Genomic DNA, 144,179 nt, shown 5'->3' on the forward strand with positions numbered 1-144,179 from the left:
CTCACATACTGCGGGAATTTATGAAGGGAGACTACGCCATCCACAAGATGGCCGCGAGTCACAGACACCGGAAGTGATGTCATGAGGGGCTGATGGGAGATTCTGACTTCCTCCGCGGTTCTCCATTTAAACCCCTCAGACCAGTTTCACCTTGCCTTCTGATGGTCGTCTATGCCTTGTGCTAGCACCCAGATAGCGTTTACCTGCTTGATTCCTGTGTTTGACCTCGGCTTGCCTGACTTCGTTGTTATCCTGTATCCTGACCCCGGCTTGTTTATCGTTTATCCTGATCTCCTTAATCCTGACCTCGGCTACGTATACCGGCTATCCTGTTCTCTGGAATCCTGACCTCGGCTTGTCTGAACTGTTCTGTCCAGGAGTCCTACCTGACCACGGTGTCTCCAAACTACTTGTACGTGACAGTTTCTGTGTTTTTATTTATACGTAACTATGTACATAGAAATCTATCATCAGATATTTTGTGTAGCACCACAAAATATGCCAATTGATTTGATTATTGCTAAATGAGTTTTGTTTTTTAAGTTGTAAATGCAGACAGTTGGTCTACTGAGCAGAAAGGCTAACTCTGTGTACTTACATTTGTTGAAAAATAAATCAGTTTGTATGCGTGGCATTAGCCAAAACATTCCGAATTAAGATAAATATGGATCTGTCATCTAAAGCCCTTCTTGGACTAATTCAAACATGCAAAGCTCTTGATAAATCAGCAACAATAACATACACTAGCATTTAAAGTTTGGGTAATTTAGCTGTTTTCATGGAAAACAATGACATTTCTATCTGTGCTGACATAATTGCAAAAGGGTTTTCTAATGATGAATTATACTTTTAAACTTAAACTTGGAATATTGAACACAACATGCCATTGGAACACAGGAGTGATGGTTGCTGGCCAAGGGCCTGTGTACACCTATGAAGAGATTCCATTTTCCATGTAATTGTAATTGGATACAATTTGCATTTCTTTCAAAAACAAGGAAATCTGTAAGTGACCACAAACTGCCGAGTATATGGTGAAAACTGGAGAAGTCATTAAGTACCGTATTTGCTCGATTATAAGACGAGTTTTTTTCCAGAGCAAATGCTCTGAAAAATACCCCTCGTCTTATAATCGAGGTCGTCTTCTAATCAGACCTCATTCTGCTGGGGCCGTGATGCTTACCGGGCTTTGATCGCGAGCAGCGTCTCTGCTATTAGCTGCAGGAGAACAGGAAGGAAGCACATAACTCCTCACATAACTCTACCTCCCCCCTCCTTCCTCTGGGGGCGGGGCCAGAGAAGTTGCTTGCACAGCCGGGCCCCTGCAGAAGTCTGGGAGTGGGAGATCTGCAGTTCAGGTAAGGGGGTGGAGGGGTGGGGGGTTTGAGCGTGTGTGTATGTGTGATTAATGGAATGAATGAGTATTTAAATGTTTGTGAATGAGTGTGTGTGATATCATGGATGTGTAAGGGGGGTGGGAGTGGTAGCATGGCATAGGGAGGCTGTAATCACACTTCTAACATCCCCAGGTTCCAACGTGTACTGGCTGCCTTGGCTTGATGGGAGTGTGATTGCTGTTAGCAGTATATATATATATATATATATATATATATATATATGCATTTTAACCCCCTATGAGTGGCATATAGGGGTATAAGGCATATCATGGGGCAGAGGGGCATATAGGGGGTTAAAAGGCATATCATGGGGCAGAGTGGCATATAGGAGGGTATAAGACATTTCTGGAGGCAGAGTGGCATATAGAGGGTTAAAAGGCACATCATGGGGCAGAGTGGCAAATAGGGGGGTATAAGGCATTTCTGGGGGCAGATGTGCATAACTGGGGGGGCAGGTTGGCAAATAAAAGGAAATAAAAAATATATTTTTCTCAATCATAGCTTTTATTAAATATGAAAATTACCGTATTTGCTCGATTATAAGACAAGGTTTTTTTCAGAGCAAATGCTCTGAAAAATACCCCTCGTCTTCTAATCGGGGTCGTCTTCTAATCAGACCTCAAATAGAGGTCTGATTAGGAGACTAAGATCCAGATCCCCCGCACCGCTGCAGGGGACCTGGATCCTCCTGTCTCAACCCCCCCCATCATACACACACTTACCGGTGCTTCCTGCTGTATTGCCGGGGCAGCGGGTTGACGTCTACGCGATCCGCGTTGACAACGTCCGCTGCAGCCGGAAGGAGGTGTGGCTAGCAGCGGGGGTTGTCTGCGTCCGTCGCGTAGACCTTCCCCGACTGTCAGAGATCAGAGTTCCCCGCACCGGTGCCGCACCGGTGCGGGGAACTCTGATCTCTGACAGCCGGGGAAAGTATACGCGACGGACGCATACAAACCCCGCTGCCAACTCCACCTCCTTCTGGCTGCAGCGGAAGGCGACGTCAACCCGCTGCCCCGGCTGGAAGCACCGGTAAGAGAGGGCTGAGAGGGGAGAGGGGGGTGAGAGAGAGGGGAGAGAGAGAGTGTGTGTGTGTGTTAAATGGGGGCATAGGGCATTTCTGGAGTGGCGTTAAGGGGGCATTTAATAGAGCACTCTGCCACTCTGCCCCATAATATGCATTTTAACCCCCTAAATGCCAGAATGGGATATAGGGGTATAAGGCATTTCTGGAGGCAGAGTGGCACATAGGGGGTCAAAAGGCATACCATGGGGCACAGTGGCATATAGAGGGTTAAAAGGCATATCATGGGCCACAGTGCCATATTGGAGTGGCAAGCCTGGGGGCAGATGTGCGTAACTGGGGGACAGGTTGGAAAATACAAGAAATAAAAACAAAAAAAAATATTTTTCTCAATCATAGCTTTTATTAAAAAAAATAGTTTACATGAATTAACTTTTACTGGTAAAACTTTTTTCTTTTGGGGTCGTCTTATATTCAGGCTTTTTCTTTTTTTCCTAAGTTAATATTCAGATTTTGGAGGGTCGTCTTATAATCAGGGTCGTCTTATAATCGAGCAAATACGGTAGTTTACATGAATTAATATTTACTAGTAAAACTTTTTTCCTAAAGGGTAGTCTTATATGCAGGCTTTTTGTTTTTTTCCCTAAATTAATATTTTGATTTTGGGGGGTCGTCTTATAATCAGGGTCGTCTTATAATCGAGCAAATACGGTATATTATTTGTAATATAGGTGAAGTTGACTGTCCATGTACAGTAAAGATGTATAAAAGCGTTTTACCTCCTTCTCACCACTTGCAGGTCAAAATAGCAGGAGATCAACCCAAACTACTTTTCCACCAAATGGAGTGGGGAATGGGAGCAGTAGACCTACTTAACCATGTGAAATTTAGAAACAGATATACCAAACATAAGGAAGAGTAAAGTTTAACAATGATACCCAGACAAATGAGTGTAAGGCAGATCCCCAAACCATCCATACCTACCCCAGGCCAACTCTACCACCAGTCATGTGCAGAGTGCTGTGATATATTCTGGCATATTCAGGTTTGCATATACTTCTATAGTACAAATGGACTAGGTTCATGGAAGAGAGCGGGGATCTCTGTAATTGCTCCCAATAGGGCTATTGCCCGTAGTGAAGTTGCTCAGAGATGGCTGCCCCCCTGGTCTGCCACCATTTGCCTAGTTGGACACCTCTGTGCATCCACAAAATACCGTATTTGCTCGATTATAAGACGAGGTTTTTTCAGAGCAAATGCTCTGAAAAATACCCCTCGTCTTATAATCGAGGTCGTCTTCTAATCAGACCTCGATTAGGTTGCCAGGCTGCTTTCCGGTGCTTTGGTCGCAAGCAGCGCCTCTTCTAGCAGCAGGAGAACAGGAAGTTAGTAGAGTGTCACATAACTCTGCCTCCTCCTCCTTCCTCTGGGGACGGGGCCAGAGAAGTTGCTCACACAGCCGGGCCCCTGCAGAAGTCTTTGAGTGAGAGATCTGCAGTTCAGGTAAGGGGGTGGGGGAGGGTTTTTGAGCAAGTATGTGTGATTATTTAAATGTTTGTGAATGAGTGTGTGTATGATAGCATGGATGTGTAAGGTGAGTAGTTGCCACTCTGCCCCCAGAAATGCCTTTTAACCTCCTATATGCCACTCTGCCCCATGATATGCATTTTAACCCCCTATATGCCACTCTGGCATATAGAGGGTTAAAAGGCACATCATGGGGCAGAGTGGCAAATAGGGGGGTATAAGGCATTTCTGGGGGCAGAGTGGCAACCCTGGGGGCAGATGTGCATAACTGGGGGGCAGGTTGGCAAATAAAAGGAAATAAAAAAATATATATATTTTTCTCAATCATAGCTTTTATTAGATATGAAAATTTTTTTTACATGCATTAATATTTACTAGTAAAACTTCTTTTTCTATAGGGTAGTCTTATATTCAGGCTTTTTGTTTTTTTTCCTAAATTAATATTTAGATTTTGGGGGGTCGTCTTATAATCAGGGTCGTCTTATAATCGAGCAAATTGTTGTGGGTGTACAGAATACACTTAATGCACAGTTACATATAGCAGCAAGGGCATTTGTTTAAGAACAATATGTAACCAAAAATTGCAACAACACGATCAACTTTTCATTTGGTGTCGCTTTGTTGCTAAATGAATGTTTACAATTGAAAAGTCAGCGCAGTTTACAATGTATTATTTACACAGCAGCAATTTCTAGTTCCAAATACTTTAATGCATCTGCTCATGAATTCTGTTTAGAAAAAGTCTAAGCGTATACCAATACTCATACCAGCTGTTGAGTTACTATTCCACAAATAAACATACACTGCATATTTCAACTTCAATTTAGTTAAAAGTTCCATTACTGACATTCAATTAATAAGAAAAAGCTGAGAGAGTACAAAGATTCTGAAATGTTGCCATCTGCACAGCAACCATTTCCATATATCAAACATATGCATTATGAATATTATCTGAATGGAAAAATGTATGATGTCTTTTTTTACATAAATTTTATTAGCACCAGAAGATCTTGTAGCCCTATTATAATAAGGGAAGAATGCAAAATCAACAATAAACTACTATAACCGGAATAAACATAGAACTTACTTTTAGAGAAGAAGACGACAGCGGTGCTTAGTGAGTCTATAATTTACTAGGATGTTAAAGAATAAGGCAAAAGTACAGGCATTGTTTGGGCAATGAGGATTTGTTTGAAGCAAACAACTTGAAGGTCTTCTTTAATTATTAATGAATTTCACGAAGCAGCAGGCTTATGTAAAGTTGTTCCAATTATTATATAAAAAACTGTTACAACAGTTCCTAGATCTAATCACTGGCATATGATCATAATCATCAATGCTTTCAAGAGCCACAGGTAACCAGGAGTTCTGTCTACATCACCATGCCCCTGAAACTATGTAAATGTGCATTTGAGTTGTGTTGACTAGTTGTGTGTATGTGTGTGTGTAAACATATGTACTTTGCATATTACCTTTTATTATACATATAGTAATACTGCTGGTTAAAGGGTTTTAGAGGTAGTGTTTTTTTTAAATGTAACTTTTATTCGATTTTTCTAGGTTTCCGGTGGGCTGGTGGCTCCTAGGTTGAACGCTTACTAATATTACTGGTACATATTGACGTGGCTAATGTAATTGTACTGGAAGCAGATACTGCGGAAACCTGTTGAGTTTTATTTTGCTGGCATTTTAAGGGAAAGGCAAAAGCACTAAAAAAAATAAATAAACAAGTTTCATAGAAATTAAAAATTAAAATTCTTCTTCATAAAATGTTTTCTATTTATTGGTTTGTTATTCATTTTTATACCATTCCTATTAACCCAGGTGTTTCTCATGTCACCTTGTTGTTTTCTATCACAGCATTGTCTGTTTATTTCCCATCTACATATACCTGCCAGTTCATCTACTGGTTACATTTGTTACATCGTAAATAACATTATAGGTATTATAGTTAATACAATTGATTGAATTATATCATCACGAGCAACAAAAATCCCAATTTGTACTAGTAAAACAAAGCTGACAATAGAAAAAAAACTTTTAAATTAACATTTGTATTCTGTTACCTGGGGTAATAAACAATAGCCCACCCATGGCGGACTCCTTTACTTTATAATAGTAGGTAAACAATATGTTCCAGCTCTAAACAGCTCCCCACAAAGTTATGCACTATGGTAACAAGATGATACACAGTGGTAAATTCAGAGTATTGTTATGATATATTGAGTTATATGCCACCACAAAATTTCACAGCACCGTACAACAGGTAAACAACGTATAACAATTTGAATTAGAAGAAGCTAAAAGTGAGGATGGACCTGCCTAAAGTTGTCTTAGGGGTATATTACACAAGATGTGCAGATGTTTAAGGTGGACCAGCAATATATCTGTATCACAGTGACTAGAAAAGCTGAAGCAGTGGTAGGCGTAACTGAATAGGTGAGGCAATAGGCTTCCACAAAGAAGTGGGTCTTTAGGGTCTGTTTTTTAAGGAGTGGAAACTAGGGGAGAGTCTGACAACCCATCATAAGGAGTTCCATAGGATAAGAAGTCTTTGAGAAGTCTTGTGTACCAAAGTGAGTGTGTACATGGCAAGACTTGGTGTGTACAAGGTCTGTATTGGGAAATAAGTGATATAGGTAGGGAACACCTATGAAGAGTTGTATAAGATAAAGGTCGGAACTCTCGATTGAATTCTGAATGTGCAACCTGGGAAGAGACTGAATGTTACATGTATGTGTCACTCTGCCCTCTGGAATACTTTAAATTGCCTTTTTTTAGTTATTTCCCTTAAATTGCGATGTTGGACATTGTACAGCAGAGGGAGCTATACACACACAGACGGTCTTACCTTCAAGAATGCATATAACCATCACCTTTTTCTAAAGTGTATTTTAAATAAAGCACACATCTTTAATAATTTACAGTTATTTTAGTAAAAATAAAGCACTTAATTGGGGATTAGGAAACTGCCTATTTTCTTCAATATTTATAACATGACAATTATGTGTACTACACTTTCACAATTGTAAAACATCTACTTCAAAACAATATCTGTGGATATTGGTGGATGCTGTAAACGCTTTTTGGCAATTTTACTAAATTTTAAACTTTGGATGAACTCAAGAAAAAAAAAAGTATCCTCATTCGTTTCAATAAGACATTTATTTGCAAGGTTTCCTCCTCAAACAGCTCTGGGTTGACCAGTTGGTGTTTTTAGAACCAGCGTAGACATAAACAGTTATAAACTCTCCATCTGTGCCCACAACCACATAATTGTATTTATTCCTAAACCGGGAACTCCCTTCTGAAAACCAGGATAAACTTGAGTTAATGCACAAAAGTCCAGAAGCAACTTTATCCACGAGCAAAGGAAACCAAATTTTATGAAAGTGATTTTTATTTATAAAACATGTTGTTTCTTACAACCACGTATTTGGAAAAGAAATGTTGATTTTCTGGGTTGCCCGCTGCAAGAATTTCTCTTTTTAGACCCATTTCCAATAAATAATATTATTAGTATGTTTGAATGACTACAACGTTAAAGTGGAAGTCAATAATCAGGTGTGTACACAGGTGTCTGGTCTTGATGAATGAGAGGTTTTAGGCATCACTTTGCAAAAAATATACTTGGTTAAGAAAGGATGTACTAAGCTCCTAAAGACTTCTAATGAAGTGGGTCAAGGACGTTACACAATGACATAGCAATTAAGGTTGAAAAAAAAAGACAACATATCCATGTTTCATTATTTCTTCGGAAAGAATCGAAAAATTTATATCAGGTAATATTTTGGTCTAAAGTGTCTTGCTGGTGGGTTTCAAACTGGTTCAACTACATGACCATACATGAAGGATGTGCAACAGCTTACCAGACACCTACATGAGCTTGCTGGACATCCCATTCTCAAACTATGGGCATTAATTTGGACCTGACTCCCTTTTTCCAGCTCTAAGAGCCTCCACTCTTCTGGGAAGGCCTTTCACAAGATTTTGGAGTATGTCTTTGTGAAATGTTGCCTGTTCAGCAAAATAGTGGTGATGGAACAGAAAAGGGCCTTCTCCAAACTGGTGCTCACAAAGTTGGAATTATACGATTGTCTAAAATGTCTTTGAATGCTTTACAGAAACCTTGAAAAACAAAGTGATTTTTTCTGTGTGGGCTATTCTTCCTCTTTTTTTCCAGTTTATTTTTTCAGTATCATAAAGTGCACTCATGACGTATAACTATCTGTTTGTTTCTTTTTCTCTTCTAGGCAAGATTATAGAGGGGATTATGCTTTTTGTTTTTGTCGCCTGCCCTAAACTTAACCTTCCATCAATTTAAGGCTGCCACAAGAACAAAAGGGTGGAATAAGTGACATCTTCCAGAGTCAGCTTATTGTGGTGGTAATTTTTTCTTGACCTGGTACACGGGGGCCATTGGAGACTGGAAGATAGAAACCCTTTGTAACTCACAACTACAATCCTGTCACATTTATGGTTTAACTAGAATTCTGATATGCACTAAACTAAATACACTTTATAAACCTATGTGATGGTCATACCTAGGAACTACCCAGGGTAGGCTACAGAGAGCTCTCCATATTCCGAAGGAGAGGCTGTGTGAGTGGACATGGCTGTCCATGAGCTAGGAGGTACTTAGCCGTTCAAGGATCGAGGTTAGCCAGACAAGGGGGGGTGGGGTGGTAAGCCACGTTCATGAGTGGAGCTAGACTTAGATAGCATTAAATGTGTTGGTGGTGGGAAGGGACTGGGCACGGCTAGAAAGAGGAGAATGACTCAGGAAACAGCACCTCACTTGGAGACACTGGACCAAACCCAGGGAGTTTATAGGTATTTATGTATGTGTAATATATACATATATAAATCACCTAATGCATATACCAGGGGTGTCCAACCTGCGACCCTCCAGCTGCTGCAGGACTACATCTCCCATAATGCTCTTTCAGATAAGGACCTGCAGAGGAGTATGGGAGATGTAGTCCTGCAGCAGCTGGAGGGCCGCAGGTTGGACACCCCTGGCATATACCATGGGAGCAGCCATCTTTACTTCCAGTTCACAAGATCTGTATAATTACTTCCCATTAAGTTTTCCATCCCCAATCTGTTAAATTGATAATTGTTGCTTTATTCTGGTAGTATCTGACAGGTTGGTATGAGGAGAAATATCCAAGATCAGGGGCGTACCTAGAGTATTTGGCACCCGGGGCGGATCCTGTATGTGGCACCCCCCCCCACACACACACTTTAAAACTACCTGGCCGAAACTGAATATGACCCCCCCACACACCATAAAAAAATCTAACACTTTTATTTAAAGTAAGTAACACACCAAAATAGGACAAAACAATTAAATAACAATATATATATATATATATATATATATATATATAATTGTTAACAGCAATCACATTCCTATCATGCCCAGGCATACCCAGATTCCAGGAGGCACTCGCAGTCTTGGCATGATAGGAGTATGATTGCCCTATCTACCCCTTCTCGCTCCCTTCTGCCCTATCTTCCCCTTCTCACTCCCTTCTCCCTATCTACCCCTCCTAACTATCTACCCTCTCCCTCTTTGAAGTTCAATTACCTTTCCGGAGTCCTGCGGTGGAGGTGCAAGGCCTCTGTCTCCCAGCCCTGCCACTGTATGGAACAGTATAGAGTGATGGGAGTTATGATGTACTTTAGAGCATAATTATATAATGAAAAATAAATTGGAAATGGTACAGCATAACACCCATCACTCTCACACACTTACCAATCCACACACATACCAATCCACACGTATACCAATCCACACGCATACCAATCAGGGCCGGCCCGACAATGGAGCCGAGTGGGGCAACCGCTCCAGGCGGCACTTTTGAAGGGGCGGCACTTCGCCGCCCCAAGCCCTTTTTTTTTTTTAAAAAAGCTAAAGAGAGAGAAAGGGGCGCCGAGTGGTTTTCGCTTACCAAGCTGTCAGTACCCGCTCGGCGCCCCTCTCTCCTCTGCGGCGAGTCTCCCTGTTCGGCTTCGGTGCCGGCTTGTAATGCTCAGCATTACAAGCCGGCACCGAGACCGAACAGGGAGACTCGCCGCAGGACTGCTGAAAGGTAAGTACAAGGGGGGTGGGGGAGGATAATTGGGGGGGGCGGCATTTTTTTTCGCTTACCAAGCTGTCAGTACCCGCTCGGCGCCCCTCTCTCCTCTGCGGCGAGTCTCCCTGTTCGGCTTCGGTGCCGGCTTGTAATGCTCAGCATTACAAGCCGGCACCGAGACCGAACAGGGAGACTCGCCGCAGGACTGCTGAAAGGTAAGTACAAGGGGGGTGGGGGAGGATAATTGGGGGGGGCGGCATTTTAAAATTCGCCCCAGGCGGCATTTTGCCTTGGGCCGGCCCTGATACCAATCCACACGCATACCAATCCACACATATATACCAATCCACACATATACTAATCCACACACATACCAATCCACACGTATACCAATCCACACGTATACCAATCCACACACATACCAATCCACACACATACCATTCCACACATATACCAATCCACACATATACCAATCCACACACATATACCAATCCATACACACATACCAATCCACACACAAACCAATCCACACACACATACCAATCCACACACAAACCAATCCACACATATACTAATCCACACATATACCAATCCACACACATACCAATCCACACACATACCAATCCACACACATACCAATCCACACACATACCAATCCACACACATACCAATCCACACACATACCAATCCACACACACATACCAATCCACTCTCACTGTCACTCTCACTGAATGCTTTCCTACCTTTCCTCTTTTCTCCTTACAGCTCCTTTTTCCTGCTCTTCGCTCCTCTTCTTCAGTTCTTCTGTCTTCTTCTGAGGGCACGGACAGCGGTGGGCGCGGCTTCAGTGTTGTGCGCCGGGATCTGACAACAAACCCCGGCGCACAACAGCTGTTGCTGCGCGGATCGCAAGGGAGCGGTATCGGAGGTCTCCGGCTCCCTTATGTGATTTTAAGCCGGGTTCAAGGGAGATCCTTGAACCGGCTTAAAATCACTCAAGGAGCCAGTGGTCTGTTAAAGACCTCCGATACCGCTCCCTTGCAAGCCTGCTCCTCCAGCGGCGGACATTACTGTCCGTCTCTGGAGGGGTGCCGGGTGCCGGCAAATTGGCACCCCCCTGATGAGCGGCACCCGGTGCGGACCGCCCCGCCCCCCGCTAGGTACGCTACTGTCCAAGATAAGACATTGATGAGACAATGTTCATTCTGACATATCTCAGAATGTTAAAATGGATATCTCGCACATGGTTACACCGATTCACAAACAAAAAGTAGAAATGACGAAAATAAGCATGAAGGTGACTTCTTTTTTTTAACACTTGTGTACAAATAATTTTTATTCACAAAATAGGGCAGCTGTTGTAAACCTTGTACATCTACCCCTTATGCCTGCAACTTGATCACAAATTTTAGACAATACAGACTTACAGGATTTAATGCAGAGCAACACACTTTACTAGTACATGATATATTCAGGGCCGGCCCGACAATGGAGCCGAGTGGGGCAACTGCTCCAGGCGGCACCTTTGAAGGGGCGGCACTTTGCCACCCCAAGCCCTTTTTTTTTTTAAAGCGGAGGAGAGAAAGGGCCTCTCCTCTCCTCTGCGAGCCCTCTAGCTCGGTCTCGGTGCCGGCTTGTAATGCTGAGCGCCGGAAGAGGACGTCATTTCCGGCGCTCAGCATTACAAGCCGGTACCAAGACCGAGCAGGGAGACTCGCTGCAGGACTACTGAAAGGTAAGTACAGGGGGGGAGGGAGTAAGGGTAGATAAGAGGGAGGGAGGGAGAGGAAGGGTAGATAATGAGGGGGGGCGGCAGGGAGGGAGAGGAAGGGTAGATAATGAGGGGGGGCGGCATTTTAAACTTCGCCCCAGGCGGCATTTTGCCTTGGGCCGGCCCTGGACATATTAGTTCATCTTATTAGCCAATTCTTCTTATTTATGAACAAAAGAACATCTAAAAGTGCTATGCTGCGGTAGCTGCTTTATAGAAATGATACCGAAGGGTTCTAGAAATTACAAATTACTTGAAATTAAATTTACATTTGTAAATCTAAACATAATAATTTGAATAATATGACTGAACAAAGAAAATATAATACACAAAACATGTAACACGTAGCTTAGTTTTAGGACTTATTTCCTTTATACGTTTAATTTTTTAAAACTTTGATTGAATTAATTTTCCAAGCATTCTGAGGACCACCGCTAAGGTTTTTGGTTATGATAACTAAACTTAAGACCTCGGTTTGAGAACAAAATGTTATTTTTGGCAGTGGTTTGGCTCGGATTTACATCTGTAAAACTTTGCAGCCTATTATTTATGTCTTTCTGCAAATCCATCAGGATGCAGTATTAACTGTTTCACGGCCAGAGAAGCATGCAGTGCTAAACTTCACAAAGAGCAGTTCTCTGCTGTATTGCCTGATGTGCCTCGAGGTCCAAGAGAAGGGGGCTCGCTGCGTAGTCAGAAGGAAAACACATGTCTACATTCAATATCGCCACAAATATGCTGGCTCACACTTAGAGTTGTACATGCTAGCATGGGATCTAGCCAACTCCAGACTTATCTGAGTGAAGAAGCGTGAGCCAGGGCTGATCCGGCGAAAGCGTCTAAGTAAGCTGGCCACTTAGTGGTTGGCTAGCCTACCACTAGCAAAAACCTAAACTAATTCAGTAAGGCTGTATAAAAACATGCATCAAGGGCATAAGGCAATCTCGAACATAAATTAATGGTCATTATTTTTCTAGCAGCAGCCCTTTTATGCTTTTTAGGTTGTGCGCTCACCTGTTTTGTATAAATCTTGAACATAAGACAAGACAAAGGACTGAATAAACCCAAAGCAAAACCAATAGTCTTTTAATGAGTTAATGTCTACCCCATCCCCTATTCCCCCTATATCACATCTTTATTTCTTAAAAGTACCCCTGGTTGCTTCCCCAAAATGAACCCGAAACAAAAGTTACCCGTGTCTATGAACGCCCACAAAGAAAATATTTTTTTCTTTTTTTCCTGAACACCTAGCCTGCGTATTATAAGATAAGTAGTTTATGAAGAAGCCAAACTTTCTATACATTGTAAACTGGATCTCCCCATGTTTGGACAGAACCTTCAAGGAGACTGGTGGCAAATTGGATGGAAAATTGGAAACTGTATCTAGTTCCATCAGTTGTATATCACTTTATTGAGAGGGTACTAGATAACTGGAACAGCAATCCAGCAGAAGTGGTAGGGGCTAATGCATTGTGGGGGTTTAGCCAAGCATATTATAGGTGTAAAGCTATCCTGAATCTAAGACAAGACCAAGGACTGATTAAGCTTTGAATATTTACATGGGGAAAAAAAGAAAGACTAGATTAGCTAAATAGCTTTCATCTGCCATACAATGTTATGGTCATACCACAGTTTTGTTGTGCTTTGGGCTAAAGTGACCAGATAGCTTTTTTAACCGAAGATGCATATTAATATACAAATAAACGCATATACAAATGAATATATAAATTAACGCATATAAAAAATAAACATAATAGGCAGCAATGCTTTAAATTCAAACTTTCCATATACATTTTTTTTAAAACCATCTATGCTTAAAGGATCCATCTGGTTAAACTAGTTTGGGGCCACCCTCAGTGTTGTTAGAATTTGTCGTCCACTTAAAAACTTTTTGAGGGTTCTTGTCCCTGGGAACCGTGATTCCTATCACACGAAGCGTAAGCAAAAGCAAAATCTCACCCAAATTTGTTTTGATTAGGCTTTACTTTAATAAAATAGCATTATCAAATGTTACTTTTTAGTACTTCAGTTTACCCAGACCTGTTGATTTGTAAGAGATTATGTGTCATTTTCTCAGAAAACATGCTGAGAACCGGCTCTGTCTCCTCTTCCTGTTTTTCCTCCCCAAATCTCCAAAGCTAATATCATTTTAAATTGTGCATATTTTGACTTTGATTAGCTGCCAAATGTGTCTGGATTCCAGTATAATTCCTTCATCATTGCCCCTAGGCTGACCTCCTTAAAACTGTAGGGTGCAGAAGTACTTTTAACATTGTCCCACCTGTAGCCCCCCCCAAAAGGAATAGTGCATCATCTGCAAATTGCACAATATTAAAAGATGTCTATCTGAGAGCAGTTTTCTAGGAATGTATGTATGTCAGTCCGCACGTTCTCCATCGCTTTGCATGATCACATAACACAGGAGGGCAGAAAGCCAGAAAACCTTGTATAACTTTTAAAAAGGGCCAGAAACTTTAAAAACTCCCATCCCTCCTCCTTTTTCCAGCACATGCACCAGCAGAATCATACTTAGATGAGAACTGCTCTGCTCCACTCTGCTGCCTAACATCCAACCTGCTGCTGCCCTAGGATCCACATCCTAGATTTAGATTTTATTTTTTATATACAGGTATTTTTTTGTTGTTTTTTTATTTTTAGGTGAGGAGGAAAAAAGAACCAAAAATATGGGTTTAGCAGTAGGTGGTATGTTTTTACTGCAACTATTCTTGTACTTGCAATGCATAATGCAAGGCAACTGCCAGCACCAGCAAAGGAATCACAATGGCCCAAATGCCCTCTGGAGGCAGAGGGTACAATGGCACAATAATGGTAGGGTGTATAGTCTGCTCAGCCAGGGCTCTGCATACAAGCCTGCAAGGAGAAGGGATCCTGCAGTCACCGCTCCCGGGAACCCAGCAGTACTCGTCCTGAGCAGCAGGAACAGCACCAGCATCTCTGCTGTGACAGCCAGCAGAGGGGACACGGCACACACCGGGCAGCAGCAGCAGCAAAATGCCCCGCAGCACTCCAGAGAGTCGGGATCCCGCTTATGGTTCCAGGCAAGCAGAACAAGAAGTCCAGGAGAAGATGCTGCTGCCGCAAGAAGCAGAGGGGCATCTGGATCGGACAGACTCCATCCATCAGGGGCTCAGCAGCCCCAGGCACAGAATAGCACAGGGGGTACCAGAGCCAGGCTGGAAGCCATGCAAGGAGATGATCCATACAACCCGTACAAGTACTCCGAGGACAATCCCTACTACAACTACTACGACACCTACGAGAGACCGAGATCCAGAGACAGGCAACGGCCAGGCTATGGCACTCGCTACTTCCAGTATGGTAAGAGACTGATGGCTGTGAGTGCTGGGCATGTGCAGCCTTCGGTAATCTACATACACATACATACATACATAAAGCGATAGAAACACAGTATATCATATAGTAATATATAAAAATATAGTATATATAATATACATGGAAATGCAGAGATCCTAAGAAATAATGGCTATCTATTGGGACAGCAGTTCCACTTAGTGGATGTAATATGTCAATCTGCTGTGCAACAGAGAAACCAAGAGCATTGGGGTTTTCTACTAGCCTGTGGCTAAAGGTTATTAATATTAAACCCATGGTTATGAAATAGATGTGGGTGTTAAAAAATAAAATTATATGCAGTCCCAAAATCTAGATTCCCCCCCCCCCCAGGATAATGTAATTCTGATTAACGATTCAATCCAAAATGGATCTGATTGCAGGGATAAGTATTTGCCCCTGAGCTCATATAACTCGTGTTCAATATGGTGTGGATTAAATCCTATGCAGATTTGAGATAATGTTACCGAAAGCCACGATCCACACTCCATGCATTCCAGAGGTCTATTGTAACGTGGCAGGCAGGCAGGCAATGAGTTATATGAGTCATTGTATCATAACTTTTCTAAAGCAGGCATTATGATTTGGAGGTCATCACAATGACATTCATGTTCCCAGAGCCTTTTTCAACTTTTTTGTTTTATTACATTGCACATAAAAGGTCAATTGAGGACAGCCTGGGGGAAGCAACTGTCTTCTTTAAGGATAGTTGGAAACAGGATACAGTAATTCTTGTTTTCTGCATTGTATCTGATCAGGCTTTAGAAATGGAAAATTCTGAATGTTCGTTTAAAAACCATACCATTCCTTTTAAATTACATCTGCTTTTAATAAAAGAGATAACAAGAATAAAAACTCTAATATTAAGGAATATTCCTGTAATTAATCTTTAAAAAATGCAGACTCCAAAAGAACTATGCAATTACCATTATGTTTCCAGGAAAATCTGTGAACTGTAACTATTTGGTCTTAAATACATAGTTAAAAAAGATGATGTCATCACATTGTTACTGGGACAGCTTCTTAGGAAAATTGAACTTATTGATGAGTGATGAGCAGTTCTTTAAAATCAAGAAGTTGCACAGATAAGAAGCCAGCCGCAGTGTTTGCATAAGAAGCCATCCCAACGAGAATCACTAAAAACTGAATCTTTTCCTATAAACGACTAACAGATCTCAATATGTAGAGAGAGGTGATAAGATAGAAACATTTAAATACTTATTATTTAACAAAGTACAGGAGTGGAGTTTATTTCAAATGTTGAGAAATGTTAGAACAAGAGGTCATAATCTAAAACTAGAGGCTTGGAGGTTTAGATGTAATGTAAGGAAGTTTAACTTTACAAAGAGGGTGGTATTTAAGTGGAACATCCTCCCATCAGAAGTGGTAGAGACTTATGCAGTAAAGGGAAATTTAACATGCATAGGATAGACATAAAGCTCTCTTGAATCTCAGAGAAGACCAAGGAACATCCGAGTCTCTACCTCAGGACAAATGGGCAGACTAGATGGACCAAATGGTTCTTATCTGCTGTCAACGTCTATGTTTCTATATAAATAACTAGAAAAAAGTGTTTATATCATTTTGTGGAGCCAAATACCAAGGGGCACATCAAAGAAGAATACCGCAAAATACTGGAGTCTTTCTGCCATCTGTCCCTTTCTATTAAACATCTGTTTATCCAGCAATAACAGTGGCCTCCAAAGATATGTTATATATTTTACTACATGTTAATTTGGTGCTAATGCACACACAGTTAACTGGTATAAGATTATGAAATAAGTGCTGACAAGATGCCACTTTAACAAAGGGCGTTAGTAAATATTGCATTATTCAGAGTGATAATTGTTGACCTTATTTCCATGTGCCTACCCAGAATCCCTTGTGGTTGTGGCAGCACCATGAGATTTCTGAGGGAACAACAAGCCTTCTGGCTTGTCTGGTGTCTGTAGATGAGTGTTTAATAATGCTTCTACATACCCCTAAATTTTAGTGGAAGAGTTTTCCGTCACCTTTACCAACCATACTTATGTAATGGTATTATTCAGAGTAGTAATAATTTCAATGCATTTCTCCTCTGCACAGTATGGTGGAGTAAAGAGAACAATCTGTTCACCCTAATGGAAACCAGCAGGTTAGGCGTGGTGTTGATGTATATCTGTCCTTTATACATTTTCCATAAGCATCCAAGATATAGTGGACATTTAGGGGAGCCAAGGCACAGATCTCATGGGAATTATCATGCTTAATTAATTGATTGTCGATGACTATACTGTACACAGAAGAGCTACCATACAACCGGGTATGTGCAGACTGGAGGTGGTGAGCCAGGCCACCTAATCTTTAGTCACTAAGTCGCATGTGAGCAGTGTTAGACATGCTTTCAGAAGGAAAGACTGTACGGATGGCCATGAGGACCAAACTACTAGATAAAGCAGGAGGTCTGCTTGGCTCACATTGCTTTATGCTGAGCACCGTGTTGCACACCCAAAAGACCTACAGAAAAGTTACTGAATTTGAACAGAGACCACAGTTGGGGTTGCTTTTTTAAACATAGCAGTTATGAATTCTATGTGCTGTGGGCCAGTACGGTCCTTTGACATACAATGTATAAAAATATACACTTTTGTCATTGTATTTAATTTACATTCACTGCACAGCGTCCCTTGACAAAGTCTAACCAGATGCATGTAGAATTCCGTGATGTTTCAACGGGCCAATCCTTTGCTCTTACCTGCTGGGATGCCTTACTTTAGAAGCATCTACAATTAGACACCCAACCAACCTAATGAAGAAACCAAACACTTTCCAATCTCTGAAGAAATATCTTAGAGCGTCTTTTCTAAAAAAAAGAACCATCACAATCATGCCTGAGCAAACAATTTCCCCTGACTGGTGTCTCCATATGCATACAGAAGAAACAATTTCAAGACATTAATATGCATTCCTCTTTTTGTGTTACATCTTTAAAATATAAGAACAAAAAAATTGCATAAACAGCGGTTTTGGGGAAAAGTAGAGACATCACCATAGCAACCGATGGAATGTTCTTGCAGGCTGTTTAGAATTAAGCTGGATTACCCAACACGGCAGAGCACGTTCATGTTATAGGCAGAGCTGGAGCTGCATTGTAAGCAGTCATGTGATGTGTTGGCAGATCTCGTATGTGTTTGGCACGTCTACACATCAGACATGATTCATCAGCTAATGTAAAATGAGTTCTCATGCAGTATACACATAAAATACATGGTTTTACCGACTGTAAGAGTTTGAAACATGAAATAAGTACACACACAAAAAAAAAAGGTTCAGCAACCTGTTCTGATTGGAATGTGAAATGCATTCCTTTGTACGGTTCAGATGTCAGTTAAATTTATCTCTGTATAAATAGTTTAGGATATTATGGTTTTTGTGATGTAGTAAAAATATGATTTTTTTGAATAATTAAGCAAAATACAGTACCTCTTGGCTACGTTTGGGTTGAGTAACACCTACCCTTTATCTTGGTGCATGTTTAAGACAAATTGTATTTTCTTTGGCATGGTCTTTCATTTTATCTATTGCTTTTTTTCATATTCAATTTAGCAGCAATCAGATTTTTTATGTTTTTACTGGAATTTTTGCTGGACGTGGGAAATGTTGTTCTCCACATAGCTGTAGTAATGTATATTATTCTTGCTGTATGCGTAACAAGGCATGACCAGATGGCACGGTTCAGTATATTACCACGTCAGAAGATGGAGGATCCCAACGTTCTATGTAAATACATTCACTGTAAAAAGGTCATCTTCAAAGTCTAGTGCAGAATGCCTTACCATCTGGTTACAGCTGTTAAATGTAAGCCCTATGTTATTGAAATGTATTAAAGAATAAACGTCAAATTCAGTGTAGGAAAACCACTAGTGTAGAGTACCCTGACAGCTCATCTAACCAAGGACACTTACAAAACATGCATTCTTTATGCCTTCCCTTGTTAAAGGAGCCATCTGGTGGCTTTATCTTAGTGGGATACTTTTAGCTTGCCTCTTGATTGCAAGGGTAATAATAATTCTCAATTCATAGAAACATCTTCCAAAAGAAAAAAAGCAGCATGCATTATGAAGAACAATCAAGAACCTTAAATGGACACTCCATGTGCACTTAAATGCATCTGATAGTTGCGTGGTCCCTTTGTGACGTTGCTTTTGCAAATACATGAAGGGATTCTGCAGAGTTCCCCATATACATCTACCCGTTCCCCAGCCCCCCAGATATTTTGTGTACAGGAGAAGTGTTCTACCTGCATGTGATATACTTACTTACATATCTTTATCCTAGTGGCATACAATGTGATTATACTGTTTCTGTTCCTTATGTCCCACTTTGGTGTTAACTTTTACTTTTTTTTAGACAAGACTTTTTCCCCCCAAATGGCAAGCTAAACATTTACAAACTCGATACTTCCAAGGTTCATGAAAAATGTCTAGTTGAGTTTCTAAATCAAGTTACATTGAATAATGCTGAGCTCAGCCAAATATTACAGCAGTTTGAATTCACACCAGCAGAGTTGGAAACAAGCTTTTGGTTTGTGCCAGATTCCTATTGAGTTCTTGGTACCTAACTTTGTGCCCAATTTCCTGAGAGTTCCTAGGTATGATAATAGCACCTGCATAGATGGATGAATAAGGGGTCTTTGAGTGTAGCACATTCAAGCACTGTGTATGATGAATAAAACATAATAATCCCTATTAGGAGACCTGGTCACAGACTAATCAGTTTTGACAAGCATGCCTCCGAGATCCTGAGCATGGCTAGCAAAAAAATGTGTATGTATTGATTTAGTAAATATAGAGTCTTGCAAAACGCACTTCAATGCATGAGGTTTTGTTGCACATTGCCAACATTCAATCTGAGTCTGCGCTTGCAGTGACTTCATCTTCCCAATCATCCAATCGAGGGTGAGGACATCACCTCATATGAACTGAAGGCAATATGGGGGAGCATGTGGTGATGTCCTGGAGGATTGGGGAGGATTTCACAGCAGCACTGGCATTTTGGGTATGGCCACAGAGATGTGGACGAATAAAGAAGATAGCAGATTAACGACTGAAGATAGAATAGGGAAGAGATAAGAGAAGGGAGAACATAGAAGAAGAAGATGTGGAGGTGGTCTGCACAAGTGGTAGTGGACAGCAGAGAAGAAAACGTGAGAGTGAACAAGAATGGGAGCGGGAAAGAGTGTGAGTGAATGTGGACCCAAAAATTTTGGATAAAAGCTTTTTGTTCTGTTTTTTTCATCTGCTGTCGTGGGGGGTCTGGCCTCGTTTTCTGGGCTTCGTATGAATAGTAGAATTTACCATTGGCGCCACTCATTTGGCATATGAGCAGCTTGTGAGATATGTACTTGAGCTTTCTGCTTGCTTCCAGTTGGGATGACATATATCCTTGAAGCATGCAAACTTTTGGTGAGCAGGAGGAGAGAGATCAGTATAGGCTGAGCCTCACATTGTAAAACTTCAAAATGGTAAGTACTTCCCGGGCTGCATGCTAACTCTCGCAACACAGCTGACCCAAAGAAAGGAGCACCGACTTCAAGCACTCATAAGCTGCATCAATAGAAATACAAGTCCCGCACTCCAACGTAAGTTGATCAATTTTGTATTTCATTCTTTATAAAGTGCCATAAGTAAGCGCTGAGTTAAGCGCAAAAGATGTTAAGCTGTGAATTGTCTCATCTGGTTCACTGTCACTTTATAAAGAATAAAATACAAAATTGAGCAACTTACCAAAAATAATTAGAACATATGTTTCCCTGATGGGCCTTGATTAGGCCCTGTTTAATGCCGACAATAATTTTTTTCCGTTTTGACATTGTCTGTTGTATTTTTGGATAGAGTAGTCATCCAAATGTCACCTGTTTAGGATAGACAGTCCTTCCTTGCGACCCAAATCCCACAGTGCCCCTTTCCTCCCCTGTCCCTTGAAGTCCTTTTTTAGGCACAATAGGAATATTCCAATGGTTGCTATATTGATTGTCCCATTTTGCTCCAGATTTGCTGTTTAAACATAAACCTCATTTTGATATCAACAGTTTATGGCTGTTTTTTTGGTTTTGTTTTGATTTACAAATAATAGTAAATTTAAAAAAACATTGAATACTGTTAATTAAAAAATGCATTGCGATATAGAAAATACTACACCTGGAAACATACACCTTTCATTTGTGAGTGTTGGAAAACCATGGTGAGTTGCCAAATATTTAAGATAAGACAGATCTATCCCTCCAACTTGTCACATTTTTTTACCCTAAGCATGTCTGGACTTATATGTAGAAACCTAGATAAAGCACACATGGCATTTTTTTTTATCAGAGAAAATGTTATTCTTGTGGGCTTGGGAAAAGAGATATGAGATGTGAATTCCAAAAGAATTATTCACTAACTGTCCTGTTGATCTGACCTTGCAAAGTTAATTTGGTGAACTCGTTAGCAATGCCACTGCCGTCGAATTTTTCCTATATCTGACGCAATGGGTACTATGCACTCCCAAAAGCTGACCACGACTAAATGAAACTGAAAAGTGCACAACAAAACTTCAATAGTACAAGTTTTAGAAACTAAATATTAAACATTAAAATAACCTATGAAGATCAATTTCCTGAATCAAATACACTGAGGTGTTGAACCATCTGGAAAAGAAGAGCTGGCCACGCTATAAAAACCCAACACTAGCGCTTTCCACCTTCCACCCCACACGCGTCGGGAACACAATCAGATCACCTGTCAGTGAGGGAGCTACAGGTCACAAGAAACATACGTACATGCAGTAAATACTGTGTGCATGTACGTGAATGCATACGTATATGCATACATGAGTGTATGTGTTTATGTGTTCATGTATGTGTACATATATGTGTTATATATGTATATGTGTGTGCATGTGTTTGGATATGTATGTGGGGGGGGAGCAAGAAAAAAAGGGGAAATTGGTAAAAGGGAGGAAAAGATGTAAGCAAGGGAGAGGCAAAAACAAATTGCCAAGGAGGAAAGAACAGAAAGCAGAGAAAAAAAGGAGGAAAAATCGGTTGCTAAAAGCAGGAAGTCCAGAGAAGGTGCCCTTCCTGTGTGATTTTTCCAGTGCCCAGAGCTCTTTAAGCCAGCTTTGGGTATTTTAGTATGTGTGTCTGTGTATGTTAATATGTGTACGTGGCTGGCTATGTTAATGTGTCTGTCTTTGTTAGTAGATATAGTAGATATGTGTATGTGTCTGTGTATGTTTTTGTGTGTTTGTGTGAGTGTCTAAATGCATGTGTGTTAGTCTGAGTGTATGGTTGTATTGGTGTGTCTGGATGTATGTGTTAGTCTGAGTGTCTAGGCATGTTAGTCTGAGTATGTGTTCATGTGTTAGTGTTGAATGTCTAGTCATATTTGTAAGAGTGGATGTGCGTGTTAGCATGAGTGTCTGTGTGCATTGGTATGTGTGTCTGGGTGTGAGTGTGAGTGTCTGAGTGTGTGTGTTAATGTCTGGTTGTGTTTGGGTGTATGTGAGTGCACCTCCAGAGATCAGGCAACTTATACTCATTATCTTTCTTGCCTTCTAGCACTGGTTCACTTGACTAAAAAGCTTTCTCACTGGCTTTTCCGTATGTTGAGAACTTTCTTACCACAATGAGTGATAAAGAAGGCATTGTGGTAACACGTGATGTTCTCATTTGTTACATGTCCATATAAGGTTTTTGTACATAATGCTACAATAACATCACCCACTCTGACAGTCCCCTATTATACTCATAAATAAAAGGTAATAATATTAATATATTTCATCACTTATCAAGACCCATTCATGACAAGGCAGCCATTTGTAGAATAGAGAAAAAAACACATTGCGCTAAACAACTTGCATAAAAAGTGGATTTTTTTATCTGACGCAGAATGTTTCAGCATATGTAACAGATGAAATATATACATTTGTAAGCTCAAAATGTAGCTGGTGAGTGGGTTTGATCATAGACATGACACTGTGTTGTCAAACTGGTACACACCGCCAGATCTAAAGATAAGTATAAATCGTATTATACATCTTTATAGATCATAAAATAAAATGTTGCTTTGAATAAAATAGCCAAGAATACCCTTGCAGGCATACTTTGTGATTCCTGAAGTCTTGGTACATAGACACCTTATAGAGCTGCATACTGCATAGATGCTAATCCCAGATCTTAGTTTTCTGACTGCTTTAGAAGACCTTTTGTTAATGTTTAAATAAGCAGTTTTACACATTGCGGATCTTTCATTACAAATTAAAAGTTGATGATTTGTCAATTTCTGATGATGTGACAATATCTGAGCTGCTTGCTAATCTGATATGTATCTCATATCATACCTCCCACCACTTGAAACAGCCAGAGGAGTATATTTAGGCATGGCTAGGGGCTCAGGCTTTCGCAAAAGTTTTTACATGACTTACTGATCTGTGTACTCAGTATGGTATTTGAGAGATGAAAAACTCATACCTGCTTTTAGGTTGTAGATCAGTCTCATACACTCATACCCAACAAATATCATGAGTTCCTAGAACAACATACTTTACTTACATCAGTCCTTCGTTAGAATGAAAGCAAAGAGTGATATCCATCAGTGAAGAAAAGTACTACCCATAATTGAAGAACAGGCATTTATGCCTTTTTGTTTGTTTTTTCTTGAGAACATAGGAAAGAATCCTATGGTGGGGCCTTTTAGCAGTGCAGCCATCTAGTTTGTCTGTGTGGTGAGTCCGGCCCTGGCGAAAAAAATATCTGTTATGAAAAATGTATAGATTTTGAATTATTCTGTGAATTTAGCATTGTTATAAATTTTAATGCATCACTGGCTTTTTGTCACTTTTAGGTCTTCCTGATTTGGTTCCAGACCCTTATTACATTCAGGCGTCAATTTATGTGCAGAAAATGTCCATGTACAGTCTACGGTGTGCAGCAGAAGAAAACTGTCTAGCAAGGTCAGTTTTTCTATGTAAAAAGGTTCACTAACGTCATTTGTGATCTATCCATACCATCTCCACATACAATCTGCATACCAGTGACGCATATAACTTGGAGGGGAATGTGAGCCGGTCAGACGGATTGCTGTGCTATATATACTATATGTAGACGGCTTAATCCTTTGCCCTAAGGCATGACAGAAAGATTGGAGCAGGTAGGTGGTTTATCAAATGGGTTAGACTAATTCATATTATGATGATAATAACATGATATATGTGGAAGGTGGCATAGAAGGACAGTCACAAAATCTTGAGCCTTTTAGAAGTTAAACGTAATTATGCTGGGAAACTGCCTATGTTTCGGTTTGTACCAATAATTCATAGTTTGGTCTTAACACGGTGTAAGGAGATATGTTTCCATCTTTTGTGCTGCTCTAGGCCTGACCTAGGGCAGCGGCTCCAGCTGCCCCATCCATGGTTGGCATCATCGCTGCATTAAATGACGCACCGTGACATGGAGCTCTGGTATATGACATCATATCACAGAGCTCTGTGTCGTGAAGGTGTGCAGCGCCTTCTAATGCAGTCTATGGAGACTGTGCTGAGCCGGCACAGCCCTCATTTTATAAATGGAAATCTGATCTGGTAAGAGTGCAATCTGTCCCCCAGTTTTGCAGCAGTTGGCCTTGGCCAGGATACGACACTGGGTTTAAAGGAATCATTATATATCTTGAGGTTCAAAAAAAGATGAGGTAATGATAAAGCACCAAGCAAGACCTTCAAAGGTTTGAGAATAATTAGTTTTGAGGGGTGGTATATTAAGCATGGAAAACATTTTTGTGGCTGTTAAAGAAAAAAGTAAATGGCATTTAATGGGTATTTATAGTTCATTTGTTTTATGGTGTTCTATAATGAGCCTGTATTTTTTCAGTTCAGAAATAATACCGTTTTAAAATAAAATACCAAATCATTTCTTTGTTTATTTTAGTAAAAATATTCAGTCTTATCTCTCAGTATGCTAGTCTGAATTAGAAGCCCTCCTCGCACTGCCTGCAAACTATGGTCTTTATCTCCAGCAGGACCATTTGGATAAAAATGGTCTATGGGGAATGGACTGAACATAAAGCAATATGCAAGTAAACATCTGGCAACTGTGAAACATTGAATACATGAGATTACTCTTATTTAACTCTGAAGGCTCTGGGTATCACAGCTAATTAAATAGCCTCTTGGGCAGTCTTTGAGTCCCTGTGATGGGGTGAGTTTTGCCTGGTTTACATAATTCAAATCCCTCTTACTCAGTTCACTTAAGCCTGCCTCCTGCACCCCACTTCTGATCTTCTAGTATATATTTAGAAACCTGAAAGATTGGGGGGTATGTGTGTAATTTGGAGAAGTAGGTCTTAGAAGTGCATATGTGAAAGTCAGTTTTTAAGGGACTGGTCTGGCACGGACTGGCCCACTTAAGGAGGAAGGAATGCAGCCGGGTCACGTAACAAGATGTTCCATGGTAAAAGCAAGGCGGCTCACACAGTGTTTGAGCAGCCAGAAAGAAAGCAGCGGTTGAAGTAAGGGAGTGAGTGAAAGAGCGGTTAAGTAAGGAAGTATGTATGTATGAATGTATGTAAGAATGAGAATGTATGTCTGTATGTTCTGTGTGTGTTAGCATGGATGTGTATGTGTTATTGTGTGTGTTAGCATCCTAGGTGTATGTGTCAGGATTCCACCCTTCCAGCCTGGACTATGTAATATCTAAACCTACTGCTATGCCTATCGGCAGCCACTAGTGGCCACCCTTGCCTCTCTGGAGGAACCATTACTAATTTCTGATCAGCTGAGCCACGTTACCTGGGTGTAGCCCTGCCCTTATATAACTGCTCTGCCATTTAGTCTGGGCCTTTGCATTGTGGTGTATTCAGCTTTACATTTTCTCTGCTTCCTGGACCTGTGCTGTACCTATCAGTTTTCTGTTAAATTCTACCCGTTTTGACCCGGCTTGTCCTGACCTTGCTCTCGGTTTCCGATTTGGCCCTTGTTCCTGTGATCTCCTGCTATTGACCCTGCTTGCCTGATTGCGTGCGCCTTGCCCGAGGGCTCCCTGCCATGAGTCCAGTGCCCCGTTAGTGGGCTTCCAGCCAGAGGACCCTGTCCGAAGTCCGCTCCGTGGTCCCCTGTCCGAAGTCTGCTCCGTGGTCCCCTGTCCGAAGTCCGCTCCGTGGTCCCCTGTCCGAAGTCCGCTCCGTGGTCCCCTGTCCGAAGTCCGCTTCGTGTTCCCCTGTCCGAAGTCTGCTCTGTGGTCCCCTGTCCGAAGCATGAGTGTGTGTCATAGCTTGGGTGCGTGTGCGTTAGCATTAATGTGTATGTGTAACTGTGTGTGTTAGTATCAATTTGTGTGTTAGCATGAATATACATGTGTGTTAGTGTTAGAGTGAGTATGAGTATGAGTAAGTATGTGCTTGTGTGAGTGAGTGTGTGTGTAAAATATTTATAGTTAATTGACCTAGATGTTTAAGAAGTAATTTAAGTTGCTAAATGTTGAAAAATAGAAGTGAGTTGTATATTCTAGATTGTAAGCTTGTTTGAGCAGGGCCCCCCTGACCGATTGTCAAATTCTTATGTTATATATGACTTGTTATGTCTTGTTTACATATTCTTCAGCCCTGTAAAATATGATGATGCAATATAAAACAATAAATAATAATAATAATTTTTGCAATATGTCCACAATTGTTATATGTAATATTGATAATTTTTTAATTGAATGGTTATGTAACTTTTTTATACAGTCAGATTTTTATTTTGCTCCCATTTTGGGTCTTTCCATATGAATTTCATAACATTTTAATCAAATCCCAAATGTTATACTGTTGCAATTTTCAGCAATTCCGAGAAAACTTTCCAAATCACTGACATAAACAATGACTTCACATAATAACAATTAATACAACTCTGGTATGTCTTTTCTGGACGTGGAGGAACATATCCAAGAAATGTAATAAAAATGTCTCCTCATCAGAGCGGAGTTTCTCATTGTAGCCGATTAGTGCAAGTAGCTGATTTTCTAGGAACTGTAATAATAACATTTAAACAGTCATTGATTTTCCCCATTGGGTACTACCCTCTTTACTTGCATGGACATCCCCCCTTTCCTTTTTTTTAGTATTACAGAGTGTTGTTAAGTAGTTTATTTTAGGGTGACCAGATGTTTCTGGTCTTTCTATTCTTTTCTAGGAATTGTCCATTGAAGCCTCTTAAGTTAAAGTGTAAATAATACTATATCTCTTTAACGTTACTGGTAATTTTCATCCTCGATCCCCCTGTTGTAATATTACTGCGGTGTAGTTTGCATGTGATTTTTATGCAAATGCATATTTTCACTTTTACCCACACACTATTAAAATTATATATTTAGTATAGTAATAATATAGCATTATGACATACTGTTATATACAGTAGTAATTGCACCTCTTATATGATACACATTTTTTTGTTACTTGCATACTCAATAGCAAGGCCCCCTATGAAACTTACAACAGGGTCCCAAAGGGCCTCACCACCCTAGCTCTTCCCTTAAAGTGCTGCTTAATGGACCACCTGAATAAAGTCATATGGGGAAATGTATCCTGGCTGGAGGTAAGCCACCAGCAATGAAACATTGAGAGAGCTCCCGTCATACCAGGGTCCATGATGAAGGACACAGGCTTTGAGGTTTATTCAATAAAGGAGAATTGCAGTTTCATTTCACATGCTTCACTATGCTTTATAAAGGGCCATACCCCTATTTCTTCAGGGTAACCTACATTTATTGTCCCTTTAAAAGAGACCAGTGAGGTGTAACGGCAGCTCTTTTGCAACCTCCTTCTTTGGTTAATCAACCCCATTGTTTTAATATTGTTGGCTAATTTCACACACCACCTATATATTATTCCCAGGGAGCATGTACCTTCCCCTGAAGCACTTCTTCTGATGACAGCAAACTTATGATAATTAATTAAAGCTTGCAATCAGTAAGAATGGCCAGTCAATGCAGTGCTAAAATAAGGGGGTTGCACTTTAGCCTAAGGCAAAAAGCTGGTGGAGGCCACAAGAGAAGTGTTTAAACTTGATTCCCATCATAGGAATGTCTGATGGTAACATATAGGCACATATAGTTATTTTTCTAGGAAGCAGAAGGAGAGTTCATTCTGCATTCTTCACTGACTCTTGTATGTCTGAAGAATAATTACATAACCATACTTATTTTGGCTGCACAGCTGGAACAAAAATATAAGTTTGAAAAAATATCCAGGAATGCTAGCAGCTATAATGCATCTAAGAAATGGGTTGTTTGTCAGTAAATACAATTTGTGATCTAATTCTATGTTTCTATGTTTAATCCTCAATACAGATAAAATGACTAATACAGTCATCACCCTAGAGTGACAACATAATTTTTTCCATGACATATGTATATTTTCCATCCATATTTGTGACCTACACGTGTAAAGTGTTGGCCTGCAGTAACCGGATATACACACTCACATTCAGAATATGTATGTGTTCTCACACATATATTTTGGCTCATTTGGTCCGCTTTTTGGAAAAAAAACAAAACATTGACACTATGATGTAATATGTACATTATGTAATGCCTTTAGTACATATATAAGTAGCAAGAGACAGAATGCCCCCAGTGGTCATTACTAGGATGTTCACAGATGCTCTGGGATTCCTTTTTTTCTGTTTTATAATCTAGACAAAGCACAAGAAATAGTTCTATTTCTAGAATTTCATTTCCAGTAAAAATCCAGTAAAAATAAAGACATTTTTTTTAAATTGTTACTTTAGATTTTTAAAATGTGCATTACATTATGACACTGGAAGATATTTTCCCTACTTGTCATGTTAGCAGACTGGGCCATAAATATCAGTGTATTCAGTCTGACTGTATGTTATGTGTCTTGCACATACTATTAAAATAAATATACAGACATGTCTAGACGGTCATGGATGATTTAAAAAATAATGATCTGGCATTTCACCACTAGCTAAATACTTTTAAGAACTCATTGCTGCTATGGCTTCAGCCAACACTCATAATTTTTACAATAAGACCCTCAAAAATTGCTGAGAAACTCAGAATCAAGCACACAAATAAACAAAGTGTCTGTAGAGGGATGCCCATGTCCAGATAGGGCTTCCTCCTGGATTGTGTGATTTAAATATGTTGGGTTACTGCCCGAAGCTTCATCATTTTGTTTCCCTACACACATATACCTAACAGGACATAAGGCAGAGTTAACATGTTGGCATAGTAAACATGTTAATTTTGGGTTCCCTTTTATATGAAACACTGTCTGGAACTAGATTTTTTTCTGAGAAGGACGGTGAGATGTATTCACAGTTGCACTTAAGGACATTGGGCAAAAACTTGGAAAAATTATGTGGGTTTTTTTTTGCCTGCTATCTTCTGGATCACCAAACATAAAAGGTAAAACTTGATAAAGGTTACATATTATTTATAGATACTGTAAAACTATTTCATATGTTACCATGGAGTATAGAACCTCATGCGGAGTACTGGGGAGAGAGCTCTTCCACTTTTTCGCAATGCATGTTTTGGCCGCCAGTAATTCGTGGGCCAAGAGTCATTTTAGCCAGTGCTGTTTTTGTACCCCCCAAAACCAGAGCTTTTTGGTATGTTGTTGTCCAACCATAACTTGCCTCTTTATAATTTACTGTAATAACACATATTATGTATTTTCAGGACGAGTCATGCCACAAGTTACAGAGGGACTACTGCTGATAACCATTTTTGAAAAAATAGGACTTGACTATAGACCATCTATAGAGGGGCAGGTGATTAAGTAGTAAATTCTAGGACTGCCGTAATTGAGAGGCAGCCTTCTATATACCCCCTCGGAACAGCTCCGGCGCTGGTGCTATATAAATATATGTAATGTATACCAGGAATTGGGGGCAAAAAGGTAGTTTGTTAACCATTTTTGCAATGTTCCATGCTGTTGAAGTGGTATTTAAGCATTAATGTTTACATGATGGCATGGAACACTGTTTCGGGAGAATGAGAATACACACAATGTATTTACCATGAAGTATCTTATCTCAGTTTGACAAATAAAGCTTGAACTACACTAAGAGCTGTAGTTATTTGTGTCTCCTTAATTAGTAACATGTTTTCCATATTTGCTATTTTCCAGTTCAGCCTACCGTTCAGATGTGAGAGATTATGATCAAAGGGTGCTCCTCAGATTCCCCCAGAGAGTGAAGAACCAAGGTACTGCCGACTTTCTGCCAAGCAGACCACGCTATTCCTGGGAGTGGCACAGCTGCCATCAGTAAGTCTTATGTAACTTCATAGCACTATATATTAGGTCATGTTAATGTTATATTAAATCAGAGAATTCCCCCAAAAAAGTAGAACATAAAGAACTTTCCATATGTCTTTAACTCTATTATGTTATGATTCTTAGGGGCACTTATCTAAGTCACCTCCTGTTTCGTTTTTAAACAATTTTAATAGATGGAAAATCATCATATTAGCATCCCCTTAGGAGAGGAGGCGAGGGACATGATGGGATATACCGTAGTCCCCTGGGGAGAAGAGAGGAGATGTAATTAGAAATGTGCTTCATTAAAAAATATCACTAAATGTTATACATTCTAAAACATGTTAACACAACTAAATACTTAATTACGTAGTTGTCATGTTCCAGGTGATAAGTTTGCTTCAGATTGGGAGCATTCATGACATTCTTATATCCAATAACAACAATGTTTCTACTAGTTTCAGTTTTACCCATGAGCAATGTAAACTAAGACTCTTTTGGAGATGCCTACATCTTGCACGTTGCACATATCCACAGCTGCTTCTTCAGCTTCTGGGCTTCCCACCCAAATACATTTCCGTTATCTGAACTCTTGCTCATTAATCTATCAGGCAACCATTTTCCTGGTTCTTCCCTGTGTAGGTCTATTGAAATGCATTGTATCAGAGTGCAATAACACCAGTCAGGGTATGTATTCAAAAATACCTGTTAGGTAAGAAGAAAAAACTAAGCGTGCTGTGCAGATTTCACAATAGTATGTAAAGCACATGTCTATCCTGCCTATTCACAAATTCTGCCTTGTTAGGAAAGCCTCTGGGAGCACTTGCTTTTTGACATAACGACACCATAAGCTGAAGCAGCCTTTGCAGAGCACGAGAAAAGAGACCACCTCGCTATCAACTCAGGACAGTAACTTCCATGGGGCACAAGGCGCAACTGCCTCAATCACCTCAAAGTGAGCTGCCTGGGGTCAGTGCTCCTCTGGCCCCTTTCCGATCCTAGAGGCAGATGTGACGGCAGGCCCCCGTACTAGCAAAAACATATCTCACTTGGGGGCGCAGAAAGGCTGTGGCCTAGAACTCGATGCTGTAACTCCTGCAGTTACTCTACTGCTACCCCTTATAAAGGATTCTTGGTCCCCAGTCACTTTAGTTAAGCCCTGCTAATATTGTAAGAAGTAAATACAATAATTTGATCCTGAGCATCAGACAAAAAAGTGCTCACTCAAAGGTGAAGCTTTCTTTTTTTCCAGTTAAACGTTTATCTGTCAGGCCTAATTTATTTTTTAGGCAAGGTACATTTTTTTTACATTTCCTTTACAGTTTTGTTTAACTGTTTAAAAGTTTTGTTTAACTGTATTAGAATACTAGAATTCATTGCTTGTCATGCCTGTCTCGACAACGTGGCAACTAGACAAACGACATGATGTCATTTGACCTTGGTCTGAGCTGGCTGTACATTTCATAGAATTTATTCTGTAATGCATAATTTCTCATTCTGCTTTTTTTGTGGAAAAAGAAAACTTGAAAAGAGATCCCCTGACAATGGAGGGGAAAAGGCAAACATCAAATCAGTTATGTTAAAGCAATACCAAACTTGCACGGAATGTAATGCTGGCGTGAAAAGAATTTCCATCCAATTTTGCTGTGCCTTAAGGGGGTGTTTTTGTCAAAGATTTGTCACTCAACTTTGAAAAATGCTGTATTTCTTTCTGCTATCATAACCAGTTTAAAACAGGAAATTATGAATCAACATCTGGTTTTATTCAGTAGAGTACACATCTAGTACTGCAGAGTATAATTATTTTTTCCCCTTTGGAGATTACTTGTAATTTTCACATTATAGCTATTCTTATATAAGCCTTCTTTCCAGTTGCATGTAACTTTTCTTATTCTGCCTTTTTGGATCATCCCTGGTCTGTTTTTTAGAACTGGTTCAATAAAGATTTACCTAGTAAGAATGTTGTGACATCAACATGTTGATTACTTTACTACTACACAGAAAGAGTAGTAGAGAGCGTTGCCATGAACTGCTTGATGTTGACCAATGGAGGAACAAAACTGACACATTAGAACCCAGCACACCTTGGGTGTTGATTTTCAGTGTCCGACCAAAGTCCTTCGTTATTTTTGATGGATGGTAATGGTTTACATTGAAAGATTATACCGAACCCCAAAGGGTTTATTTCAGATTATAAAATGTATGCAACCAAAGCTTTCTTCTTTGTATTCCGTTCTGGATGGGCTGAGGACCCATATCCGGTAGTCTGGTGGATTCATGACAACCTTGGATGGTGCCTAATACTCAAATTTATATGACAGAGATTATCAAATCCAAAATAAATCCCTTTGCAAAAATGTATATATATATATATTCCTCTGTTATAGGCATTATCATAGTATGGATGAGTTTAGCCATTATGACCTACTTGATGCAAGCACACAGCGAAGAGTTGCTGAAGGACACAAAGCAAGTTTTTGTCTTGAAGATACTTCCTGTGATTATGGATATAACAGAAGATTTGCATGTACAGCTCATACTCAGGTGCGCTATTATGAGGAAAGCTATTTTATGATGTTTGAGTGTCCCATACTATTCATATATACTAATACCGTTTTTTAAGTAGTAGAATATTAGAGGATGCAATGTGGCCTACAATGGTGGGCATCAACATCTAACATTAAGCTGTGAGCCAATAACATTCAGCTCATACAGTATAATTAGAAGAACCACCATGGTACAACAATATCCTACAATTCATCACATTTTATTGATTTCTGCTACAATTGTTATTGCCCCAGAACTGGTCTTTATAATGATGACTCATAGACCGCATTCATTTTAACAATATTGACTGTTAAAAAAATTGTGTTGAAAGTTAAAGATACATTTTAAAAAAATGGCTGGTCAATTTCTGTCTCTGTTGTTTTTTTTTAGGGATTGAGTCCTGGTTGCTATGACACATATAATGCAGATATCGACTGCCAGTGGATTGATATCACAGATGTTAAACCTGGAAACTACATTTTAAAGGTATTTATTCAGTATTAAGTCATAAATCACACACTCCAGAAACCCTTTGCTTATGGAACTGTGTATTCATTTAACAGGTCACTGTGAATCCAAGCTATTTGGTTGCGGAGTCTGATTATTCCAACAACGTGGTTCGTTGCGATTTACGCTTTACTGGTAACCATGTATACACTTCTAGCTGTGGAATTTATCAGTAAGTACAAGTAACCTCAACGTTTAAGCATCTGTGTTCTCTTTAGTCCTTAGATTTACAGTCAACAATGCATAAGTTGTGTATGCAAGGAGTTCTAGCTTTGTCCTAGACTCCTTTTTTTTACCAGAAGAGGTCCCATGTGGAGTAGAAAGATATTACTTTCACAAATAACAATACAGAGTTCAATAATTATTAGAAATAATAATACTTTTGTGGAAATGAAGGAGCTTAAACGAGAAGGTTTAGTACCTGCAATAGGATGACATCGCATTGTCAGTTGTGAGTTGTTAGGTTTATGTCGATAAGAGTTTCAAAAATAGTTGAGGTAAGTAAAGGAGAGTAAGAGCAAAGACACAGATGTTAAAAAAAAACCCCACATTGTGGATACGATAAAAGGCATGCATGTAACCCACACAAAGGGGTATATTCACTAAAGCGGTAGTTGATGTGAGGATTTACAGTTGAGTTTTGGTTTCAACTCTCTGAATTAAATTTATAGGGTTACCCATGGCAAACTTCTGTGAAAGGAGAGCTAAGCTGGCTCTGCATAATGCATAGTTCAATCAATAATATGACGTACAAGAAAGCTCACTGATATAAATATGTTTTATAGAGGGCCATCCAATCTCTCTGGGGTTGGCCCCTAATAATGCAAAGGGAAGTCAGTAAGATGACACTACAACCCCCCTAATGAAAATGAGAACACAAAGAAAGAGATATATGATCTTTTTGTGCATACACAACAATGTAGTACAAACAATAACAGTCCAAATTTACAGCTGAATAAATTGTATTCTCTTGTCATGGACTGCTTTAAAAAGTATGCATCTTATGATGTGATGGATCCTCCCATATGTGTTACTTGAAGCAGACTTTGCACTTTATATGAGTATAGGTTTTGGACCCTGGGGTGGAACACTTGGAGAGTATGGTGGGCTAGTGCTCCACTCCACATTTTGGGGACTGCAGTTGAGGAGTCCAAAACTCTGGTTTACCTCCCCTGCAAAGAATAATTGATTGCAGGTGTTGTTAAGTACTCCCTGGCAAGAAGGAGAGCTGATTTTGTTTTGCTTCCTGCGAAGAGTTAGGAAGCTGCCGAGAGAAGCTGAAACAGTAACCATGATGTTTCTTTTGGGACGTGGTTTAGTTAGTGATCAGTAGAGTGGGGATTTTGTTTTATTTTACACGTCTGTACTTTGTCAAATTTAGAAGCAACAATAAAAAGGGCAGTGTCTCTAGAACTTGAAAGACTGTGCGTAAAACCCCGATATCATGGGCACAAAAAAGGCCAGTGCCTCTCGTGTTGTGCAGGAGTTGGTTGGCCAGTGTCACATCTTTAGGGGGTCCTTGATTATTGGTGCACAAATGGGGCAAAAGTCTGGCACTAATATCATCTACAGTTTATGACTTATTTATAACCAAGGTGGTTGTTATCATATCACTGGCTTATTTTTGTGCTAAACTAGCCTACTGTAATAAAATAAACACAAACTTCACACTTAAACAACGAGATCGTCTAAGACACTTTTACATTTAAATGTCCTAAGCCTTTTGTGATTAATAAATATTAGGGTTCAATAGTATTTAAAAACAAAACAAAAAAAAAAGCTTCACCTGACTGTCCTACTCTATAATAAAGCAGCATATTTAGACGTGTATGCGCTTATTCAAGGTGTAACCATTGGAACCGGGGTTTAAGTCTGACTCTTATTTAGTCAGTTATGTATATTCACTGTCCCGGTGCATAAACTTCGAGCAATAATATGTACAGTGTGTGTTTTTAGGTCCTCCTAAAATGAAAACCCTCTCGCTGCGGTATGCTGTAGCAGGGTAATGTATGAACTTTGGCAGACAGGTATTAAAAGTCCAACAAGCAGTAGATTTCATTATGTCTGGTTTAAAATACCTTAGCTATTTTTCCTGGTTTAAATCCAAGGTCTTTAGTGTACTTTGTCTCATTCTCCATAGGCATTGTCTCCTCTTACTCACTCCTTCCAGTTCCTGCTTTAGTCACTTCCCAATTGCTGGTAACCGCTGTCTGTACAAAACATAACTGGGGTCTATACTTCACCGGCTGAATTATCTTCTACATTTTAAACAAGTCAATATCCTATTCAATGTTGTTCATTTGTGAACCAATATATTACTATATTATGTTTTAAGTAATATATCGGTTCACAAATGAACAACATATTCTGGCATGCAGACTGAGGAGGAAGAAGTGTTGGTGGAAAGGTTTATAGCAGAGGTTATGCCGACCTACACTTCATAATCGGGTACAATTGGGTTATGGCTAAAGGCAGACCCTTGGTCTTGTTGGGTATAAAAATAGCCCTGCTTGTTGGAAAACCAAACAGACACAAACAGGCATTATAATAAGAGTATTATCATAGTGACTCTTCCCAGTATAACCAGTTGCGAGGCAATACACCCACCAAACCTTCCAATATAACATACATGTATATCGACTAAATAGGAATAAATGCAATGCAAAGTACTTCTCACCACCCTACCCTTGAACCAATGATTTGGAGTTTTATTTTGTACACAGTCATCACTACTGGAGCTAGGGCCCCTGGTGTATACTTTACATGATAGCAGGTCCAAAACAGTCAGGGGTAACAAAACAGTTATGACAGCATCAGCAGCTCACATTACACTTTTATTCCAGAGAAATCTGGTGGCCCCTGCCAGTCACGTACAGCTTAGTAGAACTTTATTTTCCCCCATCCAAGTAGACAGTTGTGTTGCATAGGGAAAGGTACAAACAGGTGGTATAGCGATACTGTAACGCTCCTAGAATATTCAGTATTTTATTACATGTATCTACCAAGCAGAGGTCCTGCTGTGGTAGCGTCGTACAACGTATTACTGTGGACCAGAAGGATCATGGAAGTTGTAGTTCTCAAAGAGTTTAAGAACAATGTGTTTCTGTAATGTTACTAAGAGTTTAAGCTTAGAATAACAAGAACATGTAGCACTTATACAAGTCATACAAGTGATTAATGTCCTTGACACACGTTTCCACTAAAAAAAGGACAAACTGTTAGTGCAAACTGGTTCTTTTCTTTTAAAGTCTTATTTCCGTTAACAAAGCCAGTGTCTTTATAATGCGTTCTCTTTTCTGGCAAAACAGAAACAATTCCTCTCTTGCATACTTTCCATTTGGATAAAAAAATTAAAAGGTTTAGTTCGATCAGTTCCATTTTCCAAATATATCATCTCATAACACCATTTCATGTGCCAAATCCCCTAGGACTGATTTTTTTCTTAAACATTTTGTATGTTTTCGAATATGAAATATTATATCTTCTTTCGTTTCAGTTATTAAAGTGGAATGGATGGATGGATTAAAGGCTCGATAAAATATGGAGAAAAGATGTAATTAAAAAACGACATGGATGTAAACACTTTTCAATAACAGCATATGGACTTAGATTCGACCTAACTGGATTTCAAGCACGTTCAACCAAGAATAGCGCTCTTAAATGTCTCACATCTGGAACAACAGGTTGAGCTGCATACCAATGTATTTTTTTGGTACATACATTGAGCATTATGCATTACTATTATTATTATGTATGTGCATGGTTACTAATTTTCAAAAGTGATTGCTGGTATCACTGTTAATTATCCCTGGCAGCCCACTATAGAAGAAAGCATATTAAATTACTCTGTGAGTATGTTAATATACATTCTTCCATAATGAAAATAAAGCACTTACCTGACACAGAAGTGACATCCCTGCTGCAGCAGCCGCCCTCTTTTACATGGTCTATTGTTGCCACTGATTGGCTTCTTCAAGCTTCAGCCAATCAGTGGCAGGAAAGTGTTCCCTTTGAAATCAATGGAAGGTGGCACACGAGGGTCTGAACAAACCCCAACCGCAGTGTTTGCCAAGCTGACTGATCAGAGTAAATTATGTTCATGGAGATGTCTTCGGCCCAACAATGCATTTAGCACAGAAGTTGGGAACGGGCCAAATTCATATGTAGGGATTATGAAGACCCCCCCCACCATGGATTTGCAAATTAGGAACCAGGTCGCTATCATATGCATTAAAGTGCATAGGATGGCTAAAGCGTCCCTTTAAGAAAGGTTCAAAGACATATATTACCATTTGTGTTGGTGACTGTAAATTCTGGTTATATTGGTGCCAAATTGAAATTGTTGTTACATTTATTTTACAGGGATAGTATACGATTTTTCACTTTTTTCAAGTTTTGGTAACAAATGTATCAAAACTGAAATATAAAAAAATTATTATTTATGGAAAAGTCTCAGCTCTGTAGAACACAAGCAGGATTATGTTACATCTCTGTTCAGGATGACTATAGTAAAAGTATTATAGTTCATGGTTATGTAACCGATTCTGCTTCTACATTGCTATAGGCGGCCCATCCACTTTTTAACAAAGTATAACATGGCTCACCCATGCCATGTTTTTTTACTACAGCACTAGTGCTCATATTTCTTATTAAATGTGTCGATACATCAAATTGCAATTAAACAGGATTCTTTATGCTTGGAGTCTCTAAACACTCTAAAGTAGGTGCTGAGATGAATGTCACTGTCGCATGTGAATGCCTTCAATTTGGTGCGCATTGTAGTTTACATTGGTATTTAAAGTGAATTGATGTTACTAATAAGGTACAAATAATGACAGGATTCCTCTCATTGAGTAGCCTTTTCCAGATGATTTCAAGGTGCCACCATGCTACTGGGCCACATGGCTGGGCAAAGTTACCTGCCTCTCCCTCTAATCGCATACATTCCAGACATTATTCATGGACTATCACTGAAAAATGTTTAAAGAACGCTGCTTTAAAAGAACCATGTATTTTTGACGTGACCGCTCAATTTGAAGGAATCAAGCATTCCTCCGGCCGCCCTCCTCCCATTATTGTTTAGCAGACTAGCATGCCACTGTCTGGAGCCTGCAGGGCTCAATTCTAAACCTTTCTGCTGGGGGAAAATGCAGTTGGAACATAAGATTGCACCCCCAGTGCTTGAACACGTGTGCATGCACACCAGACCCAGTAGAGCTGTCTGTAAACTAAAAACAAGCGGTGTTCGTTTTATCAGGGTTGGTTGCTACCGGCTCAGATTTCAATCTTTCAAGCACATTTCATGCAGAACACTTCACAGAGTGGTTGCTGATGTGGCACAGTGTAGTCACAGACATTAAGGAGACGCACATCTTTAGCTTTTTAGTTTATAGTGTTACCAAAACAACTGCAGGAATCCAAAAGAGACAAAAGTAGGTAAAACCAGAAATATCAAGTATCCATTGTTCTTATTAGAGCGCTTCTGTCACAGATCATTCAATTTACTCAAGTTATTAAAAATATATTAATTAAGGATGCAATTTGATTAAATAGAACATATTTTAAACAGCATGTTTATATTAAGCTCAGTGTATTTGCATCAATAAAAAAAAACTACAGCTAGAAGTACAAATTTTCCCTATACCGAAGGGTACTTAAATAGTCACATTTCCATGAGAAAACAGATCGCTAGATGGTAAAAGGTTGGTAAGAGAGGATATGAAAAACTGGACCAAATGTCTGATTGATTACTCCCAATTCTAACACTTATATAGAATACATCGGTTTCATTTTCCTCATTGAAATATGTACTAATATTTTACTATGTTAGGTTTCCTCTGGGGCACACAAACCAACATCTTGGTGTCACATCACATTTTACTCTATACAAAGATAACTTTACAGAGGAACCCCAATATTTTGTGCTAGAGAATTATGCAGTCATCTAAAACAAAGCACATATACAACAAGAAGCATGTTCTCCCCTGCTTGGGCCAACAGAAGAATTTCTGGGAAAGTGGGGATATTTGCATGAAATGTCCTAGATCATACCTTTGGTGGAGGCAGATATATTACCATTCAAAAGAAGAAAACTAAAGAACTTTAAGATATCTAGCAATCATTACGCAGGTTTGAGTAACTCCATAAATCTCAATTTACTACCTTTTAAAGATAACGTCTCAAAAGGCATGACAGATACAATGCCTAAAATTGTGTTTTGCGGCATAATTATGTATTATACAAACTTCCCATCTTGAATACATATTTTCTGGATGCGCTTACACAACTTTAAAGGCAAAGTAACTTGTTTTCTTTTTTTTTGGGGGGGGGGTGTCACCCATGAAATATTTATACATGGTATGTGCCACTTTATTTGCCTTGCTTCTCCATTTTTCAGAATAACTGGCATCTTCAATTGTGTTGAAAAAACATGTACACATCTTTATAAATCATCCCTATAAAGTGTTAACGCTCTTGAATTTCATGCAACATATCCAAATTTTGGAAAGTGATATTTGTTTTAACAAAATAACCAGTGCATTGTAGGACAGGCAGTTGTAACCATGCGCCTGTACTTTTTTGTGATAATTGGGAGTGTCTTAAATGGTGCTGAATTGTAACTTGAATTAAATCCTTAAGCCTATGCTATTAAAAGAGAGAGCTTTATTTGTATTTGAGATAAATTCTGTGAATCGCCTCTTCCCTCTGTTGGTTTTGCTTTTGCTTAAGAAAAAGAAACTTTAAAAACTTTGTTATTCAAAAAATCTCTTATTTATAACACTAGCTAAGTCTTTATTTCACTTTCATATTTCTTTTTTACCTGTCTGTACTATTATCGCAAATTCATGTGAAAATTACTTGAATAAACCATTTCAAGTGTCGCATGTGGTGATTTTGTCTCCAAAAACTCCTTTACAAGTACAAGAATAAATGATTATTACAAAGAATTAAGTATACTGTGCGCATTGTGGAAATCAGATTTTGCCCCATATCAGTAGGACCTTAAACACTTATAAACGGCATTGGGGGTTTTTGTTAACAATATCTCATCAAGTTTATCTGTCTATGGAGATAAAGTTGTGTGAAAGTATTTGGCCCCTGCCTGATATTCCACATAGCTGTATATTTTTGGCAGTGAAGGTTTTGAGAACTCCAAACAAAACCTAATAATAGAAAAAAAGGAAACCCACGAAACAAGACAGAAGTATAAAAATGTCATTTATGTATTAAGGACATTTAGGCAACATGCAGGGCCAAAAAAATGACACACACATCCAACTATGGCCATTAGTTCTCCCAGACTTCATCTGTATCATACTACAGAGACCGAACATATGCAACAGTGTAGATAATCAGACAGGGAGCAAATCTTTTTTTCACGTGAATGCAGGTACAGAAGGAGTGAGAGATCATCTCACTCTGCCATGAGAAAAATAATGCTCAGAATATAATTTTGTTAACATTCTCAATAAGAATTTACATATGATGCTCGGTGGTGAGAAGTCTCTGACATAGCTTGCAGACTATAACATTTACAATTCTTTTATGATTCTTCTTTATAAAAATCCTTAAAAAACTAACAGGATGAATGTCTACTTTTATTGCAAAATCACGAGATGGGTGGGTACAGGTGCAATCAAGAACATTTAAAAGCCTTACTGTACATGATAACTTAAATATATAAAATCCAGACTAATCATCAAATGTGATCTTCTTCCCTTGGAATGCTGTAATCTGAGACATTTGTTGCTTGCGTCTTCGGCTGGCTTCCCAGGAGGGGTGCAGCGATTGCTCTGGTGCTTGTGGTTTACTCCTCGGAAAACTTGCTTGGCCTTTATTAGGTATGGGTTTCCTCATCAGTTTGTTTGCTGGAGGAGCAACTGAAGAGAAATAAAATAAAGTCAGACCCTTCAAATACCATATTTACTAAAAATGTATATAGGTAAGTTGCCTTTATGGAATACAATACTCATAAAACCAGATGTCATTGGTACTGCCATGCAGTGGTTAGCTTCAGATGACCAGAATTTGGTAATTTATAGCATAATGAAATATCGGAGCGATGCTCGGAAGGCAGACTTATCAAGTGATGGGTATGAAAGTTAATCATTTGAAAATCTTCTAAAAATTAGTTTAGAAAGAGTACTGCATATAATTTGCATTTGAATGCCTAAACATGGCCCCCACCAGAAACAACATTTAGGGCATTTTTACACTGAAACTATAAATATCTTTGCATATAACATGACTCGGTTCAGGGCTTGGCTAACCCCAGGAGCACAGTAGCTGTAACTCTACATACAGTGTTGATATATAACAAAAGATGCATGTTGGGTAATTTGGGTCATTTATAAGTGCTGCTACGTGCTGATGTACACTAGCGGTCAAATACTTGGGGCCACTTAGAAATGTTTTTTTTTATTATTTTTTATTTAAAGAAAAGCAGATTTTGTCAATTAAAATAACATTACAGTGGATCAGAAAGTGTAGACATTAATGTTGTAAATAACTATTGTAGCTGGAAATGGCTGATTTTAATGGAATATCCTCATAGGCGTACAGAGGCTCTTTATCACTCCTGTGTTCCAATGGCACGGTGCATTAGATAATCCAAGTTTAAGTTTAAAGGGCCTACTGATCATTAGAAAACCCTTTGGCATTACAGATAGAAATTACCTTGTTTTTCATGGAAAGTGACCCGACAGACATGAATTACTCAGTTATACCTCATACAGCAGGAGGCAGCTCTTTACATGTTTGTTGATAACATGGGAAATGTATACAACTCATGTGGAGAAAACGGCTCGTGGTCCCTAAGATCTGACGGATGCTAATTAGTTTCTAATCAGAAACGGGCTTTAGCCTCATAAATGAGAAAGATGTCTCTGGAATTGATGGATGCAGACACATGCAGGCCTATTTCTATCAATTAATCTGGACATTCCACCATATAGTAAGAATGCTAAGCAAATATTGACTTGCACACCAAGCCAAATATGACTATAATATTTCCAAACACTCAAAGTAGAATTTTTTGAAAAAAATTTCTCCCAAAGCCTTTTATACTAGAAAGGATCACATATCAGCAATGTACTAATTTTAGAGGTACGGTTTGTTCCGCATATCAACATGAAGTCCGCTCAAAAATAGAGAAAAAAAACGAAAATACGTACCAGCCTTTTTATTCTTGACAAAAGGTAAATTAGTCTCTCTGAAAAACAACAAAGAAGAATGAGTACATGGACATTAATTTGTTATTAAATCATAAAAAAAGAGATTCTCTCTTTTATGTGCATTTCTACATATTTGTATAATAAAATGTTCAAGCATCTGGAATTCCATATGTGTTGGCAGCAATGTGTTAAAAAAAGCTAGCAGCATGAAATGAATGATTCAGCGCTCATTATAAGCATACCTGGCAGCAGTGGATGTACTATATGAAAGGGCTGACCTGGTTTGTTTCTCCTTTGGGAAGGTCCGTGTTTCAGGAGAAACTCATCAGGGTTGGCCCTTTACAATGCATAGCAAAGTTGCAGAATTGAAAGGTTTCAGTTCCCCTACAAACTCACAGTTTACATTAAGAGTCAGCTCAACTTTTCTACCATACAAAAAAACTCATCAAGGTTAGCCCTTCATAATCCTGGAGACTTGTTCTGTTTTACGGCAACTTACCATCAGTCGAGGAGCTATCTGGCTTATAAAAACGGCCCATTAAATCTCAAAAATACAACCCTCACGGTTGGTGTCATAGTGTGCTTTGGATACCACCACTTTCCCTTCTCTGCTCGAAAGCTAGATACACTTAGCTGTCAGTCCTGACATTTTGTTGGGATATTATTATTATTATTCTTTTATTTATATACACAGTGCTTTATACAATACATATATTTAAGGGGTATGACAAAACTAGAACTGACAGACAAGCTGATCCATTAGGAAAAGAGGGCCCTTCTCGGATTATGAGTTGTGTATATTTGAACTCTGAGCTGCCTGCGTGATCGTGAGTTGTGTGAATGCTGTGATTTATGAGTGCCTGGTAGGCTGAACATTTATTTTATATACCTTTATATACATAGTTGTAAACTGGATTGTTTTATGAAGCACCAAGTGCATTTTTGTGTTTTAATAGGTGTCTGTAGATTTGAATCAGCCCCCTGTTTGAATTTGACAATGCTGGTTTATGACCATTTAAATTTATATTCCCTTGCCAAAGGACGTGATCTAAAGACTGCATGACGGGGCTTAAATTAACCCTTCAGCGCATACCAATTTAATGTAACTATAAAGATTGACTACGTATTTTCTTTATATTCCAATCCCAGTTACCTTGTTCTGAAATATTCAAACCATCGCCATTTCTTTACCTTACAATAATGGAGCCTTCTACAAAAACCTAACTATGACAATACTTTTAACAATCTCTTACTACGTATTCTTTAAAAATAAAAAACCCTCACCTTTTCACATAGGAAGCTTTCGGTTTAGTATCTGATAAAGATTTGCAGAAGGCTGACTGTAATTTTGCAGTACCAGGAACACGATTCCATTTTTGTGAATTTGAATCTGCAGGTATGCTTTTTGCCTTATCTTGAGAGGAAGACTCTTTCTTTCCTTTGCACTCAGAGTTTTTATCGGACTTTTTTTTCTTTGTTTGCCTTACTTTGCCAATGAAAAAGTCATCACTGCCATCACTGTCACTGTCTTCAAAACCTGAGGACTGCTTGCAAAATCTTTCTTCTGTACTGTCATCGAAATACTCCTTGTCTTCTGTGTCTGAATCTTCAATATCACTGGAATCGCTTACTGGAGGTGGCACCAAAGAAGTGTTTTTTGTGGACGCACTTTTTACTGGGGCAGACATACCATCCACTGCTTCAACCTGGACTTCTATGTCATTGCTTGATGTCTGTTCTTGAACATTTTCTTGAGCAGAGATATTCTCTTTTCTGTCACCCGGCTTTTCCGCAGTGCAGTCAGGTGCCACCAGCATTCGCTTGCACTCCTGAGCTTCTGTATTTTCCTTCTGTGGTTTTGTTTGTTCTGCTTTTCTTTTCCCTTTTGCTTTGACTTGGTTGCATTTGTTTTCGGTTATAGTGCTTATGTTCTGTACACACTCAGGCTGTTTACTATCCTGTTTTACATCACTATCTCCTTCTGGGTTACTTTTTCTAGCTTCTTTGAAAGCCTTGACGGCCTCTAAAAATAAAATTAAAAAAAAAGGGGGGGATACAAATTTTAAGAATATATGTGTAACAGCTTGGGTGCTTAAAAAATATTGAACAAACAATGAAAACATTCACTGAAATGAAAAAAATAATGAAAGAAAACCAAAAAACACAGTCAAAGGTAGTGTAGACAAACACCGAGATGAGCAGTATGTGCCTGGAGAATTCTCAAAGTTATGGCAGGCAGGCAATTATATGATTTACCAAAAGGAGGGCAAGACGAGAAGGAATAGGTAGATTTATATATATATATATATATAAATAACATTCCTACCCTGAGCCGATGAGATGGCACATAGATCTATGTCCTTTGCTCTCTATCTCTACCTGTCTATCTACAGCTTTAGATACGTATATAAATATGTATTATATATTGCTAGTCATGTGGATATTTTAAGATGGCAGGGTGAACATAGGGTGTATAATGATGGCCAATTAGGTGCACATAACTTACACATACATTTGCTCATCAACCAAGTTATTGCAAATTCCATATACATCATGACTTGATAAGCCAGTTAGTCTCATGAACTTAACATGAAACACATCTAAGGAACATCTCACTTAACTTATAGCCAATTGCCTACTCTAATTTTGTTCCAAAGTACTTAATACAAGCTTCATCTATAACGTTATTGGGTGCTAGAACAAAAACGCATGTTTTTCAAATAACTTGAACACTTGATCTGCGATCCTCTCTCACCTTTAATTGCTGAAATTTTATGCTTCAACGAAGGGTTCATGGCCAGTCTGGCAATAGCTCTATTTGTAGCAGTGCTGTTTGGCTGACATAGAAAAGGAGAAAATTGATAAGTACTACAGGTATCTTGTTACAAAGGATATTGAAACAACAAGCCCATACTAAAATTCTAACCACTTTGTTGATGCATTATCCTGTCCTCGAATTATAAAACTATTTACTCTTGAAGGTCTCATGTTTACTTTTTTACCAAAGTCATCACTGTAGACTTTACTACATGATTTAGTCAGTTATGAATGCAAAGGCAGGCTCTGCCTTGCTAACTGTCACTATTAAAGATGTGTAAAAAACTGAGCTCTCTAGCACATTAAGCAAGTAAATCTGAGTAGATCTGAACCATTTATTTAACATATGAGGAATTATAAACACAGAAGAAGGTACTGCTCTTCAACCGCACCAGCAAGAACCACTCTTTGGTATCAGTCATTTACAGCGAACTTGCCTTACATGTTTTTCAGAAATACATTGGACCTATACACCGTGCTTGTCATAATGCTAGCAGATGAATGGATTTTTATTTTTAATGCCTTAGGCTTAGATCCGTCAAGACTTATTTCAGAAACGTAAGGAATGTCCAGCTGATATAGGACAAAACTTAATATCATGCTTTATGTAATCATTTTAGAGATACTTGATTAAACAAAGAACCATTTTACATCCTCAACGGTAATAAAGACTAACACCAATTAAAACCAAACAATAGGGCAGAGACAGGTTAATATAGCATAATAAGTATAATAAGTATAAAGATTTGAAGCACAGGACGTTTAGATGACTGTTCCCATGTTATACACATAAAATGGGATTCTAATTGATACAAACTACTTATATCGATATGCAAACACAATTTCATAAAGTAATTGTATTGAAATCTTATATTTAAATGTAGGAAAAAAGCAACATGATCTGATCTAATAATCCCATAATGCAATGCATCACATGCCAAAAGTATACAAGGAGGTTATAATTCCACCTGTTAACTTGCTACAAATACACAGGTTTTTGCACTATTGGTGATTTCAGTTACACAGCTGGAACAGATATTAAAATAGAGCCCTTGCAATGTAAAGTGAATAAGAACAAACTTTTCTTTTAAATAAAACTTGTGAAATGGAAAAATCCCTGCTTTAACTCAAATTTTAAGTATTCCTACGGTGTGTTGTGTGACAAATAAAAAACACAAACATTCTGAACAAGAATTACTTTTAGTCCCAAATCAAGATTTAAGAAACACACTGATTCATTGATACTCCAGTTCATTATGTCATTAGATCCCCTCCCTGCATTCATTTTTTTCTTCTATTTAGTTAAGCCTGTTAGTGGGAAAATACAGTTTTCCTTCAGACAATGTAAGCCCTATGTTGTGTCCAAAAACACAAACTATGATTTATTTTGCAGGCCTGAATTCTGCCCCGGAGAACCATTGCACAAACCTCTACATTTTCTGTAAATAAACATGAGAGAATGTCTTTTACTGCACAATAACAGGGTTCTGTGCTACACTTCAGTATTGATAAACTACAAAACCAAACCTTTTCAAATGATCCGAACGGTAAAACCGGTATGAACGATCAAAAAAAGCTGAATTGTCTCACGTAAATGTGATAAACCAAACAGGGAAATCTAGATTTGTATATACACTTTCATTCAAAAGTTTGGGGTCACTTAGAAATGTCCTTGGTTTTGAAAGAAAAGCTAATTGTGTCCATTAAAACAACATTATGTGGACCAGAAACACATGCTGACTGTTTAAGTAGTGGTATTAGGGAGTGAATTTGGCGGGAGAGAAGAAGCATTTGACGTATCTATGCTGGCCAATTTTTCATGATGCAAGATCTTAATCATCCCTTTGAACTTCTCTTACATTCAGGGTAGCTTGATGCCTATCCCATGCATGTTTAAATTTCCTCAATATATTGCCCTCTATCACTTCTGATGGAAGGTCGCTCCATTTACATCTAAACCTCTGACCCTCTAGTTTTAGACTATGACCTTTTCTAACATTTCCCCTCCTTTGAAGTAAACCTTCATCCTATACTAAAATGTTTCTACCCAAGATGGATTAAAATCAATATTTTTTTTTTTTTTTTAGGTTATAGTTTATAGATGAAATAGAATTTAGTTATTTAGCATGAGGCAGTATATGCATGCAATATTTACATCTTTGGTAAACTATTTGAATTAAGTTATCCAAACGGAGATTACATCCACATTATTAACAAACAAGGGAATGAAGATTGAGCTGCAGAAGAAGTGTTTTAGGTTTTTTCATGTGGACTGACGGTTAAGGTATTTTTTTTTTTTAAAGCAAATACAAGAATATGTATGCTATATATGTTATTGTGTTAAATAAAACAATTTAAGTAGTTCTACAAATATCACCGATTAACCTAACTAAAATCAGTTCTGATATAGCTGTTTTTACTAACCTGACAGGGTATTATTGTAAGTATGAAATCTTTATCTGGTTGCAGACATTAAAGAATACAACTACCAGCAAGAATGAGTCTTTACATTAAAAAATCATGGCTAGTGAGTTTAATCATGATTTAAATTGACTTGATTGAAATTAAATTCACCATGTTTCTATCACATCTGATTTTTGTCTTCTTTTCTCCAAACTATTCATATTGAGCTCCCATAGTCTTTCATGATACATTTCTATTCTGCAAACCATTCGCTGTTTTAGTCACCCTCTTCTGAACTCTCTCCACTGTATCAATATCCTTCTGGGTCTCCAGAACTCTGCACCTCTGCTCCTTTTCATGTTTTTACTGTGTCCTTCTTACTCAATTAATGCGCCCACAACATAAATTCCCCTGTCAAGGGGAACACCAAGATGTCTCCCGTTTACTGTCAGGGATTGTACCCTGGCGGTGCAAAAACCCCATGACGTAGCAGATACGTCATAGGTCCTCAAAGAGTAGTTTTCCGTGACGTATCCCCCAAGTCGTTAAGAGGTAAAGTCAACAGAAATAAGTAGCTCTCTTCAGTCATAACAGAAAGAACATTGCCCCCAATGCTACATTCTGCCTCGGGATTTTTTACACTCCAAGTGCATTATTTTACATTTATCAACATTAAACTGCAGCTGTCATACTTTCAATCATTCTTCACACTTAGAAATTGTGAAAATGAAATCAAGTACAATAAAAAATATTTATTTAATGTCAAATGAAAACACTCAAATCAAAATAACCCATATTCAATAACAATACTCATTAATAAATCACTAAAGTTTACTTTCTGTCTATTAACTCGAGTGACTCCTATATAGAAGGGACTCACAGCACAATACTCCAAACAGCCCTGTAGTTTTAGAGGGATTTAGGTGGAAATATAAGTAGCATAGTCTTTCACATATTAAGTCATCAGAATGACACAGCTATAAAGCAGGGCTTGACAAATTTTTTTAAATCTAGGAGCCAGCTAAAAAAGTTAGGAGCCAGGACTTTTTTTTGCCCTACACTCACACTTTGCCCCAGCACTCACCCCTGCACCCACACTTTGCCCAGCACTCACAGTCTCACACTTTACCCTAGCCCTCACTTTACCCCAGAACTTTGCCCCAGCACTTTGCCCCAGCACTTTGCCCACACTAAAAAGCACCAGTGCATACTTTTAATTACTATTAATTAATCCCATTAATTAACTATGTCCCCAGTTTCCCATAGGCATCTTTGTAACTAAATAGCTTCCCATAGTCCCATGTTTAGTGACAAAGATGCCTATGGGAAACTGGGGACAGAATTTGCCTTAGCTTCCCATAATCTCATGTTTAGTGACAGATGCCTATGGGCGACTGGGGGCAAAGGCAAATTCTGTCCCCAATTTCCTATAGGCATCTTTGTCACTAAATAGCTTCCCATAGTCCCATGTTTAGTGACAAAGATGCCTATAAGAAATTGGGGACAGAGTTTGCTTTTGCCCCCAGTCTCCCATAGCCATCTTTGTCCCAGCCTCCCACTGCCAAGCATGCCCCCAGTTACTTCCACTTACCTGACCCCGATGTGCACTCTGTTGGATTCCCGCTGCTGCTGCCGGCGGCTCCACCCTCCTCACTGAACAGGGCTGGCACCGCCCACAAAGGTCACTGAGCAGCGCTGGTGCCGCCCGCGAAAGTTATTGAGTGGCGCCGGCTGACTCACTTCTATTTCGAATCGACAGGGGCAGCATTTTAATAAGCCGTCCCCGTTGATCCGAAATAGAATTGAGTCAGCTGGCCAGCGCGACTCAGTGACCTTCGTGGGAGGTGCCAGCTCCGTTCAGTGAGGAGGGTGGGCGGAGCCGCCTGCAGCAGCGGGGTTGTCTGCATTGCACAGACGCCCGCTGCTGCCGGAAAGGAGGATCCAAGTCCCCTGCAACGCCGCGGGGGATCTGGATCCTAAACCCAATTATAGGTTTGGCTCACAAACACCTAGGCGCCAGGAAAAAATTATCAGTCGCCATGGCGACCTGGCGCCTGGGATTTGTCGAGCCCTGCTATAAAGCAAGATTTAACCTTCTGATGAATTTCTGGGGAAATGCATGGTTTGAGTGTCATCTGGGACGAAGGGGAGTAAAGTACTCATGAGAGGAAGGTTATCAGGTTATGTGAGTTTTGAAGTGCCTTGAACTGTATATTCTAAAACAGAGAAGTTTAAATAATGGCTGTGGGTATAGTGGGGCGTCTGTATTAAAGGGAAGGGTTTCAAGTGTTGTAGACAGTTTTGCTGTGTTGGCCAGAGAGCGAGACATGGGATAAAGAGAAATCTAGCATGGGGCAGCCACTATATTAGGTTTAGTGCAGCAGGTCCATGGGGTAACAGCACCTTCGCCACAAAATCTTCAAATACTTAGGACAAAAAACTCTGCATTAACCACAGAAGTAATGGTCACAACGAAACTCTGTGCTTAAGAATGCTGCCAAAGATGTCACTACATTTATAGGGGATGCTTTCTACTAACAAAATATACTCCTAGATGGCAAACCTTTAGTTTCTATTACATGGTCAGAATGAAATCTGAACTACCACACAAGTTCTACCTTTTTTATGTGGTTGTCAGAAACACAGCTAACTTATGGGGAATGAAAACCGCAATTTCCTGAGAACTTTCTTTGGTAAACACAAAATGCAGAGTTTAAACAAGGGTAGCGGCGGTTTCTATCAGAACATGGCTTTCATTTTTCTGTGATTATGCCAAGAGTAGCTCTAATTTATCATTTAGAAAATAAGTGAGGATTGTAGATTTAATCTCTTGGTCTATTGACAACCAACATTGTAGAATGTAGTTTTTGACTTAATTGTATTTTCCCAAAAATGAAATGAGCAGAAATTACGTAGACCGATTTTCTTTCCCTTCTTCCTCTTCCCTCCCCTCTCTCTATACAACATTGCACATAATGTTATCCAGCAGTCCCCGTATCCGCACATACACTCATCTGACGGACCCTAAACACTCATCCCACTCCCACAACACTATCTGGTTGAGCTCTGGGCTATATGTTTAATCTGGCAGACATGCTTTTAAAAATCGGAGGTTAAGGTTTATTAATCTACTTACTGTAAAACCTCAAATCTTTATTATACTGTACAGAATATCTTTATATGCATCCTGGGCAATTTTGGTTTTTTACTACTAATGGACCATTAATATACTTTTGTCTGTTTCTTCCAAATCTCACATCAGCCATCTTCTAATACAGGTCTTGTCAAAAACAACTGAAATCATAAAAGTAAATATTACCCCATGTACTGCATAATACAGTTTATATCATATTACCTTATCAGTAGCTGCGCTTGTACTCTAGTAATACAGCAACACCAAAAAAAAATCAGTATCTAGAATCCCAGATTCCAACGATAATCATCAGTTCTTATATTGCAAAGCATGATAGGACATGCACCTGTTAGCAGCTTTATAAGCATTTATAATAAAATAACAAAAACATTTTACCAAAAACATTTTAATTTGATCTGTGAAAATTATCGGTGTTGTGGTTGTAACCAGCGAGGGCAAGAAACCGGTTTGCCTGACAAGTATAATTTAATTATGCAGGTATTGTCCCCTGTATCTTCAAGAGAAGACTGGCTATGACACACACGTGACCTGTTTGTAGTAGCAGAAGCTATTTTGAAGCCTGTGGAAGAGATGCCAATCGCCTCCATTAATCCATGCTGCCCTTCCATCCAATTGTACAGCCATGTCTAGAGGTTTCCTTGCTATTCACACATATATTTACTATTTTACTTTAGCATTCTTGGGCAGCAGTCATATTTAATCCTGTGGTGTGGGTGCTTACCAATGTATAGTCTAAGTCGTAATAAAGAAGAAATGCTTACCATTCCAGTAAGAATTCTTGTGATCAGCTATAAAAGAATAGTTTTATTCTGATCTCAAGATTGAAATTTCACCAGTTTCATTAAGTTATTTTTTTCTGTGTCTGGGAAGTTTCCTGCATTGGAATCTGTTTTTCATTTCTATTGGAATCTGGAGCAGTGGGGAATGTGTCTAAACTTTCCACCTTCAGCATTATGTCTGACAGTATTTGGTACAAACGGGGGAAAAAAACAAACCTTTCTAATATGGTAAGTGGAAAGCTTTGGCTGATTTCATGTGTTTGTTTAAAGTACAAGTTACACTCTAAATATATGAAGCATTACCTTCAAGCTTATCATGTTCAAATGATCATTATGATTATTTGTTATAATGGACTTCAACAGGACTGTTACCACTTGCATACTTGTAACAATACATTACTCATCAACCATACTGAAACCTCACTCCTCAGTTAAGGATCAAAATCAAAACACCAACGTCACAATCATTTATAAGGTTTATAATATTGTGTTTTTTTTGTTTTTTTTTTACTGAGAAAGTGTGAAAATATTAAAGGGACAGTTTACTTTATCTGAAAGCCCCACTGAAGAATGTGTATCAAATAAGTACTTTAACATGCATTCTATTTCTGCAGAGCCACCCCCCATGGATTTGCAAGGGGGACAACCTAGAAATTTAGAGGGATTTCTCAATTATCATTTATATTATAAGAGCAAAAGATGTCAGGAATGTCCATTTAGGTAGTCCTTAGTCATATTACACATTTGAAGAACAATTTATCTCTCTACTATCGCCCATTCCTGCCTGCTATCTGGTCCCTGGTATTAACTATATGAGCCAATATCACAGTCCAGGGGTTGACCGTGGAAACAGCAAGCTCAGCTCATCACGGTTTGCTTAGAAGAAACTAAAATAAAAAAAAGTTAGTTACCTTAAGCTATTTTGTTTCTTGTATGCTGCCCAATAAATATTCACTCTATACGTATCAATGAAATAACTTTCAACAGGAGCTTGGCTGGAGGCTGCTCAAACGCATTGGCATTCAAGGTTACCCAATGCTGATAACTGCAATAAACTGACAGAAGGTGTCAATGCTACTACTTTAACTGGCCATCTTTAAATTAAAACTGATCTATTTTACTGCATAGTGAAAATGCACTGGAGTCCACACAAAATGGTCTAAAATATGCATTAAAATGAATTTTGTGGACCAGATCGCCCACTTTAATTATTCTTCATGTGGCTATTCAAATATACCACTGTGATTAATAATTACCATAAGTGTCTTTAATAATATAATTTAACGGTTCTGGAACTGCTAAACAGTCCCTACTGGCTAACCTATACTTTGATATAACACATTTCCATACTTCACATTTTCCACATATATGGTAAAACGAAAGACTTGAAGGAGCTATGAACTACTCATGTAGAGGTTGTTCATTCAGAAGGTTAAGTAGGTCTCATCCAGAGTGGTTAGATATTCCACTGTAAAGAGAAGGTGTCATATTATAAAAAATATGCTTCACTTTTAAATGAACTATACATGCTCTGCTTTTTTTCTCGCAGAGGAAATCAGAACATTATGCAGCAAGCAGTTTTATGAAACACAGAGCTGTAAAATTTTGTAAGTTGACACAAGCTGTAGTACTTGGACTAGTAAAGAATTTATGGTATGAAGACGTGTAATATATATTTATGTATGTGTGTGTGTCTGTGTACTGCGAGTGTGTAAATATCAGCCATAACATTGTGACCACTGACGGGTGAAGTGAATAACCTGTCAGTGGGTGGGATATATTAGGCAGCAAGTGAACATTTCGTCCTCAAAGTTGTGTTAGAATGTGTTAGAAGCGGGAAAAACGGGCAAGCTTGAGGTTCTGAGCAGCTTTGAGAAGGGCCAAATTGTGATGGCTAGAGGACTGGGTCAGAGCATCTCCAAACCTGCAGCTCTTGTGTGGTGTTCCCAGTCTACAGTGGTCAGTTCCTATCAAAAACAGTCCGAGGAAGAAAAAGTGGCAAACCGGTGACAGGGTCATGGGCCGCCAAGGCTTATTGATGCACGTGGGTAGCGAAGGCTGACCTGTGTGGTCAAATCCAACAGACTAGCTACTGTAGCTCACATTGCTGGAACAGTTAATGTTGGTTCTGATAGAAAGGTATCAGAACACACAGTACATTGCAGTTTGTTACATATGGGGCCAGTCAGGGGGCCCATGTTGACACCTATCCACTGCCGAAACTGCCTACAATCGGCACATGAGCATAAGAACCAGAGCAAGGTGCAATGGAAGAAGGTAGCCTGGTCTGATGAATCACGTTTTCTATTATATCACGTGGGCAGCTAGGTTAATGTGCATCGCTTACCTGGAGAACACATGGCACCAGGATGCACTATGGGAAGATGGCAAGCCAGCAGATGCCTGTGTGATGCTTTGGGCAATGTTCTGCTGGGAAACCTGGGATTCTGCCATTGATGTGGATGCTACTTTGACATGTACCACATACACCCTTTCATGGACATGGTATTTCCTGATGGTATTGGCCTCTTTCAGCAGGATAACGCGTCCCGCCACAAAGCAAAAATGTTTCAAGATTGGTTTGAGCAACACAACGACGATTTCCAGGTGTTGACTTGACCTCCAAATTCCCCAGATCTCAATCCAAACGAGCATCTGTGGGATGTGCTGGACAAACAAGCTTTAGGTAAAAATGCCTGTCTTCAAGTCTGAATGGATGACCTCTAGTTCTTTGCACAGTCCTGCTTATGAATAGGTCACCAGAGTGTTGCCGATAGTGCCCTTGTATGTGGCTTACGGTGCCCACTGAACTCTCAGTTAGTAGGGTTAACTTTTGTTGGCTGCTGTTCCACAAATATCAAATGCTTTTTGTTGTATTTCTTGCACAGAAAAACAGACTCCAAATGACATTCAGTCATTTATGTTGTATATTTATAGATTTGAAACTTGTATCATATTGACTTGTATCAACAGAGAATACTGAGGCTTTGGCACTGCCTACTAGTAAATTTCACTAGCTATATTCCATTAACACAAATAAAAAAAATATAATTATAACAAAAGAAAAAATGAAAATCTGTAGGTATCCAAGGACCAGTTGTTTGCGACATTGCAAGTCATCGGTTATGAACACGTTTAGCATTGGTTGGCTGTATTTATAAAAATGAGCATTATCAATGTGAATACACATCCACAGTACAGTCATAAAATATTTTAAGGAAATTGACATTTGCTTAATCTATATGTATATCTTGCTCATAATTCTATTCTCAGGATGTTCTGACGATTTTTAGCATTAACAAGAAAAGAGATGAGGCTACCATGGCCGATCATGACAGGAACAAGACATGAAATGGATGCATACCATACCTTTTTGCATACTTTATCAAAATCTATTTCTTTCTGTAAAGCTGTTTTTGTCACGTCATCAGGTCTCAATTCCTGTTGGGTAGAAAAGAGATTTTAAGATGGTTATATTCCTATTTTGTATTGTGGTAAAGAGCAGAGTAGATATTGTGAGTGCTGTTTGGCTCAAAGAAAAAATGTTGCAAGAGCAATTTTATGACAGTTAAGCAGTTTTAAGGATACAGGATTTAGCATAGAGAGATTCAGAGAGATAAGCAGTACAGAACCACACTGTACTGGACACGGCTGATGTAAGTGTTGAATCACCCTGGAGAGTGATCTCATGAACATTAACCCCATCAGGTCCGGTGGATGTTATATCCTAAGGCCCAGAATCTTTGTCATTTTTGCCATACGTTTGTTAAACCTTTACGATATTTGACGATACACAATTTGTTTGGGAGAAGTAGGACCTTCTTTTTAAAACCATAGAAATACATAAAACATTATTAGTGATAAAAAAAAATCCCTATACTAAAGGAAAAAAAAGTCACATTTGTTTGCAATCTTGCTCAAGTTTTCTTCTATACTGCAAAAACCCACAGCTGATCAATAACAATTTATGTTCAACATCTCTCGATTACAGTCATACCCCACATACATATTTTTTGTTTGTTTGCATATTTCCTTATATTATATTTTTTAATACTATTGCCATAAAAGGTTTGGGCTAGTGATTTTTTTTTTTATATTTTTTCTTTACTTATAGCGGCTAAGGGGCAACTTTTTAAGAAAAAAAATATGTATTGCTGATTGCAATATGTGTGATCAGCCAGCAGGGGATCAGTGTACCAGCACAACAGCCTGATATCTGCCGTAATGGGCTGTTTGCCACAGATTTTAAGTTCATACCAGTACATCCTAAGGGGACTGAAAGGGTTGAACATAGCTTAGAAAATTTGGGGACAGTTGCAGAATTCTATAAACTTCGGTAGTAACTAGGCTTTCTATGATCTAAAAGTGAACACACACAAACATTATGATGGAGAAACAGGACTGTACTCTGTAGTCACAAAGGGAAAATGTAGCTGCTTATTTGCAATATAGCTATCAATTTTAATACCGTAGTTTATTAATCTCAATTATCAGGTTCACTCATCAATCAGAACCTTGGTCCAATGTGCCAGACTGTCAGGGCAAAAAGAGGCTGTTATGATCAATGGACTAATACATTTAGATTATTATGGATATTTTAACACTGAATTTAACTGAATTTAACTGAGAAAGCAAATAACTCAGATGTTGAATGGTCTTATTTCAACAGAAGCATTACATTTACATAATGTAATTTACATAATTACACATGCATTACATTTTCAGGGGACTGCCTGGGACACTGCAGCGTCCCTTTAGTAGTAGTGGACTGCATTAGGTTTGCCCGGTGTTACATAAAAGTAAAGAAAAAAAAATCTACACGTTTCAGATTTTCAGGGGCGAGATGGAAGCTCACGTGCAGAACATTAATCTATTTGTGAACGAAAGACTGACATTTTAATTTCAAAAGGGACTACCTCAATCTGTAAGAATGGAAGCTGTTCAGAAAAATCATTCTGCATTTTATTATTGTAAACCTGGAAAAGTAATTCCTATGTAGTCTAACATAACATGCCTCATGTTTTTAACAGATGAGGATTTCCATGCTATGATACGTTTTCATAACATATTGCAAATGGAACTGGAATTCCTTTCCACCTACGCTAATGCTTTTTCACTCATCTATAGGTTACCTCTATAGGTTTAATGTTTTAACTATAAGGTTTAAGGATTTATATTGGCAATTATTGATTGGCTGCCTAGAAAATCAGAACATTCACTTACATTAAACCAGGTAACATTTTTTTTTAGTCAGAAGAAATCAGACAAAATCACTCCAATAGAAGATGTTAAGTGTAGAGTATAATTAGGACCTTAAGGGCATAATTTAAAAACAGGCTCTTATATTCTTAACCTAGGGGCTGACAGATGTTGTATTTAACCTGTCAACAAATAGTGTAAAAAGCAGTAATTTATACCCTGTTGAATAATCTAAAGCTGCTTTTAGGTGACAGATCCACTTTAGATGACCATATTTTATTACAATGCTATATGATGCAGGAAGATCACATCAGGTTGACAACCTTGGTCTTTTAATGGACAGTCTGGCAAGGGCTGGATTATAAAAGTACATCAATAAAACCCAGGCACACATCTAAATGCGCTCCATAGTATACAGATCTTGGTGCAAATAGGACTACAGATAGAATTTTGTGAATGCAAGCCTACCTACTATTGAGTGAGGTCCCAGAAACCAGTGTCCTAATACCTTTCGGTAAAAGAAAACCAACCCCGACTATATGAACATGTAATATAAATGACCATAAATTACCCATGCAGATTTAAAGCCGATTTGCTGTCCTGTTTGCAGTTCATGTAAAGTTTTAGTTACAATTTGCACAGAAACATTGTTTACTCACATAGTATGTTTCAGTTTAATCTAATATAAATACTCCCTATATGAACAATGCTCATTTTGCTGCATTTCATATATATTTTAGTGATCTTTCATATTTCGTCACAAATGAAATTCTACTGAAAGTCCCAAAAACATGTCAGGAAAATGTGAGGCTCTTGGCAGTTATGTAATTCATATACAGTCATTCACATACACTTGTGGCTGTGAGTAATGATCCTCATTCTCAGGTAGCAGTTGTATTGCAAAGGGTGGAATGGAGTCATCCTCTGGTGTCACCAACTAGCCCCTGGTAGCCAGCACCACCACATTTTCCCCAACCCTGAGAGTTCAGCTTCTAAAAATAGGGATTACATCAAACCATTTGCACATGGCAGATGAATAAATGCTACCTTATAACTTTATTTTTTAGCTCCACCTAACAGCAACCAGGATAGCTATTAAAAACCACAATAACTGGCATTTCAAGCTAAAATAGAACGTCTGCCTTTAATTATCTACAGAGTGGATCTCTCAGCACAGGGTTGAAACTGCTAGTATAAACTCATCATCATCATCCGCTTTCTGCATCCCAGGAGCAAATAACGCAACTAGAATAATGTACCGGGAAATAAATGCATTCGTTCAGGAAGCTCAAAATTGGGTCTCGAGTCTCAAATTATATGTGAGCCGTCAGACATGACATGGAAAAAACTCAATATTAGGCTTTCTTTAAAGAGAATATCACTGTAATTTACATACATAACTACCATAGATATTTCAAGAAAGTAGCATGTTGGAAATGTAACTACCATGGTTTATACTATTGGTAATCGTTATAATAGGTTTTCATAGAAACATAGAAACATAGAAACATAGAAAGTGACGGCAGATAAGAGCCAGAAGGCCCATCCAGTCTGCCCAACCTCTGAGTACTCTCCTTTAGTACTTGCCCTTATCCTATATCTAGCTTGGCATTATGCCTATCCCATGCTTGCTTAAATGACTTTACTGTATTAACATCTACCACTTCCACTGGGAGGCTATTCCATGCGTCCACTACCCTTTCCGTAAAGTAATATTTTCTGATGTTACCATTAAACCTTTGCCCCTCTAGTTTATGCTTGTGTCCTCTTGTTGCGGTTTTATTTCTTCTTTTAAATAAACTTTCTTCCTTTACTTTGTTGATTCCCTTTAAGTATTTAAATGTTTCTATCATATCCCCCCTGTCCCGTCTTTTTTCCAGGCTATATAGGTTAAGATCCTTTAACCTGTCCTGGTAAGGTTTATTTTGTAATCCATAAACCATTTTAGTAGCCCTTCTCTGCACTTTCTCCAACATATCTATATCCTTCTGGAGATATGGTCTCCAGTACTGTACACAATACTCCAAGTGAGGTCTCACCAGTGATCTGTACAGCGGCATGAGCACTTCCCTCTTCCTACTGCTAATACCTCTCCCTATACAACCAAGCATTCTGCTAGCATTACCTGCTGCTCTACTGCATTGTCTACCTACCTTTAAATCCTCAGAAATAATTACCCCTAAATCCCTTTCCTCACACGTTGAGGTTAGGACAGTACCAAATAGTCTATACTCTGCCCTTGGGTTTTTATGCCCCAGGTGCATTACTTTGCATTTATCCACGTTAAATGCCAATTGCCACAGCTCTGACCATTTTTCCAGCTTACCTAGATCGTTTGCCATTTGGCTTCTTCCTCCAGGAACATCAACCCTGTTGCAAATTTTTGTGTCGTCGGCAAATAAACATACCTTTCCATCAACACCATCTGCAATATCACTAATGAAAATATTAAAGAGAATGGGTCCAAGTACAGATCCCTGAGGTATCCCACTGGTAACAAGACCTTGTTCTGAATATACGCCATTGACTACAACCCTCTGTTTTCTGTCACTCAGCCACTCCTTAATCCATTCAACAACATTGGGATCTAAACCCAGAGATTGCAGTTTATTTATAAGTCTTCTATGTGGGACTGAGTCAAAGGCCTTACTGAAATCCAGATACGCAATGTCTACTGCACCACCTTGATCAATTACTTTAGTCACCCAATCAAAAAAATCAATAAGATTTGTTTGGCAAGATCTTCCTGAGGAAAACCCATGTTGTTTTTGATCTTGAAAGCCATGTGACTTCAGATGTTCAACAATCCTTTCCTTTAACATTGTTTCCATTAATTTTCCCACTACAGATGTAAGACTAACTGGCCTGTAGTTGCCCGACTCCTCCCTACTGCCTTTTTTGTGTATAGGCACAACATTCGCTACTTTCCAATCCCCAGGGACAACTCCCGTTACCAATGATTCGTTAAATATATCAGTTAACGGTTTTGCTAGTACACCCCCAAGCTCTTTTAATAACTTGGGGTGTATCCCATCAGGCCCCATCGACTTATTTGTCTTTACCTTAGACAACTGAAGTAAAACCTCCGCCTCGATAAACTCACATATTTCAAATGATTCAGTCTTTTTTCCCAACTGAGGTCCCATTCCATCATTCTCATCTGTAAAAACTGAACAGAAATATTCATTGAGACAGTCAGCTAAACCTTTATCCTCTTCTACATATATGCCTTTTGTTTTTAGTCTAACTAATCCTTGTTTAACTTTCCTTTTCTCATTTATATATCTAAAAAATGTTTTATCTCCATTTTTTACTGATAGGGCAATTCGCTCTTCTGCCTGTGATTTGGCAGTTTTTATAACTTTCTTTGCCTCTTTCTGCCTAATTTTATAGATCTGTCTATCTTCCTCACTTTGGGTATTTTTGTATCTACTAAAGGCTAACTTCTTGTCTTTCACGATTTTGGCCACTTCTGCAGAGTACCACAGCGGTTTCCTTAATTTTTTACTCTTACTGACCAACCTAATACAATTTTCTGTTATCTTCAATAAAACAGCTTTTACAAAATCCCATTTCTCCTGAACACCATTTAAATTGCCCCAGTCTGATAATGACTCCTCTATACATTTTCTCATTTTAGAAAAGTCAGCTTTTCTAAAATCTAAAACTTTTGTTTTTGTGTGGTGTGACTCAGTCACTGTTTGTATATTAAACCACACAGACTGATGATCACTAGATCCCAAACTTTCACCTACAGAAATATCTGTTAACAAATCTCCATTTGTGAACACTAAATCCAATGTGGCCTCCTTACGAGTTGGTTCCTCAACCACCTGTTTTAAAGATAATCCCAATAAGGAGTTTAGAATATCCGCACTCCTGGTACAACCAGCTACTTTCGTTTTCCAGTTCACATCAGGGAGATTAAAGTCACCCATGATTATAACATCCCCCTTCACTGTCATTTTAGCTATTTCCTCCACTAGTAGATTATCGAGTTCTTCTACTTGTCCTGGGGGTCTATAAATCACACCTATGCGAGTTACTTTACTTTTGCCAAATTGTACTGTAACCCAAACCGACTCTAAGTTCTCTTCACCAACTTGTATTAAGTTAGATTTTATGTTATTTTTCACATATAGGGCCACCCCTCCCCCTTTCCTGCCCTTTCTATCTTTTCTATATAAAGAGTACCCCGGTATTGATATGTCCCAGTCATTTTTCTCATTATACCATGTCTCAGTAACAGCCACTATATCAACATTCTCAGTTGCCACAACTGTTACAAGTTCATGGATCTTATTCCCTAAACTGCGAGCATTTGTAGACATGACCTTCAGCTTGTCATTTAACACCGATGCTGCAATCACTTTCTGTCCTTGCTTTGGGGGGCAAAACATATGCTTCTCCCTATTATCTTTATAGACCAAGCCCCCAGATCCACCCACCTGGTTACTAAGTAAATCGCCTTCCCTTTCTATACTGTCTAACCCGGTATTTATTCCCTCCCCCCCCATTCCTAGTTTAAAATCTCCTCCAACCGTCTAACCATTCTCTCCCCAAGCACATTGGACCCTCTTGCATTTAGGTGCAATCCATCACGACTATAGAGATTGTACCCCAAAGCAAAATCAGCCCAGTGCTCTAAGAACCCAAAGCCCTCCTCTTCTTACACCAAGACTTCAGCCATGCATTTAGCTGCCTAATCTCCCGCTGCCTTTCTGGTGTAGCACATGGCACAGGTAGTATCTCTGAGAATACTACCTTGGAGGTCCTTTTCTTAATCTTACTACCCAAGTCCCTAAAATTATCTTTTAGGACACTCCATCTTCCTCTTACTATGTCATTGGTGCCAATGTGCACCAAGACAGCTGGATCCTCACCAGCCCCTCCCAATAATCTATCCACTCTGTCCGCAACATGCCGAACCCGGGCACCCGGGAGACAGCAAACCATTCGGTTGCTGCGATCAGAGCTACAGATTACCCTGTCTGTTTTCCTGATTATTGAATCCCCTACCACCACAACCTGCCTGGGCTTTCCTTCCTTTCGGATCCCCTGCACATTGGATGAGCTGCTCTCCCGGCTGTTAGGGAGAACAGCTTTTTCCGCAAAGCCTACCTCTGAGTCTGCCTCCCCAACATGCTCACTTAAAAGGGCAAATTTGTTGGGAGGGAGAGACTCTGGGCTGGCTTGCCTCTTCCTCTTCCCTTCCCCACTGCAACCACGTCTTACTGTCACCCAGCTATGTGCCTGACTCCCTTCTGACTGATCTCCTCCCTCATTGCTAGGGGCCCCATCTAAACTTTGCTCAGTGAGCAACAGACTCCTCTCAAGGTTGTCAATCTCTCTCAGTGTTTCAATGTGCCTCTTAAGAGCACCAACCTCAGCTTCCAGAGAGACCAATTGATCACACTTACCACAGCGATATGGACCCAGGAACTGCTGTTCCAAGCATGCATACATATGGCATGATGTGCACTGAGTGAAATCTCCAAGCTTGCTCATTCTTTATAAAGGGACGCGAGTATAGAATTTAAACAGTTGCTTTATGTCACTTACCCTCCTTGCTCTTGCACTCTTGTGTTGCACTAACTGCTGTGGTGCACAAACTGGTCACTTACAGAAAGCAAGTCACTTAGAAAATGTAAGCCCCTTACAGTGAGCAACCACTTCCTTATATACAGAGCAACACAGTTAATTGATTATAAACCCCACCCTTAACTAATTACACTATAGAAAATGGGAGAAAAAAAAAACCAAACAGTTAATGCAAAACACACAGTTTTTTTTTTTTTTTTTTTTTTTGTTTTGTTTTTTTTTTTTTTTTTTTTTTTTTTTTTTTCAAAAGTACTTTGCTTTCTTTTGACAGTCCTAGTTTTGACATAATCTTGTGTTTTTAGACAGTGCCACACAAAGTAATTTCTATTTATTTATTGTGCTATCTTGGCCTAATTCACTAGAAAAGCAACCTGAAAGCTTATCATACTGCCTTGTGCTAAACTCAGTCTTAACATCCCAGCCTGACAGTTTGACTAATGAAAGTCTATGGAGGAAAGGACTTCATTAGCACTGCCGTAAAGAATCAGCTTAATTTGGGTAGGGAAAGTCCTAAAAAATATCACAAGGGATCAAAGCTCTGCAGAGAAAGGACGTGTTTATATGAACAAAACGAAATAAAACGCAGTCTGTGTCAATGCAAATCTAAAGTACTATACACAGAACTGGATTTCATACTTCAATATTCTTCCCATTTATGTGATCCTTTTATCTGAAAAAGATGGCATTATCAAAAACAAAGACATAAAATTGTTTTTCAAAGGGCTTTGAATCCTTCTGTAATTGATTAGCCAGAGAAAACTGCTCAATTTTATTTCAGTGCCTCCAAGCAGGAACCCTTTACTGGGCTGATTGAACGCTTAAAATAAAAGCACATTCACAGACCACCGTGTCTGCCAAACCACAATTGTGTAATATGCTCCATGGATGATTCTCTGTAAACAAAATGTTCTTCTGGCATGGTACCAATGGTCAAGAAGTGTCCCGCAAATGATCCAAAGACACTGTTTTTAGTGTTCTACCTTTTGCCCCTCAAAAAATATACAATATAACACAGACCTCATACCTTTTTTAAGGACTGGACCAGACCAAACAAAATTCAAAAAGAACACTCATAAGTACGCTCATGCATTGTTTAAAGTTAAAAAAATATTGTATTTACTTTAGGGAGAAGCTGCAGATTCCCACACCTTCATTGTTAGATGTTTTACACCACTGATTGGTGGCTTGAAGCAGCAGATGGGTGGCAAGGAAGTGCCCCATTCTCCAAGCCAGTGGGGGCGCTAGGTGACTAAAGCATACAGGGGGATTCTGTAGAATCCCCCATGCGTTTGCAAGGAGAGCACCACATGCATTTAAATGTGCCTTTCAGCTATCATACGTTCAAAAATAGATATGATGGCAGGATTGTACCTTTAAAGAGTTAACTCTGTAGGTTTTATAAAATCAAGTTTTATAAATTACACATTGTAAGCCTTTCAGAACAGACCCTAAATCCCAATATGTGTTATTAGTTACCTATTGTTTCTCCTCTGAAACTTTGAGATGTTAATACAACTGCTATGATGTCATCAAAGAAGAAAGCCATGTTGTTCACAGGATTTTATAAGTTAAAAGAAAACCAGCTCAGATGACATCCAGCAACAAATCATGTCATAAGTTTCGGAACTTTTGAAACATCTTTAACGTCACTGTTCTTAATACCAGATCCTAGGAACCCCTGCTTCAAACGGATTATCAGTAGTTAGAAATCCAGCTGGTATGACTTACTACTATGTGATACTGTAAAATAATATTTTATCAAATAGAAACTAGCAATTATAGCAATTATTCAAAACTATTAAAAGGACGCTTAACCCATCGTATGCACTTGAATGTACACTTTGAATTATTTTCCATCCCTTGCAATTGTTCACGCAGCCCAAAGTGGCACAAAAAACGAACCACAGCAGAGATGGTACCCAGCAGCATCTAACGATAAGAACCTTACAGGTCAAAAATTGCATATTAAATTATACACATTCCTCATTGGTGTGGCTGTATGAGACACTAGATGGTCCCTTTAAGACAAGGTAACGTTACAAAAATATATTGTGGTTAAAACCCTCACAAAAGCTGTCTTAATGTAGGATTCAAAAACTTGACTGATAAAAACTTGATTAAAGTAATGCCACTATATTGTAGAGTGCAGTACAACAGCATCATCAGCATTCACCGCCATCAGCCATGTGCTATGTTAGTGGCACTGCAAGTAACTAATATTTTATTGTGTTAACACGTCCAACAGTAGAATAATCCAACATCATTAACAGCTGTATTCTCATTTTACTGGAAAAAGTATGAACATAACAAACATGTGATTAATAATAGTCCTTAAAATTAGAGTACCAAAGAGGGCTGCAACAACTAATCAGTAAAATCAATAATGAAAATCGTTTGTCAATGATTTTTATTATCGATTACTTGAATCGATTTTATCAAATATAAGATGAGGTGTTTTTCCAGAGCAAATGAAAAAACATCCCTCGTTTTACAATCCAACCTCAAAGAGAGGACAGACTATAACAAGATCCAGAACACCCGCAGCGCATCAGGGGATCTGGATCCTCCTCTCTGGCAGCCAGTGGACGTCTGTGCGATATGCGCAGACAACCTCTGCTGCTACCCAGCACTTCCGCCAGGGCTTCTATGACGGAGTGCCGGTGTAACATGACCTTCCGGGGCTCCATCATAGAAACTCCAGCAAAAGTGCCGGGCAGCAGCGAACATCGCACAGACATTCACAGGCTGCCGCCACTAGACACAGGATGTAAGACACTGGCCATCATTCCTCTACTGTATGTATTTTGCAAGCCTGCAAGAACGGCCCTCAAAAGCTCACATATCAATTTCTTTCAGTAAATATCAGTTAGCCATAATGTAGCTAATGTTGCAGGTAAATGTAAAAATAAGTAAAAAAGTTAAAGATCATGTAAAACATTGTAAATGTTCATATAAAATATTACTTGCCCCGAGCAAGATACATTCTCCGTGTGCGTGGGGGATAAAGACAAACTCATACCAGATAGCAATACATTTGTTGTGGATATGTGTATATATAGCTAATGAGTAATATGATGTACACACCTTTAGGCACACTGGGACACAGATCAAGGCATCAACTCCTAAAGGCTTTCAGACAGGCATAAACCATAAATTTCCACGTATGAAAATTGGTTAAAGCTAATTTATTGAAGTTTTCTTAAGTTTTAAGTAAAAAAAAAAAAAAAGCAATGTCTACATCAGTGACGACACATGCATTACAATTTGACAGTGTACAGAAAGATTTCATACTTAGGACAAGTGGCCCTTATCTTCAGACACCTACATTACGTTTTTTTTTTTTTAACCAAACATTCCGGCTTCTTTCATTCCAAACCTTACAAACTTTCCCGAGCACTGGGCACAAAACAGGACGGTGACAGCATCAGCTAAAAATGTAGAAAGAACTGGATATACACGGAGCATGATGTCACCACCGACTTCTGCCATCCGCCAGTCTAGTAACACAGGAACTTTCCTCCTTTCCTGAGCTGTTACAGCAAATGCTCCAGCCCTAAAGATGGGCATGCATTTAGTTTGGCAAAGACCATACCCCAAATAAATTGAGACCACTAAGAAAACAGGACAAAAAACACAGAAAGAAAGCTGGATTACGATAGCTCAAATGTTCCAGATGATTAGTAAGTGCAGTCAGCCTGAGTTAAAAACGAAGTAACAGACTGTTGGTAGAACCCATGTCTCTATTCTGTATTATTATACCTCTTGCAAGCAAAAAATTGTTAACTCTTACCTTAATGGCATGAATTTCTTCAAGTAATCTTTGTGCTCGCCTTTGGTTTTTAAGTAATAGCTCTTCTGTCCCCCTAAGACATCAAGAAAATATTGTGTTATAACTCCACTGTATGTTCTATCTGCAAATCTCCTCAGTAAAAAACATAAATAATTGCCAGTCTTATGAAAATGTTATTGGGTTATGTGCTTTAGATTACTCAGCTGTGGTTAGGTGAAACATGTAGGATTGATGGAGAATAAAAGGCAAAAGCTTATTGTAAATAAATATTTGCATCTTGTTTCAGGAGAAACAGGGATCATAATGTACTGTTACATTGCAAACTGCAATGGTGTAATACGTCTATTTGAAAGATAAAAACAAACAAAAAAACAAAACAAGAACTAGATGAATAACTCAACTTGACAATAATAGACTCCGTATTGTGGAAGTACAGCGATCGAGTCTTCTCTTTTTAAAAGATTTGCAGTTAAAGTAGGCCTCCATCGAAGGCACTTCAAATGGCTTTTCAAATTTCAAAATTAGATTTACAGCCGTCTGCGACCAGGCTAAGAATTATGCTTGAAAATTTAAAAAATAAACTTACTTTTTAGCTTTCAGTTTAGCAATATGTCTTGTAAGTTTGCGAATGGTGAGAACTTTGACCTTTTTCACATCTTTCCTCATTTTTACTACCTGTCGGATGCAAAGCAGATAAGATATATAATTAACACGAGTATGAGGGGCTTAAAATGTGTTTCAGATCCGAATTAAACATTTACATAGAGGCCACTGAGAACAATTCCGTCATGAACTATATAAATCACAATAAGGTGAAGAGTTCATAGGATTCCAGCAGTTATGGAGACTTGTAAAGTCTGCCTAGGTTTTAATACATTTTAATAAAGAAGCATCATTTTTCACACTGTACAGGAGATGTTGAATTTATGCTTTGAAGACCCGCCAACCTCCTTGGCTAAGTTACCCAAAGCATTAATGAAATAAAGTGTCATACGTAACAAACCCTTGTTTCTCATTTGCCCAGAATGTAAAGGGATAACAATTACAGAAAGATTGATGCATATGTACCAGGATCGGTTGAAAAGTTTAAATAGCCACACAATTTCTCAGCTTTCATTAGGTTGACATTAGCTTGAGCTTTGAATTCAGCTGCAACACAAAATCGTATATATACACCAATAATAAAAGAGAAATTAAAAGAAGCAATTAGTTTCACATTAGGCCAAAGTGTACCAAAACTAGATTTTCAGCTATTCCTAGACCACAAATTTAAAAAAAAAAAAAAAAAAAAAAAAAAAAAAAAAAAGGGGAAAAGTTAGTAAATGAAAGTGAAGTAACTTTGGGAAGGGAAGTCCACACCGAGCTCTGTTTGACAAGCCTATGAATTTCAAGGAAAGAGTTGAATTCTTTTGTACTTGGTGTTACTGTGATACTGGTCTATATTTAGAACTGTAACAAATTATTAAACACACTGTCAAGTACTCACATCAGTAAACTGAACCATGACTTATTCTAGGCCTCGACAAACCCCTGGATGCAAGGTCACCATGGCGACTAGAAGACACATCCTGGCGCTCAGGGTGTTGCATGGCTGCCCTTGTGAATCCATGACATAATGCATGCTATGTGACTCCCCTGAGTGCCTTACGTCACTCGCTTCATCGCGCACCTGTAGGAAAGCACAGTGTGCCGTATTTGTAATGGCAGAAGATAGGCATCGGCATGGCAGGTGAGAGGGGGAGAAGTGTATGTGAGTGTGTGTGAGTAGTATAGTGTTAAAGTGTGTATGATGGAGTCAGTCTGTGTGTAAATGTATAGTGCCAGATTCACTGTCTACTGCCATATTCAGTGTATATGTGTCCATAGTGTTATAGTGTGTTAGAAAGTGTGTGTGTTATATGTGGAAAAAAATGTGTGCGCGCGCATGTGGTGCTAGCATATATGGTGGTGTTTATGTTACAGTATGGCATAATGTGAGTGTGAATGTTTTCATTTATATTGTTAGTGTGTGTGCATTAGTGTATGGTGTTAGCATGTGTGTACATGAGTATAGAATGTTAGTGTGTGTTACTATAGTGTGTTTGTGAGCATAAGATGTTAGCTTGTGTCTGTTGCTGTATTGTTGTAGAGTGTGTAAATGCATGTTAGTGTATGGCAAGGTTGATCAAACCCCGGGCGCCAGGTTTGAGTAAAAACATGATTGGGGATGGGGGGGAGGGGTGCTGGTTCCTAGATTTTTTGGCTGGCCCCTTGATTCAAACTAAAATTTGTCAACCTCTGACTTAGTATGCATGTTAGAAAAAAAATAATATATATATATATATATATATATATATATATATATATATATATATATATATATATATATATATATATATATATATATATACACACACACACATACATACAAGAGTTCTCTTCACAGCCATTTTATAGTAACTAGAACATATGATTTTAATTCCATTCTCATGCCTAGAAAAAAAATCCCAAAGGGCACTCAACCTAAACTTTTATTTTTTTAACGGAGGTACAGATTCCTTGCTTTTTTATTTCATAAATAAAAATGGTCTATGAAAAACATAAAAGACCCTGAAATCTCAAAAATTTTGAGACAGCTGACTTGCAGTATGTTAAATTGTAAAATCATATCACAAATCAAAACTATGAAGTTAGTTCAGGAAATAGCTTAAAAGTGCACACAATGAATACATGTGTTAGGACACTTTGTACACATATGTGCTGGCGGTGCTGAGAAAATATTTGTGCTGTAAACAATATTTCCCCCTTGCTGCTTTTTCCATTTTTGCATATTTGCCACATTTGAATGTTTCAGGTCATACAGGTAATTGTAATACAAGACAAAGACAATGTTAGTAAACACAAACTGCAGATTTATAATAGTCATTTTATTTATTAAAGGTAAAGAATTAAAACCCATTTCACCCATGTGAAAAAAGTAATTGCCCCTTAAACCTAATTACTGGTTGTTCTACCCTTGGCAGCAACAACTGCAATCAAACATTTGCGATAATTGGCAATGAGTCTTTTATATCACTATGGAGGAATTTTGTCCAACTGAATAACAAGCAAACCCAGCTGAGCAAGTATAGATCAACTGAGGATCACATGTAAACACTGCAGGTATAGCTCAACTAAATAAGATAAAATATAGAAACCCTCTATTTGCAGGTATACATAAACAATTAGGGCTGCAACTAATGATTATTTTCATAATCGATTAGTTGGCCGATTATTTTTTCGATCAATCGGATAAAAAAAAAAAAAAAAATTCCATTTATTTAAAATAATTTAATAAAGTAATGTAGGATGTAAAAAACAAACAGCAGAATAAAAACACATTTGATAAAAATGCCTCCCAGACATGCCACGCTGCCCTCCGCACATGTCTTATATACCCTATATGCCATATATACCCTATATGCCTTATACCCCCAGATATGTCACTCTGTCCTCCCAAGGTATGCCGTACACCCCCCTGATATGCCATAGTGCACTCATAGGTTTGCAGACTCTGACACAATACTTTTATAAATAAATACAGGGTTAATCTTCACTGCCCCCAGGATTTAAATTCCCCTCAGTTTGCCCCCCCCTTACCTCTAACTGCACCTTAAGATAACTTTATTTAATTAAATTAACCCTCAGTCCTCAGCATTAAAATTAACCCTGAAGAGAAGACCCCACATTAACCATAACTGCCCCTTAATTAACCCTAAACACCTCAACCACAACTGCCCCTAAATTAACCCTGAAGACCCCATCAACCACAATTAACCCTAAACACTCCACTAACTGCCCCTAAATTAACCCTAAACACCCAACTATAACTGCCCCTAAATTAACCTTAAACACCCCATTAACTATAACTGTCCCTAACTTTCATTAGCCCAAATATTAATTTTATACTCACCAGTTAGATGAGTTCTTGAGCCATGTCGACGGTATAGGAAATGGGCGGGACCAAATGGCACTTTGGCTCCACCCCTTTCTTTCTCCCTGTCCCTCCCTGCAGTCACTGCTGATTGGCCCCGCCCCTTTCCCCCTGTCCCTCTTTGTAGCCAATCGGCAGTGACTGCAGGGAAAGACTGGAAAAAGGAAGTGGGCGGGCCAATCGGCAGTGACTGCAGGGAGGAACTGTAAGTTTATAAACGGATTATAAAACGAGGGGTATTTTTCAGAGCGTTTGCTCTGAAAAAACCCTCATTTTATAATCTATAAAAATCGATTCAACTAATCGATAATAATCGGTGCCAATGAATTTCATTACCGATTTTATCGATTAGTTGTTGCAGCCCTAAAAATAATGTATGGAAACATAGCATAGCAGATATAGATCAACAGAATAACACACAAATCCGGCTTTGCAGGTATAGATCCACTGGAAATCACATATAAACTTAGCATTAAAGGTATACATTAAAAAAAACCTAAATTACAGGCGTAGATCACAGGTAGCACACAATTCATCCATTCTCTCACTCATTCTCACTCTATTTCAAGATTCTTTCTACGACCCTCTCTCACAATCTCTTCACCAGGAGAACTGCAAAGAGGGGGTAGATTGTGAGATGGGTGAAGTCCTGTGGTGGGAGTTGCCCTGCTGCGGTGCGCGCAGTTTCACTGCTGAGTGTCGGGATAATCCACATGAAGCTCTGCACCACGCTCAAGGCCTCGCGCTCCCACCACCGCAGGAAACAAAGAAGGCCGAGCGGTTGCCGAAAACTTTTTCATGTGCGACCACTCGGCGCCCCTCTCTCTCTCCTCCTCTCCCTGCCACCAGGGTGCTGTGCACCACGTGCACCCGCCTTGGTGTGGCCCTGGCCTTGGTGATGGGACGGCCGCATTGCGCCCCTGCTGCCATGGCAGCCGCACAGCTCGCACACCCCAAAGGCCGGCCACTCCTAAACCTTTGTTTGGTTTCTTTTGAGCCATTCAGAGGCGGACTTGCTTGTGTGTGTCGGATCATTGTTCCTGCTGCATGACCCAACTGCGCTTGTGCTTTAGGTCACAAACTGATGGTCAGATGTTGTATTTCAGGATTTTCTAGTAGAGCAGAATTCATGGTTCCATTATTGCATGTCACCCTGGGTTCTTTTGTGACCTCCTGGATAAGTCATTGATGCTCTCTTGGAGGTATTTTGGTAGGCCGACCGCTCCTGGGAAGGTTTTCTCCATTTGTAGATAATGGCTCTCAGGAGTCCTAGAGCCTTAGAAATGGCTTTGTAACACTTACCAGGCTGATAGATGTCAATGAGTTTGTTTGTCTTCCTTTATGAGACATTTTAGCCTACTTAACATTGCAAGATAGGTCCTATTTAATTGATGTTTAAATTCAACAGGGCTGGTAGTAATCATAAATGTGTCTAGTCATATTGAACCCAATTATCAATTACATTTGGTTAATTGGTTGATTTGGTAACAACGGGGGCCGTTACTTGAGATCATTTAAGAATTGTATTTGCATTGTACTATAGAAAGTCACAGATAGAACAGCCCTAGGTGGTCACAAACCTTAACCCCAAAAAAACTAAATTACAATTACTACCTCTATAAATCTGAATACTTCCAGTTTCTCAAATCTTTCTTTCATTTTTAAACACTGTTCCAGAAACAAAGTTTACCAGCCATAACATTTTTACACCAACTTCATAAACCTACACCGCACCATCTTAGATCAATGATGATGAGAATACAATACGTTGGTACGTGTTCTAATACGTGCCCAGCACTGAAATAAGTAGGAACATAAAGCAACCGCATCAATAAATGTAACCAACAAATTGTGGAGATAAATGGAAATTTACAGCTACCCCTGATAAAGGAACACCACATTTTTCCATCAAGAACACATATTGAATCAAAATGAAAAATAAAATCATGTAGCAGCTTACATATTAGTGTTTATAGGGAAAATGTGCACACTATCAGGATGGAAAACATTAAAACTAGAAAACTGTATTCAAATTAAGCTTGTCTGGATTGTCGTAAAACTAGCAATAAAAGCTGCTGTGCTTGCGCCACAACATTCATGTTTTTTCTTGTGAACCAACCTTTAGATATTGTTATTCCATCTGCAAAATATAAATTAGCTGGAAGCCTGCTGAATGCAGGATGTAACTTGAGACACAGAACAAAACAGTCCAATGTAACAAATTGAAAGTGACAGCCGCTCAAAATTACTCCTTAAGCGCAACCCATAGATACCATGCAATTATATAGAGGGATAATAACGATAAACTATTAAATAATGAACATCTGGGAGAAAGAATGTAGAAAGTAGAAGTGACTAATGACAACGTATATAAGTGCCAACGGAGCAGTTTACTGCCTCAAACATAAATGAATATAAACGTTCTAAGTGAGCTACATCGTACTGTCCGACTTTGCACGCCATGACCGTAAGGCAGGAAAGCAATCCCATTTCGTTCCATGGGAGCCACAAAAGCATATGTGTGAGGGGTCTCATCAGACCAATCTAGATATTTCTTTTGAAGCGGGAGAAAATCTGTGCTGATGAGAGTTGTGATGACCGTGTGTAATCAGAAGCAGGCAGATTTATGACCCCCCCTCCACCCAGCAGAAACTGTAAAAATCCTGTTGGATCTCTTTAACACTGTCAGGCGGCCCTTCAAAAAGGACCACTGAGCCTTATTTTGATGTTAATGTATGGACTCTTATGCTGCAATATATATATCTTGTTAGCAGCTCATGCATTAGCCTTTTACCTTGCCATACTACATATATACTACCAGTACAACTTTTTCTAAAAAGTGCCATCGGCCAAAAATCGTAGTTAGCCTCAACCCTTATTTGTCCAATAATGAGCATTTTTACTTTTCTAAGGCTGTTGTCTGTGGTATCACAGCATAAATGATGATGTGGCAGCCCAGGAACAGCTGTTGGACACACTCCTATACATACACAGCACTGCAGCTTATTTTTTTCCTTCTTTTTTTTTCTGCGGGTTATGGGTTAAGGAATCCTTTCATATTTGAAAGAAGTCATTTCTGGTATATTTAAAGAGACCAACAAACAGAATATACTGTATTTGCTCGATTATGACGACGCCCCACAAAATGTGAATATTAATTTAGAAGAAAAAAAAGTCTGAATATAAAAGACTCTATAGGAAAACGGTTTAACTAGTAAATATTAATTCACATGTAAACAATTTTTTGATATTTAATAAACTATGATTGAGGAAATTTGTTTTTATTTGCTTTTATTTGTCAACCTGTCCTCCAGTTATGCACATCTGCCCCCCAGATATGTCTTATACCCCCCTATATGCCACTGCCCCCCCAATGATGCATCCCTAGATTTGTCCCCCTATGCTCCAGACTCCCTGTTGTCTAGTGGGGGCAGCCAGTGGACGTCTGAACAATGCGTGTGGACAACCTCCGCTGCTACCCAGGACTTCCACGACTGAGCACCAGAAGGTCACGTCACGGCAGTGCTCCTTCATAGAAGCCCCGGCGGAAGTGTCGGGTAGCAGTCAATTTATTGTGTACATTCTTCTGTATTTGGAACCAGCTTAATAACTGGTGCAGAAATAAAGAATTAATGCTCACTGAGAGCATTTCTTGGGCTTATGATGATAATGAGCGCTATAACAACTTTGCTAAAGTTGACCGTGATATTAACATGCATTGAGACACACTGCTAGAAGGAGAAGCGTCTGTTCCTGCAAGCTTGCAATCTACTAGGAGGTTAACTGGGAGTTAAAAGGAGAGGGAGGTTATTAAAATGCTATTCAAAATACTTAACAGTTTTAAGAAGAGATAACACAACTACAGAAAATGTTTATACTCTAATGAATCGGTTAATGTGTTTACAAACAAACAAAAGCAAATTCGGTCAATTATGTATTTTCTTTATAGCTGACACCACATCCAAATGTCATTGAAAGGGTATTTTTTCACATAAATTTTTTTTAGAATGCTTACATTAACATATTTGTTCAACTAAGAATTTGTACATGTTTGGTTCTTAGATCAGCGTAACTGTTTTAACGATGTTTAAGCGTAATGGAAGCTCAGATCTGTGACAGTGTGGCCTGTCTGGACCTGGTTTTATGAATCAATCAGCTTCCAATATAGGGGAGGATTAAATTCTGGGACGTTCACTGGTATTTACACAAAGGGTAGGTTTGTAGTTCATACACAATGTTTATTTCCTAAACAGGTAAATAGGCTCATTAGGTATATAGTACATGCATACCCCACATTAATGAATACAATAGCATCCAGAGCATGTATGTTAAACAAAAATGTACTTAAAGTGGAGAACTGCCTTTACTTAACTTATTGCTGCATGTCCTGCACTGCTATTGTCAGGTCACCACCACCGCAAAATGCTCAAAAGACAAACGGACGTCCTGGTGTTACGTGTCCGTTCTCGCAAAGCGAGCGCAGAACGGTTGTGCTGCAACTATATCCTTACAATGAAATGTTCTGCCTCTACTCAGTAAGATGACAGATCTGCTTTCATTTCCTAAAATGCAACACAGCTTCCATGGAAATAATTTTAAAAAACACAAGGAGGAAATTAGTGGTATTACATTGGTCATCACATTTTCTGGAGAGAAAATAAGTAATAAAGTAGGTGACGACTGACATATATGGGGCTCAGAGAGACAAAGAAATAATAGTGTGGAAATATATAGACGACTGACATATATGGGGCTCAGAGAGACAAAGAAATAATAGTGTGGAAATATATATTATTATTTGGCAACGTTAATTCAGATTTAAATGCAAACACTACCTCTTTGTTCTAGGAGATACATTGTGTTCAGATTTGATTTTTGATCATTTTGCATCTTACGGTAATAACATTTTATTTGCAACAAGCATGTTCCTTGGCGGTCTTAGTATCTACATACACACACCGCAAAGTGAGCAATATAATTATTTTTATTCAATAAAAAAAAAAGCAGTGGAATGTCCACCAGTTGGCTGGCTGAATGTTAGGATGGCCAAGTGTGTCTTGCTTAAAGTGTGTATATATATATATATATATATATATATATATATATATATATATATATATATATACACATACACACACACACATATACTATTTTATCTTTAACCTAATGTTTCACAAATGCACTCACCCACCCATGATCATCTAGCCACTATGAAAGTGTTTGCATATTAAATTTACTTGAAAAAAATAAATATTTGGCCAACAATTGTAAATGACATCGAGAGAGAACAGTCCATTTATGCAACAAAAGCTAACCATGTGACATAGACAAGACTATTCATTCATACAGCAAATCAACAAAAACTGGTGAGTTTGCACTGCCATCTAGTGAATGAATACAAATTTTATCCTTGAACCAGGTATTCTTTTGTAATTTTCTAGGCACTGTATGCAATGTCTAATCATGCTCAGCCAAATTAAGACAAAAGGCCCGTGATAATTAAAAATATAAGTATTCAGAATCTAGTTTATACTGGAGGTAACTGAGGATTTTGAAGTGTTTCTTATAATTAAACACTATTCTACAGAACAGATGTGCGACATTTTAGCAGGTGCACCAGAAAGAATAAGGAAGACAAAAATAAATAAAGAATTCAACCAGAAATAAGAATTATGTGCATTTGTTCTTAAACGTGAAAAGTTTCAAAAATAGACAGTTTATGTCTATGCAAAGCTATCACCCGGCACATCCTATCAAGACCCCAATCTCAACAAGAGCTAATAAGCTGTCTTTACATTACTCTAGATAAGTTTTCACAACCCCAAAAATAATTGTGTGATGACAGTTAGTTTGCTATTGAAGACTTACTTAGGGCTATACATTTAAATTAGGGATGCACCAATATATCCGTGGCCGAAACATATCGCATCCGTGGCCAAATAGCATTATCGGCAAAATGCCGAAACAAAAAAAAAAATCCACCAAAAATAATCATCCGCAGGGGCCCTGCCTCTTCCCTCTGTGTTGCTCAGCAGCGTCTCTTGTTCTGCCGAGGGGACGCAGAAACCCAGCCGAGTCACGTGAATGTCCGTCACCTCACGTTACTCCGCTCCATTCCTGTTCTCCTGGGCAGGTCAAGAGAAGTTAAAACAGACCGCGAGCAACGCAGAGGGAGACAGTGGCCCCTGCATAAGTCTGCGAGCGGTTCCTCCAGGTTCCAGGAGGAGTGCGATTGATGTTAGCAATCACACTCCTATCATGCCCACACTCTGCTTGACTCTGACTCTGGGCATGATAGGAGTGTTGTGTTCATGAACATGAACCTGTATTGGAAGCTCCTGGGCATGACAGGTGTGTCATCCTATCCCACATTTCATATACATGGTGTCATTCAATCACACTGACTGCTATCATGTCCAGGCAGCCATCACATGCTGGAATCACTCAGATTAACTGCAGTTAATGTGTATATATTATATTATATATATATATATGTATATATATATAACCGTATTTGCACGATTATAAGACGACCCCCCAAAATCTGAATATTAATTTATGAAAAAAAGAAAAAGCCTGAATATAAGACGACCCTATAGGGAAAAAGTTTTACCAGTAAATGTTAATTCATGTAAACTATGTGCACAATTTATTTTAAATAAAGCTATGATTGAGAAAAATATTAGTTTTTATTTCCTTTTTTTTCAACCTGCCCCCCAGTTATGCAGATCTGCCCCCTGGCTTACCACTCTGCCCCAGAAATGCCTTATACCCCTATATGCCACTGTGCCCCATAATATGCCTTTTAACTCTCTAAATGCCACTGTGCCCCATGATATGCCTTTTGACCCCCTATGTGCCACTCTGCCTCCAGAATTACCTTATACCAGAGTGGCATATAGGGGGGTTAAAAGGCATATTATGGGGCAGAGTGGCATACAGGGAGGTATAAGGCATTTCAGGAGGCAGAGTGGCATAAGGAGGGTTAAAAGACATTTCTGGAGGCAGAGTGGCATTAAGGGGGTTAAAAGGCATTTCACAGAGCACTCTGCCTCCAGAAATGCCTTATGCCCCCCTTTAACACTCCCTCCCCCAAACTTACCGGAGCTTCTGAGTCTCGGTGCGTAGTCCGGGCAGCGTGTAGATCTCTACGCGATTCGTGTGGACAACTTCTGCTGCAGCCGGAAGGAGGTGCGGTTGGCAGCGGGGGTTGTCTGCGTCCATCACGCAGACCTTCCCCGGCTGTCAGAGATCACGGGGAACTCTGATCGTTGACAGCCAGGGACGCAGACAACCCCCGCTGCCAACCGCACCTCCTCCCGGCTGCAGCGGAAGTTGTGTACGCGAATCGCATAGAGCTCTACACGCTGCGGGGGATCCGGATCTTAGTCTCATAGTCAGACCTAGTTGAGGTCTGATTATAAGACGATGGGTATTTTTCTCTGGAAAAAACCTTGTCTTATAATCGAGCAAATACGGTATATATTTTATAAAACTGCTGTTTGAGAGTATTATTGTTATTAATTTTTTTGTCCAATTTTAGTGTGTTACTCATAGTTAATAAAAGCGTGTTTTTAGTTTTTTTCTTTTCTAAAGGGGTCATTTTTGGCCAAGTACATCCTGAATTTCGGTCCAGAATTTTCATTTCGGTGCATCCCTAATTTAAATACATAAACCAGCTGAAGGGTCTCTAAAAGAAAACACCCAGAAGAAAGTCACCCGATGTCCTCTTACAGTCCTTAAACCTTTTTGTACAGATTTGGGATTTTTTTTTTTTTGCTCATCCTTTGAGGTTCTGGATCACGCTGTATCATTTGCAGCAATTACACGACATCCCATGTACAGGGGCACTCTAGCCATCATAGGCACTTTAATGCATATGAAAGCTGAGATGTCCCTTTAAAATTTTCTTGTGGTCCTTTTTGCAAACGTATAGAGAGTGTCTGCATAAAGAAAATAATTTGTCCTAAAAGTACGTTATTTTGATTATGTAATGAATGCGTATTAAAGCACTTACAAAGTTGAAGAAGACACTTGCCAATCTGGACTTTGCAAGCACACTTTTGCATGATCACCCTTGCTCCATGCATGTTAAAAAAACGAACAGAGCTCAACAGATTATTAATATTGCCTTTGAGTAAAAGGTTGAGGATGTAATTTATCTTCTTTTCGAATGATGCAAACACAAGTCATAGTACATTTGTTAAACAACCCAAATATGTGCAGGGCCAATATAAAGAGCTCTCTGGTTACCTGTTCATTAACAGAAAGGTACAAAGAACCAGAGGTAATCATCAGACTGGAAGAGTGAAGGTTTCATGCATATTTAAAGTAAGGGCAATAAAAGGTATAAAATTCACTGCCAAGAGAGGTGACAGGAGGGAGTCCAGGTTGTCCCCGCCGCTGTGAGAAAGTCAGGACGTACCTGTACGTCCTAAAAGGCTTTACTGAATGCATTTTAGGACGTAAAGGTATGTCTATAGGGGACTGAAAGGGGCTAAGAATCATTTTCAGTTTCAATGGCAACAACCCATGAGCGCTTACTTACTGTATGTCATGCAGCAGAAGCTCTCAGTTTAAACTATGAATGCAACATCTTACCTGATTGCATAATTATTTCTTGAAAAGCTTTATGGTGTATCGTGGTAGCCATAAAAAGAAAGTAAGGAATTATGGTAAAAATACTAAATATTTTTATTTATTACTCCTGAGGAAGCTAGTGCAAAGCTCATTTATACCACACTTGGACAAGTGGCGGTTCCAGTGACAGCTTTGTGAGTGCAATATTTCATCTTTACTCACACTGCTTTATATTTTTTGCAATATTGCACGATTGTGTTTCTATTAATTGTTTGCCATATGCCCTGCGCTCCCATCCGGTACACATCTAAAAATACTGCATTTAGTCCTAAATGTTTTAAATTCAGCAGAGCAGGAAAAACTGCCCCATTAACCAAAAGTACAAACTTAAGAAAAATGTTTATGGCAAAATACATATGTTATCCTATTGATTTATGAGAGAGTAATATTGTTGCAACAATTTCTATTATTTCTTTAAATCAGATGTCATTGCGCAACAGATGGGTCATACAGGGGGTGCACAGTCTATTATTCAGTATAAGAATGAATGACAGTAGACCTGCACACATGTATGTTTCTCCCAATGGCTCAAACTACAGAAAGGCAACCCAGTTAGTGAAGTGAGGGGTCCCTAGGGGGGACAATGGGCACCCTACATATTCTCTAAGGCATCACCTGTGTAACAGTCCAAGACACAATCATACATAAGGCATAGTTGTTTGATGGTCGCATTTGGACCGACTAGTCCCCACTTTAACTAAGGGCACTCTTGAAAAACACATGCTACAGAGAACCAATAATAATAGAAGCATGCATTAACATATTTCACACATCAACAAATATCAGAGCAACACGTGTTCGTATTATTCCCTACATCTTGTCCCGACTGTCCTTATATTTTTTCGCTTAATCGATCATTAAAATATATTTTCAGTACAGATAGATAGTATGACAAACTATCCATTTCACTCGATCATATGCCGGTTGCGAGAAAACCTTCACTCTGTTAACGCAAAACGCTCTTACCTCATTATTAAGGTTAAGCACCGGGGCCATTCCTGGTGTCTACCGGTTCCGTTGACACAAGAAAAAAGTCACAACACTCCTCAAGACCTCAACACGGCATTACCCACGTGTCTTCCTGTATCAAGTGAAAGCAAAACACAGTGCGCATGTCTGCCGACGGTGGCCGATAAGAGCCAAACTGCATAAGATGTCGTTTTAGTTCGGAGATTAGCCCACGACGTTGAGAACGTTGCGCATGCGCGGAATCAAAAAAGGGTTTTACCTGCTTTTAAGAGTAGTACGTTTTCATTTATATTATGTCAGTGTTCCCTTTGCAACTCATAAATCTGTAAGGCCTATGTAACCTTACACACATAACAATTACTTACACACTATCACTGGTTTCTAGAAAGTGATAGTGCTGAAAACAATATATATATATATATATATATATATATATATATATATATATATATATATATGTCAAACCACATTTATTTATGAGTACACTTCATTTAACATGACTTTTTTTTTCAAAACAATTTATTCAAAGAGGAAATTGTAAAGTACATAAAAAAGAAAGGAGGGCAAAGCAAAAATGAGTTTTTTTTTATTCCACCGAACTGAATGAATGCTAACTGATCCTTCACATAAATAAAGCATTGATAACGTTACCACATTTTGTATTAAGACTCTTCCAAGTTTAGCCTAGTGCTGTCTTGGGCCTGTCCCATGGACGTGCTCCCTCGATGTCTACCTTTGCTGCCAATTCTACTGACTACTGACATCCTTTCCCTGAACTCCACTAAGTAGGACGCGTCAGATTCTGATCTCGGGAGTGGCAGTCACAATAACACAACTAAATACATCACCTCACATGTACACAGACACTAAGACAACCAGACCCTCAACACTGAAACACACACCCCAAGACACTCATGCTAACATAAATGTACACACAGTAAGATATATACACATTAAGATATCTAGACACACAGACACCCACATTAACACGCACCCAGATACTCACACTAACGCACAGACGCTCAAACTAACAGACGTACACAGAAACTTATACTAACACACTCATCCAGAGACTCACACCAAAATAACCAGGCACTAAACACTAACACACACATCCAGACATTCATACTAACATTCACTCATACTGACATCCCCAGACACTCACCGTCACACACACTAATATACCCAGACACACTAACATACTCAGACACACAGACACTCCCACTCACAAACCAATACAGACACTCACACAACCAGATACAATAACACCCAGACACTAACACTCACACAGTAAGAATTCCAGACACAGTAACATACCCAGGCACACACAGACACCTACACTAACAAACACTCACACTAACATACCCAGACACACAGTATCATACAATGCACACTCACTAGCATACTCAGAGACGCACACACATAGTCACAAACACTAACATACCCAACCAGGCACACACAAATAAGCAGACACACAATAACATGGCCAAACACAGACACTCACACTAAATGAAGGCCATTTTATGGAAATAAATAAAATAGACAGAATCTTAACTCATTGGCATCAATGTGTACTGGATAAAGATGACATCAGTGTTGGGTGGATAATATAGGATAGAATCTTATGTGATGGGACTGGGAGTAATCAGTACACTAAAACAGTCATCATACATGGGACGCCACTAATCCTTTTTAATAAAATATGCAGAATGAAACAGAGTAAATAACACAAAACCTTTACTTTTTCTCTCACTGATTTCTGGGCCAAGAAAATTTTGTCCTCGAAAGTGACTACAAATTCAGGAGGGCGTTTTATTTCTGGATAAGTAAAAATGAAATACCGTATTTGCTCGATTATAAGACGACCCTGATTATAAGACGACCCCCAAAATCTGAATATTAATTTAGGAAAAAAAAGAAAAAGCCTGAATATAAGACGACCCTATAGGAAAAAAGTTTTACCAGTAAATGTTAATTCATCTAAACTATTTTTTTTTACTAAAAGCTATGATTGAGAAAAATATTTTGGTTTTATTTCCTTCTATTTTCCAACCTGCCCCCCAGTTATGCACATCTGCCCCAGAAATGCCTTATCTACACAATTTAACACTCCCCCCCCCCAAACTTACCGGTGCTTCTGAGTCCCCTGTCATGTAGCCGGGGCAGCGTGTAGATCCCACGCACTTACGCTGCAGCCGGAAGGAGGCGTGGCTAGCCGCGGGGGTTGTCTGCGTCCTTCGCGCATACATTCCCCGACTGCCAGAGATCAGAGTTCCCCGTACCGGTGCCGGTGCCGCACCGGTGCCGGGAACTCTGATATCTGACAGCCGGGGAAGGTCTGCGCGATAGACGCAGACAACCCCCGCTGCTAGCCACGCCTCCTTCCTGCTGCAGCGGAAGTTGTCTACACGAATCGCGTAGACATCTACACACTGCCCCAGCTACACACCGGGGACTCAGAAGTACCGGTAAGTGGGGCGGTGGGGGGTTGAGACAGGAGGATCCTATTTGAGGTCTGATTATAAGACGACCCCGATTATAAGACGAGGGGTACTTTTCAGAGCATTTGCTCTGAAAAAAACCTTGTCTTATAATCGAGCAAATACGGTAGTTTTATTTATTACTGCAGTAAGTAAAGTGCCAAGAAACAGACAACCAAACACACACCAGGACAGGCTCTGCTACACCGACCCCCAAATACACCAGGACACGCTCTGCCACACTGACATCCAGACACACACACACCAAGACAGGCTCTGCCAAACCCACAGCCAAACACACACACACACCAGGACAGGCTCTGTCACACCGACACTCAAACACACACACCAGGACAAGCTCTGTCACACCCACACTCAAACACACGCCAGGACAGGCTCTGCACTGAAGCATAAAAAATTTATTTTCTACACTGCTTTGTCATTAACTGCCCTTTAGTATTGATTAATGTGTCCCCCCACAACCTTGTATATTGCCCCCCTTTGTGCATTTTTGCCCCCACACCCTTATATATTGATTTATGTGATGCCCCAGCCAATCCCCTCCCTTGTGTATTGATGCCCCCATCCTTTTTGTATTGGCTTATGTGATGCCCAACCAACCTCTTGTCTATTGATGCCCCCACTGCCATGTGTATTACCCCCATCCACCCCCCTTATTGATTTTGTAATGCCACAACCCAGCCACTCCCCTTTTGTATTATTTAACTTTTGTCCCAAGGGAATTCCGCCCCCTTGAATATGGGTCCACTTTCCTATAACCCCTATTTTTTTTGGTGATACTTATATTTTTGTGGGTTTTTTTCCTGCTGTCTTCCGACATGACGATCCTCTCCTTGTCAGGAGGAACTCCTATGTGAGCCCACCCCCTTAAATGTCACATCATAAAAAGGGGCGTGACAAAGAACTGAGTCACTGCTGCCATCGGACACTTTTACTTCATTAGGCGGCACGACGGCCGCTTTGAACTTTGTATCTCGGTGGCCGCTTTGATGGGCGTCCGGGTCACACAGGGCCGCACCTCGAAGTCCGGTGGCCTGCATTTGGCCCACGGGCCGCATGTTGGACGCCCCTGCTCTAGACCTTGCTAACCATTTTAAAATTCAAACATAATCAGGGATAACATCTTCCCACGTTATCCTCCCTCAACTGCCTAGGTCACCCCTAACACAGTTTCTAACATCTTCTGACTACCTGCCCGCTTGACTTATTATCTTGCATCTCCTACCTTCTCTTTGACCTGTCCTTACACCTACCTTGACTCATCTATTTAACCTCTCCTTCCATTTACATGTTCCCATGCCCCTTCAGACATTCTCTCATCTCTCCTATTTTGAAGAGACCTTCCTAGAGTGTACATCCCTATCTTACTAGCATCCTACTGGAATACTTAACCTACAATCCCCTTATTCACCCCCCCCCCCTGCTTCACACTTTCTAATCTGATTTCCTCTCAAAATACTCTTTTGAAAAGACCCTCACTTTTCCTTACACATCTGGGTATGGAAGTTGTTCGTCTCCCCTACCTCTTTCTGTTGATGTGCTTCAGGGCCTGATTATCTTCTCTATCGAAAACTCCTGTCTTGGAAAAGCAATTTCTTTCTTTGCATTCCAATACCACTTCAATACCAACGGCATGCTAATTTACTTTTCCCTACCCTCACTTCTCACCGTCTTTTCTAACTTGCGTCCCGCTACCTTAAGTTCAACACCTGAGGTTCTAGTTATTATTTTTTCATTCTGAGACCAATTTTGGATATCTTAATGACTTTTTAGAAACCAACTGGGGCATTTTCTTGGTGTCTGGTATTACATTTTTCAATGCTTGTGTGGGATTCTAATTCTCTTCATTGATTAACCTTTTGAGTCAGTTTTTTCAGACAATTACACTGGTACCAATGTGTGAATTCTTCTGTTTTGGGCCTACTAAAGCAGGTGCACTACACCCAGGCACCTCTATAATAGAATCTGATGGTGCTCCACAAATGTAATGTTGCCAAATAATTGGTGAATTAAGAAGTGTTGCTACAAGCTACTGCTTTGTTATGGTAAGCATTTCAGTTGCAGTTTACTAAAAGACCATTAGATGGAGCTGTTAACTAAGAATGCAAGTAAAACTTTTACACATTATTATTCCCAGTTGTTGATACAATTATAAATTCGTATAAAAAAACCAGTGGAATAAAAGTCAAATCAATGTGATGATATACAACATACATGTAGAAGTAATCATAATATATTATCATATTTTTTTCATAGTTCTGACATCCATTAACTTGTTTTAAGATGGTACACTTAATCAACCTCTATATGGCCCACGCATGTACTGGTACCTCCACAAAAATGGTGACAGGATGCCCCTTCGGACGTACCTGTACAGGAGATTGAGCTCTTTGTTGCTTACTTTAGACAGATCAGGTGCAAAGGCACAAGTTCCTGTATACCATTACAATACAATGATTCAATGCTGACAGCTGCTGGAAGGTTTCTGGAGGAGAAAAGATACCCAGAAGGGTTCAGATCCTGTTTGGATCTCTGATTTCACCCTCTGCTGGCTGATTACACACTTTGTGATCAGCACAGGAAAGATCAGAGGGACAGAAAATGTGTACATGAAAAATAAACTAAAAAAAACTTTATAGGGAGCATAATGATGTCTCCAAAGGGATCTACATAGTAAAATAGAATTTGACGGCAAGTAAGAACTAGTCGACCCATCTGGTCTGCATTTTTCTTTATCTAAAGACCTGGTCTTAGATTCAGAATAGCTGTATGCTTATCTCTTGCATGTGCACTGGATGTCCCTCTACCACTTCTGATGGGAGGCTGTTTTATTCATTCATACTGCACTGGGAACATTGAAAAAACTTAATTACTTAAGCCAGTAGTATTAAAAATACAATTTATGATAATATGTAAACGATGGTCCTCTAGAACATAAAAATTATGTAAGTGGAGTATTATTGTAATCAGATAATGTTACTGCACATACACTGGGTCAGCAGTGGCACCTACTGTGTAGAAGAAATCCTAAGCAACATTGCAAAAAATATTTTCTATTTTATTATAGTTTTGGTTTTTTACATATTAGCACTAATAATTATGATGTTTTATGTATTTATATGATTTTAAAAGAAGGTCCTACTTGTACTAAACAAAATTTTCAAATATGGAAAATGGGAAACATGTTTAACAAACATATGTTTAAAATGATAAAAACGTGCAAAAGGCCCCAAAAGGGTTCCTTAAAAAACAAAGAATATTGCAGGGATTTGCGGAAGAAGATCCTGTTTTCCAACGTAATCAAGAACTCAAGATATACTTCAAGTTCTGTAATAAATATGGTCCCTTAACCCTCTAAAGACCAGGCTGTTTTTTACTTTTTGTACCCTTCGGGACCAAGGCTGTTTTAACACTTTTGCTGTGCTCGTGTTTAGATGTAATTTTCTCCTCACTCATTTAGTGAACCCGCACAAGTTATATTTTTTTTTTCAGGACAAGAAGGTCTTTCTTCAGATACCATTTTTTGATCATATTATCTAATTTTCTATAAAAACAAAAAATATGATGAAAAATTGGAAAAAACACCTTTTTCTCACTTTTATTTGAAGAATATTTAACTCATCCGAAAAAGCTAATGAAAAAACCTGCTAAATAGATTCTACTATTTGTCCTGAATTTAGAAATAACCAATGTTTTTATGCTTTTTTATGCATGTTATTGGGAATAACTACAAGTAGCGTTTTGCTATTTCAAAACCATATTTTTTTTCACACAAATTGTGGAATTCAGGTATAAATTTTATTTTTTTGGGACTTTTTTTTTTTTACATTTTGCTGGAACTGGGTGGCTCCTCTGATGCATAATTATTTTTAAATGTTGCCATTGTTAAATGTTGTAAAATTTTGTTAGCTTTTTTTCCATATTTTTTTTAATATTTTACTAATCGCATTTTGATTAAAAGGCTGGGCTCCATTGACTTGCATGGTTGGATGCAGTACCTGTATTCAACCTGCAAGTGGAGCCAGAGTTCTAAAGAGGGTCTGGAGACCCTCTAGCGAACTTTTCCAACTTTGTTATTGTTTTTGAGGACACACCACCATCTACAAAAATCAAAACGGCGTCCTGGGGTGAGTGTTCGGTGTTGCTGAATGCAAACACAAATTACAGATACTCATACTCACTAACACACAATCCATCTCACCCCACTTACACTTGCATGCTCTCACACACTTACACATGCAAGCTCACACACAAGTAAACATGCAAGCTCACACACAAGTACACATCCATGCTAACACACACACATACGCAAGTTCATATCCATGCTAACAAACACAGGTACATATCCATGTTCACAAACACCCACAAGTACACATCCATGCTCATACACACAAGTACACATTCATGCTCAAACACACACACAAGAACATATTGATGCTCACACATACACACACAGGTAAACATCCATACTCAAACACACACACACACAAGTACATATATATATATTTTGATGCTGTAAACCCCAGGGAGATGATTTGTTTGGCATTTGGGTGCAGGTGATATGCAGATCATATATATGGGTCCCTGGGGTGGAGTAATTGGAGAGCAGGGTGGCCTCTCCAATGCTCTGTTCCGTTCCGTTCAGTGGAAAATCAAAGAGGCTAGAGGTCTGCAGGATCCGGTCCGGGATTCCTATGGGGTCTGCATCAGACACATCAGACATAGCTGCTGGGGATTAAAAACCCCTGGAGCCTGATGATCAGAGAGACTATTGGAGGAGGAGGAAGTTTCCCCATGCTCCCAGAGCAAGGAGAGGTCCTGAAGAAGATCATCCCAGAGCCAAGTGAGGCATTAGCTGCCAGGACCTTTATGTGCTGTCTGGGGGAGGCTTTCCAGAGCCTGGCTTAGCTGGGTCTGGCTGGGAGGTCAAGTTAGTGGGTGATTAGGCAGGTCAGTCTGGTCTAGCATAGTATAGCTAGAGAGGGCTCCAATTGGGAGCTAGGGTTGTTAAAAATAAAGCACTGCTTTGTTACAAGTTTGTGTTCCTGAGCCTGATTGCCGTAGAGGAATGTGCCCTAACTGTGAAATTGTATAGCCCTCATGCTACATGGTTTGTCACCCCTCACATTTTTGTAAATTTTTGATTATATCTTTTCATGTGACAACACTGAAGAAATGACACTCTGCTACAATGTAACATAGTGAGTGTACAGCCCGTATAACGGTGTAAATTTGCTGTCCCCTCAAAATTACTCAACGCACAGCCATTAATGTCTAAACCTTGGCAACAAAAGTGAGTACATCCCTAAGTGGAAATGTCCAAATTGGGCCCAAAGTGTCAATATTTTGTGTGACCACCATTTTCCAGCACTGCCTCTTGGGCATGGAGTTCACCAGAGCTTCACAGGTTGCCATTGGAGTCCTCTTCTACTACTCCATTACGACATCATGGAGCTGGTGTATGTTAGAGACCTTGTGCTTCCCTACCTTCCGTTTGAGGTTGCCCCATAGATGCTCAATAGGGGTTAGGTCTCGAGACATGCTTGGCCAGTCCATCACCTTTACCCTCAGCTTCTTTAGCAAGGCACTGGTCATCTTGGAGGTGTGTTTGGGTTCGTTATCATGTTGGAATACTGCCCTGCGGCCCAGTTTTCGAAGGGAGGGGATCATGCTCTGCTTCAGTATGTCACAGTATATGTTGGCATTCATGGTTCCCTCAATGAACTGTAGCTCCCCAGTGCCGGCAGCACTCATACAGGCCCAGACCATGACACTCCCACCACCATGCTTGACTGTAGGCAAGACACACTCTTTGTACTCCTCACTTGGTTACTTCCACACACCCTTGACACCATATGAACCTAATAAGTTTATCTTGGTCTCACCAGACCACAGGACATGGACAGCCATGCAGACCAATTTGATGCAGTGTATGGTCTGAGTACTGACAGGCTGATCCCCCACCCCTTCAACCTCTACAGCAATGCTGGCAGCACTCATACATCTATTTCCCAAAGACAACCTCTGGATATGACGCTAAGCATGTGCACTCAACTTCTTTGGTGTAATGGTATGATGAGGCAGGACCCCAGATGGCGGAGGTAGCCAGGCCAAACAGGAACCAGAAAGTCAGAGAACCAACCGGGTCAGACAGGTAATCAGGATAAGCCGAATCAGAATCCAGAGACGAGGTCAACAAGCCGAATCAATACCAGACGAGCAGGAATCAGGAGCCGAATCAGGAGACAGGAACGAGGTCAACAAGCCAAGTCAAACCGGAGCAGTAGTCACAATCAATGCACAAGCAAATAGCAAAATACACCAACCAAGGGTGAACCAGAAGAGGAAGTCCAGGTTTAAATAGGGACAGGTGGAGGTGTGTCTAGCATTAAGGAGGTCACCTGAGGTTATAAGTACACGTTACGTATGTAACGTGTAATATTACTTTTTGGCCACACGGTGGCGCTGTGCTACCTGTTTGCCGCGTGGTCGGCCACGCGGTGAAGACGCCGACCGGGTAGCGGTGGTACTAGCTGCCCGGGAAGCCGGTCGAGGAGGCAGCGTCGCGGGAGCGGCCACGGCGCGGGACCGGAGAGGCAGGTAAGTCCTTACAGTACCCCCCCCTCGAGAACCGCCCGAAGGGCGACCAGGACCCCTGCCAGGCCTCCCGGGGTATTTGGAATGGAAGAGACGAACCAGCCGAGGCGCGCGGACTTCAGAGGCGGGCACCCAAGATCTTTCTTCAGGTCCATAACCCTTCCAGTGAACCAGATATTGCAGAGCACCCCGGAAGATGCGGGAATCGAGGATGGAACGGATCTCGTAGTTCTCCGAGGAGGTGACCGAAACGGGACCAGGACTGGCCAGAGGACGAGTAAAACGGGAGAACAACACTGGCTTCAGGAGGGAGACATGAAACGTGCGAGGAATACGAAGGTTACGTGGCAGGTTCAGTTCATATGTGACAGGGTTAATACGGCGTAGGATGGAGTATGGTCCAATAAAGCACGGTGCTAGTTTTTGCGAAGGACAGCGAAGGCGTATGTGACGGGTAGAGAGCCACACCTTGTCTCCAGGCATATAGGAAGGGGCAGGTAACCTTTTACGGTCATAATACTTCTTTTGTGTCTGAGAAGCAGCTATGGACGCAGAGCGGACAGAGGACCAAACAGAAGACAGGTGTTTTAGGTGTGCGTCCAAAGCAGGTACCCCTACCTCTGGGGTGTCTGTAGGCAAAACAACCGGGTGGAAACCGTAGACACAATAAAAGGGAGTGTGTTGGGTGGAGCCTTGCACGGAGTTATTGAGGGCGAACTCCGCAAGTGGGAGGAGGTCAGCCCAGTCGTTCTGGTTGTCGTTAACAAAAGCTCGTAGATATTGTTCAAGGCGCTGATTAGAACGTTCCGCTGCCCCGTTGGTTTGGGGGTGATAAGCCGTGGAAAAGGACAGGGTGATACCTATGGCTTTACAGAAGGACCTCCAGAACCGGGAGATGAACTGGACTCCACGGTCAGATACGATATCCTGGGGAATTCCGTGGAGTCTAACAACTTCTCTCATGAAGATATCCGCGAGTTCTCTGGCCGAGGGAAGTTTAACTAGCGGAACAAAATGAACCATCCTGGAAAAGCGGTCCACGATGGTGAGTATGGTGGTGTAGCGGCGGGATAGAGGAAGTTCCACTATGAAGTCCATGGCAATATGGGTCCAGGGACGACAAGGCACCGGAAGGGGCCGTAGGTGACCAGCTGGAGGAGTCCTGGGGGTCTTGGTAGTGGCACATATGCGGCAGGATCTGAGGTAATCAGCCACGTCTTGTCTCCAGGAGGGCCACCAAAAACGGAGGCCTAGGGCCTGGCAGGTGCGTCGAAGACCAAGGTGGCCAGAAAACTTTGTGGAATGGTGTAACTGAAGTATCCTTTCACGGTACACAGGAGGCACAAACAGTTTGTCAGGTGGGGTATGGGCTGGAGCAGATGGTTGGCTGGCTTGAATGCGTTGTAGGAGGGGAGAAGCAACGGCTAGAGATACAGCGGAGATAATACGGTTAGCTGGGACGATGGGTTCCGGGTCTGGTTTCTCCTCTGTGGCTGTGCAGAACATACGGGATAAAGCGCCTTGGTATTTTTAGACCCCGGGCGATAGGAAATAACATAATTAAAACGGGATAAGAAGAGAGTCCATCGTGCTTGTCTGGGGGTTAAACGTTTGGCATCAGCAATATACTGGAGGTTCTTGTGGTCTGTGAGAATAGTAACAGGTATGCGGGAACCCTCTAGGAGATGACGCCACTCAGTAAGGGCGAGGATGACTGCCAGTAGTTCCCGGTTGCCGATGTCATAGTTCCTCTCCGCAGGAGAAAAGCGTTTGGAAAAGAACCCACAAGGATGTAGCGGCCCTTCGTATGTTTTCCGCTGAGATAGGACCGCTCCAGCGCCGATTTCTGAAGCGTCTACTTCTATAACGAAGGGTTGAGAGACATCAGGGTGAACGAGGACCGGAGCAGACACAAACAGATTCTTCAATTTCTGGAAGGCCTGAACAGCGGAGGCAGGCCAATTATGACAGTCAGACCCCTTTTTAGTGAGCGCAGTCATGGGAGCCACAACCTTAGAAAAGTCTCGGATAAATCGTCTATAATAGTTAGCAAAGCCGAGGAACCTCTGGAGGGCTTTCAATCCTTGTGGTTGAGGCCATTGCAGAATGGCATGCAGCTTGTCTGGATCCATTTCGAACCCTGTATCGCTAATGACATAACCAAGGAAGGGTACGCGGGAAACTTCAAATACGCATTTCTCCAATTTAGCGTATAAACGGTTTTCACGAAGGCGTGCCAGGACCTTTTTAACGTGTATCCGATGTGAAATAGGGTCCGGCGAGTGGATAAGTATGTCATCAAGGTAGATGACAACGAATTGATGAAGATAGTCCCGGAAACAGTCATTAACGAATTCCTGAAATACTGCTGGGGCGTTACAGAGCCCAAATGGCATTACTGTATACTCGTAATGGCCAGAGCGGGTATTAAAAGCTGTCTTCCACTCATCGTTCTGACGGATACGAATGAGGTTGTAAGCACCACGTAAGTCCAATTTAGTGAACACCTTTGATCCCTTCAGGCGGTCGAACAACTCGGTAATGAGTGGCAAGGGGTATGTGTTTTTAATGGTGATTCGATTGAGGCCCCGATAATCTATGCACGGGCGTAGACCGCCATCTTTTTTAGACACAAAAAAGAAGCCTGCACCGGCGGGAGAAGCAGAGCGGCGGATAAAGCCCTTTTGGAGGTTTTCTTGGACATAGGCCTCCATGGCCTCAGTCTCTGCCGGGGATAACGGATACACTCTGCCCCTTGGGGGTACGGTGCCAGGAAGCAGGTCAATAGGGCAATCATAGGGACGGTGAGGAGGCAAGGAGTCGGCCTCTTTCTTATCAAACACGTCAGCATATTCCCGGTATTGCGGAGGCAGGGTGGTGGTATCTAAAGAGGCGATTTTCACTAAGCATGGTTGAGGGAACATGCAGGAGGAGCACCGCCAGGAAGTGATTTCACGGGTAGACCAATCGATGTCAGGGTTATGCAGCTGCAGCCAAGGGTAGCCCAACACTATGGGAGCAGCCGGAGAAGATATTACATGTAGAACCACAGTCTCTTTATGGAGAACCCCTATTTGGAGACGAAGCGGTGTAGTGTCATGGGTCACCGCTGCAGGTAGGAGAGGCCGCCCGTCGATTGCCTCCACAAAAACTGGAGAGGCTTTCTCCTGCAAGGGAATGTTGTGGAGCCTGCAGAAGTCGCGGTCGATAAAGTTTCCGGCGGCCCCAGAGTCAATAAGGGCTGGGGCTAGAATGGTTCTCTCCTGGACAGTGAGAGCAGCAGGCACAAACATACGCGATGTCCGGTCGTGGGGAAAAACAGCAGGAAGGCCTAGAGGAGACTCCCCAATCCTCCTTAGGCCCTGTAGTTTCCCGGCTTCACGGGGCAGGAGCGCACGTAATGACCTTGTTTGCCACAGTACATACAGAGGTCCTGTTGGCGCCGGAGGGTTCTCTCCTCCTCGGAGAGATGTGTGGAGCCGATCTGCATGGGCTCTTCAGGCGGAAGAGAAGCAGAGTCAGAAGCAGCGAGACGTGGCGCAAAACGCACTGGACCCCTTCTTTGGCGATCTCGCTGTACCTGGCGTTCCCGGAGGCGTAGATCAATGTGGCCAATGTAGGCGATGAGTTCTTCCAAGTCCGTGGGCAGGTCTCGGGCTGCTACTTCATCTTTCAGGCGGTCAGTCAGGCCATTAGTGAAGGCAGCAACCAAGGCGTCGTTGTTCCATGCCACTTCTGCAGCCAGGGTACGGAATTCAATGGCATAGTCCGATAAACTGCGTGTACCCTGACGCAATGAGAAGAGACTTGACGAGGCAATATGGCCGCGACCTGGCCTGTCAAACACTTGACGGAAAGTGGTTACAAAGTCATTATAATTGTTGACCACTGGAGAGTTGCGTTCCCAAAGAGGAGTTGCCCAGGCCAGAGCCCTGTCAGTGAGTAGGGCGATGACATACCCCACACGGGCTCTGTCGGAAGGAAACAAGTAGGGAGACATCTCGAAGTGAATGGAGCACTGATTGAGGAATCCACGACAGGTAGCAGGATCTCCTCCATATCTGGGAGGAGGAGGTAAACGGAGGGTATGAAGACCTGGGTCAGCAGGCGGTGGAACAGCAACAGGTGCAGCAGCGGGCACAGGAGGAGGACCACGTGCTGGATCAGTCCTCGCCAGGAGGGTTTGCAAAGCCTGAGCAAACTGGTCCATGCGATGATCCAGACTTTCAATACGGGCTTCACAGGTAGACATCTTCTGGCCAATCTCCGCGGGGTCCATGGTGACCCTTGGTACTGTAATGGTATGATGAGGCAGGACCCCAGATGGCGGAGGTAGCCAGGCCAAACAGGAACCAGAAAGTCAGAGAACCAACCGGGTCAGACAGGTAATCAGGATAAGCCGAATCAGAATCCAGAGACGAGGTCAACAAGCCGAATCAATACCAGACGAGCAGGAATCAGGAGCCGAATCAGGAGACAGGAACGAGGTCAACAAGCCAAGTCAAACCGGAGCAGTAGTCACAATCAATGCACAAGCAAATAGCAAAATACACCAACCAAGGGTGAACCAGAAGAGGAAGTCCAGGTTTAAATAGGGACAGGTGGAGGTGTGTCTAGCATTAAGGAGGTCACCTGAGGTTATAAGTACACGTTACGTATGTAACGTGTAATATTACTTTTTGGCCACACGGTGGCGCTGTGCTACCTGTTTGCCGCGTGGTCGGCCACGCGGTGAAGACGCCGACCGGGTAGCGGTGGTACTAGCTGCCCGGGAAGCCGGTCGAGGAGGCAGCGTCGCGGGAGCGGCCACGGCGCGGGACCGGAGAGGCAGGTAAGTCCTTACATTTGGTCGACCATGGTGAGGCCTGTTATGAGTGGAACCTGCCCTGAGAAACTGCTGAATGGTCTTGCCTACCGTGCTGCAGCTCAGTTTCAGCGTCTTGGTAGTCTTCTTATAGCCTAGGCCATCTTTATGTAGAGCAACAATTCTTTTTTTTTTCAGATCCTCAGAGAGTTCTTTGCCATGAGGTGCCATGTTGAACTTCCAGTGACCAGTATGAGAGAGTGTGAGAGCGATAACACCAAATTTAACACACCTGCTTGTAACACTAACGAGTCACATGACACCGGGGAGGGAAAATGGCCACCAGCCCCCGCTTACCACTCACCACTCCTGTAGCTTTCTGTCCGTGTGTGTGTGTGTGTTTAGCCTCTTCAATGAGTTCCATTGCCCATAAAACATTCAACAGCATTATCTGAAACCTTTTAACACTAATAAAAAAAGTTTAGGGCAATCCAACAGATGCTACTCAATTTGTGTATAAAATAGTATTTTAACATAATATTGCATGCTCACATGGTCTGGATCTACATATTGTGTCTAATCAGGAAATAAGGTTCTTAACTCCCTGTTCATTTTCGGCTGATTGTTGCCTGAAAATAAATGGGCCAAAAAAGAACCTAATGCGCATTGTTTTTGGCTGAGATGTATCATGTGTAATGATTTTTAGACTATTTTTTTTTTTGCTTACAATTTAAATATTAAAAAAGAAATAACATGTAAAACTGCATAAAAGTAAGATCCACATGGGATAAAAAGCCATGGAAAACATTTTCTGAAAGAACAAATATGTATAATTAATAATGCTTTTCATTAAGAAACTACAAACAACTTCACCACAAAGCAGTAACAGCCTTTTATTATCCCAATCAAATGAATCACAGCCGAGCAAAATATAATAATAGCAATAAGGGAGCTGATTACCATAGACAAATCATAATGTGCATTTCAGAGCAACAAAAATAAAAATATCCTGGATTAAGATTGACTAAACTAATTTTTTTACCACTGTGAAAGCAATTACATAATTTCCCACTATTTTATTCTTTTTTCCTTATTTTTTTCTAAAACCTCTTAATTAGCTTTTTATAGTGTGTGTAATTTTACATTATATTAAAGGTATAGTTACCCCTAGATAGAACATTAATTGCAGTCTCTAGTATATTAAAGTGACAATCTAGTGTCCTACACAGCACTACCTATGAAGAATGCAAGTTAAAGTACCTTGTAAGTACATTGATATATATTTTTTACACATATATACCCACTTACCTTTTGAAGAAGCTGCAGCCCCATAACTGCAGTACACCCTTTTCTGTGCTTGTTAGAAATACCCATTGTTTTTATGTTTATTTGCTTTTTTCTGCAAGTTATTGGGCAATAAGTACAAGTAGCGTTTTGCTATTTCAAAACCATGTTTTCCCAAAGCTGGTCATTCTGCCCCATGTGCTATTTCGGGTATCTTTGAAGCCAGCCAATGCAATTAACTCCATCAAACCATATATTTTTGAAAACTAGACACCTCAAGGTATTTCAAATGCTGGTATTTTAACCCTTTCCATGCACTCATTCTACTACCACCCGTTGTCAAACTTTGTGGTAGTGATTTATTTTGTGTTTTTTTTTTATCACTAAAATTGCGCTTCAGGTATAGATTTACAGCTCCTGGTATTTGTCACTTTCAAACAAGACCCCAATGTGTGTTCAGCAACATCTCCCAGGTTCATGATAACCCCGATGCATGGGTTTGTTGGGTTGTTTGGGAGGTAAAACGCCACATTTAGTGCACATTTTTTAACTTGGAACTTTTAGATCTGGTCATTCTGCCCCCATGTCCTAATAGGTCCATCTTTGAAGCCGGCTAATTCAATTTACCCCATGAAACCATATATTTTTGAAAGCTAGACACCCCAAGGTATTTCAAATGCTAGTATTTTAACCCTTTCCATGCATGCGATTCTACCACCAGCCTTTGCCAAAGTTTGAGGTAGTCCTTTTTACCACCCAAATTGTACTTCAGGTATACATTTATAGCTCCAGGTATACGTCACTATCAAACAATACCCCAATATGTGTTCAGCAACATCTCTCAAGTACAGTGATACCAGTGAGCCCATGCATGGGTTTGTCTGGTGTTTGGAGGCTAAAGGGCCACATTTGGGAAGTGTGCCCCCCCCCCCCATTTTGGTAAGTCTGTGCCTATGCCCTATCTTTTAGCCCGGCCACTCCAATTTGCCCCATGAAACCATTCATTTTTTTTAATTAGACATCCCTTCAGTATTTTAAATGCTTTTACATTAACTCATTAACTATTTTTCTATTTTATTCTTTTTGGACCTTTTTTTACATTTTGCTGGAACTGGATGGTTCCTCTGATGCATAATTATTTTTTAAATGTTACCACTTTTTTAAGCTTTTTTTGCCCATGTTTTTTGTTATTTTTTTAATATTTTACTAATCACATAGTGATTAGAAAGCTGGGCTCCATTGACTTGCATGGCTGAATGCAGTACCTGTATTCAACCTGCAAGTGGAGCCAGAGTTCTCTAGAGGGTCTGAACCCTTTTTTTTTTTTTAAAGGAGGCCCGCCATCTTGAGAGTGGCGGTTGCAACGCTCTCCGGTTGTCTTGACTATGTCTACATGCCTAAATGCATGAGTTGTTGCCATGTGATTGACTGATTAGCTATTTGTGTTAACAAGAAATTGCACAGATGTACCTAATCAAGTGGCCAGTGAGTGTACTTCCTGGCCCTGCAGCATTGTGCATTTGCCTAATCTGTGTATTCTGTTTTTTGACCCCTGGCTTTGGGTCCTGATTTGGCACCCCGTTTGGGTTATTGATTATCTGGCCATTTTACCTTGGTGTGTTCTTATTAGGCTTGTGCATTCAAGTTCGCATGTATTGCAAATTTAATGAAATTTCCAGATTCCATCAGTTCATACAAATCTATAAAAACAAGGTCAGACTGCCTCATGATACAAACGATCACGATCTGACACTCTATGAATGCCTTCCCTGCTGACCACGTCCGCTTCCCCTTCCGTGTCTCGCAGCTCCGCTTCCGTGTCTCATTATCATCATCTTGTTTTTCATCTTTTGTTCTTTTCTCTTCTTTTTTCTCTCGTCTCTATTCTTTCTTCGTCCCCATCTCTGCAGACAAAGCCCCCAGTAAAAACTTCTGTCAAAATGGTGGGGCTTCCCGTGACATCCTCTCTCTGATTGGAGGAATTAGGGAGAGAACGTCACTTGAAGCTCCACTAAGTCAACTTTGTGTGAAATTATGTTAAAATCATGGATCTTCTGGTGACGTCCTCTCCCCTGATTGCAGAATCAGGAAGAGGATATCACCCAAAGCTCTACCCTTTTAGCGGAAGTTTGCCGGGAGGTTATATCCGTGGAAATGCGGACAAAGAGAGAAGAAAGAAGAGAGAAGAAGTTACAGAACAAGAAGATGCAAGACACAGAAGCAGAAGTGGTCATTCAGAGAGCATGAGAGAGAGTGAACGAAAATGAGAGTGTGAGAAGTTAAGTGTCAAAGAGAGTGAGGGGGAGTAAATGTGGGCACCGGACAACAAATTGTTGTTGCAAATTTGAAATGGTCCCCGATTTTTGTCCAAAATTAACATGCTGGAAACAGAATTCGTTATTTCTAAAAAGAATGGGTCAAAAAATAACCAAAAAAATAAGTCCAACTAATTTGTGGCCCATTTGTACATGTCTAGTTCTTAGTTTTTGCCTCTGTCTCATCCCAGTGTACAACGATTTTACCTTACTTTGCTATTTTTCCTTCCGTGTATGGTCTAGTCTGCCAGACTCCGTTGTGTACTGTCTGCCAGTTTCATCAGTCTGTCCGCTCCCAGTTCCACCAGTCTGTTGTCAGTCCTGTTCCTGTATATGGCGAATATAAAGAAGCCTAAAGTTGCAGCAGATGGCTGCCTGCATCCAAGCGCATCTATACCTGCCTGCCCCACACAGGGTTCTGATCCCGATCCTGTCCCTGCACAGAGACTCCTACTCGATCGTATTCACAGTTGTGACACCTGCTCTTCACCCAGTTTAATACTTCCTGCACAGCTGTTTTTTTTTCACTTAATGATTATGTTCCGTCCTACATATTAAATTGAGCACCTGTTTGGTATAATTGTTTAATCATACACCTAACTAAATGCCTATAAAATCCCTGACTTTGCTCTAGTGTACCTAGAAGAATTGATGATGTTTTGAAGGCAAAGAATGTTCAGACTAAATATTAATTTGATTAACCTTTTTTCTTTTGCCCACTCACTTTGCATTTTTTAAATAATAAATTATCTATTACTATTTCAAATACTTACGTTATTAATCCTAACGCTTATTTGTTTGTGTATACCAAGAAGGAGATACTGATGTGTGTCAATCCTTTTCTCAAGCAGCTCATTTAAAAAAAGGATCTTCTTCAATGTAACATACTGATAGCTGTCAGCTGTGGCAAATGCCTAGGTTATTTATAGTTTGCATTTTAAACATTTTCCATTTATTTGTCTGCTTGAAGACATCCTGTAGCCCAGTATTGGATTCCCTGCTCAATGGAAAGCCAAGGCATGATCCTTATTAGTCAAGATGATGTTCTAATTATTCTGTCAGCAATGCCATTAATTTAGATTTTTATTACCAATTCTTATGCCATTCGGACACTTGACAGTTTTATAGCACCTGATGCATTTGTCCTTTCATTTGCTGGACCTGTGTTCTTTTACTGTTGCTAATTCTTTTTTTCACTTCTTTTTTCTTAGTTCAAAACGTTTAAACAAATATTATATATATATATATATATCCCCTAATAATTATTTATTCCTTTTTAATTTAATGTTTTATTTTTGTTTTGGATAATGCATAATGTCTGTGTAGGATGGATAGGTATAGTTACCCCTAGATAGAACATTAATTGCAGTCTCTAGTATATTAAAGTGACAAGCTAGTGTCCTACACAGCACTACCTATGAAGAGTGCAAGTTAAAGTACCTTGTAAGTACATTGATATATATTTTTTACACATATATACCCACTTACATTTTGAAGAAGCTGCAGCCCCATAACGGCAGTACACCATTTTCTGTGCTTGTTAGAAATACCCATTGTTTTTATGTTTATTTGCTTTTTTTCTGCAAGTTATTGGGCAATAAGTACAAGTAGCGTTTTGCTATTTCAAAACCATGTTTTCCCAAAGCTGGTCATTCTGCCCCATGTGCTATTTCGGGTATCTTTGAAGCCAGCCAATGCAATTAACTCCATCAAACCATATATTTTTGAAAACTAGACACCTCAAGGTATTTCAAATGCTGGTATTTTAACCCTTTCCATGCACTAATTCTACTACTACCCGTTGTCAAACTTTGTGGTAGTGATTTATTTTGTGTGTTTTTTTTTATCACTAAAATTGCGCTTCAGGTATAGATTTACAGCTCCTGGTATATGTCACTTTCAAACAAGACCCCAATGTGTGTTCAGCAACATCTCCCAAGTTCAGTGATAACCCCGATGCATGGGTTTGTTGGGTTGTTTGGGAGGTAAAATGCCACATTAAGTGCACATTTTTTAACTTGGGACTTTTAGATCTGGTCATTCTGCCCCCATGTCCTAATAGGGCCATCTTTGAAGCCGGCTAATTCAATTTACCCCATCAAACCATATATTTTTGAAAGCTAGACACCCCAAGGTATTTCAAATGCTAGTATTTTAACCCTTTCCATGCATGAGATTCTACCACCAGCCTTTGCCAAAGTTTGAGGTGGTACTTTTTTTCCACCCAAATTGTACTTCAGGTATACATTTATAGCTCCAGGTATACGTCACTATCAAACAATACCCCAATATGTGTTCAGCAACATCTCTCAAGTACAGTGATACCAGTGAGCCCATGCATGGGTTTGTCTGGTGTTTGGAGGCTAAAAGGCCACATTTGGGAAGTGTGCCCCCCCCCATTTTGGTAAGTCTGTGCCTATGCCCTATCTTTTAGCCCGGCCACTCCAATTTGCCCCATGAAACCATTCATTTTTTTTAATTAGACATCCCTTCAGTATTTTAAATGCTTTTACATTAACTCATTAACTATTTTTCTATTTTATTCTTTTTGGACCTTTTTTTACATTTTGCTGGAACTGGATGGTTCCTCTGATGCATAATTATTTTTTAAATGTTACCACTTTTTTAAGCTTTTTTTGCCCATGTTTTTTGTTATTTTTAAATATTTTACTAATCACATAGTGATTAGAAAGCTGGGCTTCATTGACTTGCATGGCTGAATGCAGTACCTGTATTCAACCTGCAAGTGGAGCCAGAGTTTTCTAGAAGGTCTGAACCCTTTTTTTTTTTTTTTAAAGGACGCCCGCCATCTTGAGAGTGGCGGTTGCAACCTCTCTCCGGTTGTCTTGACTATGTCTACATGCCTAAATGCATGAGTTGTTGCCATGTGATTGACTGATTAGCTATTTGTGTTAACAAGCAATTGCACAGATGTACCTAATAAAGTGGCCAGTGAGTGTACTTCCTGGCCCTGCAGCATTGTGCATTTGCCTAATCTGTGTATTCTGTTTTTTGACCCCTGGCTTTGGGTCCTGATTTGGCACCCCGTTTGGGTTATTGATTATCTGGCCATTTTACCTTGGTGTGTTCTTAGTAGGCTTGTGCATTCGAGTTCGCATGTATTGCAAATTTAATGAAATTTCCAGATTCCATCAGTTCATACAAATCTATAAAAACAAGGTCAGACTGCCTCATGATACAAACGAAAACAATGCAAAAAGCTACACATTTTCATCCGAAGTTCACAGGCGCTTTCACTTTCTGACACTCTATGAATGCCTTCTCTGCTGACCACGTCCGCTTCCCCTTCCGTGTCTCGCAGCTCCGCTTCCGTGTCTCATTATCATCATCTTGTTTTTCATCTTTTGTTCTTTTCTATTCTTTTTTCTCTCGTCTCTATTCTTTCTTCGTCCCCATCTCTGCAGACAAAGCCCCCAGTAAAAACTTCTGTCAAAATGGTGGGGCTTCCCGTGACATCCTCTCTCTGATTGGAGGAATTGGGGAGAGAACGTCACTCGAAGCTCCACTAAGTCAACTTTGTGTGAAATTATGTTAAAATCATGGATCTTCTGGTGACGTCCTCTCCCATGATTGCAGAATCAGGAAGAGGATATCACCCAAAGCTCTACCCTTTTAGCGGAAGTTTGCCGGGAGGTTATATCCGTGGAAATGCGGACAAAGAGAGAAGAAAGAATAGAGAAGTTACAGAACAAGAAGATGCAAGACACAGAAGCAGAAGTGGTCATTCAGAGAGCATGAGAGAGAGTGAACGAAAATGAGAGTGTGAGAAGTTAAGTGTCAAAGAGAGTGAGGAGGAGTAAATGTGGGCACCGGACAACAAATTGTTGTTGCAAATTTGAAATGGTCCCCGATTTTTATCCAAAATTAACATGCTGGAAACAGAATTCGTTGTTTCTAAAAAGAATGGGTCAAAAAATAACCAAAAAAAATAAGTCCAACTAATTTGTGGCCCATTTGCACGTCTAGTTCTTAGTTTTTGCCTCTGTCTCATCCCAGTGTACAACGATTTTACCTTACTTTGCTATTTTTCCTTCCGTGTATGGTCTAGTCTGCCAGACTCCGTTGTGTACTGTCTGCCAGTTTCATCAGTCTGTCCGCTCCCAGTTCCACCAGTCTGTTGTCTGTCCTGTTCCTGTATATGGTGAATATAAAGAAGCCTAAAGTTGCAGCAGATGGCTGCCTGCATCCAAGCGCATCTATACCTGCCTGCCCCACACAGGGTTCTGATCCCGATCCTGTCCCTGCACAGAGACTCCTACTTGATCGTACTCACAGTTGTGACACCTGCTCTTCACCCAGTTTTATACTTCCTGCACAGCTGTTTTTTTTCACTTAATGATTATGTTTCGTCCTACATATTAAATTGAGCACCTGTTTGGTATAATTGTTTAATCATACACCTAACTAAATGCCTATAAAATCCCTGACTTTGCTCTAGTGTACCTAGAAGAATTGATGATGTTTTGAAGGCAAAGAATGTTCAGACTAAATATTAATTTGATTAACCTTTTTTCTTTTGCCCACTCACTTTGCATTTTTTAAATAATAAATTATCTATTACTATTTCAAATACTTCCATCGTTATTAATCCTAACGCTTATTTGTTTGTGTATACCAAGAAGGAGATACTGATGTGTGTCAATCCTTTTCTCAAGCAGCTCATTTAAAAAAAGGATCTTCTTCAATGTAACATGCTGATAGCTGTCAGCTGTGGCAAATGCCTAGGTTATTTATAGTTTGCATCTTAAACATTTTCCATTTATTTGTCTGCTTGAAGACATCCTGTAGCCCAGTATTGGATTCCCTGCTCAATGGAAAGCCAAGGCTTGATCCTTATTAGTCAAGATGATGTTCTAATTATTCTGTCAGCAATGCCATTAATTTAGATTTTTATTACCAATTCTTATGCCATTCGGACACTTGACAGTTTTATAGCACCTGATGCATTTGTCCTTTCATTTGCTGGACCTGTGTTCTTTTACTGTTGCTAATTCTTTTTTTCACTTCTTTTTTCTTAGTTCAAAACGTTTAAACAAATATTATATATATATATATCCCCTAATAATTATTTATTCCTTTTTAATTTAATGTTTTATTTTTGTTTTGGATAATGCATAATGTCTGTGTAGGATGGATAGGTAGGTAGGTAGATGAATAAGGCAATGGTTGAGTGAAAGGAGAAATAAGGTTGTAGTTAATGTTTTATATTCAGAGGAAGGTCTTGTTACTAGTGGGGTACCTCAGGGATCGGCATTGACCTGTACTTTTTAATATTATTAGCAATTTAAAAAAGGTCTTAATGGTAAGGTATATCTTTTTTTGCAGATGATACAAAGGTCTACAACAGGGTAGATATTCCTGGTGGAACAAGCCAAATGGCAAGTGAAGATTTTAAGTTAGAAGAGTGCTTGAGTGTGTGGCAGCTGTAGTTTAATGTTGATAAATGTAAATTAATGCATTTTGGATGTAAAAGCCCAAAGGCAGAATATTTGGAGGCACTCTTCTGTCAGTGACAACAGCAGAGAAGGACTTGAGAGTAATTACTTATGGGGGCTTGAAGGTAGGTAAGCAATGCAATAAACCATTGGAAGTTTAGCTTTAGGAAGGAAGTAAATTAAGCAGTCTCCCATTAGATACAGCGAGGGAATTTAAACTTGCATGTGGTAAGCATAAAACTATCCTGAATCTAAGAAAAGGCTTTACGGCAGGAAAAAGCAGGCAGACTAAATGGGCTTAATGGATCTGATCTGTTGTCAAGTTGTCTATGTTTACTTAATTTTTAAAGTTAGGTGGGCAGTTTAGATAGGGTGAATAGTTCTGTTGTCAACTTGTGTGTCCTTGGAACACGCACAATCTTAAAAAAAAAGACAGTATGTTGTAGAAAAAATACATTAAATAGATTTTTTTTAAATTAATACATAAAAAAATGGTTAAGTGATTGGTGGTTGGCTATGATGGGGGGCATAGATAGCAGTTATGTCTACCAAGGATATTTTTGGACATTTTAAGTTTGAAGCATACATGTCCTAGTATGCTGTAGCATTAACATTACCCTTCACTGGAACTAAGGGGCCTAGCCCAAAGCCTGAAAAACAGCCCAGGGCTATTATCCCTCCTCCACCATACACTGCATTCTGGTAGGTAAACGCCAAGCCAAGTATAATCCATCAGGTGGCGAAGCATCAATCATCACTACCGAGAACACGTTTCCACTGCTGAGTCCAGTGGCTTTACGCCATTCCAGCCAATGTTTGGCATTGAGCATAGCGATCTTCGACTTGCATGCAGCTGCTGATGCTGGTTTCAGAAGCCGTTTGGAACTTTGTAGTTAACAATGCTACAGAGGACAGGCGCTACTCAGCAGCCCCACTCTGTAGCCGTGTGCGACAGCTTCTTGGCTGAGCTTTTGTTACTTCAAGATGTTTCCACTTCCTAGTAATAGCACCTAAACTGGACGGGGGCAGGGCAGAAAAGTGTCACTGAGAGTCACTGAGCTCTTTAGTATTGCATACTTCAAATGTTCGCCTGGGGCGCATTTTAAAATGCCGCCCCCCCCTTATCTACCCTTCCTCTCCCTCCGTCCCTGACGACCCCCCCCCCTTGTACTTACCTTTCAGCAGTCCTGCGGCGAGTCTCCCTGTTCGGTCTCGGTGCCAGCATTACAAACCGGCACCGAGACCGGACACGGAGACTCGCCGCAGAGGAGAGAGAGAGGGGCGCCGAGCGGGTACTGACCACTTGGCGCCCCTTTCTCTCTCTTTCGCTTTAAAAAAAAAAAAAGGGCTTGGGGCGGTTGCCCCACTCGGCTCCATTGTCGGGCCAGCCCTGATTACATTAGCATGCCAAAATACATTTTTTTCTGTAATCATACAGCAACTAAATACATTTTTGTGATGATCCTATTAGTAATGGTACATTTACAGGTAAAAATAAATTCTGTCGAGTGTTTGTCATTGAAAGCAAGAGGTCTATTTTCTGAAGTGCATTGCTATTTGAATGCTGTTGATTACATCACTGTGTACAATATTTTTAACAAATAAACATGGATTATCTAGCTGACAGAAATCACACTTTCATTGTCAGTTTCACCCAATTCAGACATCATTAAAATCTGCTCCAAAGAAGAAGCAGAGGCTGACTGTTTAGAGTCTGTCAGAGCTGTAAATGGCCTCAATATGCCGAGGTTGACTGCAGGTAGTGTAAGTGGTTTTGAAAGAAAGACCAGCAAGGCTTGGACTTAAACATATTCCTACACTGTACATACGTGGCAAACATAATAAGTGCAAGGAGACTGTGTATCTTCTTTACATCAAAATTTACAAAGGGTCCCCTTTCAAGACTTTGTTATTTTTGGCAGTTTGTAGTATCTGGGATTTTAGCCAAAAAACACTTGGACTAGAGTGAGGGTTTGACCTCCACTTAAATTGGTCACAGTTAGAAGAGTCGGACATTACATTTAATCATTTATTATAATGTATTATATATATATATATATATATATATATATATATATATATATATATATTACTTGTAAAATGTTGATCTTAGTAAGTAAGTTTAAAAATGAAAATGTATTTAAAAAATTTTATTATGTATACTGAATCTGAATCTGTCAGCTTTTAACACATTGTAACTAGTCTTACTCTGTAATATCAAGTGTTGGGAAACCAAGCCATAAGTAGCTTTGTTAACTATGTCAATCTCACAAACATGAATAAACAGTAGGTACTGGCATGCATAAAGAGGAGTATTAAATCACAAGATGAAAATATAATTTTACCTCTTTATAAAGCAACGGTGAGGCCTCATCTTGAATATGCAGTGCAATTTTGGGCACCAGTTTTTAAGAAGGATGTTATAGAGCTGGAGAAGTGCAGAGGCAGGCTACAAAGTTAATTAAAGGAATGGAGAATTTTCGTTATGAAGAAAGACTAGAAAAACTGAACTTGTTTTCACTTGAAAAGAGACATCTAAGAGGGGATCTGATCACATTGTACAAATACATACAAGGTCAGTATAAACGGCTCTCTAGTGATCTATTCACCAAGAGGTCTCTACAAAAGACACAGGGTCATCAGTTGAGTCTCAATGAAAGGAGATTTTAGCATAGGAAAGGGTTCTTCACAGTAAGAATATTTTTAAGAAAAGTCTGGATGCTTTTCTGGTTAAGCATAACATAAAGGGCTACAACTGTTAAAGTATTAGCAAGTAGATACAGAGAGTAATCTGGAATCAAGGATTTTTTCCCCCTGTTGTGGCATAATTGGCATTTCCCCAAGTAGGGTTTTTTTTTTTGCCAACTTTAGAAGTGAGTATGTGTGAAAGGTTGAACTTGATGGACTGAAGCCTTTTTTCAACCTACTAAACTATAGTATAATATTTTTTCTAGTTACTAGAAATGAGTGGTTTCAATTGTGGTTGCAAAGGTACATATGATTTCTTAATATGGAACAATTTGGTTTTGTTTATCTGGTAACTGTTTTGCCTTAGAATATGATTAATGACAAAAGGTAAAATGATGTACAACTAAAACATATTTTGTGAATTGAAAGTGCTTTTAGACATCATATTGCCAGAATGTTAGTTAAGCTACAAAAGATCTATTAGCATTTTCAGCAGAATTTTGGACATGTATTACAGTAACACAAACATTTTCTCCAGTTTCTTAACTGCCTAGTGGTCATTACTGATTAAAGTAATGCTGGACCTATTTATCCACCTGCCTTCATATGTAGAAGTTTCTCATACACGTTTCATCATACAGTTGCCCCCCACTGAGCAATGGAGAACAAGAGATCCCTTACAAAAAAATTACTGCAGTTTTTCTGAAGTAATGCTGCAGTTTTTTGGACATGAAAAAACTGCAATACTGCACTTTTACTGCAGTATTACTGCACGTTTACTGCAGTTTTACTGCATTTGTACTTCACTGTACTGCATTATTACTGCACATTTACTTTTTTACTGCAATTATACTGCATTGTACTTCAATGTACTGCAGCTTTATTGCATTTGTACTTCCGTACAAAAATAACTGCAGTAAAACTGCAGTACAGTGAAGTACAAATGCAGTAAAACTGCAGTAAATGTGCAGTAATACTGCAGTAAAAGTGCAGTATTGCAGTTTTTTCATGTCCAAAAAACTGCAGTATTACTTCAGAAAAACTGCAGTAATTTTTTCGTAAGGGATATTTCTAATAATACATGCTTTTTCAGTGAGTAATGGGGCTTGACTAAGGTTAAATGGCTTTTTGTTTCACTGCATAATCACATCTTGGTGTTCATATTTTGTGTGTGTCAGCTCTTGCCTGATGTCACAGATGACAACTGGTACTCCATATCCTAAGCTTTCAATTATTTTTTTTTTTTACTTTATATGTGCGTTCCCTTACATATAACAAAGGAACATAGAATTTGACGGCAGATAAGAACCATTCGGCTATGTAGTCTGCCCATTTTCTTGTTGTAAGGGATTAAAACCCCTATTAGTCCTTGGTATAGTGCTATAGTGAGCATAGCTTTAGAGACTGTTACATTTATCCACTACCCTCTCAGTGTAACAGGACTTCCGGACATTACCTCCAAGCCTCTGACCCTCTATTTTTAGACTATGAACTCTTGTTCTAACATTGCCCTCCTTTCAGCTTGCCTCCTGTACTTTGTTATCCCTTTAAGTATTTAAATGTTAGTACTGCATCTCACATTTCTCTTCTTTCCTTCAAGCTACACATTCAAATCCCTTAGTCTTTCCTGATAATTTTTTATCTTGAAAACCACTTACCATTTTTGTAGCGTTCGTCTCTCTCCTATGTGTCATCATCCTTCTGGAGATGTGGTCTGTAAAGAGATCTGTTAAGTAGCAGAACCACCTCCCTCGTCCTTCTACTAATGCATCTCTCTATATAATCCAGCATCCTACTTGCTTTTTCAGATACTTTGTTGCATTGTCAGCTTACGTTTAAGTCATCAGAAATAATTACTCCTAAGTCCCTCTCTTCCATTGTCACTGACAGAACAGTGTCCCCAATATTCTGCCTTGGGAACAGAAGTATTTATTTAACCAGTGGGCTAGATATTTAGCCTCATTTATATAATTCCCTTCATTTGGGTGTCGAGCTTCTCCCAGAGTCTCCGGGTGAAACCGGTAGAGTTCCCAGGTATGCTTACATTAAATCACTGATGGATGATCACTGGAGCCCAAACATTCTCCTAAAATCATCCCAAATCCCAAATCAAGTCTCCATTTGTAAATATACCTTGAAGAGCCATACAGCCTCCACCCACAAAAAGCCATTGAGTGTTGAGAACCCAATTGTTTTATTGCATCTTTATCTTCTTTTTTGTCTATAATAGATATTCCTTCAAAAAACTATGTGTGATTATAGAGAAATGTCAACCTCTATATAACTCCAATAACACACAGGGCCTGACTAATTTCAATATGAAATATTTAAGAATTTGCTCTTCAATGCTAAGTGTGTGATAAGTCTTCATAAAAAAATGGTTTGCAATTATTTTTGTCAGCAAGCAATTAACCATAAATCCAATATCTCTATGGTTCCTAATATACAAGACACTGGCAGAATTATACATATTCAGTTTCTTCTGTAAGATGGCTAATATGATCCTGTGAATCTTGAGTTTTAATTAAAAGTTCACAGCTCAACAGGAAATTGATTTTGAAGTCTTGGAGGGCAAGTACTTAAATCTGGGTACTGGGATGTCAATAATAACTAATAGAATTTCAAATGCCAAAAAAACTGTAGAGAAGAAAATAATTTTCTTAACTCAAGTTTACTGAGAAGAATGAAGCAAAAGAATAATCCATCATATATTTTTTTGTAACACTTACACGTATAGCCTCTTCCACGATTACAGCCAATGGGCTCCTGGGTAGGGTTGTTAACTTTGGGTAAAAACAATAGAGACATTTTGGATTAGTCTGAGAGAAGTGTTTGGTAGAGTGTGATCTAGATGGCTTAGAGCAGTGCATGATTGGTGTGACTAACACACACAAACCTACGTAAAAGTAGGGGAAGATCAATTTCTTTGTTATTCTGTGTTAAACTACAATTTTATAAAAATATGTAATCCTAATATGCATGGCTGTTTGTCAAATGTGTGGCTGTTTTATATATGATAAAATGTGATTTGTGTGGCTGAGAGTGGTGTGTGGTATTGAGATCTAGCTGGCTGAGAGCAGTGCATGCAGTAAAGTGTGATTGGTGTGTGACTGATACACACACCTACCTACACACACACATACACACCTGTGAAACAGTTATGAAAGTTTTGAACACTGTACTAGTAATATTAGCTTGAAGCAAATCACAAATAGCTTGCGTTATTATTTATTGTTGTTATAATTATTCTAATAAACGTTTGGAGGGAGCAGCTCCCCACATTATACACAGGTACCACCAATACAGCTCATGCACTGTGTGAGGAAACTTTTCCTATGCAGGGGAAGCAGGAAAAGAGCTTCATCGCACATTGTGCGACCTCCACAGCCGTAAGAAGCGGCCTGAGGTAGGTGGCCGTCGGGCCACCAGGCACCCTCCTGATGAGTGTCATCTGGGGCAGGCCGCCCCCTTTAGGTACGCTACTGCTTCACAGCAATAAGGGATGTGGCACAGACACCCTAAATTAGGAAATGTCCAGTGAATTTCAGGAAGGATGACAAATCTAATCTTGATTTGGGTAAATTTGAGATATTGTTGGACTGCTTAACATGGATTTCGGTAGCAGTTTCCCTTTAAATGTAAGTATAGCAACATACATATCTTTCTTGGTGCATGTGTATGGTGCCCTGGCCTGTGTGACAGGAAGCGAACAAAGCACTTCATCATAATTTCAATCAGGGCCCTTCTCACCTGTTGTTTCTATAAGTCAAATTGTTATGTTATATATATATATCACCTGTGTAAAACACTGTGGAATAAGATGGAGCAATATAAAACAATAATAATATTAACAATAACACTAGAGCGGCAATGTCAGCCACATTTTCCAGGACTCGTATCATTTTTATGTGTTGCTGACCAACTAATGTAAAGTACTGTCCTGCAAAATGTTGGATGCAGAAACTCGGTTATACATCCCACACGCAATCAAAAACCATAGGAAAGTCTGTCAACAGACTGATGTAGTTGCTCACATGTTAGGGTGGCGACATCAGGCATGTTTTTCAGGACACATAATTTTTACATATAGCAGACCAGTCCAGATAACATGCCGCCCTATGTTTTGGGGGATGTATAGACTCATGGTAGGGAACCAATTAGCCAGTTATACATCCCCCATACTGCAGGGCAGCAATTTATCTGGGCTTGTCTGCAATATGTCAAAATTATGTATCCTGGAAAGAGATGCCTGATGTGGTCACCACATCGCATGCCCTGTTTGCAGAGGTGGACGGAAGGAAAAACTGGTTCCTCTATTTTGAGTCCTGAGAGTAGCTGACAACTCGCAGCAACAACAGTAGGTATGAAAATGGAGGGATAAGGCTTGTGATAGCAATGTTGGTCCCATGGTTTCGTTGGGGAATACACTAGGTGATAATTAACTAACAATATCTTAGACACAAATGACCTTTCAAGTGGTACCTTAGTACTTTGGACCTACAAGCGTTCTGTATGCTACCCTAGAGTTATCCTAATTCATGAAATATGCTAAAATATGTAGTCTTGAATAATAACTAATTTATTTCTGATTTATATTCTGTACTTATTTTTGGACACTTCTTTCCTATTTAGAATATAGAGATTTGGCCAAACATGATCACTGTGCCTTTCCAATATGCATCTTCCTGTCCCTTTTTACCCTAATACAACTTCTAGTTTGATTACTTTAATTTAGGTGATTTGTGGTACACTGCTCTCTTCCAATTTCTGCTTTCAGGATCCTGGTTTGATTAATAGAACTAGCTGAACAAATTAATGTTTTATTCTTTTTTTCCCCCAACTTGCTATAAATTGATTGTATGGTACACTGCTTGCATAGCTAACAAAACTGGTTTTAAAAGAGTATGTTCTAGTGTGTGGCACAGGGATAGCCATCAGGTAGGTCTCCCATTAAACTCACTAAATACTCACTTGTATTTCAGAAGATTTTCTTTCCACTGCATTCTTGTACCATAAATTAACAATACTTAAGTGGATCAATGAACATCTGAACAATTTGACGTCAGAACATCTGACAATGGATTTCTACTAATTAATTAACTCTATATCATTTTCTCTGGGATCACAAGCAAATTTCATCCATTAAAATAACATCAAATGGATCAGAAACACAGCATAGACATCACTAATGTTATAAATGACTATTGTAACTGGGAATGGCTGATTTTAAATGGAATATTTTCTTGGGCTTACAGATGTCCTTTAACAACCATGACTCCTGTGTTCCAATGGCATGTTGTACTAGTTAATCCAAGCTTAAGTCTAAAAGGCTGATCATTAGAAAATCATTTTGCAGTTATGTTAGTACAGCATGAAATGTCCTTGTTAGCATGAAAACAGCTAAGTGACTCCAAACATTTGAACGGTACTATATATACTATATGACCAAAACTATGTGGACAATTGATCTCCACACCTATATAAGCTTGTTGGACACCTCATTCAAAAACCATGGGCAATAATAGACAATTGACACACCCTTTACACCCTGATATTGGACGAGAAAGCTTGCTTCACAGTCAACATTCCAGTTCTTCACAAAGGTGTTCAGTGGGGATAAATGGAAACCACTTGAGTCCCTCCACACCAAACTGATGAAGCCATCAGTTTGAAGCCATGTGGACCTTACTTTGTGCACAAGGGCACAGTGATGCAGGAACAGAAAAGGGCCTTCCTGAAACTGGTGTCACAAACTTGGAAGCATACAATTGTCTAAAATAACTTAGCATTATGCTATAACATTAACATTACCTTTCACTAGAAGGGTCAAAGTAGGCACAATGCATTCTGGTGCAGAGGACATTCAGACATAGAATACAATGCAAATGTAGATTCTTCTTGTCCAATTGGCTACATTCAATTCTTTTGTTGCCTGTAAGGCTGTAGTTCCATGGTGTTCGTGTTCCTTAGGCCTATGTCCAACCATACCGGATGTACATTGTTATTTCTGTATATGACACTCTGTATTGTGTTTATTTTCCCAAATGTGCAATAAACAGAGAATTGAAAAAAAAAAAAAGATAGAGGAAATGTTTTTTTGGTAGCAATGATCCACATAAGAAGGTAAATGGGGTTTCCTTGAGATTCCCAGGAAATTTGATGTTTGTGTTGGCATTTTTGGTATTTATAGGTACCCCTCCAAAAAAAAAAGAATAATAATGTTTCCCATTCCTGGTTGAAATCAGTGTGACTCCGACGTGTTACATTACATCTAAACCTTTTTACCCTCTAGTTTTAGAAAATAACTTTTTGTTCCATCTATGTGATCAGTAGACATGGGAAATGGATGCTTTGTGTTTTCTTTTTTGTTTCTGATAGCGAAGCATGCAGTATTTATCCTTGAACATAAAAAGGTTGAAAAAAAAATCCTCTGTTCTTGGAAGATTCATGGTTGCTATGAGTTTCCTATAAAAGTAACAGAGGCATTTCTGAAATCTCCAAGGGTTGTTTCCATGCAATATATAGTTTGTGGTTGTTATTTGATTATTAGGTGTAGTCATCCCCCTCCAAATCACAACTGGTGATTTGGTTCACCTGTGCAAATTTCTTGGCTTGAGACCATTTTTTTTGTACACATGATTTAGGACCGTTATGTAATATAACACACGTTGTGTTTTTTTAATTAGGAGACTTTGTAGAGTCATATTTCATATAATTAAGTTAATTAATCTGAGATGACATAAAAACATAATCATATACTCGAATGCAATATTTGTGTAATACAAAAAAAGAAATTCTAGAAAACTTATATTTCAAAGTTGTTTGTGAATTGATAAACTAATGAGAAAATAAAATTGTGCTTGTGTTATTACCTTCCATTTTAACTTTTTAGAAATAAATACTTTCGTATTTATTTTGACATTGTAAAGTTTCACCATGGAATTTATCATTTGTAAAATCTAAATCTACATATATATTCTAAAATATACACTATCATCTATCAACCCCATGCATGTTGTTAGTTTCATGAGATACATAATATGAAAATATGTAATCTTTGGTTCTATGATGCAAAATTCACCTAAAGTCAGCTACCAATGAATTGGCACTGGTTTTCTTTAGTGGCTGAATGCAATTTTGCTTTCTATTTATTTGAAAAAAAAAATGTTTTATCTTTCTAATGTTTATGGAAAGATCTGGTATAAGAGAAAGTTAGATTTACTGGTCGTCATGGCAGATTCCTTGTTAACCTATCCTATACCTATAATTAATACAGTCATTTGCATGCCAGCTATATTAACTTTGTTGTTATTGCAGGGTGCCCCCTTCTTGCACATTTTTTCCAATATTTTTTTTTTTTTGAGATTTTTTTCTCTCTCTTCCATCTGCCATAAGCAACATAAGCCAAGTTATTTCTAATCAAGTATGTAATGGGTTGCATATTTTTAATATGAGTAATGATCTCTAATACCTCAGAATACGCAGATGCCTCCCTGTTCCTCCACCACCTAGCTATCACAACCTTGACAGACAAGAAAATAAATGGACAGGGAGCGGGGCGTGTCAAGACCCTGCTCCCGCAACCCGAAGGATTCGGGTCTTGACCCGGAGAACCAGAGAAGTGGTGCTTCACCCGGCAATCTCTGGGCAAACCCGGAGAGTTCCCAGGTATGGTTATCCTGCCTTAAGGGTTGAGTACCCTGTCTGAGGGCTATCCTGCCTGTGTCAAGCTCCCTGTCTGAGGGCTGAGTGCTCTGTCCGAGGGCAATATCTCGCCTGTGCCAAGCGCCCTGTCCGAGCGATATCCCTCCTGTGCCAAGCACACTGTCTGAGGGTTTGTATTCTGACCCAGTGCATTGTTGTTTGATTCAGCTTGAGGATGTAGATTCCTAGTTTTGACCCAGGTGTCATCTCACCATTGCCTATAGTTTTGGATTACATAATGAGGAACTCAGTTTATGAACCAGAATTTTATGTTTTTGGATCACTGGACGGATCAGTTTGCTCAAGCTTTCCAGATGCTACTTGCTAGAACTGATTGTTCTCAAGTACCATTATTATCTCGAAAACTGGTGCAGTGTGGTCCAAGTCTACCTGGTTACCTTTTCCGCTACAGAGGGGATACAGCTGGCTGCAAGAGGATTCCCGCTCTATTGATTTTGAGATGTCTTCACACCTTTTTCTTTCTGACAAAGCTATATATTATATCTCTATTGTGATCCTGCACCCACACAGGGTACCAAACAGCACGGTCCTCTAGGGTATTAACGCCACATCTCAATTAGGTAATCACCCACAATTTATTTGTAGTCCACGTATGAAGATATTTACAGGATTACACAGAACACAAATTCTCTACAAACAAAAGCCTAGCTCGTCTGAGCGCTTACTAACATATAACTTCCCTCACTACACAGGGTCTAAAACTAAACAAAACGTAATCCCACCAACCTTTTTGATGGGCTCTCTTGTGCAAAGCAAGCCCTGCTGCTTCCAAAACAAACTCTCCCTTCTGTCCAACAGGTCAGGTTATATTGCAGCCAGTGCAGCTAATTACCTGCAGCTGACCAGTGCATTGGAGTCAGCTTAAACTCCTGGCCTGGATCCTGGGTCAGTCCGGGTGCATGTAAACTGCGGGGCGGAGCACCAGCCTGCCCTATATGTCATAGAAAACCCTGCAAAATCGAGGGGGAATGTATACCCCTTCCACAACAACACCCCGCACCTTGTTACATATCCTCCCCCCCAGCTCAGACCCATCGGGGCGAGCGGCCTTGGACCACAAACAGTGAACTCGGGAGAGGCCATCCACATTACCCTGGGCAGTACCAGCCCTGTGAACCATAGTAAACTGGAATGGCTGGAGACTAAGGAACCACCTGGTAACCCTGGCATTCTTTTCCTTGTTCTGCCTCATCCAGGTTAAAGGTGCATGGTCAGTAATCAGTGTAAACCTTCGACCCAACAGATAATACCTCAAGGACTCTAGTGCCCACTTAACAGCCAGGCATTCTTTCTCAACCACTGAGTACCTCTGTTCATGAGGATTTAACTTCCGACTTAGATACATGACTGGATGTTCCTCTCCATCATGTGCTTGAGAAAGAACCGCGCCCAGGCCAACATCAGACGCATCGGTCTGTACAATGAATTGTTTAGAAAAATCCGGAGCTACCAATACGGGGTCAGAACACAATGCCTCTTTCAAGACCTGAAAGGCATGTTCTGCTTCTGGGGTCCACTTAACCATAACCGGGCCTTTAGCTTTTGTGAGCTCAGTCAACGGGGCAGTAATGGTGGCAAAGTCAGGGATGAACCTGCGATAATAGCCAGTTAAGCCCAAGAATGCCCTTACTTGTTTCTTTGTTACAGGACGTGGCCAATTGGAGATGGCTGCTACCTTGCTCTGTTGTGGTTTAAGGAGCCCCCGTCCTATTGTCTAACCCAGATATTTAGCCTCTTCTAAGCCTAAAGAGCACTTAGCGGGGTTGGCAGTCAAACCGGCAGCCCGTATACTATCCACTACCGCCTGAACCTTCATCAGATGTGTTTCCCAGTCCACACTGTGAATCACTACATCGTCCAGATAGGCAGCTGCATACTCTCTATGGGGCCTAAGTATCCTATCCATCATACGCTGGAAGGTGGCTGGGGCACCATGCAAACCAAACGGTAACACATTGTATTGGAACAACCCCTCAGGGGTAGAAAAAGCAGTCTTTTCCTTTGCTCTCTCTGTCAAGGGAACCTGCCAATATCCTTTGGTCAAGTCCAATGTACTCAGATACCTAGCTTTACCCAACCTCTCTGTGAGCTCATCCACCCGAGGCATAGGATAGGCATCAAACTTGGAGATATTGTTTAATTTTCGGAAGTCATTACAGAAGCGTATTTCTCCATTTGGTTTAGGCACTAACACAATTGGGTTACTCCACTCACTTTGTGACACTTCAATCACCCCTAGTTTTAGCATCTTTTTTATCTCTGCACTAACCGCTTCACGTCTAGCCTCGGGTATTCTGTAGGGCTTCAGATTGATTTTCTTTCCGGGTTCGGTGATAATATCATGTTTTATTATGTGTGTTTTTCCTGGTACTGGGGAAAACACATCTCTATTTTTTAGCACAAACTCTCTGACTTCCTGTTTCTGATGAGAGGCAAGAGTGTCAGCAATGTACACCTCTGGTTCTTTCCCACAAGCAACATGAGTGGGTTGCCCTTTGGTCATGGTGAAGACCTCTCGCTCTACCCATGGCTTCAATAAATTCACATGGTAGATCTGTTCTGCCTTCCTCCTACCCAGCTGTCTTACTTTATAATTAACCTCACCGACACGCTCAATAATTTCATATGGTCCTTGCCAGCTGGCTAGGAACTTGCTTTCAACTGTAGGGATAAGAAGCAATACCCGGTCCCCCGGTTTGAAGATATGAAGCCTTGCATTCCTGTTATAACTGACTTGTTGGGCCCTCTGGGCTTTTAACATGTTCTCCTTCACTATGGGCATTATAGCTTCCATACGCTCCTGCATTTGAGCAACATGTTCTATAACACTACGGTGAGGGGTATGCTCTTGTTCCCATGTTTCCTTGGCAATATCTAAAATACCTCTGGGGTGTCTGCCATATAATAATTCGAAGGGTGAAAACCCTGTGGAAGCTTGTGGGACTTCTCTAATAGAAAACATAAGATATGGTAAGAGATAATCCCAGTTCTTACCGTCTTTGTCTACCACTTTGCGTAGCATGGCCTTTAATGTTTTATTAAACCTCTCTACCAGTCCGTCCGTTTGAGGATGGTATACTGAGGTTTTTAGCTGTTTAATTTTGAGCAGCTTACATAGCTCGGTCATAATCCTGGACATAAAAGGAGTTCCCTGGTCTGTGAGAACCTCTTTTGGTATACCCGTCCTGCTGAACATCATCATTAACTCCCTTGCAATACTCTTAGAGGAGGCATTCCGTAGGGGAACTGCCTCAGGATAACGCGTGGCATAGTCAACAACAACTAAAATGTATTGATGTCCCCTAGCTGACTTAAGCAGAGGCCCTATCAGGTCCATTGCAATTCGTTCAAAAGGGACCTCGATAACAGGAAGGGGTACCAGTGGGCTGCGGAAACCTTTGTGCGGTGCCTTTAATTGACATTCGGGGCAGGATTTGCAATACCTCTCTATTGCAGCGTATATACCTGGCCAATAAAACCGGGTCAGAACCCTCTCTCTGGTCTTCTCAAATCCCAGGTGCCCACCTAGCACATGGCTATGGGCCAGTTTTAACACCGTGTGTCTATACGATTGTGGGACCAGCAACTGTTCCATCACCTCTTCCCCTTTCTTCTCTACCCGGTAAAGCAGGTTATGTTTTACTTTGAAATAAGGAGAACTTAAGTGCTTGTCAGGGTTTACAATGGTATCCTCCATTACTTGCACATTCTCTCTAGCTGCTGTCAGGGTTGTATCCTCCCATTGGGCAGCTCGGAAATTTCCAGGGTGGACTCCCAGATCCTGAAACTCTACTTGTGCTAAGGGGGCCTCATTATGGGGAGGTTCTACTTCATTACCCAGGCACACTACTGGTGACTCTTGTTCCTTGCATGGATCCCAATCAATACTGGAGAAAGGAAAAACATTATCCATTCCTTCTTCCTCATGGGTTTCCTCAGAGCACGTTACCTGAGGAACTGAGGGTTTTCCGGTTATGTTGCAGAAATGGGGGAAGTCCCTCCCTAATACTACATCGTAGGGCAACAGGGGTACCACCCCTACCTGCCATTTGACCTTTCCTACATCCGTGACAATATCAACCTCTGCCGTGGGGTATGAGTGGGTGTCACCATGTATACCATGTATACCATGTATAAATATCAAGAAGCTGCCTGGTATCTACTTTCTCTGGCTGAAGCAGAGCACTTTTTATCAAGGTAACTTTACTCCCAGAATCAATCAATGCTTGTACACTCTTCCCCTCCACCCTCACTGGTCTTAAATGAGTTGCATCAACAGCACTAGTAACCACACACATATTTGAACAAGTCAACACAGTCTTGTGTAGGGCCCTGGCTCCTACATCACACTGCATGGGCTCTTCACCCTCTGGACAATTACGCGCAAAATGTCCCGGCTCGTGGCATTTGAAGCATCTTATCTGTTCCTCAGTCTGCTCTTGTGGCCGTAATGGGAATGCCGGGTGCCTGTTACCACCATAGTCATATTGTCCCATGCGGGGTACAGGGTTTTGTCCTTTGCTTCCGGTTTTCACGCTTGTCCGGTTGTTAAGGGATCTGGACTTTGGCTGTGGAGAAGTACTATGTAGCTCCTTAACGGTCAAATACCTCTCAACCAGACACATCATCTCCTCTGGATCCTTCGGGTCCCCTTGGCTGACCCATTGTCGCAGTTCTGTAGGCAAGTTCCTGAGAAAGCGATCCATGACCACCATCTCCATTATTTTAGTAGCAGAGTTGATCTCAGGTTTCAGCCATTTCTGCGCAAGCCTCAGCAACTCATACATCTGGGTCCGTGTAGGTTTACCCATGTCATAAGCCCACTTATGAAACCTTTGGGCTCTAAGGGCAGGGGTTATGCCTATACCTGTTAGAATTTCTTTTCTGAGTTGTACATAGTCCTGGGCTTGGTCATCAGGTAAATCTTCATAGGCTTTCTGGGGTTCCCCACTTAGACAAGGAGCTAGTAACCCCGCCCACTGGCTTGCTGGCCAGTTTTCTCTGGTAGCAACCCTCTCAAAAGTAGTGAGATAAGCTTCCACATCATCTGCCTCTGACATCTTATGCAGGAAATCAGTTGCTCGAATACGGGGCCCCTTATCCACAGTAGGGCTCCCTGCAGAGGGCGACAGCACTTTCTGCAAAACATTAGCAAGGACAGCTCTGTCCTCATGCTGGGCTTCTCTCAGGTTTTCAACCTGTGCAGTCAGTAAACGATTAGTCTCCTGCTGTACAGCAGTCGCCTGTACCAAAGCCTTCACCAGCTCTTCCATCATAACACCAAGGCAGATGACTAGTATGAAGGTACTGTACTGAGTGGGTGTCCCACGATTCACAAACAATCTTCAATATGCAGACTGGCAGAGACTTTGCATACCCACAGACCTTTTATGTGCTGATGCCCGCGTTCTCCACCATATTGTGATCCTGCACCCACACAGGGTACCAAACAGCACGGTCCTCTAGGGTATTAACGCCACATCTCAATTAGGTAATCACCCACAATTTATTTGTAGTCCACGTATGAAGATATTTACAGGATTACACAGAACACAAATTCTCTACAAACAAAAGCCTAGCTCGTCTGAGCGCTTACTAACATATAACTTCCCTCACTACACAGGGTCTAAAACTAAACAAAACGTAATCCCACCAACCTTTTTGATGGGCTCTCTTGTGCAAAGCAAGCCCTGCTGCTTCCAAAACAAACTCTCCCTTCTGTCCAACAGGTCAGGTTATATTGCAGCCAGTGCATCTAATTACCTGCAGCTGACCAGTGCATTGGAGTCAGCTTAAACTCCTGGCCTGGATCCTGGGTCAGTCCGGGTGCATGTAAACTGCGGGGCGGAGCACCAGCCTGCCCTATATGTCATAGAAAACCCTGCAAAATCGAGGGGGAATGTATACCCCTTCCACAACAACACCCCGCACCTTGTTACACTATTCATGGACATTCTATCCTTGGTCTGGGCGTCCCTGATTTGGGAGCAAAATATTCCTCTAGTGAGCAACTATACTGAATTTGTAATTGTAAATTTTCGATATGCCTGACTCGAGCCATACCGCTTCTTCCAACCTTTTGATTCTATGCCAAGGCTCGCTTTCTCTGCCTAATTATGCTATTGAGTTTTGGACATTGACTTCAGAAGTGAGCTGGAATAATGAGGTTCTCATGGCAGCTTTTACACAGATTCTACGACTGCCCCATAGATCTTCTACCTAGAACAGTTCCACCCCAAGGAAGGGTCTGTAACTGGCCCCCAATAGAAACTGGGGCCATGGACCAATATATCAGTAAACATTTACAGAAGGGATTCATTAATTTCTACCCTCGGCTACAGCTGGATTTTTTTTTATGTGTCTAAAAAAGATGGGCCCTGTATAGACTACCGGACCTTGAATGGTATACCTATAAAGAACACCTACCCCCCACCTCTTATTTCTGAAATGTTTGACAGGTTAAGGGGTTCCCGTATTTTCACCAAGTTGGATATTTGAAGGTTATTTTGAGGAAAAATAGTATGCTTACCTAGGGAGATGTAAATTTGAAGTGCCCAAAGGTAGCCTTCCTTGGCTACTTAATTAATACTTTGGGATTTGAAATGGACCCTTAAAAGTTGAGATCCATGTTACAATGGCCCCAAACCCACTTCAGGTAGAAGATTGAAGTAAGAATAGAAAGGAGAAAATAAAAGATAGAAGATGAAGAAGCAGAAGTGGCCGACAGAGAAGATAGGGAAACATTTAGAGAGCATGGGAGAGAACATGGGAAAGAGCAAGTGAATGTGGGCACTGTGCAAAGTATTTTGTTTCTGAATTAAAAATGCCACTAAATTTTCGGATGAATGGGCTGGAAACATAATTCGGTGCCCCAAAACGAATGGACCAAAAACAAACCAAAAAGGTTGGCCCAAATGCTCATGTCTGCTTCCCACTTTACCTCATTACATGTTGTAATGGTGCCAGAATGGCTTGTAATGGTGGCAAAACATGGCGAAGAAATTGACAAATTTTACAGAAATGTAGGTGATTTTGCCATTTGGTTTTGTTTGTTTCATTGGAGACTTGTTATGACTAATTCAACAACAACAAGTATTTATATAGTGCTTTTCTCCCAGTGGGACTCAAAGCACTTTACAGGTATATGCATACGAGAAAGAGTGAATTATCTGAAGGATTGGGAGAAAAGATGGGTTTTAAGTCTTTTTTAAAAGTTTCTAAAGATGGAGCCTCTCTGATTGAAAGTGGTAGAGAGTTCCAGAATGTGGGAGCAGCATGGCAGAATGCGTTGGAGCCGGATTTTGTGCGCACTTTGGGTAATGAGAGAAGAGACATATGTGTGGATCGGAGGGGGCGAGCAGGGATGTAGGGTGTTAATAGCTCTTTCAGGTAACAGGGTCCCTGGTCCTTTAGGGCTTTAAATGACAACATGCCTATCTTAAAGTGAATTCTCCATTTGATAGGAAGCCAATGGAGAGACCGTAAAATAGGCGTAATATGGCAAGAGCGGGGTTGATTTGTTAATAGTCTGGCTGCTGCGTTCTGAGCCAACTGCAGTTTGTGAAGATCTTTTTCTGGGAGGCCTACATACAGAGCATTGCAATAATCCAGACGAGATGTCAGAAATGCATGGATTAGGGTGGCAGTATCCTCTGGTGGGATTAGGTGCTTTATCCTGGCTATATTCCTCAAATGGAAGAAGGCAGATTTTGTTGCAGCAGAGATTTGACGTTTAAGTGACAAACCATTGTCAAGGAGTACTCCGAGATTTCGCACTTCACTTGACCTGAGTAGCTCTGAACCCCCGAATTCTGTGCCAGTTGTGTTAGTATTTCCTAGGATCGGCCGAGTTATCTTTTGTCCTCTGATCAACAGGACTTCAGTTTTATCAGGATTTACCTTTAACCAGCTAGCTTGCATCCATTCTAAGAGATCTGCTAAGCATCTATTGAAAAGAGATGTTGGATCCTTAGTTCCTGGTGCAAAGGAAAGGTAGAGCTGCGTGTCATCTGCATAGCAGTGGTATCTTAATCCATGTTGCCTGATGATGTCTCCCAGTGGGAGCATGTATATGGCAAACAGAGTGGGAGATAGAATGGATCCTTGTGGTACTCCACATGTTAGTGGTGTGGGAGCTGAGGAACACATTCCTGATGAAACCCTCAGTGACCTGTTTGTGAGGAATGATTTAAACCATGTTAGAACTGTGTCTCCCAGCCCGCATAGGTCTTGCAGCCGCTCAATAAGAATCTTATGATCAATGGTGTCAAATGCTGCCGACAGGTCTAGAAGAATTAGGATTGAATGATCACCCTTGTCTCTTGCCATCAAGAGATCATTCAGAACGCGAACCAGGGCAGTTTCAGTGCTATGATGTTTTCTGAAGCCTGATTGGAAAGAATCCAAGATATTATTACTTGACAGATGGGCCTCTAGTTGCATTAACACACATTTTTCAATGATTTTTCCCAGAAACGGGAGGTTGGAGACGGGCCTATAGTTCTTTAAGCATTCTGGGTCTAAGGAAGGCTTTTTTAGCAGAGGTTTAACGATTGCTTCTTTCATTAGGTCTGGAAAAACTCCGGAGTCCAGAGAACATTGGACTATTTTTGTAAAAACTGGGCCTACTGTTTCTGAGCATGCAGGGAGGAGATATGTAGGTGCAGGATCTAAGTCACAGGTGGTTGCTCGCAGGTTTTCTGAGATTGAGATGATTTCTTCCTTGCCTAGAATGTTAAAACTTGTCCACAGGGTGGGGGAATTTGAAGCCCTGTTTTTGTACCTCTGTAATGCCTTTGCCTGTCCTTTTGAAATAGAGGTCCGGATGGAAGCTATCTTATCTGAAAAGTAGGCTGCAAAATCTTCACATTTGGACTGTGTGAGATTTGTGGAGGTATGCAGGCAAGATGGGTTGCAGAGTCTTTCTACGGTGCGAAAGAGCTGGGCCGGTCTGTTGTGTGCAAGGCTGATTTCACGAGACAGGAATGTAGATTTTTTCTTAGAAATTGTGAGTTGGTAGTCGGTAATGTGCTCGGTTAAGGAGCGCTTATCATCCTGGTTGTTTGTTTTACGCCACCTTCTTTCAATCTTATGGCCTTTTTTCTTCAGCATTCTGATGGTGTCGTCAAACCATGGAGCATGGCGGATGGTTTTTATAGGTTCAATGCGAAGCGGAGCAAGGCTGTTTAAGGTATCACTCACCCTCTTATTATACTGTTGGACTAATAGGTTGGGGTCTTTGCAGATGCCCAGTAATTCTGTTAGGTCGAGGTTTGATAAAAAGATTGGTGAAGTCAAACCCTTTAATGAGCGACGTTTGGCTAGCCTTGGAGGGGTAAGTTTGGTTCGCTCTGAGGAGATGGAGAAGTTTAGGCAGTGATGATCTGACCATACTACTGGGTTTATTTTTACAGCAGGGATATCAAGTTCAAGTTGGAACACTAGGTCGAGTATGTGGCCTCTTTCATGAGTGGCAGATGTGACAGTTTGTGTGAAGCCAAAACTACTCATCATGTTTAGGAGGTCCTGCCCAAGTTGTGAAGCTGTGTCATCAATCTAGGCATTGAAGTCCCCCAGGATTAGCCATTTTGGGTATTCCAAGATTATAGCCCTGTCATAAAATCTGCAAGTTCCTCTATGAATCCCTTCCCATCGCCAGGTGGCCTGTATATCAGTAGAATCCTGAACCCTTTCACAGTGGAGATGCTGGCAGCTATGCATTCAAAATGCTTTGTTGTATTAACTGAGAGTGGCCTAGGATTTAAAGAGGATTTGATGCAGATTGCCACTCCTCCTCCCTTGCGGTCTAATCTAGGGCAGTGGTGCACTGAATAATTGCTTGGGACTGCTGCTTCCAAGATTGGCCCTGCGTTTTCATCCAGCCAAGTTTCAGTAATGCAAGCAAGCTCTACTGATTCAATAAGATTGGCAATGGTAGCAGACTTGTTTTTATTGATCTGGCATTGCAAAGGATGACTCTGATGGGGCTGGCTGCAGAGTTCAGATTTTCTTGCAGATTTATAGCAACCTGCTTTGAGATGGGAATTAGGCAGCGGCTATTTATTGGTCTATCTTTTTGCAAATTCGTACAAATTTCACTTTGCAAACTAGGGTAAGTTTAAAAAGCTGTGTCAAATACATGATCGATAGAAAACACTGATGGGGAGTAAAAAGCCCGGACTGACTTTACAAATCTGAGATGGATGGGGATATCAATAATAATTGCCTACAACTTATAATAAATAGAAAATATTATTGAAATGCTGATTAACAAAGGCAGTATTTGGCATCATCACTACATTTTGAGAAAGTAATTGAAGATTTACTAAAACAATATCTTTTTAATTTTATAATCCATAAAATGTTCATATTTTCCATATGGCTTTCTCTGAAACTATATTTCAGAATTATATGGATTTAGCTCCATCTGTTCTTGCTACAAGCCTGAGGTGCAACCAATAATTTATAGTGCAAATTTCCTATGAATACAAATACGAATTGTACTGCATTCATCTTCCATGAAACGGTTTATCACTTCAAGAGGTAATACATTTTGTATCAAATCAGCACTGTCATGTTAATAGATAGAAAACTTTATTTATTTGTTCTGTTAAATTTATTAGATTAGATTTTATTTTTTTATTGCTATTATGGCCAACAAATAATATTCTTCACTTCTCTGTGATGGGAAAGTTGCTTAATCAATGTCATTTATAGAAGTCTGAACTTATCTATATGCATATACATACAGTGTTAGGCTGGTACAATATTTGCTCTATTATAAGAGCAAATGCTCTGAAAAATATCCCTCGTCTTATAATCGGGGTCGTCTTATAATCAGACCTAAGACACTAAGATCCAGATCCCCTGCAGTGATGCAGGGGACCTGGATCCTCCTGTGTATGCCCCCCCCCCCCAACTTACCGGTGCTTTTGAGTCCCCGGTGCTTAGTCCGGGCAGCGTGTAGAGCTCTACGTGATTCGCGTAGAGCTCTACACGCTGCCCGGACTAAGCACCGGGGACTCAGATGCAGGGGACCTGGATCCTCCTGTGCTATGCCCCCGCTCAACTTACTGGTGCTTCTGAGTCCCCGGTGCTTAGTCCGGGCAGCGTGTAGAGCGGAAGTTGTCTACGCGAATCGCGTAGAGCTCTACACGCTGCCCGTGAGAGTGCTGTTATTGTCACTGTATCTATTTGTATAATGCTATCGTAACCCCTCTATCATTCCCTTTTGTAATGTAAACAAATTCAACTTCTCTAGCAATTCTTCATAACTTTGTAGCCTGGATATGCATTTCCATGCACTATAATGTCCTTCTTATTCAAGGTGATGTCTTATCGACTTCTGCAGAAGCAAAATTATATGTTTTTCTTGTGAGTCAATACTTACTCTGATTACATTCTGATCGTTGATCGCCACCAAAGCTCTTTTAAACCAGCAGATTTATATGGTGGATGTTGATGCCTTGAGGATGGGCCACATGGGGTCCCTGAAAGTAGAGATGGGTTTTGAGCTGAGCTAGGGTGATGACAGAAAGAAAAAAGTTGAGATGCAAACTGTGGCAGGATCATTAAGAGGAAAGCGAGAAGCAATGTGGTTAAAAAAACGGGAGAATAGACAACATGGGAAGACAAAGGACTAAACTTTCACGTCAGAATGTTGGTTTGCCTAGTCTAGAAAAAAATCTACCACCCTTAGCAGGATGAATTGTGCCTTCAGTTGAAAATTAGCAAACGCATTAACCACTCATTGCTTTCATCCAAGATAATTGCGTTTAGAATAACTACAATAACAATAAACTAATGTGGTGTCAGAGCAGCAACTTAGCTGTGAACGATTTGAAAGAAATAAGTTTGATTATTGCTATTTTTTTCATCAAAACCTATGTCTGTACTTGAGGTAACCAGTGATTTTATCTGTTTGTATTTTGAAATAGTAGTTGTTTTCTGCACCATAAATGCAATTTTTTACTTCAAACATTTCCAGAAGCTTTTGTTTTTCGATTACCATACAGTGATTTTTTTCTTTTGGTTGTCATAGATAGGAATCAAAATGTTGGATGATGACCATGAACAACCCCTATCATCTGTTTTCACGTTGCAGTCAAAATGCAATTTTCTCACTGAAATATAAAAAAAATGTCTTTAGAAATGCAGATGATAAAACCACATGAAGGGTATGAAATACTGCTTTGAATTATAGTGTCTATGACTCTGAAAGTGTCAAGATAAACTTCATTGTATTTTAAGGAAGGCCTATACAAAAATGTTACAGGTAAACAAAATAAATGTATTTATTACATGAAAGTTATGCTCCAAAATAAGCAATTACCTTTAAATATATGGCTACATTTTTAACTAATTTTCAATCTCGTTAATTGCAATTTTTCAAATCACAGATGATTATCAGTATTCCACTCAGCTTTTGATCTGTATGTGTTTGGGGGCTTGCTTGGTACCACTTTTGGACCAGGCTTTACACTTAGAGGGGGAAAAGGAAGAACTGTATGTAACTGTGGCATCTGTGATGTTTAAAAAAGCAATGTAAAAAAAGTGTGATCCCCACCAACTCGTGTATAAAAATGCAAAATATATTAATAATACTTCCCACAGTCTGCTGCTTCCCGAATTTTACTCTTCCTCAGAGTGTGATAGTAAAAATATGTCCAAAGTAGGGGTGCAATGACAAAGGGAAAAATCAAAATAGTGTAATATTGTCAATTGTGTAACTGTATGTGTAAAAGGTGTGTAAGTTCCACTCACACTTTAGATAGAAATATCAGACCCATTCGATGGTTCTTTATAAGACTTATTTTATTCTTCATAAAATTCTAAAAATGGTGAAACAGACCGCAATGGTGATAGTACCTCTGAAATTCTGAAATGGGAAACACAATAAAGAATTGCACTTACAATTTGGGTTAAGCACAAACGCAATAACCCTGTAGAACAGTTCCAAAAGTCTCTTGGTCATCACAGAGTCCACTTGTTGGTCCGCTAAAGAGGTAAGTGTTAAAAGGAAACTAAAAGCGATTAAATAAACTTTCTCTCTACGCAGTTTGCCGCTTGGCTTCCTCAGGAGAAAAGTCTGTGACACACTTTTCTCCTGAGGAAGCCAAGCGGCGAAAAGCGTAGAGAGCTATATCTAGCTTGGCCTTATGCCTATCCCATGCTTGCTTAAATATCTTTAATGTATTAAAATCTACCACTTCTGCTGGAAGTCTATTCATGTGTCCACTACCCTTTCCGTAAAGTAATATTTCCTGATGTTACCTTTAAACCTTTGCCCCTCTAGCTTATGACTATGTCCTCTTGTTGTGGTAGTATGTCTCCTTTTAAATAAACTCCCTTCCTTTATATTGTGGATTCCCTTTAAGTATTTAAATAAATCATATCCCACCTGTCACGTTTTTCTTCCAGACTATATATGTTAAGATCCTTTAACCTGTCCTGGTAAGTTTTATCCTATAATCCATTAACCATTTTAGTAGCCAATATATCTATATCCTTCTGGAGATACGGTCTCCAGTACTGTACACAATACTCCAAGTGAGGTCTCACCAGTGATCTGTACAACAGCAGCATGAGCAACAGCATTTTCTGCCGCTCTATTGCTTTGTCGACCTACCTTTAAATCCTCTGAAATAAATGACACCTAGATCCCTTTCCTCTGCCCCTGAGGTTAGGACAGTATCAAATATTCTATACTCTGCCCTTGGAATTTTATGCCCTAGATCAATTACTTTGCATTTATCCACATTAAATGCCAATAACCACAGCTCTGACCATTTTTCCAGTTTACCTAAATCATTTGCTATTTGGCTTCTCCCTACAGGAACATCAACTCTGTTGCAAATTTTTGTGTCGTCAGCAAAAAGACATATCTTACCATCAAGACCATCTGCAATATCACTAATAAAAATATTAAAGAGAATGGGTCCAAGTACAGATCCCTGAGGTACCCCACTGGTAACAAGACCTTGCTCTGAATATACGCCATTGACTACAACCCTCTGTTGTCTGTCACTCAGCCACTCCTTAATCCATTCAACAACATTGGGATCTAAACTCAGTAATTGCGGTTTACTTATAAGTCTTCTATGTGGCACGGTGTCAAAGGCCTTACTGAAATCCAGATACGCAATGTCTACTGCACCACCTTGATCAACTTCTTTAGTCACCCAATCAAAAAAATCAATAAGATTCATTTGGCATGATCTTCCTGAGGTAAACCCATGTTGTTTACCTCAGGAGATCAATTGTTCACACTTGTCACATCGATATGGCATGATGTGCACTAAGTGAGATCTCCAAGCTTGCTCATACTTTAGGGAGGGATGTGAGCCCTTTCAGAATTTAAACTAAATCTGGCCTATCTTGGTTTCTCTTTGCAACTCCATTGTGGCACTAACTGCTGTGGTGGTGCACAAACTGGCCATTTATAGAACTTATATAGTCACTTGGAGAAATGCAAGCCCCTTACTCTGAGCAAGCTCTGTGAGTTTAACCCCTTCCTTTATACAGAGCAACATAGTTAATTGATTATAAGCCCCACCCTTAACTAATTACACTCTAGAAAAGAGAGTCCAAGGTGCTTGCATTTAGCCTTCCACTTGGTCACTTGAATATCTGTTCAGAATTACAGACACTCATGAGTCTTTATAATGAAACAACTGTCTTTAATGAGAGATTTGCATACAATAGATCCTGTCATAAATGGCAAACAACCACCACCTGGGCAGCCAATCAAGCTGTAAAAACTCGGTGTACAATGTTAAAGACACAACAAACATATGTATATATATATATATATATATATATATATATATATACCGTATTTGATCGATTATAAGACAAGGTTTATAATCGGGGTTGTCTTATAATCAGACCTCAAATAGGTCTAACTATGAGACTAAGATCCAGATCCCCCACAGCACTGCAGGGGACCTGGATCCTCCTGTCTTATGCCCCTCATTTAACCCCCCCAAACTTACCGGTGCTTCTGACTCCCTGGTGTGTAGTCAGGGCAGCAGGTAGACGTCTACGCGATTCACATAGGCAACTTCCGCTGCAGCCGGAAGGAGGTGCGGTTATCACATCACTTAGCTCACTTTATGCATTTTTTTAAAATTTGTTTTATTATTTTTAGCAAATTTTAGTACATTTTTTCCACTTGTGGGAAGAGGGTGAAACATCATTTCTCACCTTCTTCCCTGTGATCCCCCTGCACTGGTCACAGAGAGCAGGGGGAGAAATCGTAGACAGACCCTAGAGGGGATATCCTTTCCTTTTGGTTGACGTCAGCAAAGTTTACTCAGTGGCTCACTCGCACCCTTTATTCATTCTATACCCTCTAGGCCCAAAAGAGTAACAGAATTTGCTAAACTGTCAAAATATACACATATACTCTGCCCATCCAAATGCCTGCACATTAACACACACGTCTGCCCATATACACCAAATACACATAGACATTCACACTTGCCCTTCGACATAAACATCCTAGCGTACAGTTGCCCTTGCATCCACACACCTGCTTGCCTGTAGACATACATGCCTTAACATACAAATAGTTTCAAAACACACCCTCTCTCTTTTTTTTTAATTATATCTTGTTTTTCATTATCTCCCCCTTTTTTTATTACCCTTCCCTTTTATCCATTATCTGTCCTGTTTCTGTTTATATCATCTCTGCCTTTTATCTTTCTCTACTCCTCTTTCTATTTATTGCTGCCTTTTTTTTGCTGCCTTTTTCCAGCGGTGGGCAGTCCAGTCCGTCACATAGGTGGCACTCAATAGAGATCTGGGCTCTACATGAGGCATGAGCAGAGCAAAGGACGTCCGCTTCTAGTGCCACCCCGCTAGATTGTCACCTAGTAAGGTCTGCACCCACCACACCCACTATGCCCTGTTGCCACTAGTAATGCCACTGGTTTTAATGAATACTTAATTCCTTTAACATGTTAGTACTTCTGCACTTATGAAGCTGCCATTAAAGTTACCAAAACACTTGTTTTCAAAATGCCATATCATTTAGTTTATATACCATTTTCTTTTGGTATTCCTGTAGTCATTTAATAAATACCCTATTACATGCGGTGAGACATCCCTTGATTAATTAAGCTATTTCCTCAAGGATAGCATAACCCCAACTTCTCTAGGTGATTTCAGAAACATGATAATGGTTAATGTTGGACCCTCAGGGACATTTTATGCCAACATACATCTACTGCTGTCAGACAAATGTTTGAGAATATCTGTTTAACGGAACTTCAGGAGCAACTAAGTTATGCACGTCGACGTTACAGAAAATGTTCTACCCTTCACTATGTAAATGGACCCATAAATTATATTGACTGCACATTAATGCTTCCAAAACTAAGATATATTTGTCAGACTGTCCAAATCTTATTTTTGATGTATTGAGATAGCAGTTGGGAAGCAATTACTATAGATTAGGCTTTTGTTTAATATCTTAGATAAATTATTATTCTTAAAATGCCTTTCTAGATCATATTAACTGAGGGCATATGAGAAAAAATAGAGTTGCTGTGACACCGTTGATGGATTTCGTTTGAACACCCTTAATAAAAGAAATAGATTATTTTGCTGTGCAATTCCCATTTTAATTTCAGAAAAACAATGTTATTCATTGCATAATACCTAACAAGACAATTTATTAAGGAGCTGGTTTGGAAATAGAGCACATTTTACAGAATACTCTTGTCTAATTGCACTGATCATATTTATCAACTAATACCAAAATAAAAGAGAGAACAATCCCCCCAAAATATTTAAGTATGATGCAGGGCCGGACTGGCCCACCGGGATACCGGGAAATTTCCCGGTGGGCCGGAAGGTCCGTGGGCTGGGCGGCCATGAAGACAGCCGCTGAGCTGCCCCCCAGGCTGCCCGAAATCTAATCAAAGCGGCCGCTGGGTGCAGATGCGGCCGGCCGGCCGGCCGGCATCAGCAACCAGCAGCCGTGTGCGATGGCCGTCTAGTGATGGGAGCAGCGTGAGGGGTGAAAGCTCCGCCCCCTCGCACTCACCTTTCACCCCTCACGCTGCTCCCATCACTATGCGGCCATCAGATTGCTGGGAATGTAATCTGAACGGCCGGTGCGTGCTGATGCCGCCGGCCGCCGCTGCTTTAATACTTTTTTTTTACTTTATATGGCAAGCCGATCCAGCTTACCATATAAATAAAATAAAAGTGTTAAAGTAGCTCCGGCCGGCGGCATCAGCACGCACCGGCCGTTTAGATTACATTCTCGGCAGTCTGATGGCTGCATAGTGATGGGAGCCGCGTGAGGTGGAAGCTCCGCCCCCTCGCACTGCTGCAGCACCGGATGTCAGGTCAGTGGCATCCTGGCTGTCAGCATAGAGAAGAACAGTGTGCAGCTACCAGGAAGTCAAGAGAAGTAGAAGGTGAGTAAAATAATGTATTTTTTGTACTGTATAATGTTTTTTTGTATTTGTTAAAAACAAAAAAAATCGGCATGTGTGTGTATGTAAGTGTGTCCCCCTATATGCCACTCTGCCTCCAGAAATGCCTTATACCCCCCTATATGCCACTCTGTCCCATGATATGCCTTTTAACCCCCTATATGCCAGAGTTGCATATAGGGGTATAAGGCATTTCTGGATGCAGAGTGACATATAGGGGGTCAAAAGGCATATCTGGAGGCAGAGTGGCATAAAGGGGGTTAAAAGGTATATCATGGGGCAGATGAGCATATAGGAGGGTATAAAGCATATCGGGGAGGCAGAGTGGCATATAGGGGGCATAAGGCTTTTCTGGAGGCAGAGTGCCCCATGATATGCCTTTTAACCCCCTTCATGCCACTCTGCCTCCAGAAATGCCTTATACCCCCTATATGCCACTCTGTCCCATGATATGCCTTTTAACCCCCTATATGCCAGAGTGGCATATAGGGGTATAAGGCATTTCTGGATGCAGAGTGACATATAGGGGGTCAACAGCATATCTGGAGGCAGAGTGTCATAACGGGAGTTAAAAGGGATGTCATGGGGCAGAGGGGCATATAGGAGGGTATAAAGCATATTGGGGAGGCAGAGTGGCATATAGGGGGCATAAGGCTTTTCTGTAGGCAGAGTGCCCCATGATATGCCTTTTAACCCCCTTTATGCCACTCTGCCTCCAAAAATGCCTTATACCCCCCTATATGCCACTCTGTCCCATGATATGCCTTTTAACCCCCTATATGGCAGAGTGGCATATAGGGGGTTAGAAGGCATATCATGGGACAGAGTGGCATATAGGGGTATAAGGCATTTCTGGAGGCAGAGTGGCATATAGGGGGTCAAAAGGCATATCTGGAGGTGGAGTGGCAAAAAGGGGGTTTAAAGGCATATCACGGGGCAGAGGGGCATAAAGGAGGGTTGGGGCATATCAGGGAGGCAGAGTGGCATATGGGGGGTATAAGGCATTTCTGGAGGCAGAGTGGCATATAGGGGATTAAAAGGCATATTATGGGGCAGAGTGGCATATAGGAGGGTATAAAGCATATCAGGGAGGCAGAGTGGCATATAGGGGGGCATAAGGCTTTTCTGGAGGCAGAGTGCCCCATGATATGCCTTTTAACCCCCTTCATGCCACTCTGCCTCCAGGAATGCCTTATACCCACTATATGCCACTCTGTCCCATGATATGCCTTTTAATCCCCTATATGGCAGAGTGGCATATAGGGGGTTAGAAGGCATATCATGGGACAGAGTGGCATATAGGGGGTATAAGGCATATCAGGGGGCAGAGTGGCAAGCCTGGGGGCAGAGGTGCATAACTCGGGAGTAGGTTGTCAAATGAAAGGAAATAAAAACCAAACATGTCTCAATCATAGCTTTTATTAAATATGGAAAAAAATAGTCTACATGAATTAATAAAGAAATAAAAGTTTCTTACCAGAATATCGTGAAGAATAATGTGATCAGTGTTTTGTTCCACTGAATAAAATGGAACTCTTTCATCTAAAAATGTTCGCAGTAGTAAATGTTTTGATCCCATTATGTGTAATGTATTTAATTTATTAGGGCCTTTTAACACTTTTGCTTTCTGGCATTTTAATACAAATAATGAGATAAAAAGAATGGCACATAGTGTGACTCGGGTGTGTATAAGGGGTGCGTGTGGGTATAAGAGCTTCACCGTGAGATAAACTATATGGGGCTGGTCTCCAAATTTTTCCAGGGCTGCTTTTCAGTCCCAGTCCGGCCCTGGTATGATGGTAATTAAGTCAAAGGGATATTATCTCTCCAAATTGGACTTGTAAGTAAACCTACATACCACTATCAAATGCAGTCATTTATTAGATAAAGTTAAAGGCATCATATCCACCTTTTATGAATACTATCTAATTTTTCAACATGTTATTGCTTTGCCAACCATTACATGCCTATCCTAGAGGTTGCTAATTTGCTTTGGATCTAGGAGTCCAAAAACTGTAGGAGGCAATTTCTCCCCCTAATTGTGTTTTTGAACTTGCATTGCCTTACCTGTAACTTACAAAAGTTAAAGCCACAGGTACTCGCAAGCCCTCGAACACAACTGTAGTGCATGCTAGTGCATCAAGTCTGGCCAGAAGAGTTAACTCTTAACTCTGTTAACCACTTGTGAGTTCATCTAAGTGCCATCTAACCTCTAGAATGGACCACACTTAGGATCCCGAAGAGGGGTCTTATCTAGTTGCCAGATCGACATAACACGAGCAGATAATAGTGTCACATGCCTCATGGTTCCCATTTTCCAGGCAGCAATTATTAGACTTGTGTATTTGGATTCATCAAACTGCAAATTTAACATAATTTTCTGATTTCGTCAATTCGTACAAATCTCTGAAAATGAAGCCAGACCCTTCCACGAGACAGAGCTCGTCCAAAGTCCACAGGCTCTTTCACTCCTACTTCTGTGTCTCACAGTTCTGTTTACGTGTCTCACATCTTCTGGTGACTTCACCAACCTCGATTGGATGGTCAGGTTGGAGGACGTCACTTTAAGCTCAACCAATTTGCCCTTGTGTAAACTTCCACCAAAATGACCAAGCTTCCTGTGACGTTGTCTATTCCTGATTTGAGGATCGGGGAGAGGAGGTCACCAGAAGCCATTTTGCTCTATGACAACCTCATGAGAACTTCCGTGAAAAATGAGATGCAAGACCAGGAAGCCGAGCTGCGAGACACGGAAGCTTAAGTGGTCATTAAAGAAGTTATTTCTCATGTAGAGAGCATGAGAGAGAGTGAACAAAAATGAGAATGTGAGTGAGTGAGAGAGAGACAGAGAGAGTGAGAGTAAATGTGGGTGTTGGACAACAAATTTTGTACTTGAATTTTAAACGACCCCCCGATTTTCATCTGAAACAAACAGGCAGGAAACAGAATTAATTGTCTGAAAATGAATGGGCTAAATACAAACATAAAAAATGTGTCTTGTAATTATATACTTTCCCGGAAATCAAGGACCATATTCATGTTAAGAAATATTCATATTCAGTTAAGAAAGGATACAGTTGATTATGTCCATTTGAAAGATGTTTGTTTATTCATACTTTTCAAATCATATTTCTTTGTTCACCTGTCATGACTGAGGGTACCAGGTCAAACGGGAGTCTCTTTGCTGGAACAAGTTTTTGCTCGGGGCCCTGTGTGGGGCTTGCAGGTTCGATAGCTGCTTGCAGACAGCTGTCTGCTGCAGCATTGTACCCTCTACAGGCAAAGAACAGTGGTAGGAATTTGCAAACAGTGAGAAACCTTGGAACTGACAGATGGTGAGGAGTCTTGGAACTGGCAGATAACAGCGAACTGGGGACTGGCAGACGACAGTAGATACAGGACTGACAGATGCAAACAAGGTCAGGGTAGCTAAGATCATCCATGATAAAGGTTGAAAAGCAGTACACAGGGAAGCAACAGAGGCATAAACAGTATGTACAATAAACATAAGTACAATGTGAAGTCAATTATCAGATAATGATAGATCCAATGTGGCATACCAAATCAGAAGACAGAAGTGTAAATGGAGTTCAGAGCAAGGAGTCAAAAAACAGATTACAAATAACACATAGGAACACCAGAAAAAAAAAAGTGAGGTCAAGAGAACAATTCTCCAGCAACAGAAGCTGAGTGCAACCTGGTTTATAAACGACTTTAATTCCTTAATGAGCCACAAGGTTAGGAACTATTTTCCATGGGCAGGGATAGTCAAGTGACCCTAAAGCCACCTTGTGGTGACAAGGATAGGTGCAATACCCATACACAGATTTGCTAGTTCAAATTTCTGTGGACTGGCCCACACTGAGACAGAACAGAAGCATGCTGGAATCGTACCTGCTAATGCACATTTACAAATAAAACATCATTTTTTAAGTGTGCATTAGTGTGAGTGTATATTAGTGTGACTGTTTATATCTAAGTATGTGAATGTTTATTAGTATGTGTGTATATGTAAGCTTGAAATCGTGAGTGTGCATTAGTGTGCTTTACTGTGAGTCTGTGTTTAATGTCCTAGAGTGTGTGAATGTCCTAGAGTGTGTGTGCATTAGTGTGTGTGAGTGCGCATTGCTGTGAGTGTGTATGTATGTGAATTACTGTGTATGTGTGCATCAGTGGGTGTATATGTAAGTATGTGCATTAGTGCATTAATGTGTTTGTGCTAGGATTCGTGGGTCTGACCCCAGCTTGTTGGTCTGACAAAATTGGGCCCTCCACACGGCACTGGTCTGTATTATTAGTAATTTGATATTATGGAAATTTGCACTCCATTTTTACAAGCACATAGTCTTAAATGTTGAATTCTTTTATATACATTTACAGTTTATGTGGTGGAATTGAAGTTACCTAGATCCACATCAGTGTGCAGATATATCTAGTAGATGAAGAAATTGCAAAGGCATAAACAGTATGTACAATAAACATAAGTACAATGTGAAGTCAATTATCAGATAATGATAGATCCAATGTGGCATACCAAATCAGAAGACAGAAGTGTAAATGGAGTTCAGAGCAAGGAGTCAAAAAACAGATTACAAATAACACATAGGAACACCAGAAAAAAAAAAGTGAGGTCAAGAGAACAATTCTCCAGCAACAGAAGCTGAGTGCAACCTGGTTTATAAACGACTTTAATTCCTTAATGAGCCACAAGGTTAGGAACTATTTTCCATGGGCAGGGATAGTCAAGTGACCCTAAAGCCACCTTGTGGTGACAAGGATAGGTACAATACCCATACACAGATTTGCTAGTTCAAATTTCTGTGGACTGGCCCACACTGAGACAGAACAGAAGCATGCTGGAATCGTACCTGCTAATGCACATTTACAAATAAAACATCATTTTTTAAGTGTGCATTAGTGTGAGTGTATATTAGTGTGACTGTTTATATCTAAGTATGTGAATGTTTATTAGTATGTGTGTATATGTAAGCTTGAAATCGTGAGTGTGCATTAGTGTGCTTTACATGTTAAGAAATATTCATATTCAGTTAAGAAAGGATACAGTTGATTATGTCCATTTGAAAGATGTTTGTTTATTCATACTTTTCAAATCATATTTCTTTGTTCACCTGTCATGACTGAGGGTACCAGGTCAAACGGGAGTCTCTTTGCTGGAACAAGTTTTTGCTCGGGGCCCTGTGTGGGGCTTGCAGGTTCGATAGCTGCTTGCAGACAGCTGTCTGCTGCAGCATTGTACCCTCTACAGGCAAAGAACAGTGGTAGGAATTTGCAAACAGTGAGAAACCTTGGAACTGACAGATGGTGAGGAGTCTTGGAACTGGCAGATAACAGCGAACTGGGGACTGGCAGACGACAGTAGATACAGGACTGACAGATGCAAACAAGGTCAGGGTAGCTAAGATCATCCATGATAAAGGTTGAAAAGCAGTACACAGGGAAGCAACAGAGGCATAAACAGTATGTACAATAAACATAAGTACAATGTGAAGTCAATTATCAGATAATGATAGATCCAATGTGGCATACCAAATCAGAAGACAGAAGTGTAAATGGAGTTCAGAGCAAGGAGTCAAAAAACAGATTACAAATAACACATAGGAACACCAGAAAAAAAAAAGTGAGGTCAAGAGAACAATTCTCCAGCAACAGAAGCTGAGTGCAACCTGGTTTATAAACGACTTTAATTCCTTAATGAGCCACAAGGTTAGGAACTATTTTCCATGGGCAGGGATAGTCAAGTGACCCTAAAGCCACCTTGTGGTGACAAGGATAGGTGCAATACCCATACACAGATTTGCTAGTTCAAATTTCTGTGGACTGGCCCACACTGAGACAGAACAGAAGCATGCTGGAATCGTACCTGCTAATGCACATTTACAAATAAAACATCATTTTTTAAGTGTGCATTAGTGTGAGTGTATATTAGTGTGACTGTTTATATCTAAGTATGTGAATGTTTATTAGTATGTGTGTATATGTAAGCTTGAAATCGTGAGTGTGCATTAGTGTGCTTTACTGTGAGTCTGTGTTTAATGTCCTAGAGTGTGTGAATGTCCTAGAGTGTGTGTGCATTAGTGTGTGTGAGTGCGCATTGCTGTGAGTGTGTATGTATGTGAATTACTGTGTATGTGTGCATCAGTGGGTGTATATGTAAGTATGTGCATTAGTGCATTAATGTGTTTGTGCTAGGATTCGTGGGTCTGACCCCAGCTTGTTGGTCTGACAAAATTGGGCCCTCCACACGGCACTGGTCTGTATTATTAGTAATTTGATATTATGGAAATTTGCACTCCATTTTTACAAGCACATAGTCTTAAATGTTGAATTCTTTTATATACATTTACAGTTTATGTGGTGGAATTGAAGTTACCTAGATCCACATCAGTGTGCAGATATATCTAGTAGATGAAGAAATTGCAAAGGCATAAACAGTATGTACAATAAACATAAGTACAATGTGAAGTCAATTATCAGATAATGATAGATCCAATGTGGCATACCAAATCAGAAGACAGAAGTGTAAATGGAGTTCAGAGCAAGGAGTCAAAAAACAGATTACAAATAACACATAGGAACACCAGAAAAAAAAAAGTGAGGTCAAGAGAACAATTCTCCAGCAACAGAAGCTGAGTGCAACCTGGTTTATAAACGACTTTAATTCCTTAATGAGCCACAAGGTTAGGAACTATTTTCCATGGGCAGGGATAGTCAAGTGACCCTAAAGCCACCTTGTGGTGACAAGGATAGGTACAATACCCATACACAGATTTGCTAGTTCAAATTTCTGTGGACTGGCCCACACTGAGACAGAACAGAAGCATGCTGGAATCGTACCTGCTAATGCACATTTACAAATAAAACATCATTTTTTAAGTGTGCATTAGTGTGAGTGTATATTAGTGTGACTGTTTATATCTAAGTATGTGAATGTTTATTAGTATGTGTGTATATGTAAGCTTGAAATCGTGAGTGTGCATTAGTGTGCTTTACATGTTAAGAAATATTCATATTCAGTTAAGAAAGGATACAGTTGATTATGTCCATTTGAAAGATGTTTGTTTATTCATACTTTTCAAATCATATTTCTTTGTTCACCTGTCATGACTGAGGGTACCAGGTCAAACGGGAGTCTCTTTGCTGGAACAAGTTTTTGCTCGGGGCCCTGTGTGGGGCTTGCAGGTTCGATAGCTGCTTGCAGACAGCTGTCTGCTGCAGCATTGTACCCTCTACAGGCAAAGAACAGTGGTAGGAATTTGCAAACAGTGAGAAACCTTGGAACTGACAGATGGTGAGGAGTCTTGGAACTGGCAGATAACAGCGAACTGGGGACTGGCAGACGACAGTAGATACAGGACTGACAGATGCAAACAAGGTCAGGGTAGCTAAGATCATCCATGATAAAGGTTGAAAAGCAGTACACAGGGAAGCAACAGAGGCATAAACAGTATGTACAATAAACATAAGTACAATGTGAAGTCAATTATCAGATAATGATAGATCCAATGTGGCATACCAAATCAGAAGACAGAAGTGTAAATGGAGTTCAGAGCAAGGAGTCAAAAAACAGATTACAAATAACACATAGGAACACCAGAAAAAAAAAAGTGAGGTCAAGAGAACAATTCTCCAGCAACAGAAGCTGAGTGCAACCTGGTTTATAAACGACTTTAATTCCTTAATGAGCCACAAGGTTAGGAACTATTTTCCATGGGCAGGGATAGTCAAGTGACCCTAAAGCCACCTTGTGGTGACAAGGATAGGTGCAATACCCATACACAGATTTGCTAGTTCAAATTTCTGTGGACTGGCCCACACTGAGACAGAACAGAAGCATGCTGGAATCGTACCTGCTAATGCACATTTACAAATAAAACATCATTTTTTAAGTGTGCATTAGTGTGAGTGTATATTAGTGTGACTGTTTATATCTAAGTATGTGAATGTTTATTAGTATGTGTGTATATGTAAGCTTGAAATCGTGAGTGTGCATTAGTGTGCTTTACTGTGAGTCTGTGTTTAATGTCCTAGAGTGTGTGAATGTCCTAGAGTGTGTGTGCATTAGTGTGTGTGAGTGCGCATTGCTGTGAGTGTGTATGTATGTGAATTACTGTGTATGTGTGCATCAGTGGGTGTATATGTAAGTATGTGCATTAGTGCATTAATGTGTTTGTGCTAGGATTCGTGGGTCTGACCCCAGCTTGTTGGTCTGACAAAATTGGGCCCTCCACACGGCACTGGTCTGTATTATTAGTAATTTGATATTATGGAAATTTGCACTCCATTTTTACAAGCACATAGTCTTAAATGTTGAATTCTTTTATATACATTTACAGTTTATGTGGTGGAATTGAAGTTACCTAGATCCACATCAGTGTGCAGATATATCTAGTAGATGAAGAAATTGCAAAGGCATAAACAGTATGTACAATAAACATAAGTACAATGTGAAGTCAATTATCAGATAATGATAGATCCAATGTGGCATACCAAATCAGAAGACAGAAGTGTAAATGGAGTTCAGAGCAAGGAGTCAAAAAACAGATTACAAATAACACATAGGAACACCAGAAAAAAAAAAGTGAGGTCAAGAGAACAATTCTCCAGCAACAGAAGCTGAGTGCAACCTGGTTTATAAACGACTTTAATTCCTTAATGAGCCACAAGGTTAGGAACTATTTTCCATGGGCAGGGATAGTCAAGTGACCCTAAAGCCACCTTGTGGTGACAAGGATAGGTACAATACCCATACACAGATTTGCTAGTTCAAATTTCTGTGGACTGGCCCACACTGAGACAGAACAGAAGCATGCTGGAATCGTACCTGCTAATGCACATTTACAAATAAAACATCATTTTTTAAGTGTGCATTAGTGTGAGTGTATATTAGTGTGACTGTTTATATCTAAGTATGTGAATGTTTATTAGTATGTGTGTATATGTAAGCTTGAAATCGTGAGTGTGCATTAGTGTGCTTTACTGTGAGTCTGTGTTTAATGTCCTAGAGTGTGTGAATGTCCTAGAGTGTGTGTGCATTAGTGTGTGTGAGTGCGCATTGCTGTGAGTGTGTATGTATGTGAATTACTGTGTATGTGTGCATCAGTGGGTGTATATGTAAGTATGTGCATTAGTGCATTAATGTGTTTGTGCTAGGATTCGTGGGTCTGACCCCAGCTTGTTGGTCTGACAAAATTGGGCCCTCCACACGGCACTGGTCTGTATTATTAGTAATTTGATATTATGGAAATTTGCACTCCATTTTTACAAGCACATAGTCTTAAATGTTGAATTCTTTTATATACATTTACAGTTTATGTGGTGGAATTGAAGTTACCTAGATCCACATCAGTGTGCAGATATATCTAGTAGATGAAGAAATTGCAATTTTAAAATACATTTTCAACCTTTGTAACTAGGAATTGTTGAATGACTAAGCTAATTAAAAAGGAAAATATTTAAATCAAATATTTAAATTTAAATAATTTTAATCAAAAGTACTTTGTACTTTTTTAGGGTTAAATGTGTTTGATATATACATAGCAATTTCTATATTTAAATAACCTAATCAGAGTGGAAATGTGTGCAAATACAATATTTCAATGTCTTATGCCATGTTCCATCATTATTTTGCTTCAAAATCACCATTATATTTCTGCCAAACATAACAGTTGATTAATATTACATTATGATGTTCTTTTTATTATTGGCCCAGAGCTGGCTGATTTCTCATCTATTTAATTCTGGAAGGAAATTAATAAACTCACATGAGTTTACAGATTGAATGTAAAGTCCAAGACCTAAGAACGGAAATGCACAGGTGACAGTGATAAAAATCTAGAGGAAATTGAAATGTGCATTGCTCTAAAGGTGCAAAAAGTTAATTAGTTTATTTCTCCTCGAAAACCTCTAACATGAAATAATACCGTATGCAAATTGTAATAAAACATAATAATTGAAAACAAGTTCAATACGGGTAGAATCTGTAACAATTTCCATAGAGGTCCTACCAAACCAAATAATCCTTTTCTTTATTAAAGGGCATTAAGATATAAACAGATGCTGGATGCCTTATAGAATTGGACCACTATTATTCATACATGATGTTATAAAAACTAGTGATTGGAGCAGTGCGTAGAATTTATAAAGCCAATGAACAAAAACTGTAAATAATTCTAACCAGTTGTTGAAGTAACTGCCACAATTAGTTCACCTTGCTACCGGATCGCACTTGTCCAAGACCAACATGCAGTTTGTTGAATGATGCCCACAGGAGCCACAATGGGCCTTGACCAGGATGCCGAGCAGGGCTAGGCCTGATGGCATTTTTAAAGTTTTGGGGTGGAGTTTTGGGAGGTTATTTAAGGACAGGTGTCATTAGGTTAGAGGCCATTTTGTGTGTCACCCCACCTGTGTAGATTGTCCCACCTTCCCTCCCTATTGTTTGTGATGTTGGTTGGGGGTTTAATTTTGTCACAATCGGGGTGGAAGCTTACCAGGCATCTACGGGGTGAATGTTCTGGGGCACAGCATTTCAGTTGGAGGTTCCTTGCTGGTGGTACTCAGAGCCTCAGGTCTGGGGATGGGCATTCGGGTATGACCTCCCCTGTGTTGGTGGTACCTGTATAGCCTGGTAAGCTTAGGGGTATTTTCAGTTTTTGTTATTTGGTCATGTTAATTATTTATGTTATTTATTGTGTTCAGTTTGGTAGTCATTGCCCTGTTAATGCACCTAGTTTTGGTTTAGGTTGCGTGGCAATGGCTTGGTTAAATAAATAAATCGACTGTGGCCTTTTCAACCACACTCTTGTTGTCATGGGTAGTTAATTTTCTTGGGCGGGCCTGCCCCAGACACCGAGGGTACATCAGTCATTAAAATGCATGATATGGCCAACCTACCTTTGTAGGACATCTGCATGAAATTAAACACAAATGTTAAGGTGCATTGCCAGGTGAATGTTTATGGTTGCACACAGGTAACAACATTGACTCCTAGTTTCTTTACATTTCAAATAATACCAAAAAAAGATTCATTTTAAATTAGTTGAATTAATAATAACCTGTGGCAAAATACAAAAAAGTGAAGGGCAATATTCTAATTAAATATGTACAAACATACCCTTCCAGCGAGAGTTCCCACACAAAGTATCCAAAAGGCTCATATTTAAAAGCTGTGAGACAGAGGCCTCACACTCCCAGGACTTCTGCAAGGTAAGTGAACTACAAAGAAGAGAGAGGGGGTAGATAGTGAGAAGGGGAGGGAGAAGGGGTAGATAGTGAGAAAGGGTGGGAGAAAGACTAGATAGTGAGAAGGGAAGGAGAAGGGATAGAGGGGTGTAGATAGTGAGAAGGGGAGAGGAGGCAGATACTGAAAAGGAAGGGAGAGGGGACAGATAGTGAGAAGGAGGGAGAGGGGTAGATAGTGAGAAAAGGGGGGACAGGGTAGTTAGTGAGAAAGGAGGGTAGCAAGAATATTGAAATAAAGTCAGAATAGGTGAGAGAATGAATGTATTAATGTGTGGCTGCATTGTGTGCATGAGTGAGAGAATTAATGAATTCATGTGTGGGTGCATTGTGTGAATGAGTGAGAGAGTTAATTACATAGTTAGTTAGGCTGAAAAAAGACCTACGTCGATCAAGTTCAGCCTTTCCCATATCTGTTTTTCTTGCTGTTGATCCAGAAGGCAAAAAACCCAGTTGTGGCTCTTTCCAGTTTTGCACAAACTAGGGGGTAAAATTCCTTCTTGACCCCAGAATGGCAGTCAGATCTCTCCTTGGATCAAGAAGCTGTTTCCCCATAATTTAAAAATGATATCCCTGAATATTATGTTCATGCAAGTATACATCCAATTGTTGTTTAAATGTCTGTACAGACTCTGATAAAACTACCTCTGCAGGCAGATAATTCCACATCCTTATTGTCCTAACTGTAAAAAACCCTTTCCTTTGCCTAAATCTTCCTTTCTTCCAGTCCAAATGCATGACCACGTGTCATATGCACCTATGTTTATGAACAGATTTCCACACAATGGTTTGTATTGGCCCCGAATATATTTATCTAATGCTATCATATCCCCTCTGAGGCGCTGTTTTTCTAAACTAAACAGATTTAAATGAATTAACCTTTTTCATAACTAAAGTGTTCCATTCCTTTAATTTTGTAGCCCATCTCTGCACTTCTTTAGAATAGGTGCCCAAAATTGCACAGCATATTCAAGGTGTGGTCTTACCTTTGGCAAAATTATATTTTTATCCCGCGAATTGATGCCCCTTTTTATACATGACAATACCTTACTGGCGTTAGCAACTGCTGACTGACATTGCACATTGTTTCCTAGTTTGTTGCCTGCAACAATTCCCAAATCCTTCTCACTTGTTGTTATCCCTAATTCACTAAAATTTAGGTTTTAAATTGTTGCTTGCGCATTCCTTACGCCAAAGTGCATAACTTTGCATTTATCTGAGTCCCTCTGCAGCAAAGTAATATCCTGCTCACATTGAGTTTAGTGTCATCTGCAAACACAAAAACATGACTTTCAACGCCTATTGCAAGGTCATTTACAAATATATTGAATAGAATTGGTCCCAGAACAAGAGGGACACCACTTACCACTTTTGTCCAGCTTAAAAATGTACCATTTATGACAACTCTCTGTACTCTATCACTAAGCCAATGTTCAACCCAAGAACAAGAATTTGCATCTAGACCAATTTCTTTCAGTTTGAATACTAACCTATTGTGCCAATAACTGTGTCAAATGTCTTGGCAAAATCCAAGTAGATTACATCCACTGCAACACCCTGATCTACACTTCTACTTACTTCTTCGTAGAATGCAATTAAATTAGTTTGACATGGCCTATGTTTCATAAAACCATGCCAATAACACTGTAAAATTAATTAATTTGTGAATGCATTAATGAATATGTGTAAATAATTTGTGTGAAAGAGTGAAACAATAAATGATTGTGTGAATTAGTGAGTGACTGTAAACATGTTTGTGTGAATCATAAATGTATAATTGATTTGTGGAAAGGCAAAGACGGCACAAGCAGGGTGTTTGAGCCTTGGGGACCAAGGTGTCACAGGCAGGGTGTTTGTGGGACAAAGATGGGACTGGTAATGTGTTTATGGGACAAAGATGGCACAGGACGGGTTGTTTGGGGACAAAGATGTTATACACTGGGCTTTTTGGGGACAAAGATGGCACGTCCTATGTGTGTAATTTGGGTGCTGGTCAGGTTCTTTGTGGGCAGTGTGGATGCCAAGGCTGGCCTTTGGGGTGTGCAACCTGTGATCTATGCCTGTAATGTTTTATAGGGGGATTTTATCTATACCTTTAATGCTGAATTTTTATGTGAATT

The 144,179-nt window shown here is 40.0% G+C and overlaps 2 protein-coding genes across 2 annotated transcripts; one reads left to right on the forward strand and one right to left on the reverse strand.

Annotated features, from left to right (window-relative positions):
- Window positions 1-14,344: 14,344 nt before the first annotated feature.
- LOX (lysyl oxidase) lies at window positions 14,345-37,056 on the forward strand. Its single transcript, XM_053474065.1, has 7 exons — window positions 14,345-15,138; window positions 24,036-24,144; window positions 30,324-30,461; window positions 32,840-32,996; window positions 33,390-33,485; window positions 33,563-33,678; window positions 37,003-37,056. Exons 1-7 carry the CDS (start codon window positions 14,484-14,486, stop codon window positions 37,007-37,009), a joined length of 1,278 nt encoding a protein of 425 aa, XP_053330040.1. The 5' UTR covers window positions 14,345-14,483; the 3' UTR covers window positions 37,010-37,056.
- A 3,650-nt stretch (window positions 37,057-40,706) lies between these two features.
- Window positions 40,707-80,142, reverse strand: SRFBP1 (serum response factor binding protein 1). The gene is made up of 8 exons (XM_053474055.1): window positions 79,981-80,142; window positions 67,009-67,097; window positions 66,423-66,495; window positions 55,202-55,273; window positions 45,435-45,516; window positions 43,964-44,702; window positions 42,680-42,717; window positions 40,707-41,386 (listed from the first exon to the last, which is right to left on the reverse strand). The coding sequence occupies exons 1-8, from the start codon at window positions 80,008-80,010 to the stop codon at window positions 41,199-41,201; spliced, it is 1,311 nt and encodes a 436-aa protein (XP_053330030.1). The 5' UTR covers window positions 80,011-80,142; the 3' UTR covers window positions 40,707-41,198.
- Between the last annotated feature and the right edge of the window lie 64,037 nt (window positions 80,143-144,179).

This window comes from Spea bombifrons, chromosome 1 (assembly GCF_027358695.1).
Source record: "Spea bombifrons isolate aSpeBom1 chromosome 1, aSpeBom1.2.pri, whole genome shotgun sequence".
In the NCBI taxonomy this organism is placed as follows: domain Eukaryota; kingdom Metazoa; phylum Chordata; class Amphibia; order Anura; family Pelobatidae; genus Spea; species Spea bombifrons.

Coding starts and splice junctions, on each gene's coding strand:
- LOX (XM_053474065.1), top strand. CDS start 14,484: ATGGGTTTAGCAGTAGGTGGTATGTTTTTACTGCAACTATTCTTGTAC. Junction 24,145..30,323: donor GAAGAAAACTGTCTAGCAAG/GTCAGTTTTTCT, acceptor GCTATTTTCCAG/TTCAGCCTACCGTTCAGATG. Junction 33,486..33,562: donor CTGGAAACTACATTTTAAAG/GTATTTATTCAG, acceptor TTCATTTAACAG/GTCACTGTGAATCCAAGCTA.
- SRFBP1 (XM_053474055.1), bottom strand. CDS start 80,010: ATGGCCCCGGTGCTTAACCTTAATAATGAG. Junction 67,098..79,980: donor TGCTTAACCTTAATAATGAG/GTAAGAGCGTTT, acceptor TGCATCCGACAG/GTAGTAAAAATGAGGAAAGA. Junction 41,387..42,679: donor TGTCAAGAATAAAAAGGCTG/GTACGTATTTTC, acceptor ATTTCTCTTCAG/TTGCTCCTCCAGCAAACAAA.